The 120,955-nt window shown below is 29.1% G+C and overlaps 2 protein-coding genes across 7 annotated transcripts; both read left to right on the top strand.

The window, feature by feature from the left end:
* Positions 1-53,107: 53,107 nt before the first annotated feature.
* Positions 53,108-77,811, top strand: LOC107437912 (trypsin-1-like). The gene is made up of 6 exons (XM_016050051.3): positions 53,108-53,388; positions 68,581-68,666; positions 71,624-71,733; positions 73,530-73,813; positions 75,052-75,209; positions 77,336-77,811. The coding sequence occupies exons 1-6, from the start codon at positions 53,313-53,315 to the stop codon at positions 77,492-77,494; spliced, it is 873 nt and encodes a 290-aa protein (XP_015905537.1). The 5' UTR covers positions 53,108-53,312; the 3' UTR covers positions 77,495-77,811.
* Positions 77,812-90,569: 12,758 nt separating this feature from the next.
* Positions 90,570-120,497, top strand: LOC107437911 (serine protease 27). 6 transcript variants are annotated; one of them, XM_087157373.1, is made up of 8 exons: positions 90,570-91,116; positions 99,589-99,726; positions 101,250-101,347; positions 107,749-107,837; positions 109,615-109,641; positions 111,857-112,137; positions 118,687-118,838; positions 119,717-120,497. In XM_087157373.1, the coding sequence occupies exons 1-8, from the start codon at positions 90,921-90,923 to the stop codon at positions 119,873-119,875; spliced, it is 1,140 nt and encodes a 379-aa protein (XP_087013499.1). In that variant the 5' UTR covers positions 90,570-90,920; the 3' UTR covers positions 119,876-120,497. The 6 variants fall into 6 exon arrangements, with proteins under 6 accessions (XP_087013499.1, XP_087013500.1, XP_087013502.1 ...); XM_087157375.1 differs by lacking the exon at positions 90,570-91,116 and adding an exon at positions 91,151-91,277; XM_087157377.1 differs by lacking the exon at positions 90,570-91,116 and adding an exon at positions 91,229-91,548.
* The last annotated feature ends 458 nt before the right edge of the window (positions 120,498-120,955 follow it).

Below are 120,955 nucleotides of genomic sequence, written 5' to 3'. Positions count from 1 at the left end.
GTATAAAATTATAGCTGCATTTATTATAAAAGTAATTTTAGACATACATTACCACATGTGTTATTAAGTTCAATTGCTACAGATAAAATCTGTGGATTTGGTCTGAGTTTTTTGTTTGAAATACAAACAAAAAGGGAAAGGGATTTTACTGCTTTCTCTAAATAAACTTTTAGAGAAAGCAATAAAGCATTATATAAAGCAGTGGCTTCTAAAATTAATTCAAGGTCATTTTCCCTATAAAATGCGTTCCCAAGTTTGAAATATTTTAGAAAATAGGGAAAGTGGATCTTAAAGAAAAGTTCATTAAATAGAAAATTCACTTCGCTGTTTGGAAGTTATTTCACGAAGAAATTTACAAAATGTTCTTGGTTCCTCGAAGAAAATTGCATAATATCCCCCAAAGAAAACAAATACGATTCATATGAAATAAGAGCATAAAACTTTTTCTATGAAAATCGTCCCCTAAAGGTTTTCAAAAACAAGGAAAAAATTTATAAATAATATATTTTTATCTCTCAGAAATTAAAAAAAGCAGTAATGTGAGCTAATTATTTCTTCGTTTTAAAATAGTATAAATTAAATTAAAAAAATATTTATTATTATTTATTTAATTAAAATATTAAATAAATTTAATATTTTAATTAAATAAATATAAAGCAACCCGTCATAGTTTATTCTAGAGAGCATTTCAAGAATAAGATAAATGTTTGGTTGGCAGAAAATTAATTACTTTTTTCTACAAAAATTTGTAGACTTCGAACAAAAAAACAAACAAAACAGAATTCCTTCTTAAGTGAAAACTTGACAAAAATGTTTAAAAAATTAATTTTCAAGAACCTTTAAACAAATTTCAATTAAAGCATGGTTAATAAAAAAAAACTAGGCTCTAAGTGTAGCTTGATCGATAAATTTCGAGGAAAAAGCAGGATATTTTTAATAAGGGAGGACTCCATAATGGGGGAGTGTTTAAAGCTCTCATACTTTCATAGCAATTTATTCTGAGCTAACAAAAAATTCTGGTAAAACAAGAATTTTCTTCCGTATTGTATAATAATAAAATATCTGCCCCCCCCCCCAAATTAAAAAATAAATAAATAAGTAAGAAGCATAATCCTGATTAATAAAACTAAAATATGCGGTATTTACTCGTAATCCATGCATTAAGAAATTTTTTTCGTTCATATGGTACGGTTTAACTGCATAATGGTAAACAATTCTGGTTTTTAAAATCATAGTTCTTATAACCACACATTTAATAAAAATTATGAATCTGAAAAGTTTTTTTAATTTTATTTCCAATGAGCTGCACAATCGATCTTGCCGATGAGCAGACCTAGACCTAGTGCGTTCTCCAGAAGTGGAATCCACTCTTTCAGGACCACCATAATAGGTGAGATACCGTTGGTCATGTTAATTTGGACGTCTAGTTTCTGCCACACTAGATGGCAGCACCGAGATTCTATTTGGATGCTAAAGTGCACGAGGAATACAATAGGAAATCATAGTTCTTATAACCACACATTTAATAAAAATTATGAATCTGAAAAGTTTTTTTAATTTTATTTCCAATGAGCTGCACAATCGATCTTGCCGATGAGCAGACCTAGACCTAGTGCGTTCTCCAGAAGTGGAATCCACTCTTTCAGGACCACCATAATAGGTGAGATACCGTTGGTCATGTTAATTTGGACGTCTAGTTTCTGCCACACTAGATGGCAGCACCGAGATTCTATTTGGATGCTAAAGTGCACGAGGAATTTAATTTTGCCGGAAATGCCAAGAGACAATAAGGCACTTCAGGGATCTTTTACATGCCGCATAATCATACGACATGGCCGCTGAGGATTTTCTGCATCCCGAAAATCCGGTGTCTGGGCCGGGGATCGAACCCGCACGCTTGGACTCAGAAGGCCGACGACAAACCAACTGCCCCACCCAGCCACCGATCTGAAAAGTAAATTTAACCAAATAATTCGGTTTTTCATACCCTGCTCTAAGGTATCATGATAAAAATACAAAACTTTACCTCATTTACCAAATTTTATCACATATTATAAAGCCATATTTTATTGTTAATTTTACCAAAATCATTAACAAAGTGCTTCGGTAAAAATTACAAAGCTTTTTGGTGTTCCAATAGAACTAGTAGCACGGTAAATTTTACCGTATTCTTGTAGCTTTGAACATACTTTTTTCTCAGTGGGGTTCCTTAACTTTACTTAATTGAAATAAATTACATTAAAGAGAGTTTGAAAGATACATTCAAATTTCGATTGGAAATAACATTATATTTTATCAATTATAAGTTATCTGCTTTTGCAACGATATATTTAAAGAAAAACTTATTTTAACATTTTTAGTGCAAATTAATTTATAAAAATAAAATTGAAAAGTCATATTTATTTAGTTTCAAAATCTTTCCTCTAAAAACATTATATTTTGATAAAAAATAAATTAAATTTTAAAAAAATGAATTAAATTGCAGAAGTTTTGGGAAAATGTATATTTTGAACAGTGTGTAATTATCAATTTTAAATATACTCATTACAAAACTAAAAAAAAAAAAAGAAGAAAAGTTAAATTACATTTTTTTACACTTGAGATAGATATTTGGAATAGCTTGATTATTAGAAAAAAAAACCTTTTCAAAAGCATCACCTTAAAATTAATTTTTTAATGCGCATCAAAAAACTAAGATAAATATTTCTTTGATAAAAAAAAAGTTATTAATTTTTTTCTACATTAAAAAATTTTTAAGACATTGAACAACAATAGAATTCACTTACTAAGGAACACTTGTTAAAAATGCTCTTAGGAAAAATATTCAAGAGCTATAAACTAATTTTTCATAAAAGTGTTGTTAAAAAAAACACTTTAAGTTATGTATTATTTTTCGACGATATATTTTAAGGAAAAGTGTATGAAATATTTTTTAATAGTAAAGTCTCAAGAATAAACGAGTTTTTAGAGCTCTCATACTCTGAAAACAACTCATTTTAGCCTCTTAACTTCACTTATTGTTTGCTTCGGTCGATAAATTTCGGAGAAAAGCTAAGAACTATTTTAATTAATAAGATCTCAAAAATGTGCGAATTTTTTGAACTTTCTTATTCTCTAAACAATTTATTCTGGTCTCTTAACTTCATTTTTTTGAAGTGTAGTCGTACTAGCGAAAGTTGAAAGCAAAGTCAAAATCTCGGTGAGAAGTAATATTATGCCTTCCTAAATGTGAGTTATCTGTGTGTGGGTGTTGTTCTGTGTAAACTTATTTTGAATGGAAACAGTTTTTTTTTTTCATTTCATTTAAGGCGTAAACTATTTTTAGAACTTAAAATAGAAATGCTGCATTTGTTATTAATGAGGCTAATCATTAAAACATGAATTACTTTAGAGATTTTTACAATAAGAAAAAAAGTATGGTTAAAACTATCAGAATGTATTAAAATTTGCCGCATTTTCTGGCTCCATTGAAACACTAAAAAATAACGTAATTTTTCCCGCAGTGTTTTAGTAATGATTTTTGGTAAAATTACAAATAAAACACTTCTGGTAGTAAAGTACTTTTTGGTAGTAAATTTTGAAAAATTAGGTAACTTTACCAAGAGACTCAGTAATTTTAACAGTTCTAAGATAAATTGACATAACGCAAAAACGTTTAGTCTTATAAAAACTATTTTATTTAGTGAATGCTTGTTAACATTGCATTGGTTTTATAATTTTTTATTTCTATCTAAGCTCTAAGCTAACGTCTATAAACTTTTAAATTATAAAAAAATGCGATTTGTAAATACACAACATGTGCTTTGAAAATTCCTGAGCAAGGCTAAAATGAATCTGTAGTAACTTTAGAATTACGTATCATGTCAACCCAACATCTGGAAAAAGAGGTGTAGAATTACAGGATTTGAATTCCGTGGAAAATTTTGATGTGCCTATTCAGTATTTATATTTATTTATTTATTGTTACACACGCATATGTGCTTCGCAAAAAAACTCTTGAATTGAAGAACAAATAGCACAAATTATAAAGGACATCGCACAGATGCAACCAAGGTTATGACGGTATTCTCACCTACTGCCAACACATTACCACTGATGCATCTTTGAAATCGGTATCTTTGATATCTGTATGCATGTTTGTAATGTCATTTTCTAACTTCTGGAATCTGTTCTTTAATTTGAAAAGGACTTCAAATCGATACTTAGTGATGAGCACATAAACCTGTATATGCATGTGTAACAATAAATAAATAAATGATCGAAATAATAATGATTATTTTTTATTTATTTATTTTACACGTCCTCCTTAACATAGTGCTCTTTCTACATAATGCTCTGTAAGGAGGAGGAAGCAGAGTAGAATTCTGCCACAATCCTGGCTGCATTTTTGTAATATCCTTCTCGAACTTAGTCTATCTATTCTTCAAATTCACTAGGGATTATAAATCAAATCACTCACTATAATGAGCAGACAAGTTTGCATCTATATGTATAACAATAAATAAATAAATTAGGTTTCCATACATATGCAGGATCGGGTACTCATTACCAGGAAATAGCTTGTAAGCTTGTTTGAAAAACATATAGCACAAATTCTAAAATCGTGAAATTTGAGAACAAAGACTTTGTACCAGCTACCTCTACTCTTCAGAACAGTATTTTCATTAGAAAAAGCATATTCATTCATAATTTCCTATTATTTAAAATTATTAATAATAATGTGAATTAAATAGTATAAGTTAAAATGGAATTAAACTGGTGCTCGAAAAGCAAATTATGAATTTATTTTTCCACCATAAAAATTTGCATTTTTTAACTCTTTACTTAAGAATCGAGTGTATTATTATGCAATTACATATAGGAAATCAAAAGAGTTTTTTATTTCGCTAAAATTTTTAGACATTTTGAGTGATAAATAACAGATATATTTCAGATGTTCCCATCAACCCTATGTCAACACTAGCTTTCTTCTATTTTTATCTACTAATAGTAAGTGACTTTTGCTCAATGCAGTTTCTAGTTTAAGAAAATGATAGCAAAAAAAAATTATGAATTTATTTATTTAATTCTAATCTTGAAAACCGAAATATTACCAAAAGGTTTATGTTCCATTCCAGCCCAAAAGTTTAAATGGCTAATTTTGACGTACAATTTCCAAAAACTTTTTTGTTTTGTTTGTGTTGTTTTTTATCACTTTTTCTAAAAAAAATTGAGATTTGAAATGAAAATTTAAAATTTAAGATTTAAAGAATTTTTTTGTCATTCAGTTGTATTTGAAAGTTTTTTAAAAAAGGACTTCTGCATAAAGATATCAAATAACTTCCCGCATTTTAAAACGCACTATAACAAGTGAAATATAAAAAGTTTTTTAAAAAGTAATTCGATATTTATTGAGGAAAGGATTATCAAAGTTAGCCGATTTTGCATGAGTTGGGAACAAACATCAGACTATCCTGAAGTTCCATTTGTGTATTTAGTAAAAAAAAATTAACCCATTTTTTTTTTTTTTTTTTTTTTTTTTTTTTTGACGGTTAATTTTGATAAGTGGTGTTTCTTTGTTTTTTGCATCTGTAGGACTTTTTTCATTGATTATTATTAGTAGATATTCAACAACAAACACAATATAATTTGAATAAAACATTGATAAATAATAGCTGTGTAAACTAAGACGTTTAACTCAAGTAAGCACGTTACTATCTATTAAATGATGCGTAGCGTATTTAAGACTCACCTATTGTTTTCAATATTGGCAGTTGCCTGTCATTTTAGGTTGTCATGACAACATTTAGAAAACATGGAAATGCTTTCTTACCTCGCTCCCTAGGGAAAATCGAGAAGAACGGGAAAAGGTTGAGCATATTTGTTTTAGTATATTTTCCCAGTATGGATCTCAAAAATAAAACAAACAAAAAAAAATTTATTTTTTTTTTGCTTGATGAATTACGAAAAAACATTATATGTAAAAAACCAATGTTACTAAATAATGGTAATATTCTTTTAAGAATCAAATGAATATTACTCTATATTATCATTATCTAATGCAATTCATATTTTATTTTATATTTTATAACCGGCAATGAACAGCCGATCTAATTCTGAGTTTACGACTACCAATGCCTTGTAGTTTTGAACACAATCCAGAGGACAAGGGAACTCCTGGATCAAGAATTTCAGAAATTTGCATTCGTGGAGGACTTTCGGTAGAAGTAACCCACATTGGCGTTACATGGAGAGGTAAACAACGAAAACCTCCCACGGTTAGCCTGACGATGAGGGGACTCTAACCCATGATCCATCTACTACTGAGGATATTTTTACGTCAGCGCTGTAGGAGGTGAGAGCCAGGTGTGGAATTCGTATCCAACAGCCATCCCTGGGATCGAACCCGAGACACCTCATTGGTGGGCGAGCACTGTATCCCCTGAGTCACCACGGCACACTTTATTCATATTAATGAACATTATAAAAAAGAAAATTTAAAAGTTTTTTGCCACAAAGTAAAACCATCGAAAGTGTTTAAGGATATTTTTTGTCAAGGAATATTTTTAAAAAATTTTACAGTTTAAGTATCTCGAGAAAAAACTGTAATTTTAAATTATATATTCTATCTTCCCGTAGAGAGTATTTGGGTTTTAGAAAGTACAAACAACTCAAATATTTTAAAAATTATGTAACTTTTTTTTAAAAAAACTGCATGATTGTCGAGATGTTTATACTTTTAGATGAAATCATTATCAGTGTTTTTCAATGTTTTTCCACGAAAGAAGATTAATAAAAAAAATTATTTAGGTGCCTTAAAGTTTGTAATTCAATGTTCTCACAAAAGTTACAATTAAATTAGACCATTTCAAATAACCTTCGTATTAAAAAAAATTCTAAAAATTTGTTAAATAAATAACTTTTATCAGAAATAAATGTCTCAAATTATTTTGCACTGAAGTAATTGTGTATTTATTGCAATTTTTTACGATAATTCAAAAATTAATCTTTACTGTTTTACACTTATTTTTTAATTTTCCCCCTCAAAAACTTTTCAACACATTTTTTTTTAAATTTTAAATTTATATATAAAATTGCTTGTTTTATAACTCAAAAAAATATGTTTTAATTTTTTTAATTGATCAATGGTTATAATTTGTAATCTTACATACGTTTTAGCATATCAATAAATTTTAAAGTATCCCAATTTTTGACATATAATTAAATTTTAATACATTCTTAAGAATTGTATTATAGTACATGAAATTCCAATCAAAAGATTAAAATTTATTGACAGTAACTGAGTTTTTCTTTTTCAATTAATTGTACATTTATGTAATATAATTAGCAAACTAAAGCAGAAATAAACTCTCGTTTATGATTAGAATTAACATTTACGATTAATACATATCCTTAGTAACAATTAACATCGATTACAACTAGTGCAAGCATCATATTTAGTAGCAAATGGAAGGGAAATTTTTAAAGGCAAAAATGATCGAGAAGGGAAAATTATAAAGAGTTTGATTGTCATTTATCTGTTCAAAGTTAATACATTTCAGATAAATTCGTCAGTAAAAGTAAAAATAGTCTTAAAATTCTTAAATTTAGAGAACAAAGTTATAAAGGCGGTAACGTTCTAAAAGGGAAATAAATTTGATCAACATATTTGGATAAAAGTATACGCAAATATTCAATTAATTTCACTTCATTTTTTTTCCTTCATTTTAGAAATACCCTTTTAAATATACACCGAAGAGCCATTACATTATGACCACCCACCATCTATAACAATGGGCTCTCCCAGGTTTTCATGGTTTCTCACCCAGGAACAATGTTTTCATGGGGCACATTAGGGCCCATAATCCTCATAGAACAATCCCTGGCGTCTGTAATCAACTTGAACATAGTTGCAGACCAGGTTCACCTATTCATGGCAGCAGTTTTTCCTGCGGGGGATGGTGTTTATCAAAAGGGTAATGCACTATGTCATAAGGGTCGAATCGTCGAGGAACATTCCAGTGACTTTCAAGTCATGTCTTGGCCCCCAAATTCACCTGACCTTAATGCAATAGAGCATTTGGGGTCCTACTTGGAAAACCAAATTCGTGCTGCCACGCTACCCCCTCACAAAGTGAGGGATTTGCAAGACCAGTTGGTGAGCGCTTGGAACCAGATACCTCAGACTACCTATCAGCACCTTGTGGAATCAATGCCTCGGCGGTTGCTAGCAGTTCTGAGGGCTAAAGGTGGTCCTATATGTTATTAGCAGGGTGGTCATAATGTAATGGCTCTTCGGTGTATCTTTAAATTTCTAGAATCTGAGCAAAAAAAGACGAAATTAAAATATTTATTTCGATCATCTTCACTAGCATTTAATGTTTTGTGTTTCCATTTAAAAAATGGTAATTTTGTTAAAAAATTCAGAAAAAATGAAAATATGAGAGTAAAATTATTAACTCAGTGTTTGTGTACCATAATGAAAATGATTGCTAATTTTCGCTGCAATCAAAGGAGTGCAATTATAAAATTAATAATTAAAAATAAAAGAAGACCTCTTGCAAAAATGTAATAAATAAATGAAGCATTGCACAAAAGCCTACTTAAACGAAGATTTAAAAATTATTGTAACCTACGAGAATTAGTTCCCATAATTCTATTTTTGAAATTAATTAAAAACTGAGAGAAAACATGTTGCAGAAATTTAGTAAGCAAACAAAGTAGGATACAAAGCATTATTTGAAAAGGAAAAAACTTGAAACTAAAGAGAATTAAGCAGTGATCTTACTATTAATATAATTTGTGAACATTTTTTAAACAATAGTTTTTGTTTAAAGTGTGATAGAATAGAGCAATTTATAATGATCAAATTTTTTTGTGTGAATATATTAAGACTGTGTCGAAAACGTCATTAGCATACTGCAATATCGAAATTATTTATGCACTACAATCTCGCCAAGTCCTACACTGAGGAAAAAAAGGCCTAGTTAAAACTACCAGAAGTAAAATATCTATAGAAGTAGTATAGTAAAATTTATCGCGTTTCTGGCTCTATGGGAACACCAAAACACTCGGTAATAAGTGATAAAAAATTTTAATTAGGTAGCGTCATCGTGATACCGGAAAGCATGGCACAAAAACCATTTATTCGGATGAATTTGCTTCTCAGTTTTGCATGTTTTTTATTAAATGAGTGCTAATAAGAACTATAATTTAAAAAGTAAAAATTTCCGAGGAACTGTTACCATATGAACAGAAAAGTCAACAAATGAATCGTTGAAATATTGTATATTTTGGTTTTCATGACCATAATTATGTTTTATGTTTATGTTATTTACCAGAAATGTCATTACAATTCAGTACGGAAATTTTGCCAGAATTTGATTCGCTGTGTTCAGAAAATCATTTCAACAATTATTTCCTCGTTAAACGACTCAAAACTGGTGTTTTGAAATTTAGTCATTAGTTTTTAAAAATCATTTCTTAAAATCTTACACACGCACACCATTTTAATGAAGAAAAATGTAAAATTTTATTAGAAATATTTTTTGTTACTGTATACAAAATGGGGATTTCTGTATTGAAGTATAACAAGTTGAACCCAGATTATATTATAAACTGAAAACAGTTAAAGTTTTTAATAAATATATTAATTAGAAAATACTAAAAATGTTTTTTTTCCTTTTTGCTATTAATTAGAAACAAAAATGTTTCTTTATTACTTTTTTTGTCAAAACAATAGGAATCACTTTTAAAAAACAAGATCATAACTTTAAAAAAATGTTTAAATGAATAAGTACATAAAAAATTGAAAACCAGTTGTTTAAATTTGTTACTTCCGTTTTCACAAATTTCAAAAAACACTTCTATAATTTTATTTTGAAGCTCAGGTCTTTATATCGTTAAATGAACTAGACATCAATTAAATATTTCAGTTATTTTTAATATAATAGCAGTATAGTTTTGACAAAATAATTTACTAAAATGTCACATTTTGGAAACTATAAAAGAATGTACAATTTTTAGTTTACTAGAATTTGTTCTATACATTCAAGAGTATACTAGAATGTCCGATTTTTAGAACATTTCCATAAAGAATCAATTACTAAATATTTAAATTAAACTTTAAGTGAATGACAAAGAATTGAAATAAAACTATACAAATAAGCAAATCATTATAAAAATTAAAAGAAATATACTTTTCTTTATGATCTACTAACTTCATGCTTTCATTCAAGTTCATAAAATAATTTATAAATTATTTGAAAATGAAAGTATGAGTAGCAATTAATAAAAAACAAAAAAAAAATTTCTCAAACCAATTTCGTATCCCAGGCAACGGCTTTTATCTTTGAATGATGAAAGAATTTGCCGCGTCTTCTAATTTTCCAAATTTCACGCAGCTGTTATCCTAGAAAATTCTCTATCTTACTTAGTTCTTTCAGGTCAAAGTTCTTTTATTTTCCCATATTAATATCAAAAGCCATTAGTTTAAAAACCTTTAAATACTTAATGATTTCCTTCTTTCATTATTATTATTTTTGTTTGCGATTATCTTTACAAGTTTATAAGTTCGCCAAAATCTATACAAATTACATCCGGCGGAAATTGAAATAACAGAGCTAAAGATTCAAATAAAATTGTTTTAAAATAACTTTATACAATAAAGAATTGGAAAATCAAGTAAAACCTGCAAGGTACAGATTCCAAAGAACGGACTATTCTATATAACTTTTTATCTAATGATCGGATTTTCACAATCTAGGACTCAATCTTAATGGTTCAACTGAGTGACCTCAAATACGCTAATTAATTAGTGCAGACGATATTTTGAATTACGAAATAAGACACACAAAAAAGTTCTTTATCTTAAACTCACTTCTTTGAATATTTGAGTCTGAATCCTAGAACGTGAAGATCCGATCATTAGATCAAAAGTTACTTAGAGCTGTCCGTTTTTTTATATTACGCTCTGTACAAATGATCAAGATCTTTATACAAAAATATGAACTCTCTTACAATTAAATTTGTTTGTTTTTTTTAGATAAAAGTTTCATTATCAATATATATATATATATATATATATATATATATATATATATATATATATATATATATATATATATATATATATATATATATATATATATATATATATATATATATATATATATATATATATATATATATATATATATATATATATATATATATATAAGCTTAAGACTTTTGGTCCGTTTTTATTTAAATTCATGAAATAGATTATAAATTATTAGAAAATAAAAGTCTGAGTAGACAAAATAAAAAAACTACAGAAATTGTTCTTAGACCAATTCCGTATCCCAGGTAACGGCTTTACGTCTTAGAATGGTGGAAGAATTCGACGCGGCTTCCTATTTTCCAAATGTTCACGCTGCCGTTATCCCAAGAATTTCCTTCCTTTTTCTTAGTTTTTTCTGATCAATGTTCTTTTATTCTTAGATAAGAATATCAAGACACATTAACATAAAAACTTGGAATACTTAATGGTTTCGTTCCTTTTTTTCTAATTTTTGCGTTAATGTCTTTACAAATTTCAAAAAGAATCTAGAGCCTGATTTAGAAGAGTATTAAGTTTCTTCGATAATCTTTAACATCATTTTAATTTTTTACGCCAAGTGTAGAAATGAAAATACCAGAGCTTAAGATTCAAATAAGATTCCTTTGAAATTAGAAATAAAATTTAAAATATTTCTTCTCAAAACATTCGAAAACTTTTAGAGTTTTCAATTAATTTTAAGCATCAGAAAAATGGTATTTCTTAAATGCGTGCTAAATCAGTATACGTGCTAAATCTTGAAAAAAATAGATTACATTTGTGAAGATTTTGAATTAAACAAGAAGGGATTTTATCATTTAAAAGTCAAGATTTTATGAGTTTAAAAAAAGTGTTCTCATTTTTTTTCTGAACTTGAGATAAAAATTAAAGCAATAAAAACAATTCTGGTAAAATTACTGTATTGTAAAGCAATAACATTTCTGGTAAAAAAGAAAATTGTAATTCCAATAATAAAACTAAAATATACGATATATGAACTATTCACTTGAAACTTTTTCCGTCTATATGGTATAAATGAATTTCATGCCATGCTCTGAGGTATCATGATAAAATTACTAAATTTTATCACACTTATCAAATTTTATCCAATTTTATAAAAGCGTATTTCATTCTTAATTCAACCAAAATTATTACTAAAACGTTTCGGCAAAAATTACCGAGATTTTTGATTTTCCAATGGTGCCAGAAACTCTGTAAATTGTACTGGTAGTTATCTGGTCAAAACTACCATACAGTCAAACTACCATAATCTAGTAGTTTTGACTGTTTGTCTGGTAGTTTGATCTGGTAGTTTTAGTGCATTTAAACCATATCCCATTTAAACTGTTGTATGATATAAGCTTATTATAACATTTTTTACATATTCTTAACTATTACAATTATTTCTCATTCATTTCTTCTTATTGTGACTAAGTTTTTTTTTCTCCAATACAGTTGTTTATTTTTAAAATCCATGTAATTTTTCATTTAATTATGTTCAACATTTTCACAAATTGTTCTTACTTTAAACTATAATAATTGTATTTATAATAATTGTATATATAATAATCTTTAAAAAAACATTTTTGAGTAGAAAAAAACACTGATGAATGGGATGCCTGCAAGTGACATAGTAAGAGTATTTTGATCCTTATTGGTAGTGGAAATGTGGCATTCGTTTACTTTATCAACTGTTCTTTCCATTCTATTTCAAGTAAGCCAAGCCCATCAAGCATCTGCAAGATACCTGCAAGTGATGTAGTGTGGGTATCTCAATACTGATTGATTGTTGAAATGTGGCATTTGTTTACGTTAAAAACTTTCTTTTCGTTCTATTTAGAGTAAGCCTAGCCAGCCAAGTATCAATTCTCTTAAGTGACACACTCTATATTTTTTCACAAAGATTTCTATTTTTTTATTATATATTTCTTACATAGCCCAAAAACAGGCATGAAGCAATGTGGAGCATAAACTAACTATGCACCGAAGTTGCCAGGTACATAAAACTGTAATATATCATTTTTGTAATAAACTACATAAACAAATAATAAATCTAAGTTAAGTAAAGACGCAGATAAGAAAGAATTATAATGCAACAAATTTGTAAGCCATACAGTGCTATATTAAATTAACTTTACGTTAATTTACTTTCAAATTTATATGAAGAGACTGATCTCAACTTTAACACACCATTTTTCTTATAAGCGATCAGCTGGTGCTGACATTATAGGTCACATGTGTAGATATTCGTGATCTTCTTCTTCTTGAAGTGCAAGTACCCGATTTTACTGAGTAAGTACCCGACACACTATTTTTTTCACAGAGATTTTAATTCTTTCACCATATATTTCTTACTTAACACAACGACAGGTACGAAGCTATGTAAAACCTAGACAAACTAATTATGCATCGAAGTTGCCAGGTACACGAAACAAAAATTTATGACGGCTAACTAAAATACATAAACAAATACTAAATTTAAGTTAAATAAAAGACGGATATAAGAAAGAATTAATTATAGTTGTTACATGTGTGGCGTAACTACTACTATAAATATTAAATACCAATTCACAAGTTGGATCATTAATTATTCATTGGAAGCAAAAATATAATGAGCAAAATTGGTATAAATAACTAAATAGCATGAATCAACTAGTGGTATTCATTCATCGAATTTTATCACATTTAAAATTCTGGAAGGGGAGTAATGTGGTGTAACTACCACTATAAATATTAAATACCAATTCACTAGTATATATGACATGTTAACTTGATTCCATTTTGAGGTACCTTTTGATAGATGAAGGTTGACATAGTCGATAATTGAATCCCCTCACATGTGCGATACAGCGTTGTATTTTATTAATATCACGTTAGTGAAGATTTTAACTTGTGTGGAAAGACTTATCTCGATTTGAACACGCCATCTTGTTTATAAACGATCAGCTGGTACTGTGGTCATAGGTCACGTGTCTGTGTATCAATGATCGTCTTCTTTGCGAATAGCAAGTAACCAATTGGAAGCAACCACGTGGTTTGGTGAGCAGAATTATAATTTGTACATTGTATATGTTTGTAGAAACATTTTTACAAATAGATTTTAAAGAAAAGTTTTATGATTCGCACTGAAAATCAAGTACACGAAAATCAAGAAGATTTGTATTGAAAATCAAGTACTCAAGAAAATTAAGAAGTAAGGCACATTGCTTTGGACTTTTTTATCTGTGTTTCATTGCACATTATTTAATTTTCAATCATTTCTCCGAAAAACATGTGATGTAATGAAAAGTCATCTTTAAATTGTATTGCCAAAAAAAAGCAATGAATGCTGACTGGATAAAAGTTGTCGACACTTTTATTCCATGTAAACAATTACGAAAACAGTTACTTCTATGTTTGTTTTTCTCTGTCTGATTAATGTCTGAGTCAACACGCTTATTGTAGAATGCCTTACTTGCTGTAAACAACAGTCATTTCACAAGACGGGATTTATTTTTTTCGCTAAGAATTGATAATTAATTTACTTGATAGTCCAAACCTTGAATACAGAGAGCAATGAGACAAAACATATGCAAAATGCTTAATGTTTGGAAATAGTTAAATAAATACAACGTATATGGTTTTATAGAATATTTAAAAAAAAGCACAAATTTAAGTTTGTTCAAAGGTGCAATGAATTAACTTGACGAAAAATCAAAAATTTTATTAAATTCTTTAATTAAAATGTTGACTAAAGCCAGTTTCTATGAATATTTTATGACGATTCTGAAATCGTCTTGCAAAATCGATTGCTCTCGAAATAATATTTTGAAATAATAACTGAGTAGTATAATTTCAGGAATTATTTTTTGTTTTTCGTTTGTCATTGCTATTAATTGGAACACTCTAAATCTTTCATACAACCTCAACTGTAATTTCTTGTGCTAATTTGCCTTTCAATGTTTTGCCCAAAAGTTTAAGAAAAACAGTCTCACTATTTCGCAAGCGGCCATACTTTGTGTTAAAAGTTTTACTGTTCCTCCATTTTTAAAGTTCACACATATTCATTACCTAATTGTATCTTGATCAAGACCGCAAGTCATGTACTTGTTTTCCTAATACTCTTAAATATTTATTACATTCTTAGATCTTGATCTAGACCACAATTCGAGTACTTGTTTTTCTATGTTTTTAATGCTCACAAATATTCATTATATTGTTGGATCTTGACCTAGACCACAATTCACATACTTGCATTTATATGTTTTTAAGGCTCGCAAATATTCATTACATTGTTTGATCTCGAGCTAAACCACAAATGATGACCTCGTTCGACAATTGGATCGAATTTGGCAGGAAATACCGCAAAGAGATCATCCGGGAGCTTTATCGGTCTATGCCACGCCGTGTGGCAGCTTGTATCCAGGCTAGAGGCGGGTCAACACCTTATTGAACTTGTTACTGTAACTCTACAATAAATTATTCAAGTGTTCTGAAATTTTAATCATTTACTATTCTGTACATTGTGCTCCTATCCACCAATTTTCGTTTCAATCAGACAACTCCTTCTTGGTGCGTCGATTTTTTTGTTATAGAGTGTATTTTCTATGCTTTTAACTCAAACAAATATTTACATGTTTGATCTCTCAATCTAGGCCTCAATTCACACACTTATAACAAACGCTCATCTGTTATAGTGTGTGAAATTTAGAGTACGAATTTCAATAATTTCCAGAGCGCCGACCTAGTGGCGGAGTGGTTAGCGTGCCTGACTGCGGAGCCGCTGGTCGAGGGTTCGAATCCTGGTCAGGGCATGGATGTTACTTTCTCTCTGTGTTCTATGTCCTTCCTCCTTTGTGTGTGATTGTGTGAATGTGATCTGCCCTATAAACGGGTTTGTGGTTGTGTGACGTGGGCGACGCTGCTCCACCGCCGTGGCCTCACCACAGGTGCCCACTGGGTAACGAGAAAAGAGTAGCAGTTCTGGCATTTATGGCATTTCCAGTAGCAGTTCTGGCAATGGGACATTGTTCCATTGACCAAGTGCCCGTCATTGAAAAAAAAAATAATAATAAAAATAATTTCCAGAGCTTTTCAATCTGATCAATCTCTTAAAAAATGCTTTTTTTTTCTTTGAAAATGATTTTACAGTAAGCATAATGTTTAATTTGAGAGAAAAAATATAAATTTATCTCTTTTAGTAATTTTCAAATTATAAATTAACACTTTAATATAGACTTTTCCTCCTAATCCAGTTAAATATTTTACAATAAAAGTTTAAATAATTTTTTAAAATTTTTACAACATTAGATTATTCTTGTGTTTTAGTAACGCTAGATTCTAAACAAAATATATAGTACGTATTGTGCACAAGTGAAATAAATTAAGCAATTAAAGTCAATATATTATTGTTATGACAATAATCAGTAAATAGTTAACAATCAAAATCTACTTATACCAACAGTGAACCGCAAATATATTTTTGCGAATGCAAACCATTGTAAAATAATTAAAAACCCAAATATAGGTGTAGTGTATGCTTGGAATGACATTAAAATAGCGCGAAACTGTTAATTTCGCAAATTTATAGTTAACCTTAAGTAATGTGAAATAAAAAGTATGAATGTTGATTTGACAAAAAATGTCGATGTGACAAAAATTGCGCAATGTTACGATGATAAAAAGAGAGTTATTAATGGTGAATTTCAACTATTACTTCACTTAGATGTTTGCAGGTATATTCTGAACAGTACAGTTAATACAAAACAATCTCAGTTCCCTATAAAGCTTTCGCAACTAGCTAGAAGTACTATTTGAAAAGGATTTAAAAGGTTATATAAAATTTTAAGAACAAAATAATTTTGTTAACCAATTTTTATGTTTCGTTAACTATGTTTTTTAATTTTAGTTTGGGTTTCTTAAAAGTAAAGAACAGTGAATGCATGTTTATGCGAACCTACAATTTTTTGTTCTCGATAACAGTGTTAAACACTTTCATGTATCTGTCAAAATGAATTGTTTTCTTTTTTTTCTTTTATTTATTTATTTATTTGGAGTGAGACATATTCAAAATAAAATTGTATTTTATTATACTCTTAACAAGTTTGTATATACGAACATAAATATACAATAAGAAATACGCAATATGCATGACATTTCTAAACATTTAATCAAGAATAAGGAATAAATGAGTTGTTTTATTTAACATCTTAGTAAGAAAAAAATCCTGCTAACTATTCAAGAATTTATTTTAGCTAACTAATTATTTCTAACACTGAAAATCCCCCAAACATTTACTTTTGCATTTTAAAGACAAGTATTCCGATTTGTTAAGCTCTTCTGTTGAAAAGTTTCTCAGATTTCAATTTATTCGCGTTAATCCTTATTTTATCCTTTGATACCGTTTCCCATTTCTGAAAGAACAACAATGGTACATCATTCTTAGTTTAAAATAGAATTCTTCAGCTCGTTAATGTTTTGCTTGAATAGTTTCGCTCTTCTAAATCAACTCATTATACAAGAAATCTGCACACCTTCGCAAGCAAAATGAATTGTCAATGTATCATTTGTTTCAAAAGCAAATAATCTCACACTATTTTCATCATTACACTGTAAGGAATTCTGGATAAAATTACTGTAAAAAGCACAGGCACCCTGAATGACTTTACTGTCTACCGTAAATTAAAGTTTTAGCGTAAAATTTCACGGAACTAAAAAAATCGGATACATCACAATTCCGTACTAAATCATTGAAATTTAATAAATATTGCCATGAAAACTACCTGCAGTATAAAGTTTAACGATAAAAATGGATTTTAAGCGTGCTGCACTCAGGATGGCAGGATTTTTCCCAGTCATTTTATCTAAAAAAATTCTGCAGTGCGAAAGAAACATTAAGTTTTAAACAGAAATATAAGTTTAAATCCTAAAGAATTATTTAAAAAAAACATGATTAATTTATAATTCATAATTTCAAACTTTTGAGACCGGGATAGCCTGGTTTGTAGGGTACTAGGCCCGTGTCCAAGAGTTCAGAGGGTTCGATCCCTGAAAACTCTTAGTGTAGTAAATAGTGACTGATGCACATTAAATCTGTCGAGTCGCAAAGTCCTCCCTGTTCCTATAACAAATCAACACCTCTGGGGATACTGATACAAGAGTTTCCTTGTCTTCTGGATTGGTTCAAAATTACAAGGCTACGGAGTTGAACATTAGTAGTCGTAAACCCAAAATTGGTTCGGCTGTTCAACGACATTTATTATATATATATATATATATATATATATATATATATATATATATATATATATATATATATATATATATATATATATATATATATATATATATATATATATATATATATTGCATAAATTTAAAAAAAAAATAAAAATTCAAACTTTAAAATAATATTAAAATTTAAGAAACTCTAGCTAATAAACTAGAAAACTCTAGTAAAATCTCATAGTATTTTTATAAAAAATAATTGTAAAGAACGAGAAAAGGGGGAGAAAGAAAAATAATAATAAAATTAAAAATAATAAGAAACCGGAAAAAAAATTATGAAAAATCCGGAAAATAAAAGATATAAACTTTTCATCAGCTCACATGATTATATCCGCAGAAATGAGTGCTTTCTAATATTGTATCAATATAACCAAAACAAAATGTTTATTCATTTTTCCTTTTCTCGGATTTTCTTTCCGGTTTCTTATTATTTTTATTATTTTTCTTTTTTCCCCTTCTTTCATTGTTCTACAATTTTTTCCATGTTTTCTCTACATTTTGAACTTTTCTACTTTTTTGAAAAAAAGCTTATAATTTTTCTTAAATTTTTTTTTAATTTCCTTTAAAAAAATTAATTTCAATCATTTTTCTTCTTCTCTTTTATTTTTTTTCCTTTGTTGTATGTTTATCTTATATAGGCTTAATGTACTTTCAGCTTATGAGCAGTTAATATAACTTATTAATTTTCTTTGTAAAATTCATTTTTATGCCCCTTTATTGTGTTATATAACTGTATATGGACAAATTATAAGCATTTTGAATGATAGTCATTTATAAAGCAAATTCGCGAACTTTTCTGCCGGTAGAGTAGGTAGATAAAGGGTATAAGAAGAATTTATTTTCTTCCACGTGCCATTCTGTTTGGATTGTATTTAATGCCTGTTATGAGATAACAGTTTTATGTACACAAAGGCAAGACTGACTTATCGTATTTATACAGACATATTGAACGTAATCCAATAATAGATTGTATTTTAAAAGATGCATTATGATTCACATTACTTGTATATTTTATTAAATTATGATTCACAATTGTTATTGTATAGTCATATTTATAGTTAATTCTATAGTCATAAATTGAACTTTTGAAATCGTTTTCGATTTTAAAACTATAAAAATTATAAGATTATGTATTTGCAATATTTGAATGCATTAAAACTATAATACTTACATGTAAGGAACCTATTTATGTAAAATCTGCGCATAAATCAACAAAATTGTGTTTATTTACATAAAAAGAAGTTTTTTTTTAAACAGTAATAGAGGAAAGTATGCTCGAAACATGTAGTAGTAAAAAGAAATCAACATTTTTGTTCATGGGAATAAAGAGAAAAAACAAAAAAATTTACACATAAATGAACCTGTTTTTGTGTATTTATTTTAATGTATAAAACATATTATACATATTAATTTATTGCATTGCATATGTATGAATTATTATGTACAGTGCACAAAATAAAAGATGGACTACCCTGAATAACTTTTTATCTAATGATCGGATCTTCATGGATCGGATCAGGTCTCAATCTTAATGGCTTAAGGGGGCCACCTCAAATATGCTAATTCATGAATGAAGACAATATTTTGAATTATAAAATCAGACTCGAAAACGTACTTTTTCTGAATAAACTTACCTTTGTCTCGACTGCCTTAATGTTAATTTTACTTTTTGTGTATTTCCCCACATCTCGCAAACTTTATTAGCTAATAGAAACATTTTTGCTTCCAATTATGTACTTGCACTTCAAGAAGAAGATCATGATACCCACACATGTGACCTATTACGTCCAGCTGATCGTTTATAAGCAAAATGGCGTGTTAAAGTTGAGCTGAGTTTCTCCACATAAGTCAGAATGTTAATTAATGTGAAGATGATTAAATATCGAATTTGTTGAAAGATAATTTTTTCCCGTGTAAGTCTTTTACTTAACTTAGATTTATTATTTGTTTATGTATTGTAAACGTGATATATTTTTGTTTTGTGTGCCTGGCAACTTCGATGCATAATTAATTTGTTTATGTTCTACGTGGCTTCATGTCTGTCTTTGTGTTAAGTGAGAAATATATGGAGAAAGAATTGAAGTCTTTATTAAAGAATTTTTGTGTAAGAATATAGAATATGTCACTTGAGAGAAATGATACTTAACCGGCTTGGCTTACGCGAAATAAAATGGAAAGAACAGTTGCAAAAGTAAACAAATGCCACGTTTCAACAACCATTCAAGATCGATGTACCCACTCTACGTCACTTGCAGGTATCCCATTATAAAATTTGTCTATCTAAAGATAATTCATTGCAAAATATAACTGTAGGGAAATATTTATTATTTTTTATTATTTTATTTATATAATAAGTAAGTATTGAATAGTATATAATTATGAGTTAGTAAACTTATAAATTATTATTATTTGGATATTAGAAGATAAAATATAGTTTTTTTATGTAATAGAGTATAAGAAAAGATGTAAATTATTGAAAGTTGAGCAATAATAAATTGAAGTTAGTAATAATAAAATTTAAAAACCATTTCTTACTTAAAATAAGTTAACTATAACTATCGAATCTTGCAAAAATCTTAAATAAAATTATTTTTTTAACTAAGCGTTTAAGCGTACGTTATTTATATTAAAGGATCTTAAAGTTTATCATGTTATAAACTGAGAAAATGATAGCTCAGTGGTTAAGGCGCTTAACTGTCATTGTGAAGAACTCGAATTCGATCGCCATTAGTGTTTTGAAGCCCACCTAGCTTCAGATCGATGGGTACCAAGTTGTCGGGGAAGTAAGGGTGGGTAACCAGCATGTAGTACTGACCACATTGCCGCAATCATGCAGTTGGTCTTGAAATTGTGGAGCCTTAACCCCAATGATCCACAACAGGCTGTTGCGGGAATGCTTCACATGGTCAAAGCCACTAGAATGTAGTAAAATTTAACGAGTTTATAATCCTAGATAACACTAAAAAACTGGGTAATTTTACCAAAGCACTTTGTTAATGACTTCGTTAAAATTTACAATAAAATATGGTTTTATAATGGGTTTTATATGGTTCTAGAATTTCCAGTAAACCGTTACAACATGAGCGGAAAAATTACCAAATGAGTGTTTTAATACCGTATATTATGTTTTTTATTACCAGAATAATAGCATTTACTTTTTACCAGAAATATCGTTACCATATAACACAATAAGTTTAGTCAAATTTTTTCTCTTTCTATTTGTAAAAATGTTCATATTGTATTATGTACTATAGTTTTTCAAATAACTGTTTTATAAGGCCATACTCTTAAACATTATTGTTCAAAAATACGAGGTAAATTTATTTGTTTTGAGAAATAAATAGTTTTATGTATACATTTTATAAGTTGTTCAAATAGGAAACAGTATTTTATGCCTTAGACACAGAAACCAGGCATAAATCCTACCTTTCAATGCTAGGCTAAATTTTATTTGACAGATGGATGAATGAGAAACTACAAACAATATTTTATGCCATAAGAAAAATATAACGTAAATAAGTTTCTTATAATATTAGGTTTTGTTATAGAATACGAAATAGAGAATAACTTATATGCGTTCTTCAATAATATTCCTGGCCTGTTCTCAACACATAGTATTGTAATTGAATCATATTCTCACCACTGTCTCACACCTGTTTTCAACACATATTATTGTAATTTAATCATGTTCTCACCACTGTCTCATACCTGTTTTCAACACATATTATTGAAATTGAATCATGTTCTCACCACTGTCTCATACCTGTTTTCAACACATATTATTGTAATTGAACCACATTCTCACCACTGTCTCATACTTGTTTTCAACGCCTATTATTAAAATTGAATCATGTTCTCACCACTATCTCATGTCCATTCTCAAAACAAATTATTGAAATTAAATCATGTTCTCAATACTATCTCATGCCTGTTTTCAACACATATTATAGTAATTGTATATCTGTTAATAAATTTCACGATTATAGTATAGTAAAAGTAAAGTTTGTAAGATATGAAAGATGCAAAAGAATAAAGGTGATTTAGATTTACACATTCTTAACTACATTAATTTATAATAACTATAATAAGTTTAGAACTAAACTATAATAAATTTACTTGAGCATACACTGTAAAAAAATTTAGTGTATCTGAGCACCAAAAATGGTTTTAACTACTTAACAATGGAGTGTTCCACTGCACCAAAACCTAATAGTTCCTGGTACTGTGAAACGCATAGAATATTATTTTACACTGATTGGTTTGCACCAAAACAAAGAATAGTTCCTAGTGCTGTGAAACACATAGAATATTATTTTACACTGATTGGTTTGCACCAAAACAAAGAATAGTTCCTGGTGCTGTGAAACGCCTACAATGTTCTTTTACATTATTTGGTGTTCTGTAGCGGTCACCAACCACTCTGTTTGTTATTTAGTAACACTAAAATTTATAATTACTGTAAGATATGATACACATAAGAATCAGTAAAGTTATTTTTACGACATATTATAACGTAAGAATCAGTAATTTAAGTTGTAAAGAGACACTGATTCTTAAAATAAAATGAGTTCGTAAATAAAGCATGTTTGTATCCCAGAGAAAGTAGGAAGAGGAATTCGACCTAGGCTTAACAGAGCCAGGAGTGGACAGAAATTATACATTATAATAAAAACACAATTATACATTAAAATAGGAGCACAATATATGTTTCTTGGTGAGAAAGCAACAAACTAGAAATTTTTTTTATTTCGTTGCTTTCTCACTTCAAATTTAATATAATCAATTTTCTACATCGGCAGCTATTTTTGGACTAATCTCAAAAATTGAAATATTTATCTTTAGTGGCTTATGGACTCTAGTAGCTCATCAATCCTAATATGAAAATTACAATACATCTTCAGAAAGTATTTACCACTACTCAAAGGACGTCAAATATTTGAAGAAAAAAATATTTTTCTCATTTTAATAAAAATGCATTACACGCATGCGAACTAAATTTTTCTTCATTCAAAAACTACAACCTATTTTCATTCAAATGAATCTCAATAATAAAAGTTAAATATTCGAGTACCACAAAAGTATACTTTAATATTTATAGTTTGAGCTACATAAAATGTAGTGTCCCAAAAATATTTTCCAGAGGTTATTCCTCAGATAAAATTGAAAATATATTTTTTTAATTTATGATTATTTTCATTCGAAATTCGAAGAGATTTTAATAATCACATTCTCCAAATATTTATTCAGTAAAAGAGGTTTCCATAACAACCATGATCAGAGGAATTCAGACATGCCATGCTCATTTGTCGTCACAAAATTCCATGGAAATAATTACGCCTGATATTGAGAAATTTCAAATGCACTTTGTAATCAGCAAAGAATAGGGCTTCGAATCTTCAATTTAACGCCTGTTAGGTTTGTTGGATCCAATTAATAAATCGAAACTAATTTACCGCAAGATGAGCATAGATCCGACATAAGCAAGTTTATTTAATATTCAATGTTTTTTGATGGATTTTTAACTAAAAAGTTTTAAAAATAAATTTACGTACTGAAATCTATATTAATTAAATAGATGAGTGTCACAAAAATTTAGTTTCATTTTGTATTTGATAGAAACTGATAAAGAACCTTTTTTAAGAACGTACTACTTATCAAAAAACTGATGAAAATCGTTTTAATCAGATATAGAGAGAAAAAAACAAAAGCCACAAAAAAGTGAAGAAACGCTTCACGCGATTTTCGATTTTGCTTTCAGATTTTTATCAAAACATGCTTTTTTTCTTTCTACAGACTTTAAAATTTTAAAATTTAAACAATTTTCTATCCACTTATTTTATTTATTTACTTCTCAGTCTCAGAAAATATTCCGATACTGAATGAATTTATAACATTTTTGCTGCAGTGTAATCCCACGTAGTGAAGATTTGGTCTTGCAAAAAGTACTTACCTCTTTTTTTTGAGCAAAATTATCCAAAATAACTCCGAAACAAATAGACAAATCTGAAAATCGCATCTATTCAAAATTAAAACAGCGTGTGTTAATTTTTGAGCAAAATATCCAGTCACCAGGATGGGCTCCCTTTTCTTTTAATTTCCATTTGATAGGTTGGAAAGATAGGTGCTACTCAGATGTTTATATTAGGTCTGGTAGGAGGGGAAAAAATTGTGACGTGGCTAGCTATTTGATATTGTAATGTAAACACATACATTGATGCTATTTGTATTATAGTTTGATGCTATTTGTATTTCTGATGTAATGCCGCTAGTCAATTTATGTATACCCAAGAGTACTGAAACAGTCAATAGTTAATAGCTTTTTAAACGTAATCTGCTAATTTTATCTATAAACATTCAATTTAATTTAATTAATTCTCATTAAAGCTTTAATTAACTTAATAATTTTTAGTCCTTGGCCCGGGTGATGGCTCCAAACACAAACGAATATCAACATCGCCAACTTTTGAAACGACGTTGCCCGGCCTTCTTTTTGCAATTTCTATCTGACGAATTTAACTTTTAAGAGCTTTTATACTATTATAATAGTATAATTACATAATTTGAAAGCTAAACAAAACGGAACTATATTCAGTCGCGGGTGATTATTTAAATCCTATACCACAATGGTCTTTTCTTAATTTGCAACGGATTATAGAGCACTTTAATTTTAATTGAAACTCTGGGCTAGATTACAATACTATTTACAATCTAAAGCCCTGGATACTTCTATAAAGTAGCTTCACTCTTTTCCTTGCTACCTTTGTGCCGCTTTCGATTTTAATTGGCTGCCGCTGATCACATGGGTAAACTACAGACATTTTGTTGACTGGCTTGAACGGCGAAGCATGATCGCGACCGATCATTTATTTTCATTTTCGCTTAACTTTCATTGTTTCATACTTTTAAATTTGTAATAACTGGTTATTACGCATTTGGGTGTTCAAATAAAACAAATTTAGACTTCAAATTATTTCGTTTACCTGCTGAAGATCTGAATGAAAAATGACGGAAAATATGGCCGTATAGAATTAGCAGAGATAAATGGAATCCAAAAGATAACACCAGATTGTAAAACGTAGGTTAGAAATTAATTTATTTATTCATTTGTTACAAATTCTACATGATATTATTTATTAATTATGTAGAGCAAATATGTCTCTCTTTTTTTCAGTAAGAGGTTTAACAAATTCAATTGCATTAAAAATATGTTCATATGAAGGAAATGAAAATAGACTACCAATATTGTTTTAACTTAAATGACTTTTTTTTCTTTGAAAGCCTTAAAAATAAATTTTAATAGCATTTAAATATTTTAGCGCTTTGTTGCCAATATTAAATGTAAGGTAGCATTAATATTTTTCGAATGAATAAATTTAAAATGTCTGCGTTTTAATAAGAAGATCTGATTCCTATTTGAACTCTTATAGTTTCTTTATTATTTCAAATATTTCAGGCATTAAAGTAAAATTTTGCGACAGTGCAAGAGAAATTTTTTATATTTAATATTCAGAATTCGAATAAGAATTCTCAAAGAAATATTTTTTGATTTTTCAACAACTCAGATCTCATCCATTTTGTTATTAAATGTGACAAAGCTCCTATTTACTAATTACTGACTGTTTTATCACATGCCTTAATTTTAAAATATCTAAAAAAACTCATATTATTTTAATTATATCGAACTATTTTTAACTCTTTAAACCTCATAAAAAATTGACTGTAAAAAATTTAAAAGAGTTTAGAAAAAAAAATTATAGCATATTATGAAAGACGAAATGAGAAAGTTTTAACTTATAAATAAGGTATTATTTTAGCTGAATAGAGTAAAAACAAGACATAAATTCAGAGAAAAAAAACAGTTAAAGGAAAAAATAGTAAATATAAGTTATCTTTAAGAATATGAAAATGTCAATCAATAAAAACTCGCGTTTAAGAATTGAAATTCAGTATTTTTGCATTGAAAGTTGCAGTCACCAAAATAGCGTCATGCCGCTACTTTATCTAAGTATCCAGGGCTTTATTACAATCTACTATCTGCATACTTAATAAAAATAATTAGTAAAAAAGAACTGTTCAAAGTTCTAAGCAATAATAACTATAAACTTTTTGCTCTTTTGATAAATAATCTTTCTGGGTGAAAATGTCTAATAAGTTCTTATAATTACCAAAAATCAAATAAGAAATAAAAATACAAGTTTGTTAATGAAGTTTTAAAGATAGCCGTGTAAAGTTCTAAGGTTTAAGACTCGAAAATTACATCTATAGAACCAAATCTGTGTTGATACAATAAAAAAAAGGAACAATCTTTAAAATTATTAACTTTTAAATTTGAAACTATTTAGCATCAAATAAAAATATAGCTGCAAAACAAGCGTAGGGGCCATTGTGGAAAATGCGCAAAGGTCACACAGTTTGTCTATGGAAACTTCCCTCTTTATTCATCTAGAGCAGCTGCGGTGACTATGGTTACGAGGTGAACCTATTTCGAATAGGGGTGTTGGGTCAATATTTAGTCTTTGGCTCGAGCCAGTGCGAGAATGGGAATTATGGGAGAGAGAGAGAGAGAGAGATGCCCTCTTTAAAGTGTGCTATTTCATGTTTCCAGCAGGCGGCCATGAACTTTATAGTAAGCGGAGTTCTGGCTACAGACAAACTATAGTTCCTAAGTATGTGGTAAAAAAATCTATAAATAAGCTCAAAAAACTTTAATTTATCTTGATACTAAAATTTTCAATAAAGAGTTAATTAAATTACATTCAAACTGATCTTTTTAATGAAACATCAGCTTTTATATCAACAGCGGATACACGTAGCTGAACACAGCAAATTTTTAAACCTAAAATTTTGAAATTACTCAGTGTGACACGAAGTACCTTCTTCTACTAAGCACTTCAATTTCGAATGTTCAAAAACAATTAAATATTTGAACAACTGAATTAGCTTTATTCAACTGCCAAATTAGCACAAAAATTACAATTATAATAGGAAAGGGAAAGTACTATAAGTTTGCATCTTCATAAGTTTGCAATACATCTTAACTATAAGTTTGAAAAATTCTTATATTCAGATCATAAAACTCCTTACATAATATATTTAAATGAAATCAAATTCTAAAGTCTAAAATATAAATATTATAAATCTCTACTTTAATATATTCCAATCATCACATAAAGTTTAAAATAGAAGACTATCAGCTATTCTAGCTTTTTTAAAATGCATGAAAAATTCATTCGATTCGCATGAAAAATTCATTTACATTAGATTTCTTAAATTCAAATTCGAAGCAAACCGTTTCAGAATCATGTTCTCCAAATAATTCAACAAAATGAGTTTCCATGGCAACCATATCAGGAGACTATCAGAAATGTCATGCTCAATTGTAGTCACTAAATGCCACCTTTATAATTACGTTGTATATTGCACTGTGCAAATTCCATTAAGTAAAGATAGAGCGACCTACTATTCAGTTTTATGCTGGAAATTTGTTATGTCTAATTAATAATTCGAAATTAATTTTCAGTAATTGCTACCGCATATGAAGAATTAACTTTGTTGGAATGCATTATTTCATATTCAACCTCTAGATTGAAGTTTAACTAAAATGCGTGTTCTAGAATTGAACTGTAGATTAATAATAGTTTCTTAATATACCACTATCATAGAAGTACTTAATTAATGCTTTTATCACGTATATAGCCAGTAACTGTTTTTATCAAATACGTATTTCATATTAATCTCACACTTAGTTGTTTCAAACTTCTTCATACAAAATAAAGAAATGCAAATTATCAATTAATTGTTATTAATTGATACAACAAAATCATTGAATCAATTCGGTTTATGCCATTGAAAGGCATAAACCGAAACAATTAAAACATATCAAACATTTATTTCGTTATTTGCTGCTCTTTCTAGTGGCTTTACATTATTAGACTAAGTGATACATGTTTTTTTTTCCTTTTGAAGATCAACTCACCAAAATATAAATTAAACATACTCATTAATTTAAAAGATGGAAGTAATTCGACACCGAAAATGGCGCTACGGATTACGGACAACACTTGATAATCAAGATTTACCACAATCAGGCGAAATCTGTAAAAATTACGGTATATCAAATATTTCGTTCCATAACACATCCCTGTAAAAATCTCTTTCACGGTAAAAAGTACCAGTACCCTGAGTGCCGGTACTTTTTACAGTAATTTTGTACGGAATTTTTTACAGTGTAAGCAAAATGATTATCAAAAATAATGAAACACTTCACTAATATTGTTTCACTATTAAAAACGAGATTTTTATTTCTGAGATTGCAGAAAGCAAACAATGTAACGCGAAAATAAACAATGTAACGCTAAAACAAACAATGTAACGCGTTGAATTTTTTTTTTTATGGGGTAGGAAAACTCTTGGTATACATCCCACTCATCATCTATTTCTAAACTTTATTTAACTTCTATGAACTAAGGAGCATTGATCTTGAGTTTATGAAGCAATTTTCCCCCATCTGCAAGTAAATGCGGGATGTAATTTACTTTAGATGAGTTTAGAAAAAGGGGGTCCTCACCTTGAGATTTAGAAATTACCCATGAACTCCTCACGTTATAAATCAATGAACCTTTATTGCGTAATAAGTTTTGACAGTTTCATAGAAAAATTACAGTGATATTAAGTGCAAGGCTACGTAAAAAAATATTAATAATAACAATGTTCTGTGATAATTATTTATCATTCTTAACACAGTAATTACCGCAAAAATTAACACAAAAATTCTCCACTTACAATTTCTACTAAAACTTATGTTAAAATTACTTTTCATATTTTACATAACTTACGAATTGCTAGTGAAATTTGAAAAATGTCTTGATTTGTCTTATTATCCATTATATTATCGATCATCTATTTTCTATTATATTATCTACATTTTCTAATGTATTATCTATTATATTTGTATATAATTATATTATAATTATATTATTATTATCTATTAAAAGAATAATACTTTATAGTAATGAAAAAGAACACAATTTTTAGAATATACGGTTGAAAATGGCGAGATTTTAAATTAATTTTATTATTTTTCCATATTAAATTTTTGTCTTTGTGTTAACTGATTATGAAGTACTGAAAACATTTTTGAATAATAAGGTATTATGAAATACCTTATTACTACGTTTTACACAAAGTACATTGATAGATTGAGAAAAAGTTAAGATTGTGTAAAACTTAAAGCGAATTTCAAAACAATTACTGTAGAAAACTTAAATAAAAAATATTTCAAATACCTAATTGTAGATTTTGCATTTAAAGTTTTCTTATACCTTCCAACTTCATATTCCAAACTTTTTTGTCTTTTATGATGGATAGACTTAAAAGTTTCAGCTTAGTTCGATACATCTATTAATTCCTTAAATTTGATAAAATCACTAGAAAAAATATGGATTAAAATAGTTTATCAATCTTATTTAACGGCTTTCCTTTGAATCTTTCTTTTTAATAACATGAGATATATTTTTAAAAAATATTAACTTTATACAAATTTAAATTTTTTAACGAGATAACAATTTGTCATGTATATGTTTTGCAATTGGGATAGTTTTGTTGAAGGAATTTTCTTAATCTGTATTATAATTTATAATTTTTTTTATTAAACTCATTTTATTAACATTTTATTAAACTCATATATTTTACAGCCAAGCTTAATAATCTGGCTACCGTTTGCATATAAATTTACATTTTTAACAATATGTACATTTTTCATTCAAATGTTTCTTACGACTAAGTGAATCTCTTTACAATTTTGATTATCTGTTTTTCGTGTACTTTTATACATTTATTCGGCAAATGCAGTTTTTCAAACAACTCTAAAGAATTCTAAAATTGGTACGCTAAAATACGTAAAACATTAAGCTTTCAATGGAAAAAGCAAATCAAGGCATTCTGTATTTCTCAAAATCTATTAAAAACACTTGTTGACAAAATTATGAGATGAGAGACATTTTCCCACATTTCTTTTACAAAACCATGCAAAACAAAGCCGGTATAGTTGGTTGCCCTATGATATCAGTGTGTGGTGCTGAGATAGGTTTACGGATTTGTGAGGATGACCAGGAGGAGGTATAATGCTGCTCAGCTAATTCCACTCTTCAAAACAGCTCTAATTATTCATAACCGTCGTTGAACAGCCGACCCAAGTTTTTATGGTTTACGACTACTAATGTTCAACTCCGTAGCCTTGTAATTTTGAACCCAATCCAGAAGACAAGGAAACTCCTGAATCAGGTATTGGGAGAAATTTGCCTTCTTGAGGACTTTCTGGAAGAACTAATCCTCAATTGCGTTACATGGAGAGGAAGACCACGAGAACCTCCCACGGTTAGCCTGATGGCAAGGGGACTCTAACCCATGATCCGACTAACACAGAGGATATTTCACGTCAGCACTGTGGTCAGTGCAAGCCGGATGCGGAATTCGTATCGACTGGGATTCGAACCCGATTCACCTCATTGGAAGATGAACTCTCCTGTTTCAACTCCCCTGAGCCACAGTGACTCAAAACAGTTCTATTGCTTTTTTTGAGTAATCTTGATATTTTTATGCGGTATGAGTATTCATCGTGTGATATGAGTATTCTATGAGATGGAGAATTGTCGCTTGAAGCAGGGTTGTTCCAAGCTCAGGTTGAAAGTGGCATCTGCAATATGAGAAAGCAGTTTAAAAAAAGTAGGACAGTGTCTAGAAAACTAGGACTAGGTATTTGGTACTTGCATCCCATAAGACTTACACACATTAAAACTTAATCCCGCACTAAGGAAGCATTCATCGCTTAATGGTTAAGGTTGGAAAACGAGACAGATAATTAAGCAAACAGAAAAACATATACATTTGTTTTATTTGGAGCACTATAATTAGAAATTTTCCAGCGGTAATTGGCCAACTTTACTAGTTATTGTGCCTTAGAATTGTAAAATTTTGTCTTTTTTATATTAATTACTCTGATTTCTTCGTAATCTTCTAGAAAACTAAATAGATCGGTTTTTTCCGTTTCAATTTTCGGTTCTTGTAAATTGATCTCTTCCGTGGTATAAGGAATTCAGCTTTGGTTGTTTAAAAAGGTAGGATGTGATAAGCGGACATTGTGCTGCATAGTGCTACACTGTCACAAGAGCATTAGTTTCACGGAAGACAGAAAGAGCTCCGTGAGGTAGAAAATACCACGTATGCATACCAAAAAGTCAACTTTGCATCCCATTCACTCACACTCTCATTAAAAAAAGAGCGTTTACAATGGTGCATATACATCATCAACAGCGGACGCAGCTTCAATGAGCTAAAGTCTTCTTCACAAATAAGCTTTTGAGTAAATCTTCATATGTTCTGATCTTGAGGAACGTGTGGCCAGTTGCCATCCCAACAATATCAGAGAAAGAGACCCATATGGTAGTGGAAGATTGATTACCTGGGCAGGGATCATGCAAACTCCCCATACACCGCTCCATGTATTTGACACTGGTTCCGTGAATGCGGTGAGGTCCAAGCAAATGATCCAAGAGCCCCAAAGTGTGACTTTTCAGGGGTGATGTTGACTCTCAGTTCCTTTTTAGGGGCGACAGTGCAAGAACACATAGGACCTTGCTGGTGGATGACTATCTAGGCAGCAAGGATATTAAACGAATGAACCGGCCAGCCAGATCTTCTAACCTCAGTCCTTGAACATGCTTGGGATGCTCTTGTGAGGGCAGTTGCAACACGCCATTCCCCACCCAAAATCACCGTACTATTTCCTTTTCATTGCCCTTTTAACCTGAAAATTGGACCTTTCTGGACTTATGGCCATTACTATAAGGCATTTGCTGTTATGCTTTATTTGTTTATTTGCTTTCAATGCTGAATTGCATTTTAATTGCTGCTTTGTACGCATTATTGCTATACAATAAACTGTATCATATCCTAATTTCATTTTTTTTTTCATTATTTCCCACGTTGTTTGGGGAAATGCTTTCCATTTCTTAGTTTTGTTCACCAATGTATTAGCGAGATTTGCAAGAAATTTTAAAGTCTTTAACTAGTACGTTGCAGACGTCATTTCGGCCTAGTAAGCATTTTTTATTGGAAACTGAAATAATTCTGTAGTAACTGCGAATATATAGTAAACATGAAAGAATGTTAAAAGACATATCTAAATCTCTCTATTGAGACAAAAATTTAAATTATATATCAAATTTAATTTATACCACAGGAATGTGATGTAACAGCGAAAAAAGAACGTTAACAATTTGTAACTACCTCCATTTTTTCTTTCTTGATTTGTATTGTTAATCAAAAGATGACCAGAAAACATTGTATGACTTTGTTACTAGTATTTATTGATCAAAGCTGCACACGATAAAAATTAGTTTTAAAAAATTAATTTGATTTTAGCAGTTACACTGTTAAAACTACCCATCTAAAATTACGGGAAAATAACCGGCAGCAGTCTGTTCATTCAACAAACAGTAAAGTTTATGATAAAGAACCTTTTTTTTACCCTTTCGGTTTTCAAACCGTTTACAACTAGTATGATTAAAAACGATAAATACGAAACTATACGGTTTTTCAACCATTTATAACTAACATGATTTCAAAACCGTAAAAAAAATTAACTGCACATTAGAGCTAGGCTTTTCGTTAAGTAATGGGCAATGGAGTTAGGTTGTCGTTGAGCTGTGTTTTATCAAATGTGGTTTAATTAGTTTAATTACTTGTTTTATCTATAGTGAAAGAATAAAAATACTAGACGTTATTGTGCTTAGCAGCTTTATGGTGCTTCCATCTATGTGTGAATAAGAGAATCATATTCATATAGTCCACGGGCACAAATTGGGGAGGGCAAGATACTGCATGTGTTGAGGGAAATGGAAAAGATATAGTGGTGTCAACGCTGGGATTCGAACCTCCGTTCTGTCAGTCATGAGATTGACAGATTATCCCTGCCGGCTATAATATGTACCAGCTGCAAGGAACTAAGTGGCTTCATTAGATGAGCCTGGTTGGTGCGATAAAATTTTGGTTATTTAACTGCATTAGGTGAAAGCAGTTAATAAACGACTTGTATACAATGAAACAATGAAATAAATTGTTTTTCAACTATTTTTTTCCGAGAAATTTTTAACGGTGTACAGCGGATAATGCAGAAACACATTTTTCGAACTTCACATTTAACTAGAATTCCATCAGCTAAATCAAACATAAGGTTTTAAGAATGTGTTTTCCATTAAACCAGCTTTTATTAAAAGCTGATGGGTGTTTATGTAAATATTGAACAAAGCAAACATTAGATGATAAACACTTATATAATGGATATTTTACTAATGGAAACGGAGGCTCTTTAGAATAAGGGAGGCAGAGCTTCTTTTTCTTCAATAAAATCTAAAATTAGATATATGCTGTGAATTAACTAATTAAAAATCTAAATAAACTAGCTAAAGCTGAATCATTCTTTTTATTCCACAGATGGTATAGAAAACCCAATTAATATGTAAATTTTATAAATCTATTCGGGAGAGTCTTTGGATTTTAAAAAGGTATTAATCGAATACGACATGTGGCAGGAAACTGTGTTTCTAAAGATGAATAGTATTATTATCCTCGCTAATAAAGTATTTCAATTAGATTGAATGAAAATAATGATGCCTAATGGAGAGTGTCATTTATTTATTGAATAAAGAAATAAGTTGATTCATAAAAATAAATTTTGTAGGGTAGAAAAAATAAAATTATTTTATGAAGTGAAATTATTATGTTTTTGAATGATGCGTATTTGTAAATAAGTTCTTCAACCGTTGTGCTATTAATATCAGATTTAGATATAAAACAATTTACATATATTGGAATAATGTAAGAATATTTATGCTCGCAATTTCAAAACATTTTTAAGCAAATTATTTATTTTCATCAGCAATCGTTTTATTATATTTGTATGAAATCACTTTTAACTTGCCTTATAGTAGAGCTCGAAAAAAAGTTTTAGACTCGTCTTGGTAGATTGTAAGATAAAACCAAAAGCATAAAAACCCAACAAAGAGTATTATGAATCTGATTACCAATGTCCTGAATTTTTGATTCGTTCTGATTATTATGCCCTGAGTTATATTTAAGCTATAGTTACAAAATATGATTTAGTCTTCAAATCATCTTAAAATACAAAATTAAATACTTAAAAAAACATTTAAAGAAGAATTATTTATTTAATTATACTAATTCAAAAATCACATTTCTGCTGTATATGGGATTGGTTATTGGAATTTATAGAATTACTTTACCAAAGCATCTTGAATAATTAAATTATTTGAGACAATATTCATTTCGCTTTATAAATATTATATACTTTATTATAAAAAACAAAATTATTAAATATTTGAATAATTCAGCATGTTTTTATCGAACTGCCTTTAAAAAGTTTAGAATTTCAACTCAACACAAGAATTACAGTGAATAGAGCACTTATTACTTTTCTTTTATGTAAAACACCCGAAGACAAAATATATTGTTTAACCTTCAAAATAAAACCGTATTAAGGCATAGAAATTCTCCGTGAAAGGACTTTGATAAATCTTTATTGAAAAGAGTATTCTAAAAATAGTTTCAGATATCCTAGGGATAGAAAAATATTGAATATGCAAGAGATAAATTGAAACCACTTTCTCATCTCTTAATGATCCGTCTAGTTGCAAGCTTTATAAAGCTACCATATATTTGGTGTATTCTTAAATTAATAAGTTCAGACAAAATGTAAATTGTGAAAATTTATTTTATTATGTCTATAAAGTTTATAGAGACGGTTCATTATATTTAACCTGTTTCTCAACATTTTAGGAATAGATAATTTTCAATATCTCTTTTACACATTGCAAAATACAATTTAGCCAATTTATAATTTTTTTTTTCTCATTGTAAGAGCTTTATTGAAGTTGAAAGAAAAAAAACTATCAATTTTATCATTGATATTGGAGTTTAAATAAACTATTTAAATGTAATATACTTGATTTGCTAGGGGTACGAATATGTATTTCTTAAAATATTCAGCAAATAAAACTGCTGACTGTCAAATTAGACTGGTTTGTCATAAATTATATAGCTTATCAGTTATGAATATTTTTTGATAAACTCTTTGCCAAATCAATCCCATCATAATTTAGTAGTAGTTTTAATTTTCGGCTTTACTTTAAAAAAGAAGCAAAAATTGAGCAAATATTCTTACTAACTAGCACATAGTTAGAGAAATTGAATTTATTTTAATAATGTATTGTATGTGTTTTGGTTGAAGTGAAAAACCAGTTATAAGAATAATTACCAAACTTCATTAGACATCATTAGAATGAACCGATGGTTATGAATTTTATTTTTGGGTTTACGACTACTAATATTCAACTCCGTAGCCTTATAATTTTGAACCAATCCAGAAGACAAGGAAACTCCTGGCTCAGTACCCCCAGGGGTAACATTTGTTATGGGAACATGGAGGACTTTGTAACTCGACATATTTAAAGTGCATCAGTCACCTTTACTACCCGGGGAGTCTTCAGTCGGCGGAGATCGAAACCACGCCTTCTTGGGCATGGGTCCAGTGCCCTACCAAACAGGCTATTCCGGCCCTCATGGTTGTGAATTTTATGAACTTTTGAAACAGATTCACAGGGGGAAAAAAATTTTTCATTTTTAACGACAAGCACTGAACTCTCGTTCGTTGCCACGGAAGATGCCTTGCTCTTTAACGTAACCCAGTGGGGGGGGGGACCTGTGAACCTAACTCACAGAGCCAAGCAACATTACCCACGCCTCAGCTACCCGTTCATAGGGTGGGGCATATTCACACGTCACAGGGCAACCCTCAGAGAGAAGCATCCAAGCCCTAAGCGGAATTCGAACCCGTAACCGCTGACTTCGCAATCAAGTACAGTAACCGCTCGGCCACATGCTAGGCACTCAAAAAAGTAACATAAAACTTTATTGGAGCAGTCAATTGATGAAAGTAAAATGAAATGAATACTTTCAAATAAATTAGTCAAAATTATATCGAAACGAAATTTATTGTGAGCTTATGGCGCATTTTTAGAACTATCTTTAAGAGGACGGCATATCGCGAGACAAACTTTTCATCGCTTAAATAATTTGAAATTTAAAGTATAAAGAAGTGAGTTCAGTCAAACCTAGAGAAAACCATAAAGTTTCAGTTGCTGAAAAAGAAAATTTGAAAATATCAAAATGCAAACAAATTATTCAAAGAGAGCTTCGGTTACTGCGTAATTCTAAATTATCATCTTATAATTTACTTTCATCATTATATTTCGAAAATTTCTTTTCAGTATTTGAAACTTCACGAATTACTAGAGGTTTGTTTGAACTAGCTTCTCCTATTCTATAAATTTTAAATTATTAAAATAGTTGAGGGAGATTTTGCGATGAAAGATTTCTCCCGTCGTTTAGCGGTCCTCTTAACAAGGGATCATTTTCCCAAATGTGGAGTTGAAATTTTGAGACTAAACTTTAAAGAAATTGAGAGTATATTTTTCATTCTTTAATTAATATGCGTTCATTTGTGAAATTTAGAAAAAATTAAATTTTCTACGATATCCAAAATCTAAAAAATAATGTTTTTAACCAAGCTTAAACTCAAAACACTTAAATATAGGCACATGAATCACTTCTTAAAAGAAAGAAAAAATTTTGTAGCATTGGTCTCAACTGGCCCTTCCTTAATAGTTTTTTTTAACAAACTTAAAACCGATAAAATATTTTTTGGATTAAAAAGTTTTGTTTTTACCCAAGAAAAAGTAAAAAGATATTGGCATCGAAATCAAAACTTTAAGTAAATTTGAAGTGTGAAAAAAAAGTTCTTAATCTTTTGAGGGGACAATAGGAACCTATTATTATTCATATACTGATAATTTGAAAATTTTCTAAAAATATAAAATTAAGGAATTAAGTGGTATATAGTAGAATGTACTGATAATACTTCAGTGAAATTGAGAAAATTGACCATTAAAAGTACATAAAATAGTTGTTTACTAAAAATATTTTTCTATAGCAAACCTCCTTACTTAAAGACCTCTCCGAATTAAATAATGTCATATACAGTCGAGAAGAGCCTTTTCTAAAACATGGAAAATTAAGAATCTTCAAATTGTTGCTCTTACAATTAAATTATGCAATAATTATATTCTCATCAACTCACGGGTAACTTCCCCATTAATGTAATTCCTTTCCCTTACTGCTTTTATTAATGACATTTAATCACTTTTATAATGACTTTTGAATAAGTTTGCATTTATAAAGAAATAGAAACGCGACTTTATTTTTTGGATGATTTTTCCCTGCTCGCGAAAAGAAAATACTCACGGTCTTCGAAACGCTTTAACCGAAATATTTCAAATCATTTTGAAAAAGAATATTTTACAGCGATGAAAGTAAAAATGATGAATAGAATCCCTTTTGAAATGTTGCTAACATTTATCTCTTTTCATCGGAAACTTATAAACATCCTGCCTGAAAACATTCTGAACTTGAATTCTTTTAAAACGTTTATTTTTACTTTTTATATCAGAAACTAGTATGTATAAAATTGCTAAGAGTTTCACCAATTTATCATGATATAGTTTGTATTTATAAAAATATACTGTGTAATATATATATATATATATATATATATATATATATATATATATATATATATATATATATATATATATATATATATATATATATATATATATATATATATATATATATATATATATATATATATATATATATATATATATATATATATATATATATATATATATATATATATATATATATATATATATATATATATATATATATATATATATACAGAGAGAGAGAGCACATGAAACTGCATTAGTGAGGCATTAATAATCGAATTAAACAGAAACAATTAACCCTAGATTGCCCAAGGAAGTCATTTTGACTGCTTTCTAATTTCAATTAGAAAAACAATGATGTGCATAATGACACAATTTCTTAGAATTGTGTGACTTTTATAATTATTTTTATTGTAGATATTTACTAATAACTTATTATATAAATGAAAATAGTATCAAAAATATTGAAAATTAATTTTAAACAAATTTCTCTATACATTAGTTATTCTTTCTCAATGCAGTCATTTTGACTGCTTTTGGGCAATATAGGTATTTCAGTCTTTCTAGTGTTACTAAATGACAGTCCATAAGTGCACCTCTAATGCGATGTTAAAAACTCAACTAAACAGAAGCAGTTGATATATGAAAATCCTTTAGTGCAGCTCTAGTGCGACATAAATAATCGATTAAAGCAGAAACAATTAATACATGACAACCCATTAGTATAGCTCTAATGTGACGTTAACAAACAAATTAAACAGAATCAGTTGAATCAGTTTTTCAGAATCAGTTAATAATCGAATCAAACAGAAACAGTTAATACATGACAGTCCATAAGTATAGCTCTAATGCGATGATAAAAACCAAATTAAACAGAAGCAGTTGATATATGAAAGTCCTTTTGTGCAGCTCTAGTGCGGCATAAATAATCGATTCAAGCAGAAACAATTAACACATGACAACCCATTAGTATAGCTCTAATGTGACGTTAACAAACAAATTAAACAGAATCAGTTGAATCAGTTTTTCAGAATCAGTTAATGATCGAATCAAACAGAAACAGTTAATACATGACAGTCCATAAGTGCAGCTCTAATGCGATGATAAAAACCAAATTAAACAGGAGCAGATGATATATGAAAATCCTTTAGTGCAGCTCTAGTGCGACATAAATAATCGATTCAAGCAGAAACAATTAACACATGACAACCCATTAGTATAGCTCTAATGTGACGTTAACAAACAAATTAAACAGAATCAGTTGAATCAGTTTTTCAGAATCAGTTAATAATCGAATCAAACAGAAACAGTTAATACATGACAGTCCATAAGTGCAGCTCTAATGCGATGATAAAAACCAAATTAAACAAAAGCAGTTGATATATGAAAGTCCTTTTGTGCAGCTCCAGTGCGGCATAAATAATCGATTCAAGCAGAAACAATTAACACATGACAACCCATTAGTATAGCTCTAATGTGACGTTAACAAACAAATTAAACAGAATCAGTTGAATCAGTTTTTCAGAATCAGTTAATAATCGAATCAAACAGAAACAGTTAATACATGACAGTCCATAAGTGCAGCTCTAATGCGATGATAAAAAACAAATTAAACAGAAGCAGTTGATATATGAAAGTCCTTTTGTGCAGCTCCAGTGCGGCATAAATAATCGATTCAAGCAGAAACAATTAATACATGACAAGCCATTAGTATAGCTCTAATGTGACGTTAACAAACAAATTAAACAGAATCAGTTGAATCAGTTTTTCAGAATCAGTTAATGATCGAATCAAACAGAAACAATTAATACATGACAGTCCATAAGTGTAGCTCTAATGCGATGATAAAAACCAAATTAAACAGAAGCAGTTGATATATGAAAGTCCTTTTGTGCAGCTCCAGTGCGGCATAAATAATCGATTCAAGCAGAAACAATTAACACATGACAACCCATTAGTATAGCTCTAATGTGACGTTAACAAACAAATTAAACAGAATCAGTTGAATCAGTTTTTCAGAATCAGTTAATGATCGAATCAAACAGAAACAGTTAATACATGACAGTCCATAAGTGCAGCTCTAATGCGATGATAAAAACCAAATTAAACAGGAGCAGTTGATATATGAAAATCCTTTAGTGCAGCTCTAGTGCGACATAAATAATCGATTCAAGCAGAAACAATTAACACATGACAAGCCATTAGTATAGCTCTAATGTGACGTTAACAAACAAATTAAACAGAATCAGTTGAATCAGTTTTTCAGAATCAGTTAATGATCGAATCAAACAGAAACAATTAATACATGACAGTCCATAAGTGCAGCTCTAATGCGATGATAAAAACCAAATTAAACAGAAGCAGTTGATATATGAAAGTCCTTTTGTGCAGCTCTAGTGCGGCATAAATAATCGATTCAAGCAGAAACAATTAACACATGACAACCCATTAGTATAGCTCTAATGTGACGTTAACAAACAAATTAAACAGAATCAGTTGAATCAGTTTTTCAGAATCAGTTAATGATCGAATCAAACAGAAACAATTAATACATGACAGTCCATAAGTGTAGCTCTAATGCGATGATAAAAACCAAATTAAACAGGAGCAGTTGATATATGAAAGTCCTTTTGTGCAGCTCTAGTGCGACATAAATAATCGATTCAAGCAGAAACAATTAACACATGACAAGCCATTAGTATAGCTCTAATGTGACGTTAACAAACAAATTAAACAGAATCAGTTGAATCAGTTTTTCAGAATCAGTTAATGATCGAATCAAACAGAAACAATTAATACATGACAGTCCATAAGTGCAGCTCTAATGCGATGATAAAAACCAAATTAAACAGAAGCAGTTGATATATGAAAGTCCTTTTGTGCAGCTCTAGTGCGGCATAAATAATCGATTCAAGCAGAAACAATTAACACATGACAACCCATTAGTATAGCTCTAATGTGACGTTAACAAACAAATTAAACAGAATCAGTTGAATCAGTTTTTCAGAATCAGTTAATGATCGAATCAAACAGAAACAATTAATACATGACAGTCCATAAGTGTAGCTCTAATGCGATGATAAAAACCAAATTAAACAGGAGCAGTTGATATATGAAAGTCCTTTTGTGCAGCTCTAGTGCGACATAAATAATCGATTCAAGCAGAAACAATTAACACATGACAACCCATTAGTATAGCTCTAATGTGACGTTAACAAACAAATTAAACAGAATCAGTTGAATCAGTTTTTCAGAATCAGTTAATGATCGAATCAAACAGAAACAGTTAATACATGACAGTCCATAAGTGCAGCTCTAATGCGATGATAAAAACCAAATTAAACAAAAGCAGTTGATATATGAAAATCCTTTAGTGCAGCTCTAGTGCGACATAAATAATCGATTCAAGCAGAAACAATTAACACATGACAACCCATTAGTATAGCTCTAATGTGACGTTAACAAACAAATTAAACAGAATCAGTTGAATCAGTTTTTCAGAATCAGTTAATAATCGAATCAAACAGAAACAGTTAATACATGACAGTCCATAAGTGCAGCTCTAATGCGATGATAAAAACCAAATTAAACAGAAGCAGTTGATATATGAAAGTTCTTTTGTGCAGCTCCAGTGCGGCATAAATAATCGATTCAAGCAGAAACAATTAATACATGACAACCCATTAGTATAGCTCTAATGTGACGTTAACAAACAAATTAAACAGAATCAGTTGAATCAGTTTTTCAGAATCAGTTAATGACCGAATCAAACAGAAACAGTTAATACATGACAGTCCATAAGTGCAGCTCTAATGCGATGATAAAAACCAAATTAAACAAAAGCAGTTGATATATGAAAATCCTTTAGTGCAGCTCTAGTGCGACATAAATAATCGATTCAAGCAGAAACAATTAACACATGACAACCCATTAGTATAGCTCTAATGTGACGTTAACAAACAAATTAAACAGAATCAGTTGAATCAGTTTTTCAGAATCAGTTAATAATCGAATCAAACAGAAACAGTTAATACATGACAGTCCATAAGTGCAGCTCTAATGCGATGATAAAAACCAAATTAAACAGAAGCAGTTGATATATGAAAGTTCTTTTGTGCAGCTCCAGTGCGGCATAAATAATCGATTCAAGCAGAAACAATTAATACATGACAACCCATTAGTATAGCTCTAATGTGACGTTAACAAACAAATTAAACAGAATCAGTTGAATCAGTTTTTCAGAATCAGTTAATGATCGAATCAAACAGAAACAGTTAATACATGACAGTCCATAAGTGTAGCTCTAATGCGATGATAAAAACCAAATTAAACAGAAGCAGTTGATATATGAAAGTTCTTTTGTGCAGCTCCAGTGCGGCATAAATAATCGATTCAAGCAGAAACAATTAACACATGACAAGCCATTAGTATAGCTCTAATGTGACGTTAACAAACAAATTAAACAGAATCAGTTGAATCAGTTTTTCAGAATCAGTTAATGATCGAATCAAACAGAAACAATTAATACATGACAGTCCATAAGTGCAGCTCTAATGCGATGATAAAAACCAAATTAAACAGAAGCAGTTGATATATGAAAGTCCTTTTGTGCAGCTCTAGTGCGGCATAAATAATCGATTCAAGCAGAAACAATTAACACATGACAACCCATTAGTATAGCTCTAATGTGACGTTAACAAACAAATTAAACAGAATCAGTTGAATCAGTTTTTCAGAATCAGTTAATGATCGAATCAAACAGAAACAGTTAATACATGACAGTCCATAAGTGCAGCTCTAATGCGATGATAAAAACCAAATTAAACAGGAGCAGTTGATATATGAAAATCCTTTAGTGCAGCTCTAGTGCGACATAAATAATCGATTCAAGCAGAAACAATTAACACATGACAACCCATTAGTATAGCTCTAATGTGACGTTAACAAACAAATTAAACAGAATCAGTTGAATCAGTTTTTCAGAATCAGTTAATAATCGAATCAAACAGAAACAGTTAATACATGACTGTCCATAAGTGCAGCTCTAATGCGATGATAAAACCAAATTAAACAAAAGCAGTTGATATATGAAAGTCCTTTTGTGCAGCTCCAGTGCGGCATAAATAATCGATTCAAGCAGAAACAATTAATACATGACAACCCATTAGTATAGCTCTAATGTGACGTTAACAAACAAATTAAACAGAATCAGTTGAATCAGTTTTTCAGAATCAGTTAATAATCGTATCAAACAGAAACAGTTAATACATGACAGTCCATAAGTGTAGCTCTAATGCGATGATAAAAACCAAATTAAACAGAAGCAGTTGATATATGAAAGTCCTTTTGTGCAGCTCTAGTGCGGCATAAATAATCGATTCAAGCAGAAACAATTAACACATGACAAGCCATTAGTATAGCTCTAATGTGACGTTAACAAACAAATTAAACAGAATCAGTTGAATCAGTTTTTCAGAATCAGTTAATGATCGAATCAAACAGAAACAATTAATACATGACAGTCCATAAGTGTAGCTCTAATGCGATGATAAAAACCAAATTAAACAGAAGCAGTTGATATATGAAAGTCCTTTTGTGCAGCTCTAGTGCGGCATAAATAATCGATTCAAGCAGAAACAATTAACACATGACAACCCATTAGTATAGCTCTAATGTGACGTTAACAAACAAATTAAACAGAATCAGTTGAATCAGTTTTTCAGAATCAGTTAATGATCGAATCAAACAGAAACAGTTAATACATGACAGTCCATAAGTGCAGCTCTAATGCGATGACAAAAACCAAATTAAACAGGAGCAGTTGATATATGAAAATCCTTTAGTGCAGCTCTAGTGCGACATAAATAATCGATTCAAGCAGAAACAATTAACACATGACAACCCATTAGTATAGCTCTAATGTGACGTTAACAAACAAATTAAACAGAATCAGTTGAATCAGTTTTTCAGAATCAGTTTTTCAGAATCAGTTAATAATCGAATCAAACAGAAACAGTTAATACATGACAGTCCATAAGTGCAGCTCTAATGCGATGATAAAAACCAAATTAAACAAAAGCAGTTGATATATGAAAGTCCTTTTGTGCAGCTCCAGTGCGGCATAAATAATCGATTCAAGCAGAAACAATTAATACATGACAACCCATTAGTATAGCTCTAATGTGACGTTAACAAACAAATTAAACAGAATCAGTTGAATCAGTTTTTCAGAATCAGTTAATAATCGAATCAAACAGAAACAGTTAATACATGACAGTCCATAAGTGTAGCTCTAATGCGATGATAAAAACCAAATTAAACAGAAGCAGTTGATATATGAAAGTCCTTTTGTGCAGCTCTAGTGCGGCATAAATAATCGATTCAAGCAGAAACAATTAACACATGACAAGCCATTAGTATAGCTCTAATGTGACGTTAACAAACAAATTAAACAGAATCAGTTGAATCAGTTTTTCAGAATCAGTTAATGATCGAATCAAACAGAAACAATTAATACATGACAGTCCATAAGTGTAGCTCTAATGCGATGATAAAAACCAAATTAAACAGAAGCAGTTGATATATGAAAGTCCTTTTGTGCAGCTCTAGTGCGGCATAAATAATCGATTCAAGCAGAAACAATTAACACATGACAACCCATTAGTATAGCTCTAATGTGACGTTAACAAACAAATTAAACAGAATCAGTTGAATCAGTTTTTCAGAATCAGTTAATGATCGAATCAAACAGAAACAGTTAATACATGACAGTCCATAAGTGCAGCTCTAATGCAATGATAAAAACCAAATTAAACAGGAGCAGTTGATATATGAAAATCCTTTAGTGCAGCTCTAGTGCGACATAAATAATCGATTCAAGCAGAAACAATTAACACATGACAAGCCATTAGTATAGCTCTAATGTGACGTTAACAAACAAATTAAACAGAATCAGTTGAATCAGTTTTTCAGAATCAGTTAATGATCGAATCAAACAGAAACAATTAATACATGACAGTCCATAAGTGCAGCTCTAATGCGATGATAAAAACCAAATTAAACAGAAGCAGTTGATATATGAAAGTCCTTTTGTGCAGCTCTAGTGCGGCATAAATAATCGATTCAAGCAGAAACAATTAACACATGACAACCCATTAGTATAGCTCTAATGTGACGTTAACAAACAAATTAAACAGAATCAGTTGAATCAGTTTTTCAGAATCAGTTAATGATCGAATCAAACAGAAACAATTAATACATGACAGTCCATAAGTGTAGCTCTAATGCGATGATAAAAACCAAATTAAACAGGAGCAGTTGATATATGAAAGTCCTTTTGTGCAGCTCTAGTGCGACATAAATAATCGATTCAAGCAGAAACAATTAACACATGACAACCCATTAGTATAGCTCTAATGTGACGTTAACAAACAAATTAAACAGAATCAGTTGAATCAGTTTTTCAGAATCAGTTAATGATCGAATCAAACAGAAACAGTTAATACATGACAGTCCATAAGTGCAGCTCTAATGCGATGACAAAAACCAAATTAAACAGGAGCAGTTGATATATGAAAATCCTTTAGTGCAGCTCTAGTGCGACATAAATAATCGATTCAAGCAGAAACAATTAACACATGACAACCCATTAGTATAGCTCTAATGTGACGTTAACAAACAAATTAAACAGAATCAGTTGAATCAGTTTTTCAGAATCAGTTTTTCAGAATCAGTTAATAATCGAATCAAACAGAAACAGTTAATACATGACAGTCCATAAGTGCAGCTCTAATGCGATGATAAAAACCAAATTAAACAAAAGCAGTTGATATATGAAAGTCCTTTTGTGCAGCTCCAGTGCGGCATAAATAATCGATTCAAGCAGAAACAATTAATACATGACAACCCATTAGTATAGCTCTAATGTGACGTTAACAAACAAATTAAACAGAATCAGTTGAATCAGTTTTTCAGAATCAGTTAATGATCGAATCAAACAGAAACAGTTAATACATGACAGTCCATAAGTGCAGCTCTAATGCGATGATAAAAACCAAATTAAACAGAAGCAGTTGATATATGAAAGTCCTTTTGTGCAGCTCTAGTGCGGCATAAATAATCGATTCAAGCAGAAACAATTAACACATGACAACCCATTAGTATAGCTCTAATGTGACGTTAACAAACAAATTAAACAGAATCAGTTGAATCAGTTTTTCAGAATCAGTTAATGATCGAATCAAACAGAAACAATTAATACATGACAGTCCATAAGTGTAGCTCTAATGCGATGATAAAAACCAAATTAAACAGGAGCAGTTGATATATGAAAGTCCTTTTGTGCAGCTCTAGTGCGACATAAATAATCGATTCAAGCAGAAACAATTAACACATGACAACCCATTAGTATAGCTCTAATGTGACGTTAACAAACAAATTAAACAGAATCAGTTGAATCAGTTTTTCAGAATCAGTTAATGATCGAATCAAACAGAAACAGTTAATACATGACAGTCCATAAGTGCAGCTCTAATGCGATGACAAAAACCAAATTAAACAGGAGCAGTTGATATATGAAAATCCTTTAGTGCAGCTCTAGTGCGACATAAATAATCGATTCAAGCAGAAACAATTAACACATGACAACCCATTAGTATAGCTCTAATGTGACGTTAACAAACAAATTAAACAGAATCAGTTGAATCAGTTTTTCAGAATCAGTTAATAATCGAATCAAACAGAAACAGTTAATACATGACAGTCCATAAGTGCAGCTCTAATGCGATGATAAAAACCAAATTAAACAAAAGCAGTTGATATATGAAAGTCCTTTTGTGCAGCTCCAGTGCGGCATAAATAATCGATTCAAGCAGAAACAATTAATACATGACAACCCATTAGTATAGCTCTAATGTGACGTTAACAAACAAATTAAACAGAATCAGTTGAATCAGTTTTTCAGAATCAGTTAATAATCGAATCAAACAGAAACAGTTAATACATGACAGTCCATAAGTGTAGCTCTAATGCGATGATAAAAACCAAATTAAACAGAAGCAGTTGATATATGAAAGTCCTTTTGTGCAGCTCTAGTGCGGCATAAATAATCGATTCAAGCAGAAACAATTAACACATGACAAGCCATTAGTATAGCTCTAATGTGACGTTAACAAACAAATTAAACAGAATCAGTTGAATCAGTTTTTCAGAATCAGTTAATGATCGAATCAAACAGAAACAATTAATACATGACAGTCCATAAGTGTAGCTCTAATGCGATGATAAAAACCAAATTAAACAGAAGCAGTTGATATATGAAAGTCCTTTTGTGCAGCTCTAGTGCGGCATAAATAATCGATTCAAGCAGAAACAATTAACACATGACAACCCATTAGTATAGCTCTAATGTGACGTTAACAAACAAATTAAACAGAATCAGTTGAATCAGTTTTTCAGAATCAGTTAATAATCGAATCAAACAGAAACAATTAATACATGACAGTCCATAAGTGTAGCTCTAATGCGATGATAAATACCAAATTAAACAGAAGCAGTTGATATATGAAAGTCCTTTTGTGCAGCTCTAGTGCGGCATAAATAATCGATTCAAGCAGAAACAATTAACACATGACAACCCATTAGTATAGCTCTAATGTGACGTTAACAAACAAATTAAACAGAATCAGTAGAATCAGTTTTTCAGAATCAGTTAATAATCGAATCAAACAGAAACAGTTCATACATGACAGTCCATAAGTGTAGCTCTAATGCGATGATAAAAACCAAATTAAACAGAAGCAGTTGATATATGAAAGTCCTTTTGTGCAGCTCTAGTGCGGCATAAATAATCGATTCAAGCAGAAACAATTAACACATGACAACCCATTAGTATAGCTCTAATGTGACGTTAACAAACAAATTAAACAGAATCAGTTGAATCAGTTTTTCAGAATCAGTTAATAATCGAGTCAAACAGAAACAGTTAATACATGACAGTCCATAAGTGTAGCTCTAATGCGATGATAAAAACCAAATTAAACAGAAGCAGTTGATATATGAAAGTCCTTTTGTGCAGCTCTAGTGCGGCATAAATAATCGATTCAAGCAGAAACAATTAACACATGACAACCCATTAGTATAGCTCTAATGTGACGTTAACAAACAAATTAAACAGAATCAGTAGAATCAGTTTTTCAGAATCAGTTAATAATCGAATCAAACAGAAACAGTTAATACATGACAGTCCATAAGTGTAGCTCTAATGCGATGATAAAAACCAAATTAAACAGAAGCAGTTGATATATGAAAGTCCTTTTGTGCAGCTCTAGTGCGGCATAAATAATCGATTCAAGCAGAAACAATTAACACATGACAACCCATTAGTATAGCTCTAATGTGACGTTAACAAACAAATTAAACAGAATCAGTTGAATCAGTTTTTCAGAATCAGTTAATGATCGAATCAAACAGAAACAGTTAATACATGACAGTCCATAAGTGTAGCTCTAATGCGATGATAAAAACCAAATTAAACAGAAGCAGTTGATATATGAAAGTCCTTTTGTGCAGCTCTAGTGCGGCATAAATAATCGATTCAAGCAGAAACAATTAACACATGACAACCCATTAGTATAGCTCTAATGTGACGTTAACAAACAAATTAAACAGAATCAGTTGAATCAGTTTTTCAGAATCAGTTAATAATCGAATCAAACAGAAACAGTTAATACATGACAGTCCATAAGTGTAGCTCTAATGCGATGATAAAAACCAAATTAAACAGAAGCAGTTGATATATGAAAGTCCTTTTGTGCAGCTCTAGTGCGGCATAAATAATCGATTCAAGCAGAAACAATTAACACATGACAACCCATTAGTATAGCTCTAATGTGACGTTAACAAACAAATTAAACAGAATCAGTTGAATCAGTTTTTCAGAATCAGTTAATAATCGAATCAAACAGAAGCAGTTAATACATGACAGTCCATAAGTGCAGCTCTAATGCGATGATAAAAACCAAATTAAACAGAAGCAGTTGATATATGAAAGTCTTTTTGTGCAGCTCTAGTGCGGCATAAATAATCGATTCAAGCAGAAACAATTAACACATGACAACCCATTAGTATAGCTCTAATGTGACGTTAACAAACAAATTAAACAGAATCAGTTGAATCAGTTTTTCAGAATCAGTTAATAATCGAATGAAACAGAAACAGTTAATACATGACAGTCCATAAGTGTAGCTCTAATGCGATGATAAAAACCAAATTAAACAGAAGCAGTTGATATATGAAAGTCCTTTTGTGCAGCTCTAGTGCGGCATAAATAATCGATTCAAGCAGAAACAATTAACACATGACAACCCATTAGTATAGCTCTAATGTGACGTTAACAAACAAATTAAACAGAATCAGTTGAATCAGTTTTTCAGAATCAGTTAATAATCGAATCAAACAGAAACAGTTAATACATGACAGTCCATAAGTGCAGCTCTAATGCGATGATAAAAACCAAATTAAACAGAAGCAGTTGATTTATGAAGGTCCTTTAGTGCAGCTCTAGTGCGACATAAATAATCGATTCAAGCAGAAACAATTAATCCATGACAACCCATTAGTATAGCTCTAATGTGTCGTTAACAAACAAATTAAACTAAATCAGTTGAATCAGTTTTTCAGAATCAGTTAATAATCGAATCAAACAGAAAGAGTTAATACATGACAGTCCATTAGTGCAGCTCTATTGCAACGTTTACAATCAAATGAAACAGTAGCAGTAAATACATGAAAGAGATTAAACTTGTTTTAATTAAATTTCACTTTTAGGTACTTTTAGTTTTAAAAGATTCTAGTGTTAAATTAAATATGATTGTTATTAAACAAAGTCGAAAATTAAGCTTTCGATCTATTGCAAAATTTTATTTTCAAAAATTCTTTAATAATTAAGAAACTTGAAAACATTTGAAATATAGCGGATGAATTGAGCTGACTGTAAAAAAAGCTGCAAAATGCGATTCGAAATGCTCTTTTAATCAAAAATAATTTCTTTTTGCTAAAACCGTTTTTAAAAATAATATGGGAGCACATATAAAAATGGAATCTCTATCTCGAATGAAGAATGCATAACCCAAAATGCTTTACATTCTAAAGAAGAAGAAAAAAAACCTACCATGTTTCTTATCTGACATCAAATTTCAGAATGAACTGTAGTATTTCTGTAAAATCTAACATGTTTATTATAACCAGGAACACTTCCATGAAATACTTTTGCTGCAATACATACTTCATTTTAGAAGAGCATTTTTAGCAATGCAATTACAGTTTCATCTGCAAAATATTTTCAATATTATTAAATTTATATACTTGTTTTCGAAAACAGATATATGTTTTTCATATAAAAAATGTTAAATCTTTTTCCAATTCCTTTGAAATAAGAAATTCTTAAATAGAAAATCATATTTTCAATTCATTTTTCCATATTTTTACATGCTTACGTGCAAATCTTTTTCTGAATAAAATTGGAAAGAATCGCTTCACCTCTTTTCTCATATCCCTTCAAAATATTTCTGTTTGTTTTTACGGCCGGACTGTAATTTCAAAGATTTCATGATATATATTGCTCTGTATACACAAATTGAAATAAGATTCTTAGGGTTTTTTACTGAAATTAAAGACAAGAAATTTTTCCAAAAGCATCTATGCATCACTAAAACATAATTTACTTGTTGATATATATTTACTTTGATATATATTAACAGTTTACCCTTTTTGAGTAACCATGGGTCTCAAACCCTGTGACCCTAGTTGGGTCCCTGACCCTGAGACTTATGGGTCCTATTTCAACACACTCCCCCATTTCTTATAGACTTAAAAAGCTACATCTTGAGCCTTGTAATCCTTATAAAATAAATTTTATTTAAGAAAAACTAAAAAACATTTCCTTTCTATATTTTGTAATTAAATGGGTAATTAGATAACATTTACACTAACAGACAACCCACATTGGACTGATCGTACAGACACAATTTCCAGTAACACACCGAAGTCAAGTATCACTGACTGCGGTCATAGAGTAGGTGGGTGATCACTTTGATCAGCTTCCGTAGGGGCCGATGGTTCGCCGTATCGGTCCTCTTACCATAAAATGCTCGATTTTACCATGCAGATCGTCGGGGTACCAAAGCGGAGGAGCCATCCTCTATGCTGAGGATCAAAATTGTGATGGCATGTCTTCGGGAAATCCTCGGGGAGTTTTCCCATACCATCGTCAAGAGCCCATTGTGCAGCTCTAGTGCAATGTAAATAAAGCACTACAGCACTAATAGACACTAATGCTGAATGACACAATTTTTCCAAAAAAGAAGTCTCAAATTTTGACTATGTGCTCCTTACCAGATATAAAGAAAGACTAAAAAAGTTTAATTTTGATATTTTGAGAATGATATTACTTAACACTTAACACAGCACAATAATCAGACTAAGAATTTACTAATTAAAAAGTATCTAAAACTCCAAGGGAAGGTATTTTTTTTCTGATAAATATTGGTCCAATGACTCTGAGGATTATGAAAACTGTAGCTATCGTGTCGAGCTAATTGTGGAAGATTTTATGGTTTTCTTATCATTGTAATGCTCGTTTCTTGACTCAGGAGAATCTTCTCTTAATTACACTTGATTCTTGACTCAAGAAATTCTTTTCCTGATTACTCTTGATTCTTAAGTTAGATTCTTTTCCTCATTATACTCGATTCTTGACTCGGGAGTTTCTTGTCTACTAAGACAGATACAAAATTAAAAAATTGAGAGAATCTTTGACAACATACATTTATGGTCCTAAACACCGGATAGCAAAATAAAACAAATAAAATATATACCTTGTCCTTACTTCGTCATTAGGACTGAAATGGGAAAATTGCAAACACTACATAATAATAAAAATGAGAAAATGGTTTTAAAAATATGAAACCTTCAAAAGGAAGGCGAGTTTGTTCTAATGCTTGATCAAAGCTCCCTTGTCTCTTCAAAATCACAGTGCTACAGAGTCGAACAATGAAATAGCCAAAGGTCCAATATGTATCAACTATTCACCATCGGTAATGAAATTTTAAAAAATGACAAAATGTATTAAAAGATCTAATTAATCTTGCAAATTTGATTAAATTCAAAAGTAAACTTGCGATAACAACTAACTGCACACTGTAAAATATTTCGGATCAAGAGTTTTTAGGGGGACCGCAATGGGTCTAAAATCCTTTTGTTTGACTAACCGGGAGAGTGTTCTTGAAGTTAAATAGTCGGACGAATATATGCGTGATCCAATGGTTAGGACCGTGCGCAGTGTGTTATTCGTCGAGCACGGGCTGGCGCGGGTTCGAAGTACCTGCTAATTTAGGTGCATCATCAGTAAAATCAATTTTTACTGTAACATATTATTCCGTATTTTTTACAGTAATATTTATTCAATTAGAGTGATTCAGTGATTTCATGGTAGTTATTACTGTAAAAATTACGGTATAGCAAATTTTTTGTTCTGCAAGAGATTTCAGTAAAAATTAGTTTTACAGTTTAAGTACCGACATCTTAAGTGCCAATACGATTTACCGTAATTTTTTACAGCGTACGAAAACGACAATAGACATTTTATTTTAGTTCAATACAAAATAAATAACTAATCCTCATGAAATGAAAAAACGTGTTAAACTTGATTTGTGCCATCTACAGTGAGTCCCATATTACTTGATCTGTTTCCTAATTTCTATAATCATTGATTTTATCAAAAACCACAATCCATTGGCAGAAGTACTTAGTATGGCGTAGGCTAACTAGAAAAAAAAGAAACTTCTTGCAACATCCAAAGTGTTATTCACAAAACAATAATAATTCATCAAATAAACATAACCTGCTAATTTCATCATGGATTTGAAGCTAATGACCCTTAATTACCATTCAAAATATACTCCTTTCACTTCTTGGCAAGAAGATACTTCAACCTCAAGGTCAATAAACACTCCCTGGTGGTGACCTCGGCGGTCGACCGTGGACCCCGCCCGAGTAAAGAACGGTGACCCTGGCGACCGCATCCATATAATACAGAATAATAACAAAACTTTCACTGTTTTTGTTTTTTTCACTTTTCAATGTTGATAATTGAAAGTGAAATTGTGTTTTTAGGTCATGCCACCCTCACTTAATGTATGTTTGGCCCACATGATCTAAAGATTGTTTAAATAGCATCACTTTCTCTTAAACTTCTCTATTGTAATTGCAATCATCTATTGTTTTGATTAAATCGATTATTTTCCTCATTTGTTTTGATTATTGTAGTGGAAGAAAAAGAAAAAAAAAGAATGCGCGCACGCGTTCTGTTCTTCGACATCTTTGTAGTGTTAGTGGGCTTTGCAGAACAACAAACAAGTGTATCAAGTAAGACTATTTTATTAATTATTTTAATTAATAATTTAATTGCATTAATAAAAGTTTAAATTACATGAAATGTAATTTTAACTATTCTAACAATACAATTTGATTTAATTAAGTACAATAAATAATTTGGAAAATTAAGGTTGGTTGATATTAGTTTAAAATCTTAAACAATAAATCTGGAACTTAAAATTATAATTTTGTTAGAATTTAGAGAGTTTGTAAGAAAGTATTAATTAACATTTTGAAAATAACTTTTTTTTTCCTTAAGAACATGTGATTGTCTACTGAAAAGATTCAACATAACGTTAATTTCTTGAGAGTTTTGCAGTACGACAAAAAAATTATCAAATAAGACTTTAAAATATACTAATAAGATAATCCGATTAATAACAAACGGGAGTTGTAGCTAACATTTTCAAAAACTAAAATTTTTTTTTAAAATCTTTGAGTATAATATCAGAGCTTCAAATTTTAACTTTGTTGGAAATTGGAAAGTTTTCTAAACGTGTTAAGCTACATTTTGAAAACACTCAGCCTTTTGTTTTAAGAACATATACAGGTATGCCGCAAATATTGAACATTTATTTTTTGTGTACTTTTCAGAATGACTAACATGAGCATTAAGTAAGACTTCAAACTGCAGTAACTATGCAACCAGATGCATGGCGAGACATGGATTGTAGTAAACAATAATTTGAAAAATTAAATCTTTAAGACTAAATCTAGGACTTTAAATTTTATTTTATAAACGTCGTTAAACAGCCGACCGAATTTTCAGTTTACGGCTACAAATGTTTAACTATGTAGCCTTGTAGTTTTTAACCCAATTCAGAAGAAGAGGGAACTGCTGGATCAAGTATTGGGAGAAATTTGCTTTCGTGGAGGACTTTTTGATGTAACTCACCCGCATTTGCGTTGCATGGAGAGGAAAATCAAGAAGACCTCCCACGGTTACACTGTCAGCAAGGGGACTCTAACCCATGATCCGTCCAGCACTAAGGATATTTTACGTCAGCACTGTGGTCGGTGCGAGCCGGGTGAGGAATTCGAATTAACCTGCCTTCGCCGGGATTTGAACCCGGTTCACTTCACTGGGAGGCGAGCTCCCTATCTTCTGAGCCACCAAGGCTCTAGGACTTTAAATCGTAACTTTGTTGGAGCCTTGAGAGTTTACTTAAAGAACATGTAAAACAACATCTTTAAATTTACAATGGAACATATTATTGTCTGCTGTAAGTATTGAATCTTACAATAGTTGCTTGTTGCATTTAGAGAGCTGAAAGTATGTCAAATATAACTTTAAACTATAGTAACTAGAAATAGGATTCATGGGAATTCTAATTTTAAAAAATTTCAAATTAAACTTATAGTTACTTAAAAATCGTAATAACTTCATCAGAAACTCCAAATTATAAATTAGCTAGTAATCAGAGACTTTACTTAACACTACTAAGTAACATTTTAAAAATATTCAGTTTCTTTTTTTCTTTTCCTTATTTTTTGTTAGTACATATAAGTTTTTTGTAGTTATAGAAAAAGATATTAATTTCTTGTGCGTTTTGCATAACAACAAACAAGCATATCAAGAAGCACAAGCAATTCAAACTATCCCAACTGGAAAATCTTGTTGAGAACGAGAGTTGAAATTAAATTATTAATTTCAAAAGTTAAAATTATTGAAAATTGTAGCTAATAACTCTTAAAAATACACATCATAATTTTGGTGAAAGCTAAAAAATTTGCGTAACGTACGAAATTAAGTCCCAAATGTATCTTTAAAACTCTATATTTCAGTTTAACAACATGTATTTTATAATCATCTCTTTCGTAAATATTAAACATCAAAACTATTTGCAAGCCCCTAAATAAGGTGATTTCCAACAAAAAAGGAGTATAGCTTCCAGATTATTCAATACTCTCTTCAAGTAATTTTCTGAAATTCACTAAAATGTGACTTGCTGCAAAACAATCAACTGAAGAGCAATTACATACATATTTCTTTTCACACCGAATTGGGGCATAGGGCTTCTATTATAGCTTTCTACTATTTGCGGCCAGATATTTTGCCTCTCTCTGTATGTCTTTCCTCTTTTTTTCAATTCGTTTACAATAGTCCTGCGCCAAGTACTTTTAGGTCTTCCTCTTTTTGTGGTGTACTGAGGGTTTCAACAAAAACTTGCTTTACTTTAAACTTTTAAGGTTTGCGTAGAACATTGACCAATCCATTTCTGCTTAAAAAAAAATTTTATTTTCAAATCAATTAATTTCTGTTTTGCTTTTCTAAAGATTTCTGCATTACAAATTTTATGGAACCAATTGATACGCAAGATTCTTCCTTAACAGTTTTTAATGAGTACTTGAAGTTTTTTCACGTTATTTTCTATTGCAGTGACATATCTCAGATCCATATAGTAGGGTAGGACATATTTAACATTGGTATTGAAAATTCTAATTTTTGAAGAGCAATTATGCTCCTCAATCATTTGCCACATAGGGCACATTTATGGCAAGATCTTCAAATGAAACAGCACTCAATGATTCCTGATAGTTTGGAAGTTTATATAAATAAAATTATGGGGCCCATACACTTTATTTCAATGCCTACTCAAATTTTTAAATAGATATTTAAGGGAAAGTGGGGTCAGACCGAGTAGCTGGAGTTCGAAGACCTGTTGGAGTTAAGATTTTCTACCTAGAAACTGTCATATTTAATCAAGCTATTCAGTGTTTAGTAGTGTACGATATATTACTCCTGAAAATTCATAGGTGCACTACTTTTTTATAGATGATTTTCTACTTTTTTATAAATGATAATTTTCTTCTTCCTCCGCTGCACCGCAGCTTTTGTGAATCCAGTATAGATGAACATCAAAGGAGGATGGGGAGGCAAAACTTGGTAGTACTCACTCTTACCCCGAGAACAGATCGAATCGAATCTAAACAACAACAAAAATTATACTAAACTCTTACGATTGGACTAAGTCCATGCCGTTGGTTTGGGTACGAATCTATAGTAACCGTATAATATTATGTAATCAAAATAACTTTTGTGACTATATTCTCCAATGAATAGTATGGTAGGCCTTTCTTCTTGACTAGTAAAGTGATTCAGAGAGAGCAGAAAAAATCTTTACACAATTGAGGTACCCGCTCTCACCAAATTACCCGGTCACTAATTTACAATCTAGCTGCCTTTAATGTCTCGCACTCTTTTTTTTTTGAAGATTTTCCTCTTAGATGCAGTTAATCCCAATTATATAAGCTTATATTTATTTATTTATATTATATACATATATATATATATATATATATATATATATATATATATATATATATATATATATATATATATATATATATATATATATATATATATATATATATATATATATATATATATATATATATATATATATATATATATATATATTCCTAAATTTGTTACCTGGGCTGAAAATGTCAACAATCAAGTCTTTCTTTTAAACAGGAAATAAAAATGAAACGCTACACAGGGGAGCATGTTGTTAAAGGCTGCTGGATTGAAAAATCGCAACCCAGTCTTACTCCACTCTCCCCCATGGTTGTTGCTGTAATGTTATCTGTTTTAAGTTAGAGTAATTTTAAAACGAGTAAATATGTTGTGAGGAGTTCCTATTCTTTAAAACATGTTTATCAATTTCATAATGTGCCAAATCACAAAAGTTCTATAAAAGTATATATATATATATATATATATATATATATATATATATATATATATATATATATATATATATATATATATATATATATATATATATATATATATATATATATATATATATATATATATATATATATATATATATATATATATATATATATATATATATATATATATATATATATATATATATATATATATATATATATATATATATATATATATATATATATATATATATATATATATATATATATATATATATATATATATATATATATATATATATATATATATATATATATATATATATATATATATATATATATATATATATATATATATATATATATATATATATATATATATATATATATATATATATACATATATATATCAAGATGTTTTGAACGAATATTTAAAGAAAGAATGTAAAGAAATATGACTAATTCCGCATTAAAATTTACCAAAACACGTCTTGAATGTCAACTTCTTGAATCAAATATGAAAGAAAATACATTTCTTCACTCGTAATTATTTAATATAGAAATTATTTTTATTTCATTGCAGTGCATTTTTTTGAAATTTTATTATTTATTTTAAATATTAATTATGATTATTGTAATCACAATGATAAGGTAAATAATTACTATATTTATTTAATTTTTTAAATTCGAATATAATGTGCTATGGTATATTTTATTAGATTTTTAAACTACTTTCGAAAGTTTGCCAAGGGATTTGAATAAATGGAAGGAGAATCATTTAAGATTCAAATTCGATCAGTGATGAAAACATTTCTGATAACATGAATTTCAAATAAAAATTTTTGAAATGTATATGGAGCATCAAATATCAAAGTCAGAAAAGTTCAAAGTATGAATTTGAGAAAATCATGTAACTGCGCTAATTTAATGCATTTTATCCTTTGCAATTAGCTGGTTTTGATGCTCATACACTTGACTATGAATTTTTAAGGAAATCATAGAAAATAAAAAAATGAGAAAAACGCTTCCTTTAAACGAACTTGTGAGCATTTAAGAAAAGGAGGGATTGATTTTATACCTTTTAAAATTTTAAGAGAAAATAGAAGATCAAAATTATTTCAGAGCATGAAATGTAAGCGGTTTTGATTTCAAATTTTCAAATCAAAAGTGCGAATTTTGAATTATCAAATTCTTGAATTATAAATTATTGATACCCTTAACACTAGATTGCCTAAGGAAGTCATTTTGACTGCTTTTAATTTCAATTAGAAAAACAATGATGTATATAATGACACAATTTCTTAGAATTTTGTGACTTTTTGTACAACATATAATTTTTTTTTATTGTTAATACTTACTAATAACTTGTTATATAACTGTAAATATTATAAAAAATTTTAAAAATTAATTTTAAGCAAATTTATTTACTCATTCACAATCCAGACATTTTGACTGCTTTTCGGCAATCTAGGTATATACTAATTTTCCGTCTTTCTAGTGTTAAGAACTTTAAAAAATTTTAAAAAAATCTTACTCCTTAAAAAAAAAATCTATTTTTGTAAATCGAAAAAAAAAATTTTTTTTTATTATAGGTTCAGGATTTTAAGAAAAAAAAAGAAAATTAAAGCTATATGAACATCATTTAAATCAAAATGGTTTAGCATGTGTGACTTATCAGCTCTAAATTAATCATGAGATTTTGATTTACTATGTCTTTTATATTTTTTTTATTAAATTTCAAGAAAATTGTGAAACACTATAAATTTTAAACGAACGTGTTTTTACAAAATTATAAATAAAGTTTAAGAGATTGAAAGAAAGTACTAACTTGTAATTCATCGAAGTCAAAGGAGAGTTTAACAGTTCTAATTTGTACTTCACATGTTTTCATGCCTCATATACTCATTCTATATGAAAGAAACGAAAGTTAACTTTCCTATTTCTTAGCCAAAAGATAAATAATTTAAAAATCAAGTTTTGCACGATTTTGCTTTAAATTTTTCCAGGCAGATAATTTTTTGAAATTTTTGAAAGCTGATATTTTTCATTACTAACATGGACCAACTTGAAAATAGCCCGAGAATATTTTTGGGTTTAAGGTTTTATTAAAAAGTAAATTAAAATTGGAATAAGAGTCGTTTGAATCAAAAGGTTTCAGATGATTATTGTTCTTAGTAGGTTTGATAAGCTGTTGTTAAAAGGCACATTAACCAATTGGTTATTATGAATATTAATGCAATCAGCTAATATATATTTTATTATATTGCACTAGTTTAAGTTATTAAATTTCAATCGCACTGTATAACAATAACCATACAGTTGCCGAATTTCCGCTTTTTATGTGATATTAAATTTGAATCAGAGATCCCAAACTTAGAAAGAAAAATTTAAAGATCACTACTTTTGCTTGTTCTCAATTTATCTTATTGCAAAAGAAAATTGCAAAAATAAAATTATTTCATAAAGGAAAAAATATTTTTGAAGGAACCAACTAACGAAAATCTATTTTGATTGGTTCTACTTAATAACAGTATTCATAACTATCCAATTTCTATTTTTTACATGATATTAAATTTTAATTTAGGATATTAAATTTTAAAAAAAACTGTAAAAAAAACTTTATTTCAGCTCATTATCAATTAATTTAAGCGACCATAACGCAATTTTCTTTAAAAGAGTTATGTTTAAAAAGTACAAAATAATTCAGCAAAATGAAAAAACGATATTTTTAACGGAAACAAAAACATTATTATGTATCAACATTTCTTTTATCAATCTAATGTTATTAGCTTATTTCAAATACCTCTAAAACTAATAAGTCTTCAATCAAAAAATAACTACAACATTAATTACAAATTTAAATTTAGAAATTAGTATTGCGTTCAACTAAACTTAATTAACGTGAAGAAAACCATTGATGCTGTTAATTAGAATATATTATAGAAAGCTTAACCATTGAAACGTAAGCTACCAAAAATTATTTTTACTATTTCTTTCCTACTGAAAGAAGATGCACCAAGTGCTTTGTCTGTTCCTCTTCGAAATAACTTAAAGAAGTTTTCTAACTTCGTTTGGGATTTAATTAAAGTTAATTCAGTCAGAAAATATGCGTGGTTACTAAAAGAAAATTCAATTTATAGCGAACATTGTATGAGAAAATATTGCTTTTAGAATCCTCGTACAAAATATTTTATAATAAATAAGATCAAGGAAGCAAATGTCTGACGAATTTCAATTCGGATCAAAAGTATGAGTTCTGTATTTTTAAAATTAGATGAACTCGTTAGAATTTCAAGTATGGTGGTAGTTTATTAATACTGAGTAACTAAAATTAAGTTCGAGTTTTAATAATATTTGTCTGTTTCGGTGTAGGAGTTTCTTTACTTTTTAAAGAATAAATACCTTCGTTTAATCTACGCGTTTCTGTGATTAAAAAAAAAAAAGTGAACGTGTATAAAATTGTGAAATTTAATTAACTTTCTTATTTTTTAATTTAATTTTGATGAAATTTTTCAAAATTTTAATTTAGTTTAACATATTTCCACACTATAAAAATCCTTAACGAGCAAAATATACGCAAATAAGTAATTTCAAAAGTTTAGCGACTTCGCAGTTAAATGTTCTTCTTTCTATATAGTAAGTGCACAAAGTACGCTTTCAAACATTGATCAGCAGCAGCATTGTCTCGCCAGTTCTTTATGGGACCTGAAATTTCTCCCAGTACACCCTATTTCCGGAAATTTATCTCCAATTTTTTTGTCTTGAACACTGCAATATATTCATCTAAACAGGTTTTCAATCGATTTCTAGGTCAACCTCTACTTCTTCAGTAGATAGATGTTACATTAAAGACCTACAGTGGATTGTGATAAATCTAGAAATAATAATTTCTGCATATCTTGTCCATTTTGTATCCAAAAACTTAGAACAACTTAGAAAACTTAGAAAAACAATGAAATTAATATAACTAGATAACCTATGTTGTACAAATAAAAATATAAATATCCTAATATGTTTATCTTAACGATAGAAATTAATCTTTATGATGATCAAACATTTTAAATTATTGATGCTAAGGAATACGTTATAAATGGTCAAAAAACGACCAGCAAGGTATGAAATAATTAAATAATTCGGAATGTTCCTAGACATTATATAAAATACCAAACGACAAACCAGCGAAATATAAATTTGATCATTTCCCACTTTTAATTTGCAAAATTAGTAGACTGAGGGGTCGGGGAACTGTCCTTACATCGGAAATGTTCTGGGTTCGAATCCCGGGCAAGGCATGAATGTTCTTTCATTCTCGGTACTATCTGTCCTCACTGGGGGAGCAACGTTGGCCCACCTAATATGGTGCCCCTGAAAGAGCGGCCATCATATCTACCCTACAGATTCCTGTACGGCGATAGGTCATTCATTCTCCAGGTAGGCTTTGGAAAAAAAAAAATTTTTTTGCAAGATTATGATTTATTAAAATTAGCTGAAAGTAGTTTTTTGGTACAATAAGGTACAAATTTGGTTCATATTTCACTATGTTATTTTTTTTTTTTTTTTTTTTTAGTAAGAAAGTCATAAATAATAAAGTTTTTTTTGTAAGAAAGTCATAAATAATAAAGTTTTTTTGTAGGAAAGTCATAAATAATAAAGTTTTTTTAGTAAGAAAGTCATAAATAATAAAGTTTTTTTAGTAAGAAAGTCATAAATAATAAAGTTCTTTTAGTAAGAAAGTCATAAATTGTGAATAATCGCCATATACATTGTTAATAATAACCGGATTAACAGGGATTATAGCCCGGCTGGCATACGTAGACCATTACCCGGTATACACTTAACCGGTATTCCCTATACAGATGTTTTTAAAGTAGAACATTACGAACCCTGTACGAAGAGTTTTTTCCCCCTTTTTTTTAAGTTAAAGGGTCATTGCTCAGTTGGTTTTACACTAGTACTCTTCTCATCGGTTGTTAATAATAACCAAATATTCTGACTGAAGTAAAACTTTTGACTCATACAGAATTGGTTTAATAAATCAAGAAATTATTATAATTCCTTGGCGGCTTGCTCAGTATTTAAAAAAAAAAAGGGGGGGAGAAAGCGAAAGAAATAATACCCTGTATACTCTGTAGTTTAATACTCTGTAGTTTAATACTCTGTAGTTATAATACTCTGTAGTTTACATCCACTAAACCATTCCATTTTACTTTGCCTACAGAGAATTTATTATTCTATTCAATGCCAAGGTAAATTATAATAATTCTCATACACACATACAACACACGTTAATTGAACACAGCGATTGGTTTATTTACTATTTTTCGAATTTTGATACTTATTTTTATATTCCCTTAGTTTTTACATCTTCTTTTTTACTAAAATCATTTCTACAAAATAAATTTATTATACCTTTTCACTTGCATTCTTAGAGCAACACTTTCCCACTTAGCTTCAAACAAACTTGTCTAGAACTGTCGAGGTTAAAGTCGTAAGGTAAAGAGAATATCGGTAAATACATAATTCGAGTATCTAAAGCAGTGGTTACCAACTGGCGGGCCCCGGGCCGCATCCGGCCAGCGAAGCCTTTTTTGTGCCCCCGCGAACTAAAATATATTAGTTGTCCTTTTCTTTGGGCACAATTTTCATAAAAAATCCATTTGGGTTTAAAATACTTTTCTTTCGTTAAAAAAGAAAAGAAAAAAAAACTTAATTTCTTCGTTTCTGTGAAATTTAACATACCAACGGTGCAAAAAAATTCATTTCTCAGGTTTTGCATCCAAGAAAATATTTATTATTATTTGCAATTCAATACATTTTTTTTGTACAACTTGTTAAAAATCTGACAGTAATATTTAATGTTCCTTTAACCCTCCGCGTACGGCTCCCGCGATTTGAGCGGGGTATCTGTTCCGTCCCCACTACGGGTCACGTGAAAATCGCGGGCGAAGAAATTTTTCCCCTGATTTCAATACGGATCCCGACCCCGTATACGACCATCATCCCAAACCATCATGCTTATTTTCGCTACTAGGTGGCACTAGAGGGTTCGGGAATTTCGCAAATTGGGTATAATATGAAAAAAACACAACTACTTCGATTTAGTAGGAACAACATATGACGCAATGCTAAACGAATGGAATTTAGTTGTTGTTTATTTAGCTATTGTTATTAGTAGTTGTTGTTATTTGTTTTAGTTGTTGTTGTTTATTTAGTTGTATTTAGTTTCAATAACTTTTCTTTATCATGCAATAAAATCTGGCGAGCAGCTATTTAAACGATCGAACACTTCGTTTGTTTATTTGTGGCTTGAAGTTAGGCTCGCAGAAAATGCCGCTCATGGGTTAAATTTAGTAGGAACAACACAACCTGTGACGTAGGCTATATTATACCCAATTATATAGAAAAATTCGTTGAAGGAAGATAGTAACGCCTACTTTTTAAAATAGTAACCAGTAGATTGATGCTTTAACGTTGCATTTCATATCATACTTATAATTTTTGATATTTAGTGATGAAAAAATTACTTAAAATGAAAAATACTAAACTAAGAGTAACTTAAAAATCGCCCCCCGTATTTTAGGACCGAAAAGTATAAAAACTGAGCCGAGCGCGGAGGGTTAAACATTAAAGAGTCCTATATAAAATTTTGATGAAGTTGCGGCCCGCCATTTGAATGGTGTTTTTAATTGCGGCCCCCGGCCTTATGTAAGTTGGAAACCCCTGATCTAAAGTTATTATCAATAAAAACCTTGTGACCCATTATCTGCTAAGAATCGACATCATTTAAACTTTTAGATTCCAGTAGAATCATCTAAAATTTAGTCATGAAAAAAGTCTCATTCTAATAAATATAAATTATGTTCTATTAGGGTGACCGGAAAGTAATATCGTTTCGGCGCATTAAATATTCGTTAGTCTTAAAAACCATTTCCTTTTTTTCGTCCCAATTCCATTTATTTTCGATCTGGCATTGAAAGGTAATAGCTAACGAGGGTGAATACTTTATTGATTAAAAATAAAAATCTTGATAACAAATATCAAATGCACCGAAACGACATTACTTTTCGGTCCCCCCCAATACATGAGTGAAACTCATTTACTGTTGCTTTTCAGCTATTTCCATGAGGATAAAAAAAAAATTAAAATTACATTCGATTTTTTTATCAAGTTTATCAGGGTTAAATTTGATGCATCGATATTTTGAGTATTTCCGAAAAATTACTGTTCATTTGCTTTGAAGAAGACGATTTTTGTGTATGGACTAAAAGCTTTTTTCTTTCTTTTTTTTTTTTTTTTTTTTTCGAAATTTCGATTTTTTTTTTTTTTTTTTTTTTTTTTTTTCAATTTTAAGATCTTTTTTCGTGATTTTTTTTTTTAAACTTTCTTCTTTATTCAAATTATGATTGTTCATCCATTGTTGTAAAAATAATTATTTATTTCTCTCAAGATAATTTTTTATGCTCATGCTTGACATATCGTCAAACGTAACAAAAAAAAATGAATTAATGAAATAAAAAAATAAGAGTCAAATTTGAATCTAAACACTTATATTCACTCTCAGTCTTTTAGAACAGTAAAAAAGAAAAATAGAATTTAAAAAATTTTATGTCATATTTGATGACCTATTCACCCAGGTAGATAACCCCAATGGAAGAAACAATCTAAAAGAAATGTTAGAAAAATAACCCAAATTTGAACTTAGGCTCTTAGGCACTCCTACATCAATTTTTTCAAAAGTTACTATTAAAGCTGAAATGTCAAAAAACAAAACCGAAACTCATTTTTTTTATATATAATTTAATATTTCTTCCACAGAATTTCTACTGCAATTGTATAATGTATGCGCATGATAAAAAAAAAAAGCTAAGAGTAGCTTTAAGTTATCAAAGAAAGCACTTAACTTAATCATTTCAGGTAACATATTTTATATAATTACATATCCTAAAGAAAGTTATAAAATTAAATTTAGCTAAATTATTAGAAAGCCATAATTTCCGAGCAGCTTAGTAAGATGAAAATTAACTAAAATAAAATTACTTAACCTGTACTATTCTTAGAGGAATAACTATAAAGGATATTTTCATCTTGAAACTTTTAAAAGATCATTTAATAAATTCATTTTACAAAAATTGAAGTAGGACATTTTAGATAAAATTTAGTTTAAATTGATAACTGAAACCTTGTGTACTTTAAAAAAAATCACATCAACTGAACACACAAAAATCACACAAACTGAATTTAAAAAGTAAAAGTAAGGTAAAAGTATTCCTGCATTCCCGCAAAAAGCATTCCCGTAAAAGCGTGATGTCGGTCAAGGGTTCGATCCTAGTGTCAAGGAGGGTCGGGACATCAATTTTGAGATTAAAGACTTGATAATAGCAATGCTAACTTCATTTAGTACCGGCCGCCTTTACCTCTCAGGCATCTGGTACTCGTTGATCGGAAGCTTGTTGGGCTGCACTGCAAATAATTTTAAGCTGGGTGGGTCATCACAGAGATAGAACACCAGTCTTCAACATTGACTGTTTAGTGTCTTAACCACTGTGCCTTCGAATACTATGCATACAGTGTACAATAATAAGAAAAAATTTTAAAAATTATGAAGTTAAGTGAACTTTTTTTTAACTTTTTAATAAGTAATTATAAATAATTATTTTTTTTCTTTTGAATTATCTTTAGATTAGTAAATTATATCCTCGTGTGCAAAGTTTTTTTTTCCTTTTTTTTTTTTACATTTGCTTTTTTTTACGTTGATTGAGTGAAAATCCGATCAAAAATTAATCAAGAGATGTTTTTTTTTTTTTTTTTTGGTTCTGTAACTATGTAAATTTGGAAAACTTATGTAGTCCATTAGTTTAATATCCTCTCACATTCCTCCCTGCAAATATAACAAATTAAAAATTATGTTTTATTTTTATGTGTAATAATTTTTTTTAATAATTATAAAAACTTGCTTGTTATGTGTCCTAACGAATCTAGTCAGAAGCATTTACTGACTGCGAGAGTTGGATTTTTAAATTTACTGCTGTAATTGACTTAATTTTTTCCCCTTTCAGCGAACTTCGAAGATAAAAAAAAGGAAGTAAAAAAAAGGATCTATTTAAACGAAAATTTAAAAATTAAAAATTTATTGTACGCTAAAGCCAACTGTTTCTTTTGAACGCAATTTATTTTAATTACTTTAAGGAATTTAAATAAAGTATGATTTTTAAAAAAAATTTCATGTTTTAAAATTAAAATTATACTAAGAATTTTAATGTTGAGAAAGATTGTTTGTGAATTGATTGATTTAATTAAAGAATTGAATTAGTTAAAATTTCTGATGAACACAAGTAAAATTATTTTTGGAAAAAAAATTACGAATAATTTTTAAATATTTAAATAAATTTTCTCCTGACCGTTATTTATAATATAAAAGTTAATTCTAACTTTGTTACCTTTCAAGATTTAAAAATATAAAAAAATTGAAAAAATATTTAAAAAAATAGCAAAAAAATCTTCCACAAAAGGAAAATTTTAAGTTTCATTCTTATACAGTGGTGGTGCCATCTATTAGTGCAAACAGAAAATGTTTTGCAGTAAGTAAATATTTTAAGTAGTATTAACTTTTTTACTTTTATATATATAATATTTCAGTGCACTCTTGAAAACAATTCTTTGTCGGTTTTATTTACACATATTGTTTTATTTAACTAGAGATAACTCAGAAATTCAAATACAATTTAACAAGAGATAAGGAATTTAAATAAAAATGTTGATAAGCCACTTTATTAATTCAAAATTTAATTTTGAAAATTCATTTATTCGATTCTCATTATTTTCTACTATTTTTTTAGGGAGGAGGGAAAGAGAAAGTTATGTTTATTCGAACTATGCTCTTAAATATTTACGTTCCTATTATAATTATTTAATTTTAAACATTTAAATTAAATTTGTTGCTCAAGATCTAAAAAAGATTTTTTCAAGCGAATCTATTTCTTTTAACTCCGAATATCTGTACAGAATTTATCAAAACTTATTTTCTCCAAAATTTATTAACTATTTCAGTTAAATACATTAACTATTCAGTTGGCATATTTTTACTAATTCCAAACAAAAGTAAAATTAAGAAAAAAATTAGTAATTTATTTCTTCAGTGTATTGCGCATAGTTTCTGTTCATCATTTTGCGAAAAAGGGCTCGTAAAAGAAATGTTAATAATTTTAATAAATAATTTTAATAAATAATTTTAATAAATAATTTTAATAAATAATTTTAATAAATAATTTTAATAAATAATTTTAATAAATAATTTTAATAAATAATTTTAATATATAATTTTGATATATAGTTTTAATATATAATTTTAGTATGTAATTTTAATGTATAATTTTAATAAATAATAATTTTGATATATATTTAAAATCAGACATTTTCTGACGTATTTAGTTGGAATTCATTAGTAATTAAAACCCGTGAACCCCCATATGATCATAAAGGGTAAAAATTGTAACTTAAAGTTTACATTTATAATATAATATAATATAATATAATATAATATAATATAATATAATATAATATAATATAATATAATATAATATAATAAAAAAGTTATAATTTAATTAATGTTCAATTATCTTAATAACTGAACCAAAACTGTTACTGGCCTTTTTTTTTAAGTAAATAAAAATTTAACTAATTTTTCGTTTCTTACATTTTAAAAAATAAAGAAATTGTGTTTAAAAAAATCAAGTCATAAAAATAATTATTTTATTGATTGTTATTATTTATTCAATTTTTCTTTTACTCTAATTCCTTTTTTCTTGCCTGATTGCATTATGAAAAAAATAGATTTAACCTTGTAAGAGGGTATATCTATCTCAGTTTCTGCTTACGAAACCACGAGATTAGTTTACCTACCAATATAGAGAAATTTCTCTAATTGTCAACCACGGAAAAAAAATGTAAATGCATACGGAAATTTTTCTATAGTAAAGAATTTATGATTTCCAAAACGGTATTCTTTGGTTTTGCTACGAATACTTTAAATTAATTTACCTAAATTTTTATTTTTAAATTTGCTTAAACATTATAATTTATGCTTCCTGAAATACTTCGATTCAAATATTTACCCGTTAAATTTTTTATTTCATATTAAAAGTAGTCATAATTATTTTATTTGGCTTTGTGGTCAAATGGATGCCCTCTGCCAGCAGCTGCCCCTTTCGCTTACACTTTACTCGCCACTGTGTGATGACGACATGTCGGTAGTTTTTGCCCGGTCAAGAAAAATATTTAAAATCCAACAATAAAAACAATTTGCATTGTAACTATCAAAAACTTTGCCAGAAAACCTATAAAATGATTTGTAACAACTAAGTCTTGTTGTGCAGAATTCTATTCCAATTATTATTTGTAAACAAGCTCTACACAAAATAAAAACATTCTATTTATTACTATTTTCACTCATTATTATTATTATTATTATTATTATTATTATTATTATTATTATTATTATTCCAGATAATGTGCAGTGTGGGAAACCTTTAGGCAGGAAACCAAAAATTGTAGGAGGAGAGAACGCCGAAAAGGGAGAGTTTCCATTTCTAGTGAGTGGTGAGCTAAAATTCAATTCATTCCTCTCTAATAAAGCCTTCAAAGATCATTTTCAAACAAAAGTAAATTATTGAAAATACAAATTTGAATTTCGTGATAAAAGGTGCACAAAAAATGTATTTATGCCAAGGGCCCAATCTAATCATAGTCATGCCCTGCTAAGTAAATTTCGAATGAAAAGTATGGTGAGGCAGCGCATTAGCAACAGCGAATGATGAATAAAGCGAGAGTAGAGTTCGAATAACCCCACAAAAGCACACGTACTATAATTTCGTTCTGTTAACAAAAAATCCCCTCAGTTCTGAAACACAAAATGACAGGAAAAATGGGGATAAACAAGTTGAAACAAGGAAAAAAGGGGTTTAAAAAAGTAGGGAAAGATGAATAAGCTTGAACTAGATAAGCAAACAAATGAAAAGAGATAAGAAACAATTGTGTGTGTGTGCATGGAGTAGAATTAAAGCCCCAGGTATGTAAGGTCGATATTAAATTAAAATATATTTTCAAACATTGGGAAAGAATGGGATCCTACGTCATCATTAATTAAATTACAATATTTGTTTTTTAGATGTGAAATACTTCCCAGGTATCAAGGTCTGCTGCTAAAGAGCTGTGTTGAATAATTTTAGAAAAAAAACTGAAACTTAGGATTACAATTCCAGTTATGTTGTTTAATATCCTGATTTCGAACATATCTCTCATGTTCCTTAAGTCGAAGTTTAAGTGTACGTTTAGTACACTAGTTTAGAATAAATTAGTTCTGCACTACGATTGGGTTTTATTTAGTTACTTTATTTTACTTTACTTTACTTTACTTTACTTTACTTTACTTTACTTTACTTTACTTTACTTTACTTTACTTTACTTTACTTTACTTTACTTTACTTTACTTTACTTTACTTTACTTTACTTTACTTTACTTTACTTTACTTTACTTTACTTTACTTTACTTTACTTTACTTTACTTTACTTTACTTTACTTTAACTTTACTTTAACTTTACTTTAACTTTACTTTAAACTTTACTTTAAACTTTAACTTTACTTCAAACTTTAGCTTTACTTTAACTTTTACAGACTGTCCCCTGATTGGGCATAGCTTCAAAAGGTAATCCAAATAATAAATACAAAAATATCCTCTGAATTACAGGGAAGAATATAATGAGTTATAATTACTTCTTTCAACTCTGTTTATTTATAGAAACATAATTTGACAAACAAGATTATTTAATATTATAATATTATGAAATATTATATTATTTCAATGAAATATGGCGTTTGGAACTCAGTTATAAATTGAAAAGATGCAAAGTATTTTACAACCACTCACAAATGAAATGAATAAGATTTCGCAAAATTTTTATGATGTTAAGAGAGGGATGCTTCGATTCAGGAAGAAAAAAAAACATATCAGGTTTTATATCAGAGGTCGAAGTCTAATTTAACTAAACAAAGCAGAAAAATATATTGTTATATATTATATGGTTACATAAAAATGAGTTTATATTATATTCAAACCAAATAAACTAAACAACGAAAGTAACGGTTCCATATTGCATTTAGTGATCATAATACTTCATTTCACGCGTATTTTAAACAAACTTTCGAATTCATAGTGTAGAAAATTATTTAATTTTTAAGTTTTCTTTTTTGTAAATGTTTGAATACATCAAAATGTATCTTTAATTTGGGTGAAGGGAAAAAATAAACTAAAGAGTGTAGAAAGTTTCCATAGTCTATGTATCTTCTTACAGGTTGTATAATAAAAGAAAATCACATATATATACACAATCACATATACATACACTAACCTACAATAATAGAAGAGACACTTTTTGAAATTTTTTTGAATTTCTCAAGATATACTTAGAAAATTATTTTGTTACTTCAGATGTAATTAGTTCGTGCGATTTTTTATACTTAGCAATACTCCTATGGTGTCAGAAGTTTCAGGGACCGACAATAAATTACGAAACAAGACAAGTGTTTTTGATCACCCTATGACAGAAAATCAAGCAATAAGTTAGTAACTTATACCGATTACTTTGGTTGTTATTTTCAATAGCTGCATAAAATTTCATAAATCTAGCTTAAATATTTAAGGAAATGTGGACATTTTTATTTAAATAAAAAAAATTGTCCTACTTTTTTTTTACCATAACTTTAAAAATAATCAATAAAATTTTTTAAAAACATTTTAGCACTTAAAAAATAATTCAACATTTCTTTTTTCTAAAACTTGAAATAAATTATTTAAAAACTGAGCACGATATGAATATTTAAAGTAGTTCTTTTATACTGCGCATGAGCGAAAAAAGTCATTTTTGTAATTTGTAGTGAATCGTAGTTAGCAACTAAGGAAAAAAAAAATCTGGTTTGAGTATCTTAAAAGTTTAAAGAGTTTCAAGCAATTTTCTATGTAATTTTTGTATTTAAAAAAAAAAGGCTTAGGATTTAAAAAAAGGATAAGGTGATAATGGGTTTTCCAAAAATTTTATTTTACACTATTATACAAGATCAATTCGGCATTGTGGGGTTTCATCCCCCATAAAAAAAGAATTTCTTTCACCTATTTTCATTCCTTGCACAATCACAGTCTGGTGTCCGGATGATTATTGCTAGGTAATATTAGGCTATTATTTCATTTATTATAATTATTTCTTGAGATTCATAAAGTATTTCGTGAGAAATTTTTTAAAAAATTCAAAAACTGAAACTGTATATACATATATATATATATAATATTCTCTTTAAAAATGTATTTTTTTCCTTGTTTTCTTTGTATTTTTAACTTACTTTATGGGTTTTATGTACTTGCTGCTTATGCACAGTAAATCTAACGTATTATAACGTATTATTATTTCTTCTTTATTTTCCTTAACTCTTTTTTGTATTTTATTGTGTTATGTATAGTATGTGTTGTGTATATGTAGAGTAATGATGTTCGTATAGGTGTCATTGAGGGGCCCTGAAGAACCTCGAGCTTCAAATGTTCTTCACAAGTGTGGAGCAGTTCTTCTTAGCGAAAGGTGGCTTCTAACTGCCGCTCACTGTGTTTTTGAGTGAGTTTTTATTTATTATATTTTAAGCTTGTTATATTGGTAAGTTGTTTGTTATATTGGTAAATAAATGTTCTCTCTAGAAGAACAGATTTCTCACATCAACACATCTAGCGTTTGAATAGCGGAGTCAAACAGGAAATATCTAGAGGTGGATCGTAACAGGTACTTTTAAGTAGCATGTTACGATATAAATCAATAACTCTAGAATATCTGTTCCAGAGAGACAAATCTTGATTTTGGTTAATTTCATCAATTGCTTGTTCTTTTTCTGAACCAGAATTCTTGTATTATCAGATATATGAATTTCGGAGCAGCTGTAACATAGTCGATCTTCGTCTATAATGGAATGGATTGCCTTTACTAGCACTTTATATTTTCTGAAATGCAACCAAGTTATAGATCCTCTCAAAACACTTTCATTGTCTAATATTTAACCTAGTAACATATACTCTAAGGGTTTTTTTTTAATTGATTGAACTGTATTAGAATATCACAACTAATAACGGCTGAAAAAGCGAAACGTCTTAAAAAACAAAAAATTACATTCATTAAAATTCTTTTTAACTTTCTTATTTCGTTAGTTTTTACTCAGAGCTGCTTAAGCATTAGTTAAAGACAGCTCCAAAAGAATTAAAAGTAGATGGAAAAAAATCTTATTTGAATCTTATAATTTTATGAATCTTATGATCTTATTTATGAATTTATTTTTGAATGATATGATCTTATAATAATCTTTCAGCTCATATTTTAAAGCAGATCCTTAAAAATTTTATGAATCTTTACTATTAGTGTGTATTTTTACTTAATTGATAATCGAATGTATACTTCAATGATTTAGGTACTGCAAGATGCTACGAACATAAATTAAAACTGGTGCAAGATAATAAACTCTATTTGTAAAATTAATAGTGAGGTATTCTTTCGAAATCATAACTTTAAATGTTAATACCTTTGCTTAAATTAATCTGAATATCTTAAAAAAAATTATTTGAAAATGCGTATATTACGACCATTGATATTTTATATAATGGTAGGTCAGTTTAGTATTTAATTGGATCCTCATCTGTTTCCTAGATTAAGGCTTGGATTCAACACAGTATGGCTTCAATGATATTTCTTTTATTCATAATTTATTTATGTTGATATAAAAATGAGTGTAAGGAAAAATTCTCTATAGCTATATGTACTAAGCCAAAACAAAGCCATGCTTTAAAAACCATATTTACTATATTACCAACGCAACTGTTAATTTTATCTAAAACTTATATGCGCTTATATGAGACAGATATTATATAAAACAGCAAGATATCAATATATGCAAATATTGTTCTAAATTCTAGAACGCATATTCTGCCTCTATTGTAAAATTACATCGCTGTACTTTCTAAACATGCACACAAACCTTTTAAAAATAATTCATGATTTCTTAGACTATTATTGTTTTTAACAAATGTAAAACACGGATTTACAACTTTTAATTTGATGGAAAAAGACAAATTATTATAATAATTTTGCCAGTAGTGCTCTATTGTAAGTTAAATTTTTTCGATTAATACTTTTTTTTTTTATTGTTGTCAAAGCATATCTTGTTAAGCAGATTTTTATGTGAATGCATTTAATTTTTTGCCAACAAGAATCTTTAATTTATGAATGTCTTTTTTTTTTTTTTTTTTTTCTTAAATATAAACGGTAATTTTTTCAACTTCTTCTACAAAAAATAGGTATTTTTTCTCACTAATTTCGATTAGATTATAATCAATTACTTTTTTTAAAATGTTTACATTAAAATCTACCAGATACCGGAGGAAAAAATATCTTCCACGTTTAAGAGTTCGTTTAGGAGAATATGATGTCTCATCTAGTACTACCACAGATCGTCAAGATTTAGGAGTAGAGGAACTTATTGCCCATCCTCAATATCAAGAACCATATCGCCAGAGCAATGACATAGCACTCCTACGACTCAACAAGCCAGCCATCTTGAGTGAAAACGTTTGGCCAGCATGTTTACCAGACGCCGGAATGCAAATACTGGGGCTAAATGCTACAGTTGCAGGATGGGGCCAAGCCTCGTTCTCAGGTAAGAATCAAATGATTAAGATAACAAATTATTTTTTTTTATTTTTTTTTTTATTGGCGAGATCGGATTGATTCTTTTGTTGCATGCCACACGGTCATGTGCTAAGGTTCTGCTAAAGCTTTGTAAAGAATTTAGACTAATGTACCAATTATGTACCTTGAGTGCGTCAAAAAGTCGTGTTTTTAAAATTGGATTTCTCAGGATCTATAGGACCGATTACGCTCAGATTTTGTATTTTGCCATGAAAATTGCCTTTTTTGAAATAATTTTAAGAAATTGCACACCTTGCAATTCAAAATTTTTTCGACTATTAATAAATCAAACAATAAAAAAATAATAAATGTTTACTAAAAGATATTTTTGCATAAACGAATTTTATAATTTTGCACAAAAATTTTTCATTTCTCTTAAAAAGTTCTCAAAATATGGTAAAATACGATAAAATTTACATTAAGTGGTCCAAACTTATTCGAACGGTATGCTTATTCGAAGAAAGTACGTTTTAGTGTCTGGTTTAGTAACTTGAAATATCATCTGCACTAATTAATTAGCATATTTGAGATCATTCCCTTGAACCATTAAGATTGAGTGCTAGAACGTGAGGTTTCGATCATTAGATCAAAAGATATTCAGGGTGGTCCGTTTATTTATCTATTCATATATTTATTTTATTTTATTTTTAGTTTATTTATTTATTTATTTATTTTGCTCACTGCATGTAATATTTACTCATGGAACTAATGTAAAATAATGTTTAAACAAATATGCAAAAAGACAGGAAAATAAAGTTCTACGAAAGATATATTAAATCACAGAAAGTTTTTTTTTTTTTTTTTTTTTTAAAAATAATAATAAAAATGGCAAAACGATAGATACGTTTATTTCTGTATGAATGAGTAGGCGCGAGGGATAAAAATTGATTCAGTGAAATTTTTTATTATTTATTAAATTAACTACTGCCGTACTATTTTTGTAAAAGTATAGTGACAGGAAAATTTGATAATAACAATCACCTTGTTTATCCATTAAAACAATTTATTTTAGTTTTTAAAATGTTTTATACTAAGTGCCATATAATTTTAATAAAACCGTTCAAAGTCAATGAAAAGACAAATCAGAAAAAATGCATCAATATTATTAAGTTAATTTGAATCCTCAGTATCCTCAACATATGATTACGATAAAAATATTTTTCTTTCTAATATATAAAAATATTTTCAAAAACATTACATTCCTAGGACCTGCCGGTGAGAAGACCATTTTGCAGAAAATAGTAGTGCCAGTCATGTCCAATGGAGCTTGTTTGCAAATGTATTTTGAGGCAGGACATACCTATCCTTTAGAAGACAACCAGATGTGTGCAGGCTATAGGGAGGGTGGCAAAGACTCCTGCCAGGTAATTGGTTTCCATTACACAAATTTATCGAAGAGTCCTAATAAACTTTGGCGAAACAACTTGGGAAAATAATTTGCCTTTTAAAATTGATCACATAAATCACGCATCTAAAGAATTGCCTCAGCTTTAGTGACGCAACCCAAGTCAAAAATTTTGATGGTTTTTCATTGATGAACCAACATAATCTTGATGCTAACCATTAATAATTCCATCACGAACCATTATATATTTGCTGATAACCAACATAAGTAACCATCACCCCCAATTTATGAATTCGGACTGATTTATGATGATCGTATATTTAAAAATAAACCAAATATTTTTTATTATATACTCCTGAGAACCAAAAAGAATTCCAACTACACCATCATAGAAATGTATATTTGGAACCATCATGGACCATCACGTTGGTCCATGAGAATCAAACTTCTCTTGATGGTTAACCATCATTGCAGTAAAGTGGCATTTTCCATCATGGAATGATGAAAGTTTGTTGGCTTATCAAACACCATGAACGCATAATGGAAAATGTTGAAAAATGGCGACCATCAAATGATGTTGGACCATCATGAATCGCACTGAAATCAACATAAACCATCAAAATATTTTGAGGGAACCATCAAGAATTTTGACTTGGGAATTCATGGTCTCACCGATACAGCAATAAGAATCCTTTACGTATGAAGTAATCATTTAAGACGGGTTCTCAATGAGTGTACCCCATCACTCTGCGTTGCCACGGTCTTATATTTAGCAGCAATCTATTCAATTCAAAAAGAAAAAGTTTCAAGGTAGAGCTGACAGAATTCTGAATGCATATAACGTATTAGTACATATAACGTATTATCATCTCAAAAATAATAGAGCCATGAGAAGCTATGACAGGTATGAAGCAACCATTTGCCGGGTTACTTCACACCTGTGCGAAGCTGGATTTTCCGTATTTGGTGTTTTGAAAAGAAAGTATTTAAACAAAATATCCACACAAAAAATAATAAAAATAAATAAATAAATAAAAATGCAAGTTACTACATCAACTTTTATTCCACAGTTTGAAATGTTATATGATAAGCTGCAAGCTTACCCATTGCACTAAATTAACTCAGATGCAACCGATTGTGTATGGTAATTTTTCTTTATTTATGCTTTTTGTCTATATTTTCTTCTTCATCATTAATACTTATGACATCATGATTAATACCTATTTATTATTAACAACTTATGTGCTTGAATGAATTTTAAGTATGAGTTGTATTAACTATATGTTCCGACAACTTACTTCCATTGCTTTAATTACTTCCATATTTTTACAAATGTGAGACTCACATAAAAAATATCATACCGTAGAGAAATTTCAGATGACTGATGTACCGTGAAACAATTTTAAACCAAGTAAGATCATGCCAGAAGATCATCACTAAGATTACGTTAAGATAACAAAAAAATATTATTAGACTACACTTATTTAAAAAAGTATTCCGTCTACAACCAGAGGAGTCATGGAAGCTAATAGAAGACTCTACCGCGAGAGAAACTCGTTATATTAAATTCTGTTCTACCTCTATAACCAATTTAAATCATAAAAAAGTGAGTTAAGGCAAACCTAAAGTGGTCCATAAAGTTTTTAATACTGAAAAGAAATTTTTAAAATATCGAAATGAAAACAAATTATCAAAAGTTACCCAATTGCGTAATCCTAAGTTATCCTCTCATAATTTGTTTTCATTTGGTTATTTTGAAAATTTCTTTACACTATTAAAAACTTAATAGGCTACTCTAGGTTTGTCTGAACTCACTTTTTGGATACTACTGGAAGCAAAAGAGAATTTGCGATAAAATGTTTCTCCCGTGGTATAGTGTCCTCTTAAGACTCCACAATTTCGTGACTAGGTTTGCCTTTACTTTCTAGACAAGCTGATACCCATCGATCTGTAGCTGGGTGGTCCACTGGGGAAAATACTTATTCACCTTGATAATTTTGACTACATTTACATTTCATTCTAGGAATATCACTCGATTTACTTCTGTAAAATGAAAGTATTAATAAATGATTAATAGATTTACTTATCTAAACAGTTAATTAATAAAAGACAGTAAACTTTAAATCTATGGGTTTTTAATTTCAGGGAGATTCTGGAGGACCTTTATTTGTCAAACACAATAATTTGATCACAGTCATTGGACTCGTATCTGCTGGAATCTATTGTGGAAGTCCACTCCTACCTGGAATCTACACAAGAGTCATTTCACATCTTGATTGGATAAGGCAGAATATTAAAGACTGATTCACACCTACACAATTTCCCATCCTGCTTGGATGAGACAAAATATCAAAGATTGAAATACTTACACACATTTCTTTTTTAATTTATTTATTTAAATGTTGGAAGAAACTTGGTTATTGATTGAAAAGCTTAGTGAAAGAAGATTATAAGAAACTTTAAAAAAAAATAGAAATATCTGGCATAGAAATTATAGTAACAACCTCACGGTGCTTCCGAAAAATAAAATTCTTTGAAAACTACTTTATTTAATGACTTAGCGTGGGGGGAAAAAAAAGAGTTCTATGCATTCAGCTAACCATAAGATGTTTTAAAACCCACAATTCCGCACTTTTCCTGAATATCGCCTAATACTTTCTTTCACTTAGATCTTCACTTGTAAAGACATCAAGATAGTATTAAAAACGATGCTATCTACCGTAAAAATATCGTTCATCATAAAGTATCAAGATCGGATATGGGTTTATTATACCTACCTTTCTGCTATCATTTGTAAGTTCTCATGCTTTGCAGAAAAACCCATGTTATCTACCTTTGTGCTATCATTTGTTAGATATCAATAAAGCAGGCCTGTGTTATCAACCTTCATGTTAGAACTAGCAATGTATCAAGATGGAAGGCAGGCCTGTGCTATCTATCAACCTTCATATTAGAGCTCACAAGGTATCAAGAAGGAAAGCGGGCCCATGTTAACTACTTTCATGTTAGAGCTCACTCTCACAGGGTACCAAGATGGAAAATCAGCCTATGCTTGCTACTTTCATATTAGAACTCATAAGGTATCAAGATGAAAAACGGGCCTATATTAGCTACTTTCATGTTGTAGCTCATAAGATAACAGCCACGCTGGGCGAATAAATATCATTGTGTTTATTTATAAAAATCATTATGAAGAATGATAATCACTAATCATTATCTATTTAAAGTACTCTATTGAATGTTGCTATATATTGATTGTTCATTATTTTCTTATGAATTAGGAATTTAAAAAGCTGCATGCAATTATAAGCTGCGTGCAAATAAATCTTTCACTTAAATACTATACTGAGAGTAAACAAAACAAAGCAAAAATTGATTTTGATTTTTTTTTAAATAAATATAGAAAATAAAAAAAAATTGAGAAATTTGATATGTATATTTGATGTATATTTTCTAACCTGCAACAAAAAGATTCCTTGAATATTTTTCTAGTCATTGATTGGTTATTAATCTTAATATATGAACATCAAAAATATTTTTTATTTAATTTTTCATACGTTTGTTCCTGATTTTTGTGTTCTATTTTTGTAGGATATAACATGCTTTACTCCTTCCTAGTCATGAAAAAAAAATGTCTTGTCATAAAAAGTATAATTTAGATGAAATTTGTGTTACAGATTATGAATAAAATTGTTGTTTTTATAAATTTTTTGTGTTTTTGACATTATATTTCGTCTTAAAATCTGATATTAAAATAAAATAAGCTGGTAATAGCTGAAAAAAAAGTTTGAATGCATTGATCCTCTCTTACAGTTATGAACTAAAGACTAAAGCTTATTATTCTTAAAAGAAATGTATATAAATAAAAGCATTATTTCCTCACAACTGTTTATAATATTATAAAATAAATTATGATCACCGCGAGGCAATCACAGGTTACCCATTTGTATCGTTTTTTCTTTTCTCGCTTAAACTCTTACCTTTAGGACAGTGTCAATCAGTTTGGAACCCTATTTATTAGTGATTTTCACCTGAATTAGTATTCAAAACGATCCAGTATGAACTGTAGATTAGAATTTCGGATTTGTAATTAAATTAATGAAACAAAAATATAATTCAATTGATGAAATTCTCCTTTATTCACAACTCAAGAAGTATTTATGGGACTTTCTGATCCCATATCTCAAAAATAAACTCACCAACTTAATGCATAACAAAATTAAAAGTGAAAAAAAGAATTCTAAAAAAATTATCAAACAGTAGCGGTCGCCATAGCAGCAATGACGACGCATGCGTACTATTTACTATTACTCTTGATCACAATTGAAAAGTGTGATAACGTCTAAATAGAGTGCGCTGGGATAGAGTCCCCTTGCCGTCAGGCTAACCGTGAGAGGTTCTCGTGGTTTTCCTCTCCATGTAACGCAAATGCGGGTTAGTTCCATCAAAACATCCTCCACAAAGGCAAATTTCTCCCAATACTTGATCCAGGAGATCCCATGTCTTCTCGATTGGTTTCAAAATTTCAAGGCAACGGAGTTGAACATTAGTAGTCGTAAACCCAAAAATTGGGTCGCCTGTTCAACGACGGTTATTTAAATAAAGTGCACACGCCATCAAACTCAAAACAAGACCCATTTTGCCAATAGGTAAAAAAAAAAACTATCGAAAGATTGCGACAAATTTATTCCAATGTTATTATTTAATTATTCCAATATTTTTATAGTTATTTTTTTTTAAATTAATTTATTTATTTTTAAAATCCATAGTGTAGAGCAAAACAACTATCGTTTTGTTAATTTAAAAGTTATTTAGAATGTTTTCAGTGGAAAAGCAATTACAGTTTCAACTAACTAAAAACTTAATATGTGACTCTCTTATATACTTTAATTCACCATTATTTGAAATCACTAAATCAAATTCTCTATCACTCAATCACTATCAATTCTCAATCAATTCTATATATAAGACACAACATAAAGAAAACCATGTTCAGATTGCCAACTTTTTTTTATTACTTAATGTTAATTTTTCTTTATTTAAACTGGGACCTCGTCTTAATATGACTTTGAAATTTTTCTAATTTAAGCTTTTTTTAATCTAAAATGTCGTGAGGCAACAACTCTTGATTATTCCTATATTTTAATAGTTTTTTTTTTTCTTTTAACTTAATTTATTTATTTTTAAAAATAAATTATTTTTGTTAATGAAAATATAACTTAATTTTTAGTTTTTTTTTTTTTTTTTTTTAAAGGAAAATGACAAATGCCAAGTCTTTTTGACTCTGTCTTCCGCTTTAAAAGACAGGAAATACAAGCTCAGGGGGAGGGATCCTGTTTCTATGAAGAACGTTGCAAAAATAAAAATAAAAACTGCTGAATCTTTTGAATGTCTAGTACAGTTATTTAGTAATTCTTGAACTTTATTTTGAAACTAAAATGCTGATTAGATTTAACAAACTGATTAGATTTAACAAACTGATTAAAAAACCTTAAGAGCGAGTATCTTAAATAATTTTTTTTTCCAACTCTATTTGTAATTGCAGTAAACTGCAAAAATAATTTAGTTTTGGGTATTATAAACTACGTCGAATGCAAAAATAAAAAGGAATTTAAACAAAATAAAATGAAGGAAGAACTTCTGAGAGCATCGAGGTCATAAACGTCTAGTTAATCTTTAAAAAAAATAATAGTTAAATATAAAAAAGTTAACACCTTAAGGGGCTGTTGTCACTAAGGCTGCTTTACAGATTCAATAGAAACGCTTACATAACTAATTTACAATAAGAAATAACTGCCTTTATTTTTGCTTACATTCATATCATTTCAATGTACTTGGTACTAAAAAATAATTATTTACAATTATTTACACTATTTTGTCCAAGCAAAGGTCATCAAACGATTTTCATAAAACGAGCGACGATCTACATACACAAACGCTATAACGGATATTTCAGGGATACTTAGTGTTACTAAATCCATCTCCTGACCCAATAGTTGCAAATGATTTACCGGAAAAGGGGAGTATTACGAATTTCATTTTCTTTCAAACAAAAAAGAGGCTTTCATTGAGCTCGACTCACTTGTCATCGGCCATCCCGGAAGAAAAGTTGCGACTTCTGCCTAATTGGTGTCGCTGGCCTGTCTGCTAATGACAGGGACATTCTTTGCTCATTAAGCCGTCGCTGGTAGTCAATTATAAATTCTGCTTTTATAATTGGTTGTTAATCAGAAATTTTAATGTGATAGAAAAACTGATTTTTGACGTAAAATCAGTGATTTTATTGCTGTGAAATTATACAAACTTTAAAGACACTCACAAGTGAGTTTGAGCATTTGAGCTTAATCTTAATGAAACAGACATATTAAGTCATGAATAAGAAGCTCAGTCACACAAAAAATTCTTATCGATCTTGGGATTCGAATTGAAATCGTCTGGTTCAAGAAAGCTACACCCTAAAAAAAAGTAACGCAAACTCATACTCAGAAAAACACATTTTAGTATTTTTACTAGAAACTTATATTTTAGCACGATTGAAATATTAAGGAAAGTATCAGCGTCAATCATTTCTTCTAAGAACTAAAATTTCATTAATGTAATATTTGTTGACAGTCTGTTATTATTAGATATTTACTCAGATTTTAATCTGTGCATCAGTAGTTATAAAAATTATCGTTAACTTATTAGTGATAATTTTTATATGTACTATCAAATACTGGACTTTTCAGTTCGTAGTCAGTGACTGGTAGACTAAACTTAATCGCCACTTTTTCCTCAGGCCTAATAAGGGATTTTTTTTTAAAAACACTTCATGTTAAAAATTACCTACATCTATAAAAAGTTGATTCAACGATACAAAATAATATGAATATGTGACAAAATGTTGTTATACATACTAACTTTAAGGAAAAATATTTGAGGTGGTAAAATTAATGTATACATTATAACTTTAAAGTATTTGAATTGTGAAACAATTCTCCTTCCACACGAATATTTCCAATACAAATTGGTGGATTCTGAAGCTCATAATTTAAAATGAAAACATTCATTGGGCAGTTTTAATAAAATTATGTTTTCTAGAATCTTTCTGCATTAATGTGCTTTTTCATTAAATAATTAAAAAAATGAAAGAAAGGTAAAAAAAAGACTAAGTAACAGATTATAAATACTCATAAGGGCGACTTTTGTGCTGAAATACAAAGTAAGGTAAAACAACGTTTAAGAGCACAAAAAATATATTTTTTGTGCTCTTAAACGTTGTTTTACCTTACTTTGTAAGTAACAGAGTGTTTATTTAAGTCGCCGCTTTTTCATGCTGACTCGTCTCAAGGCGAATGAAGAGTGATTATTTTTAATTCTAGCGAATACTATAATACTAATGAACAATTTTTTTGAATAATTTTTACTATGTTTCATAAACCACCTTAACACCTACAGAAGCTGACAAAACTTTAATATCTAATAATAATAAATGAAAATACTAGTTCAGAAAAAAATCTCTTTATCTCGTAAGTCACTATTCAGAATCTAGAACTGACAAGGGTATATTGTTAACGCTTTCTTATCAGAATCCCTTTTCAACAACACTTTCTGGAACTGCTTGACAGAATACAGTTTATGATATATCATCTTCATATCCCCCTCATTCATGTCAACCCTTACTTCCTTTTAAGTAAATACAAATTAGCTACATAGAAAAGGATCACCACTATTCAAAAGTCAAGTAACCCACCTGTATATAATTACTGGGGGGAGGGGTTGTTAAAGTAGTGCCAACTATTCAAAGGATTGAAAAGCTATATCAGCATGGAGCATAACAAAGAAATCTGAGGGGCAAGACTTCATAAAGGATGAAAAATATTGCTCAAACACAGAAAAACGCTTGTCATTGCAAATCCTTTTTCCTGCAGTTACAAGGTATAAGGCAATCGTAGAGAAGGATTTACTCAGATAGGCAAGCTGTCAAAATTTTGTTCAGTAGTTCCATTAATCATATTCAAATTTCAGAAATCTATTCAAACGCAACAACAACCTTTACACGTGGCTAGATTGATTTGTAAAGTTAACATCCGCATTTTAACAAAGGTAAAACTATCTAAATCAAAGCTAATAATACTGATTTGGCTTTCTGGGAATTGAGACGTCTTTACAAGATTTTAGGACTGAAGAACTTTCTTTATAAGAAATAAATTAAGTGAAACAAAAAATTTTGTTACAATTTAAAGTTTGAGTGAAACTTTCTGAATATTGTAGTGATTCAGATTATAGAATAGATTATAGATTTTCAGTTTCTCCAAAAAAGAACACTTTGATTATAGTAAAAATTGTAATAACGTGAAAAGAAATAATGATAATAAATTTTTCTAAGCATTGTTTCCTTAAAATTTATGTTTAACTAACCATTGGTGTAAAAAAATAAGAGTTTTTATGTATTAAAAAAATTGTAAATGCCGAAACCGCTGTTTTGGATTTTTAACTTAACGTTAAATCTAGTTTTGTTGAACAAAAACTATAAGATTTAGAAATCTGAAATTACTAAGGTGTGTAGAAATGTCTATAAAAATTACGATGAAATAAAAAAAATTCAAGATTTGATAATTTGTTCAACTGTTAAATGTATTAGAGAAACCTCTCCACAGGCCGCAAGAATGGAATGTTGGAATTTAGCAAGCTGAAAGGACCACATTAGTTTATGAAATTAACATAAAAATTTTTTTTTTTTTGGAAGTTCTGATTTGTTCAAAAGTTATTTGCAATTAAGCACTTTCAAACACTTTTTTTTTTTTTTGCTAATTCAATCCATAAGGTTTAGAAACTTAAAATTAGGAAGGCGCGTAAAAAAAACTCTACGGAGTACAACGGAATAAAAAATAAAAAAAAATTCATATTTGACAATTAGTTTGTAAATTATATTAACTGTGAAACTTGTAGGAAAAAAATGTTGGTCGATCTGCTGTCCGCTGAAATGCAACTACAGAGTTGAAATTTGACATGTTAGGACCAGTTCATATTACAATTTCGACTAGATTTTTTTTTCTTTAAGTTTTACCGAATTTAAATGCTTTTTCGTGATTTTTCTTTCTTTAGCTTTTTTGCTTTAAATTTTCTACAAAATAGATAAACGAATATTTATTTATTGTTGTGGAAATTTAACTTTCCCCTCAAGATCTTTACTTTTCGAGTTTAAAAGCTCGTTCTCGACTCTCATGACGATAAAAACCGTTCTCTTTTTTAATTGTTTAAAGTTTCCTTAACGAGTAAAATTACTTCGTATTTATTTCGTCTTATTGAGTCTCACAATCTGTATTCCATATGTCAATTTTTTTTTTTTTTTTTTATGTACGGATGATTATATTTCAAATCTAGGAAAATGCCTATTTCTTTACGATTAATACATTAACAGAATGTTCTTACATAAAGTCACAGTAATTGTATATTTTGAAACCAAAATGCTCTATGTTTTTGTGACAAATATTTACGTGAAAAATTAAACAATAATGATTGAGAAGCAGCAACGGGAATTGGCGAGCGGAGCATCTTATACTAAACTTTTTATCATTTAATTATTCCGCATAATAAACTTTTTATCACTTAATTATTCCGCATAATAAACATTTTATCATTTAATTATTCCGCATAATAAACTTTTTATAATTTAATTATTCCGCATAATAAACGTTTTATCATTTAATTATTCCGCATAATAAACTTTTTATCATTTAATTATTCCGCATAATAAACTTTTTATCGTTTAATTAATCAAGAACTCATAGAAAAAGCTTTTTACAAAAGTTATGAATCCTAAATTTAACATTTAACGGAAACTAAATTAAAATGCATAAAGTTGCTGTTGAATTTTTAAATATATATGTACGTCGAAAATAATCAGTTAAATAGAATAGCAAAAATTAATTGGGTACCTGCATATCAATAAGTAGAAGATCACGGATACCTGAACATGTGACCTATGACGTCAGCGCCAGCTGATCGCTTATAAGGAAAATGACGTGTTAAAGTTGAGCTAACTTTCTCCACATAAATTAGAATGCTGATTAACTTGACGATAATTAAATACAGCACCGTATCGAAGATCGAATTTGTAAAAATATAATTCTTTCTCATCTACGTCTCTTATAGATTTATCATTTGTTTTCGTATTTTATTGTAAACAAGATGGCGTGTTCATATCGAGATAAGCCTCTCCACAAGTTAAAATCTTCATTAACGTGATATTAATAAGATATACCGCCGTATCGAACATGTAAAAACTATACTTAACACTTTCTTATCTCCGTCTTCTATTTAACTTAGATTTAATATTTGTTTATGTATTTCATTGAAACCGTCATAAGTTTTTGTTTCGTGTACCTGGCTACTTCGAAACATAATTAGTTTGCTTATGTTCTACATGACTTTGTGTCTCTCTTTGTGTTAAGTGAGAAATATATAGTAGAATATACAATGTGTCACTTAAGATAATTGATACTTGACGGTTTTTGTTAACTGGAAATAGAATGGAAAGAACAGTTGCTAACACAAACAAATGCTAACTTTCAACAACCAATCACGATCGAGATACCCACATTACGTCATTTGCAGGTATCCCATTAGAAATTTGCAACAAAAAAAATTATTTAAGTAATCCAAATACTTATGTCCGCTTCTTCATAATTTTTCAAGGGAGAATGTTAAACATTTCTCAAAATCGCAGTGAAAATTTTTTGAAACAACGACTGTTTAGTTGATGGCATAAACTTTTAATAACGTTTAGTATAATAACAGTATAATTTGTTTGCGCTGGATTTTCGCACCAGAAATACAATATACATTTGAGAACTTAAATTTGAGATTTATACATTTGAGAACTTTTTGTGGGTGTTTAACGCTTTTCTCAATTTTTAACGTCACAAATATGTTTATATTTCACCGTAGTTAAGAAGTTTAGAACATACTGCAATACCGAAAAATAAAATAATTTACATTTAGAAATTCAAAAACTTTTTAAAAAAAACTTCAAAACTCGGCTAATTATTGTTTCGAAAGTAATATTTTACTCGCAATAAAAGTGTTAAAAAAATAATAATTTAACGATCGCCAGCAAACAATAATACTTCTTTTAGATTTCAGCATGAGTTTGAGGTCGCTTAAATAATTTTTCTTTAATGCCAAATAGCGTGTAACCAGTAACTGCAACTGCAGAGGTAATCTCTTCACATTGGGGAAGCGAATCCTAAAGCGTGATTGTACAACATTTAGCGAATGTTTTTCTCATGGAATAACTTTACGAATGTCACAAAAAAGTAAAATGATTTATGAGTGAAGCAGATATTTGAACTTCCCTATTTTATATTACGCAAGAAGAAAAATTTTTAGCCAAACAATGTAAAACCTTAGAGAAGACCTTACGCCTACAACAAAAATTTAAATATTATTATTTTTAAAAGAAAAAAGAAATCGAGGCTGCAAACAGAAAAGGCACAGAGTGCCTCTTTTACAAAGTAAGTTAATTGGTAGCATATGTCTTGAAGGGCAAAAAAAAAAGGAATTATCTTCTTTATTATTTTTTTAACACAATGAAATTATTACTTTATTCAAAATTTAAGTATACGAAAAAACAGCTTTTGAATATTGTTTTTTTTTTCTTTTCTTTTTTTTTTTTTTTTTGAAATTTTTATCTAAAAATTGTAAATTATACCGTTATGTCAGGTGTCGAGCACCTCGGGTGAGGGGGAAGTAAGAGTTTGATAATTATAACATATTTATAATTTATTTACAAGAACTATTTTTTACAGACAATTAGTTGTAGTGGCAACTCATTTTATTTTAAATTTAAATAAAATTAAAGTTTGGTGTTAACAAAATATTGAAAATTTAGACCTTGCAAAAAGATTTTCGAATGTTGTCATTGTGAAAAAGTGTTTTCATTGTGATCAGGAAACAAAAGAACCAATCTGATTAAAATTTTGAACACTTTTCCTAGATAGAATTTCTTAGATATTGAAAGAGAGATTTGAAAAAGCTTTAAATTGAATTTTTTTCAAAATTTATTGAGAGTCGATTATATAGAGAAAAAAAAAAGAGAGTGTTGGTTAAATTTACTTTATATATTGCATAGCAAAGTAATGTTCTAGACCAAAATCCTTTACTCAATCACTAATCAATTTTAACTTAAAGAAGTGGGCAAAATTTAATCAAAATCATCCTTAATTAAACTCTGTATCTGTTGAAAAATAGTGTCCATCGACTTTAAATGAAGTTTTGAGAAAACTTCATTTTCCGTTACAGCTCCTGCCGGTTAAGCCTATTATGAAAGAAATCGTGGAAATTTTTTTAAAATGGAGACTGAAACTTTTATACCCGTGCAAAGGAGAGCGATTTACTGCTTTAATGATCAGTTGTCAATTTACTACCTTTTGAAAATTTTCGTGTGTCCTGAGTTATTCTGACTGTTTTTAAATATTCATAACAGACAAAAATTATCACACCTTATAAGCTATTGCTTTCGAATAATTCATTACCGTAAAAAGAAAAAGAAAAAAAAAGTCTTTAAAATTTTTACTTTAGTTAACTACAGAACTTTAAATTTAAAAAGTAGGAATCCGAAAAGCCACAATTTCAAAAAAAAAAAATTGTTTTAGCTTAGGAAAAAAAATTAAAAAAAGAGGAAAGTAAGAGGGAAAAAAAAGTTGTCCTATTTTTTATATATTTTTTTACCTAAAATTATTATTTTCAAGCTCAACACTTTTTTTTCTTAGAAATTATTTTACTGCAATAGATTGGAAAGCATCTTATTATGTAATCTTATTATATAAAACGTTAATACGTATGTATCAATAAAACCGATGATATTTCTTTTCTCGCGTTGGCAACAGTTTTCATTTTTAATTGATAGGCTTCTGCGCGCAAGAGCACGTAGTGAGCATCATATGGCTAATCTATATTATATAAAACGCTAATACGTTTTAATTGATAGGCTTCGGCGCGCAAGAGCACGTAGTGAGCATCATATGTCTAAACGGGTGAATTCTCACCGAATTATCAAAAAAATTCTCACAAAATTATCTTCATCGAAGCCGATGCTTTACATCCGGCGTTCAGTACTATTTCATATTGTTTTACAACACATGGTTTTAGCCCTCTGGTGGGAAAGACTTTAAAACAAAACTTACAACAGTTACTTTTCTCAACAACTGAAATTTAGAATAGTGTGATTAAGAAAAATATGTGAACTGTTTGCAATTTCAAATTAATATTGAAGTGCACAGGTTTAGAATTTTCTACAGTGAAGAGCTTCCGGAACTTCAGTGTTCAATAAAGTATACAAAAGCTAGACGTTAAGAACGTATCCAATGAGCGAGCAAAGCGGAGTTCATTTCGGATTGCGAAGCAATCCGAAATGAACTGCGAAAGCAGCTCAGGGGGTTGGCGAGCGCCAGCGAGCAGGGGGCGAAGCCTCCTAGTGCTAAATATAAAACGCTAATTTTAATATATTTTTCGATAGAAAATATTTTTGTATTTTATCTTTCGAAATGTTTAAATATTTCTTTTTTTATTCAGGAACACAATCTTAAAAATAGAAACAAGAAAACAATTTCAAAAAGTCATTATTCCTAGAATCGTTTTTTAAAAAAATTCTTAATCTATACTTTTGACCTAAAACTAAGCAATTACCGTTTGAACCTCAAATATCAAGTCATTTTACATTAAAATAACTACCAAATCGCTTACGATGAATTTTAACTTTTGTAATCTAGCAGTGTTTTTAAAAACGTGTAACACCCAATCATAATTTTTTTTTTAAATTACTTTCAAGGAGAATTTAATTTATAATCTAGATATATTCTTCATTTTATATAAATATATAGGTTTCTAACTAATGCTTTAGAAACATTTGTGTAAATGGACTAAATTAGGATGAAGAAAAATGAAAATGAGAGGTAAATATTGTATTAGCTACAACAGACAAACCCAGAATATATATGAGAAAATGTTTTCATATTCCAAAAAATAAATTGAAATGATCTTTTGCACAGTTTACAATCAACTGCTTTTTGAAGAATTCGTTACTATATAAAAATAAGGTCTTAAGAATTCTTGCTACATTTACAGTGATACCAACTTGCTCCAGACAGCGAATAAATATTCTAGAGTGGTAATCTTTTAATGTACGATTCTTGGTTAAGTAAATTCGATTTATAAAGATTTTACTCCCCCACTACTTCTAAATAATTCGAATGTTTACGTTATTCGCCACTTAATTACAGTAAAGTCGTGTTAACCTTTTTAAAAAGTTGTCAAATTAACAGAAAATCTGCAACGTTTAGTTTGTAGTTCTCTACCGTTTTGTAAAATATTTTATGAAATCCGGAGCAGTTGGCATCTTTGCATTTAATTTCAAAATTTTATATTTAAAATTGAGAAAAAGAGTCCGAAATGAATCCGTGTAAAAAAACGTGTTGTTCATTTTCGTTAAAAAAAGAAGAAAAAAAAGGGGAGGGGGCATTTCGTTTTAAACTATTATTTATTTAATGTGAACGGATTATTATAATTATTAAAGTAAAACACAGACAATTTTTTTGTCTGAAATTGTTAAACATCTCTGTATTGGAAAACGTGCAAACCTAAAACGTTAATTTCAATATATTTCTTATTCAAAATATATTTTTAGTTTATCTTTTAAAATATTTTAAGAGGTGTTTTTTTTTTCTTCTTTTTTTTGTATTATTCAACGACAAATTTTAAAATTGAAAACAAGAAAACGATTTCAAAAAACCATTATTTCAAGAATCGTTTTCCTAAAAGATGTGTTCTTGTTGTCTCCTTAAATTCCTTTTAAATAATAATAAATCATATCAAGACACTTTTTTTTTATTAAAAACTATCATAAAGTCGGAGAAAATTTAATTTACTATAAAGAACAGACCGTGCTAAATATAAAATAAAAATATAAATGTAGAATTTTGCTACGAATTTAAGTTTTCTAAAACAAGAACCTTAGTACTGTGTTTCCAAGCACGCGCTCCTATATACACACGTGGAAGTTTCTAAAACTTCCACGTGTATATAAAACGCATTGTATTTAAAAGTAACTTCGACCAATGTTTGCCAATGTTTAAAGAAAAACTAATTTTTTTACAATGACTGCATTATTAAAATGAAAAAGAATAAAAAAAATTTTAAAAATTCTGTTTAAAACCAGTTTTATTAATATCCCACCCAACAATCAATGGAAACTTTTTTTTCTTCCAATTCTATGATCGAAACTTCCACGATTTCCAATCTTAAAATTAATCTCATTTTATCTGCTACAGTAAGACTTTGTTTATCAACGTAGGAGTGGGGGGGTGGAACTTCTTATCACCTGACCGTTCTCCGCGTTGGACAGGGGGACAAGGTCCGAGCATCCCTCCCTCCCTAAACTCTCACCTTTTTCTGACACCCCCACAAAATGCTTTTCTTTTCTTTTCAGAGAAGAGCAACCCTGATCGGGGTCAGTAGGTCGTAACAATGGCGGCTCACACCTGGCGAACGATCCTACCTGACCAATAACCCAGTTCGACCCCTGCTTTCCAGCAAGTCCATTCGCTGTCGCTTTTTCTAACGGTGTGTGTGAGAGTGTTTTTTCAAGGGGACTTTCCAGTTGCATTGGAACGCTCGGATTATGCCGTGAGGCCTCTTCAATCAGAACTTCTAGTTCAGCGATTTCAATCGGATATACTTCGCGCGAGACATGGCCAGGTATTGGTGCCTCTCATTGCTGATGTTCGGGCTAGGGTGCACGTGGGCCGCGCATCCGCCTACAACCACCTCCGCAATCTATGATGTAACAACCAGCAAGTTCAAGGAAAACTTTGTTGCTGATGATAATAACGTAACTGTCGTCGACGATCAGCTGATGCTCGGCAATGAAACCACTCAAACAACAGGTAAGATTTTGAATCGTAACAATATAAAAATAAGATAATTGATGAGTACAATTTTAAGTAAAAATGCACGTAGATGAACGTCTTTAAATTAAGAACAGATAAACAGTGCCTTGCCGAAATTAGTTTTATTATTGACTTTTATGATTCCGTGTTTAATTCGAGTATTTTCATTTAGGTTTTATCTAAAAGCAGTTTTTTTTTGTCTTTGTTTTTTTCTAATTATTCACCAAATTATATTCAGTTTGAATATGGTCAGTGCGATTTCAGAGAGATTTGTAACAGTATTAAATCATCTATCGTGAAACTAAGCTTTGAAAATTTCTTTGAATTTTAAATGTACATTTCATCAGTTGAAATTGTTTTTATAAATGTTTCTGCTGCTCTATTTAGAAAAGAAGAAAAAATTTTTTGATTGAATGTGTGTACTTAAAAGTAATGTGGGCAACTGATTTTCTTCTTTTTACCACGATGTTGTTTATTTCCCTTGCTCCACTTATTGGATGTTTTTATTGCGAGCGTTTAATTATGACTCACAAGTTTTTTTTTTATTAAATTTTTAACTAATATTGAAGAAAAAAATTTCTTAAAGGTATTCAAAACAGAGTCTATTTATTTAGTTCTTATTTTAATTAATATTTTGGTCATGGACTGCCCTTTGTTGTCTTATGCTTTTTCTGTTTTAATCGATAATTGTGTTAAGACATGTCTAATTATTTACATTTGATTGATTAGATATCGATTCTCTGACTTCTACAACTTAGTTGCTTAGTTACTTGTTGTGTTTGCTTGTTTTTTAACTATTTTATTTATCAAGCGGTGTATTATTTTGTCTAGCTTTTCATATATTTTGTCTGTAAAATATGCACTTGATCAGAACTAAGCAGTATTCATTTGATTTGAGAGATAAAGAAAAAAGTTTATGTTCAAAATCTGACTTTTTTTTTTAAATAATTTAATGAGTAAGACTTTGACTGACAATACTTAACGTGTCAACAACAATACTGAAAACTAAAATACTTAAAATTCTTAAGATTCTTAAGATACTTAAAATTCTTGGTAATATTGCTAAATAGTTATTACAAACTAACCACTCTATGGACAAAATCGTAGTTATTTTTATTCTAGTTCAACAACCTTACTAATCGTAAAGCCAAACAGACATTTTGTCAGATATCAAATGATCAATATTAATTATTTTTAAATTACTCCTAGAATAACTCTTTCTTTTGTTTAATATATTAAATAAGTTTTAAAAACCATAGTATCAATACAAATAGGAATAACAAAACTAAATGGATATAGTTAAGTTTTCATTTATTAATTGTGAAATAGCAATTTTGATTTAAGTGCATCACCTTAAAGTTTTTTTTTCTTCTCGCATTTTTGAAAACTAAAGTTGAGTAAATTTTTTTCATTCAAAAACATTTATTGACCTTGATGAAGACTAAGTTCCTTTGTTTATTTACTCTTTTTTTTTTTTTTACCTCAAAGATCAGTTTTAGATTTGCATATTTCAGAAATTTCTCCAATTATATCGGAGAAAGAAAATTCTAGTCATTATATTTTTACTCTATTCATTTGTTGTTTGCTTTAATATTTAAATAAATATTACAGCTGATTAATGAAGTGAGCCGAGCTCAATATAATTAATTGAACTTTATACAGTATTGCTGGATTGTGTAAACTTATATAGATTTAAGCCAGAAATTTCTTGGTTTTTGTCTATTTTAGCAAATTTCTAAAAATTGAAAAGAAAACCTGTCAAGATAGTTTTCATTACTCAATTCATTCTTTGTTTGAATATTTAAACTAATCAATTTGAAGTTGTTGTTGTTTTTTTTCAGTATTTCAGGGTTTTACCAGTTTTTACAGTCTAAATCAAAAATTCTCTTAATTTTTGTTTTGTATATTTCAGAACTTTTCCTAAAATTGAAAAATAAAAATCGCTCAGATGATCTTTTTTTTTTTTTTTTTACTCGATTCCTTCATTGTTTGCTTTAATATTTAAATAAGTGTTGCTGCGAAATAATGAAGTAAACCGAAATTAAAATTATCAGTTATATTTTTTCCTCTTTTCTACAGTTTCTTTTTTCTATTTTTAAATTAATTATGGAATATGTAATAATTAAAGTTCGCCTTAGGAATAAAAAAGGGCAGGGTGCTTCTCACAGAAATGGTCGCTTTGAGTTTCAAAAGGGCACTCAACATCGAAAAAATTTATCAAAATGTGTTATATCCTGTAATAACTAAATTTTATTTTAAACAATTTTTAAGTTACCGCCTTATACTATTTAATGTGTATTCTTCAGAAAGTAATTTTCACTCATTATCTAAATGAAAGAAAAATTTGTAGTTTATAAATAATAATTAAAGGTATACTATAAGAAAACATTTTTGCGCTTACATTTTTTTTTTTTTCAAAAAAAAGTAAACCAAAAAAATTATTTTTTTTGATAAACAGTTTAAAAGATTTTTTTCTATAATTTATTCTAAAATTATTTAAAAAAAAGAACATTTGAAGGGGAATTTTTTAAAAAATTTAAAATTACTTTAAAAATTTATTTATGTACCCCCAAAGAAACGAGAGTGATCGGAATTGAACCTGTGAACACAGAAAATTTCTGTGTGCAATTATTATTTAAACAGTTTTTAATTTTTCTTAAAAATCTAATATGAATAAAAAGTCAGTGTTTTTAAGGGTTGGTGGTTTACTTTTACAACAAAAAAAAAAGGAAGGAGGGAGCATTTGTACGGATCAAAGGCTGGCAGTGATGGCCACCCTTCTAAAAACGCTAAGAGAGAACACTAGCTATAATCTGTTATTGAATTTTATAAATTCGAAAATGAATGTAAAATAATGAAACTAGTCCATATTCAAACTCATTTAATGGAAATCATAAATAGGAAATATTCCAGTCATTTTAAATATATTGTTATTAGTGGAATTTTCTTTTCTTTTTTTTTTCTTTTTTTGTATTTTATTGACTGTAAAAATCCTGAAACTTTATACGTTAAAACTTTTAGAAATAGTTCGAAGAAATTTTATATTTAGTAAATTATATTTCCTTTGCATGTTGTCAGCTATGTATATAGTTCTTGTGCTATTAAATTTGATTTAAAATTACTTTAGTATACTCTAAACGTACTAATCGCAGGGCTGTTAGTGATTATTGATATTTTTAAGTGCTGCGTAGGATAAGGATAACCGTGCCAATCCGATTTTCATTTCAATACATCAAGGAAAATACTTCTTTGAAGAGTGTAAAGGATGGCTGGTATGCTAATAGTATACAAGGTGTTACGTAAAGACCACCAGTAAAGTGTGTTTTTTGAGTCCTTAACAAAAGTGAAAACAGGAAGATAGACACGAAAATTAATTTTCAATTAAGGATACCCTTTTCTATTTTTCATGTAGTCTATTGTACGAAAAATGCAGAATTTGTAAAAATTTTTTTATTATTTGGTTAAATGGTTAATTAACAGAATAACTTCAATATTTAAAAACAATCAATAAGGTAAATTATGTTACTGATTTTAATGCAACTGTAAATATTGATAATTTTTGCTTTGTTGAAGTTTTTAGGTAGGCTAACGTGCGTTAAAGTATTTGTCCTTTCCTACTCTCAAACACTTATTTAATATTTTAGACAAGCTAATAGTTTTTTTTAACTTTCATAAAGTTGACATCTTCGAATTATTTCATGTGGTCCATTGTTCTGAAAATGTGCAATATGTAAGCCTATTTTGTTATGATTATTTCATTGAATGGTTAATTTATAAGTTAGCAGAATTACTTAAATATTTAAAAACAATAATTTAAATTATATCAATTATTTCAGCGTAACAGTAAATACTGATGATATTTTTTATATTGTTAAAGATTTTTGACATAGCAACATGTACTAATTAACATAGCATTTGTGCCCCTTGGTAGCTCTCAAGCGCTTGTTTAATGCTTTTTTTTTTAATTAGCTTATTGTTTTTGAACTTTATCGTATTGACATCGTAGACTTCACGTTTGAATTTGAAATAATTTTCAAAATGAGTTTCGATTTTTTTTCCCGCATTGAAAAATTCCTGCGAAGTCTATAGAGAAAAGATTTTTTTTCTATATAACTAGAGGGCTCCGCCCCCTGCTCGCTAACGCTCGCCAACCCCCGGAGAATTTGCTTGGTTTGCTTCGCAAAACCAAGAATGCTTTGATTTCATATATTTCAATATTAAACTGAATATTAACTGTTATCATCGAAAAGAATTAATTTTCTTAAATGCAGAATAAGCAGTGTGTCAATATCAATGTCACTTTTTTTCGTTGACTACAGTTCCTTCTTTGTCCTATTTGTTCTCTAAATGCCTTTGTTAGTTTAACTTTTTTTTTGTTAGTTGAATCATCATTAGGTTGTATAAGCAAAAGAGCATTATTTTCTTCTATACTATGAAGTTTACGTTTTTCCCGCTTTCGATTAGCTTTCGCATTGAGTTGCGACTTTTTAGTAATGTTAGGTCTTTTCTTTTTAGGCATTACTTGTAAATAAACAAATCGAATTAAGATTTAAAACCAGATTAAACTTACGAATTAACGTTTTAGAAAACAAATAATCAGATTAATCAATATATCAATACGAAATAAGTTGAGATGTTGTAAAACTGAAGAATGAAATTCTAACTATTTTGTGATTGGTTGCATCTCTGAAAAAGAAAATTCAGACTTGTAAATCGCTTTTTTAAGCTTGCCGTTTTCAGACATGTGATTGGCTGTTGTGAACGGCGGTTATTCTTCATTATTAACTGCAAAATCGTGCTTTAAAACTAAAATAAATAAAAATTTAAAATTATGTAAAAGATTTGAATGCCCTAAATGTCTTCCCTGAAAGATTCTGAATGAATTGATTCCTTAATCTTAGATTTTCATCACGTAGCTAAAAAGTTTTTCAGGGGACAAAATTAACTGCAAAAACTTTTTTTTAGAATAGAGAGATAAGTAAAGATACCTTTCTTGTCGTACACAACACATTTGCGTGCAGGTGTTTTACCTCCCAGGAGTTTCTATGAGCAGGAAATGAACCACCTTACTGATAAATGAACACGTGTTTCATATTTCTTCAGTCTGTGGTACTCATTGTATCTTTTTGAATAGCTATGTTGTACATACAAATCACTAGGTTTGTGAATGGAGCATTGTAAGTTGTGTTCGCCATAAATGAAGGTGAGGATTTCCTTTTCTTAACTATATGGTCTGTATGACAGGATACCTGTCGTATGTTGATTATACAGAGAAATGATTGATTGATAAGATAACACCTCACAAGTTGAAGTAAAATTGTTTCGTCAGTTGAATCACGTATGTAATTACTTTATGAAATTTATAGGATTACCTTCTTTGAAACAATCTGTTTGTTTGAATAAAGCTAATCAACTTGAAAAGAGCATAAGTTCCAAATGAAGACATAATTTGGTTTCGGCTCTGTAACGTAAAACCGTCAAGTCCCAAACCTCAAAAACCTATAGTCAATCGTACAGTGTCCCAAACCTCAGAAGTATATACACATACTTATTGATGGGCAATCAAGTGACTTTTCATTGCCACTGTAAAAATTGGCAGGTATTCTATTAGTATACATATTTGCACTTCATATTTTTTCCTTTTTATTTCTTTTTTTTTTCACTGCTAAAATTAAGCGTAGGACACTTTTACACGCTTCAAATATCACTTTTTCCTAATTTTCCTTCCATTAAATATACACTCATGGACAAAAAAATAAGCGCACCAAAAAGGAGTCGTCAAAGTGAAACGAAATTTTACATACGTAATAACTACTTTGATATAAGTAAATGATTAGAAAATCAATGAAAAACGATAATCTTTGATTTTCTAATCATTTACTTACATCAAAGTAGTCATTACGCACGTAAAATTTCGTTTCATTTTTACGACTCCTTCTTGGTGAGCTAATTTTTTTGTCCATGAGTGCAACAAAAAAATAATAATCCCGTTGATTATCAAACTTAATTTTAATAGTTTTCAAAAAAATTTTTAAATTGAAATGGGCAGAGCCTGTTTTTGTATTTGACTATACGTTAAATAATATTAATTGATATTGAAATAGATTAGTAGTAAATTGGCCAGGGCGGTAATTTCAACCGGTAAAAACTGATTTTGACCAGGACATAAATAGAAGTGTTTCCAATCGTATGAAAGTGGTGAAAATTTGTCGGAAAGTAGGAACCGTTAAGAATAGTCTTAATTTTTCTAATTAATTTTTTCGATTAAAAGTATCTTAATAGGCAGTAAAAGAAAATTATGCATTGACAGGATTATTAATAAACTAAGCATATGCAGTATAGAGGGTATGAAATTTCATTTCTTAAATAGAAAGTACTAGCCATACAAACTTTTGCTCCCCATTAACTCACAACTCTTAGGAAAAATATGGTGAATTGATTTCAAACGCAACATTTTATAAGACAAAACTTGCTCGCCAACCTTAAAAATTCGATTGCCAATAAGAATCTTAAATATAGGCTATGCTATTGTAAAATAAAAGTCAATTTCTGTTGAATTCATTTGAAGAATTCACATTACATCTTATGAACTGATTTGCCAGATGACAAGATCAGTTGCTGATGATGACATTTCAGTACGAAAAAATAAGCTACAAAAAGATTAAAAAATTTAATATAAAAAATAATCAAAAAAACGTAAGATTTCAATAGTTTTATTTCTCGTCAGCTTATATTATTAAAGTTTATGTCACACATATAAATGAATCTTTACTTTGAAAATAATTTCAAAAAATTGCTTTTCGTACTAAGTAAATTTCGTTCTGAAAAGCAAAAAAAAAGAAGAAACATGAATGCTGTACTATATACATACATATATATACACACACTTCAAGCACCTTATGTTAAAGAAATATAAATTTGATTTAAATAAAAACTCTAATTTAAATTTAAGAAAGTTTTTTTTTTTTTTTTTGAAAAGAAAATATAAAATAAATGACACTTTACCTTCAAAATAAATGTTATTTAAACTGCAACTGCCTAAAGCTGATTTAATTCCACCAACATGTTTGTTTAAATAAGTTTTAAATTACTCTCTTGGAATTTCATTTTCTTTCAGCTCTAAGTGACGTTATTTTTGAATTCTAGTAGACATGGCATTTTATTTTTGATTCTATAGGTCAGTTAGGGAAATTAGCTTCCAAAGTTAATATATCTGTGTGGAGGTCAATGTGCTAGTTAAGTTTGCGTTTAACCTTTATCTACTTTGAGTAATTTCATTTGTTGACAGTTTATTTTTGCTATTGCACTTGGAAAACGCAATCTCACAATTCACAAAAACTATGGGCAAAGAGAATAAATCTAGACTGCTTCACATGGTCCCAAAGATTTGTACAGATAGATAGGAAATTGATCTATAATTATTTCCTTTTAAATCAGATTACAGCATGCTTTGATAGATAGAATTTGATCGGTAGCTTTGAATTTTTCGAAGTGAAATAGTTTAAAAATATGGTCGCATAAATATATTATTTCAAATTTCTTGAGATTTTATTTTATAAATATGTTTGACAAGATAGAATCAATTATTGTGAATTTTTTGAAAGATTATAATTTGTTTTAAGTTATAGTCTTATTAGATTATAATTTAATTTAATTAAAGATTATTGTTTGAATCGATAGAAATTTATCAGAAGTCGTGATTTTTTTCAAAGTGAAATATTTTACAGATAGGGTCAGGTAGATAGAAATTAATATTCACATTAGTTGCAAATAGTAAACTTAAAAGTATTTAGTCCTGTTTGTAAGTCCTGTTTTCAAATATTTGTAAAGTACGATATTTCTGGTTTAAACATAATATGGATTCCTGTTCTGTTTGATGGAAAATTTTTTCGTATTTGCCTCTTATAAGCGATATTTCTTCAAAAAGTTAGATGGTTTTTTTTTTTTTATTATTTGAGTAAAAATTTTAAATGAAATTAAATAAACTGGTAAAAATAGTTTTTTTTTACAAAAAAAAGAATAAGAAAGAACGAAATTGAACTGTTTTGTAATGCAAATATGCCAATTTTGGAATGTCCGCCTGAGTTCGGTCAAGAGTAAAATCAGTACTTCAATTCCATGAAGCCCAAACTCAGTTCACCCAATATGTAATTTACCATTTTCTCAATAGATGGCTCAATACTTGTTTTTAAATTTTCCGGCCACTTTTCGGAAATTCACAGGAATCTGAGAGACATGGAAATCGTATGACAAATATTATTCTATAAGTTTATTATATTTATCTTGAAAATTATGTCAACTTGGTTTATTTTACTATGATTTGAACAAAAATTACTGTAATACATATATGTGAAAATATTGAACATAATAATTATTTCGAACATAACAACATTTTGATTATGACAAGAATTAAGGAGAATTTCTCTTTTTTTTTACCTTTTTTTTTTTTTTTTTTTTTTTTTTTTACAGAAAGCACACGCAGTCCTAAGAGTGAGGAGGAGGAGGAGGAGCGGACAGAGCCTCCAATTCTTGATTCGGATGATTCACTTCTTGCCGCCTTTATGGAAATGCAATTGAAATTGGAAAAAAGAGAAACTACTCCTGCCAGTAAGTAATGCACAATTTCATTTTTTCAATCTGAGTCCTAGAAATACAATACAGACCCTTTGTATTTAAAAATAAAGTTTTAAGTTTGAAGTGAAAAACTATGCTAACTCCTCGAGCGGTTTGAAAACATTTCGTGGTCCTCCATTCTTTAAATTTTTTAAATAATTTTATAATTAAATTTTTAAATTTTATTTTGTTATAAAAACTATGAGAAATTTTATGGCATTAACTGTCAGAAAAACGATCAATACAACTAAATAGATTCATGGTAGATTGAACACAAATCCAAAGAGTTAAAAAGTAATAAGATTTTAGTGTGGAATAATTTCGTATTAAAAAAAATAGTAAATGAAAAGAAAATGTGGTTTTCGTTGCAATGGTTTTCCCGATTCCATTCTATTTCAGTAATGGTAGATTTGGCTCTGATATCCTTATTCTTTAGTCGCAAACTGCAATTTGTTACAACAATTCAAAGTGGTTTGATATTCATTTAAATTAGTAATTATATAATTGAGAAAAAGAACACAGTTTTTTCGCTTTTAGAGATCTTTTTTAAAGAAATATTTTAATAATTTGTTTTCGCTGAAATGATATATATTTGTATAAACAAATATATATTTCGCCGATATATATTTGTATCTAATTTTGTGTCACACGAAAAATGCATTATTAGTAATTTAAAAATCATACATGCATGTGATTGAGATTGTGAATTTATGCAACCATTGGTCAGTATTAGAAATAAATTAGGTCCGTATACAGATCTTTCACAAAACTCTAAACCTCAAAATAGAAACTTTGAAATAAACCAAGATACTGAAATGATCCTTTCGAAAAATACTCCTTTTGAAAGATCTCGTACCCCCTCCCCTCTCCAGCCCATGGAATAGAACAGAAAAATAGTGTCATAAACAAGTTTTTGCACATGAATAGAAGTTGCTGTGTCTTGATAAATTTAAATAATACAACTAGTAATTCGATCATTGCTTAGCTGATAAAAATTGAATGATCGTTAATTATTCTTATTTATTACTTTCAATCACATCCTTTTTTTTTTTTCCCTTAATTTCATTTCTGAAGATGTAACAACGAATTTAAACTGTAGCTCGAAGTGAAAGAATCTGTCGTTATTTATTAATTTATGAGAAAGAACTGTAGTTTGAAGTGAAGGAATCTGTCTTTATTTTTTAATTTAAGAGAAAGAACTGTTGTTTGAAGTGAAGGAATCTGTCGTTATTTATTAATTTATGAGAAAGAACTGTTGTTTGAAGTGAAGGAATCTGTCGTTATTTATTAATTTATGAGAAAGAGAGAATCAAGCAGAATATCGTTACCTAACATCTCAATTTTCACAGAATTATTTTTCAGTGTTGATCTGCCCGGTACCAACAGCTATATTCAAACTAAACATTAATTGCAAATAAGTACACGAGAAAAAAATTATTGTAATTTCATGTTTAAAAATGATTTTGTATCTGGAACTAATTAAATTTTTTCTTTGTGAAACTTTTGCTTTTTTTTAGTTCCCAAGCGAACATGTGGAAGGAGATTCATGGGAATGAATAGAAGTGGTAGAATCGTTGGTGGTCGCAATACATTCGGAGGAGAGTTTCCTTGGGCGGTAAGAAAACCATAATTCATAATTATTTATAAAATACAAATATAACATAGAATAACTATTATTTCAGTTTAAGAACATCAGAATTTAACTTAAATTTAAAATTTCACTCTCTCTCCTGCAAAAGTACTAATGAAAATTGTCAATGCTATATTCTACAATCTGTAAACAATATCAAATATTTAGGACTATATATCGATTCTAATTTAAAATGGAAAACACATATTAACAATTTAGTTAAAAAATTGCGTTTCGTTTTAGTTAAATTTTATCACCTTAAGAATAAAATTCATTTTAATTTTGTGAAAGCACTCTATTACTCCTGGTTTTATTCTTTAATTAATTATGGTGCGATAATATATGGCGGTGAATATAAAACTAATTTACTTCCCTTAATCTCAGTTCAGAATAAATGCTTCAAGATTATTAATTCTCTAAATATAAATAATTCAAGTGTAACTACTACCAAGATATATACAAGAATTAACCTATTACCATTTCGCCATAATGTATTTTTTCGTATTTTACTCTATTTACACAACAATAAATTAATATGCAAATTAAAAACTAATGTGTCTGAAAGGAGACCAACTGAAATGTATGAGATTCCCTTCTTTACAAAAGAAATTTCACGAAAACAGTTTTTTTACTTAGCACCTAAATTATATAATAAATTACCATTTCAGTTGCAAAACATCAAAATATATTCTTCTTTTAAGCGTGCTTTATTTCAATTTGTGATGAACATTGACGATTTAGATCTCTATTTTTCACTTTAAAGGAAGCATTTGATTTTTTATACCAGTCTTGTGCCAATCCAAATGAATTTCTTATGTTACCTTTGTTATTTTTTTTTATTTATTTATTTATTTTTTTATATATATAGTTTCATGCATTTTTTTTTTTTGTTTTCTATTATTACAGTGTTCAACAATATATGACGTCTTATGATGAGCAAAATAATTTATGATTGTATTTTTTTTTTTTTTTTTTTTTTTTTTTTTTTTTTTTTTTTTTTTTTTTTTTAAATTTCTATTTTAAATTTATTGTATTACTTTTCTTTGTCGCCTGGACAGGATTTTCCTCTTGACGACGAATATATATTCTTTGTATTTATGTGTTTTTGTTCTCAATAAAGTTATATTTGTTTGTTAAAAAAAAAAAAAAAATAAACCAAATAAGTAGAGTTGTAGCTGCAAAAAAAATTACGTCACTGAGATAAGAAGAAAATATTACAGATATAGCTCAAATTATTTAAGCAGCAAGGAAGAATTATGAATCAAACTAATCCTTGACGATCCTGGTCGATTGCCTGGTTAGCCGCAGTTTCCCTGGAGATTGAGCATTCGCTCCCCAAAGAGGTATTCAGGTTCAAATCCCAGCGATGGTTGGTTGATACAAATTCAGCACCTGGCTCGCACCGATCACAGTGTTGCTCTAAGATATCTTCATTGATAGATGGATCATGGGTTACAATCCTCTCGCTATCGGGCTGACTGTCAGAGGTTTTCAGGACTTTCTTTTCCATGTAGCACTAATGTGGGTTAGTTCTATCAACAACAAAAATTCACATAGGTTAATTTGTCTAATACTTAAATCAGGAGTTCCTCTGTCTTCCGTATTATTTACAAAATTGCAAGCCTAAGTAGTTGAACATTGGCAGTCGTATATTCAGAATAGTCAATTACAGCATCTTTTAATTTCTTTTCAATTTTCAATCCTAACTTACTGGAAATTCTCTCCTGAAACCGAATATCTAATTGTATTTTTCCTCAAATGTTTATTTAATTCTTAAACATTTAAATTGTCCAAAAAGGCCAGTGTGCAAAAAGCCAAATAGGCCTAAGTGAATGCAATCAAAATCGATCCCTGATTGGTAATGACGTCACGTGTACAATACAATATACAACAATTTACAAAATATTTCTATACAATATAATTTCAGACACAAAATGATTCAAAAAGTTAATTTTAATTTTAATGAAAATGGTTAACTGGTGAATATAGAGTGAAGTGATTACTTATTTCGTTTTTCCATTATATTGTCTGTTTATCAACTTGCTTGCAAGTCCCGTTCAATTTCGAATAAAATAACGAAATGGGAAAAGGTTTAGCTGGCTGAAAACAGATGGCAGCACTGAAATAAATGTCAAATCGTGGATAATAGAATTAAAATAAGAAAAAATGTTTTTTTTATTTATAAAATGTTACATCCTTTCTTAAAATTAAATTTCATTATTCATAAATATTGTATTAGCCATATTTAATAAAATTTTAAAGAAAAGAAGAATTAAAAACAATTGTTATTAGAATGTGAAGGATGGACATAACAAAATGGTTTTCCTGTCTTTTTAAATTTATTTTATACTTGATTAGAAATTTGGTTTTTGAAGTTTTCCTTTATATGTTACATACATTTAACTAAATATAATGAATTTTAATGAAATAATAAAATGAAAAACAATATCATACTGTTAATGAATGGTAGCATCATACTAAAATATTTAAAAAATCTCAACAAAAAAAAAAAAACTCCACGTTGTTTCTTATTATTATTGTTATCTTTATAGTAGTTATTTTGAGACTATTCCTTCAATGTAATGTTTGATTTAACTCGAGATTAATTTTAACACTTTTCAATAACCAAAATTTTTTTTAAAAAGATTATAGAAAATTTGTAATAATAAGTTATTTTTACAAAATATTGCAGTGAAAGCATTTAACAAAACTTTTAAAAAAATATATCATCATATTGATATACTAGTCATACTTTAAATCATACTTTAAATCACTAAACATACTTTCTCTTAAGTTTTTCTCTAATGTTTATTTATACAAATAAGTAAGAAAGGTAATTAATATATATTTTAATTCTTAATCTATCAAATATTATTTACTAAATATTATTATATAACTTATTTTAAATATTACATTATTTATTAATTTGGTTCAGATAAATTATTGCATATTTGTCAGCTTTTGCTTTCACTTTCACTTGCTGTATCCTAATCAGACTTTAAATCATGACATTTAATTTATAAAGAACAATTTTTCCAAATCAATTTTATTCATTTTAAAACAAAAATATTTATAATTATAATAAGTACTCTTTTTCATTCTAATAGTTTTCCAAGTATAATTAAATTTCCCTTCTCTAAAACATTAGGTATAGTAAAACTTAATATATATTTATTTATTTATTAAATTTTTATGTAATAAATAATATATGTAAATCTTTGCTTAGAGTTATTCAATAAGTTAAGACATTTAATTTTAAAAATAGAAAAACAAATAATAGTTCCCCTTTTCTGTTTTTTTTTTATAAGGGAAGAAGTGTAACAACCTATTGGACTTAACATGCAAAATTAATGAAACCAGGGTTGCCACTCCACAGGGAGAACAGGGAATAGGGGAGAGGGGGGCACATGTGAACAAATTTTTTTATTTCTTCACTTTTCGAAAAATATCATCAATTTTTCATAGTAAAGAAGTCCATATGTTTAAATAGTATTTTCTTTGTCTTGTGGAATTTTTTGAGATTTTTCAATAAAATATTTCTTTACTTTATAATATTTTAGAAAAATGACTTCAATTGTTCACATGTGCCCCTATTGGGGGCACATGTGAACAGGCCTGGGGCACATATGAACAAGATTAAAAACACAAAGCAATCATCATATTTCAAAGAAAAAAAATCTTTAATATAACAGATATAGATACGCATTATACTGAGGGGGTTGTAGCTTACTATGTGAATTTAAATTGTACAACAGTACTGTCAATGAGAAAATAATTTTTCAGCTGTACAATAATTTATCCGTAATTGGGTTTTTCGCAACTTCATGTTCCACGGGTGTTGTAATGGGCCTTTTTCTTTCTTCTCTAATACTCTTTCATGCTTTTTTTTCATTTTTTCTATCTTTTCATTTGTAGCTTTAACAATTCTATTTTCTCAGGTGTATCAGTTAATATGCGTGATGCGCAATCAACCATTTAATAAAAAAAAATTTTTTTAAAGGAAAAATTAATAAATTAATTATGGAAAATTAAATAATGATAATTTTAAATGCATACATATTTTTTAAACCTATAATATCATGAGGATAATAATCTTAATACTATGTAGGGGCACTTGTGAACTGTTCACATCTGCCCCAGATGTTTTGTTCACAAGTGCCCCCATCATCCTTCTTAAACCTAACTTGAAAAATAAAGAACTTTTAATTGAGTAAAAAAAAAGAATAATTGTCATAAACTTACCTGAATGTTCATATAATGATCTGCAATAGTTAATTTTAGTTTATTAGTTGATTTATATTATACTTTCACTTGGAGAAGCGAGCGATTATAATATATGCAACACCAGCTGATACAAAGAAATTGTCAGAATAGATCAACAAAATGTCTCATTGTTCTGAAAGTTTTTCAGAGAGGTAGGACTAGTACTGCCATCAATTGAAAATTTTTCGAGATTTTTTATTTCAAATCATATTGGTAAAACATACCATGTTCACATGTGCCCCCTGTTCACATGTGCCCCCCTCTCCCCTACCTGGAAAATACAGGGAATTTAAAAATTACCTAAAATAACAGGGAAAATGCAGGGAATTTTGATTTTTTCTTCACACACTGGGAAAATGTAAGGAATTTTGTTTCTTATTTTTGTCTTTTCAAAGATGATAACCATTCAAAGCGTAATTTATGGGATATTTAACCATGATATTTCAGCTATACTAAACTATTTCATTTACTCTAGCATTATATAAGTATATTCAGCTGTTTTTCCAGCAATTAAAACTAAAAAATATAGTTAGCCCAAATAGCTCACACAAGAGCACAGTAATTGCTGTTTCTTCTTAATATATTTTGTACAATATGTATAGGGAAAACACAGGGAATTTTCTTTCCAGATTTGAGTGGCAACCCTGGAAATATGCAACTAGCATTACCATATATTTTTTACCCCCCCTAAAAATCATATTAATATTAAGCTCTATATTTTTTTATTTAGTTACTTTTAATTATATAAAAATTCAAAAATTTACATTCAATTTAAATTAATACATCAAACATTATTGCTCAGATACGATCACATCACCACTAAATATGGATCCGAGAAGGATTACCAGGGTTGCCACTCCACAGGGAGAACAGGGAAAACCTGGAAAATGTAAGGGAATTTAAAAATCACCTAAAATAACACAGAAAATGCAGGGAATTTTGATTTTTTCTTTACGAATTGGGAAAATATAGGATTGTTTTATTTTTTTTATTTTGGTCTTAAAAAATGGTGACCACTCAAAGCGTAATCTGTGGGATATTTAACCATGATATTTCAGCTATGCTAAACTATTTCATTTACCATAGCATCATTTAAGTATGTTCAGCTGTTTTTTCAGCAATTAAAACTAATGAATATAGTTAAACCAATATAGCTCACTTAAGAGCACAGTAATTGTTGTTTCCTCTTAATATATTGCGTATATCATGTACAGGAAAAACAGAGAATTTTTTTCCAGATTTGAGTGGCAACCCTGATTACATATTATTCAAACGAAGCAAAAGTTTTGTAGGCAAATTTTCTAAATAATCAAAATCTCAAAATCTGAAAAATTTCAATTCTCAAAATCTGAAAAAAGCTTGCGTTTTAAATATATATTTCTGGCAAAACTTTTTTTAGAAGCAAGGTTTTAAACCACAAACATTAAGAATAATAAATCGAAATGCGAAGTTTAGGAAGATTTTAACCATAACCCCCTCTCAAATAAAAACTAAAATACAATGAATGATTCCAATAATTTACATGTCCAATTGAAGGAATTTTTCGGCTTAGTAAATAATAAACTATTGATAATGTAAGCAAAACTTAATTGTACCTTACATACATATAATTATGTAAAATCCAAAAGAAAAACATGATCATTGAATTTTTAATAAAATTCAGAAATATCCAGGTATCTCACAAATATTTATGAATTTCCCGGGTCCCAGGATATTTACCACAAATTATTTAAACCTGACGCAGACCGGCCTTGCATCAGAAAGGTCATGGGTTCGAATCCCTTCTCTGTGTGTTCTATGTCCTTTCTCCTTTGTGTGTGAATGTGACCCGCCCTATAAACGGGTTGTGGTTGTGTGAATGGCATGGCAGAAGTCGAATTCCTGCCCATAGATGGCGCCACTGAAAAACATTAACAATCGCACCCCCACTGCCTAAACATACGACAAAAAAAATTAAAACCAGACTATTTTACATCTGTATCATTGACTAATTAAAAATGAAATATATTTTACATCAGGGTACAATTACCAATTAAATTCTTAAATAGTGGTGTGAAAGCTTCAGTGATAATTTACTATTGATATAATATCAAACTGTACAGCATTTATCCTTTGTTTTTTAGGTCTCAGTTAGGCTGCTAACAGTTCATTATTGTGGAGGAACAATAATAAATAAACATTGGGTGTTGACTGCAGCTCATTGTGTTAAACGGTAAGTAAATTTTATTCAATTAATGCTTTAAATTTGCATAGTAAATTGTAACATTTTATAAATTCAAATTCATGCTGGTGATTTCCCATTCATACGATTTGATTTTGCTATAAACAGTCTTAAATTTAAGAGCGAAACACACACAAAAATGTTCTTATATATTAAGGATTTAATTAAATGTTTTTCTTAGGTTTAGATTTTTAGGTTAGCTTAGGAAAATTTTAGGTTAGGTTAGGAAAGTTTTATAGCTAATTTTAAAAATATCCTTGCATATCTGGTCATATTTACCTCTAAATTTGTTAATATAGAAACCTGACCTGTTTTAAATTTATTTTGTTGGCGGCTTACCGATAATTTCATTAAACACAATCAATAAACGCGGATATTAAATTTTTTCCAACTCATGAGATGAAACTAAATTAAACGAATTACTGTCACATGAATATCAGAAGTACTTGATAAGTTTTTATCACTCTTTGACCAACTAGGTTCCCATATTCGCAACAAGGCCTCCGTAAATCCACATTATTTTTCGATCACTTTTCGGCTATTTCAGAAAGCCGCTTGAACCGAAAAATCGTTTTAAATTAATCGGTTTCGAATTTAAGTAACCAATTTTTAACGCGCTTGATTCACGACGATTTCATCAGAAATCCATCCCGTTTGCTCATCGTTTTTTTTTTATTTAACTTTCTTTTTTCAAATTTCGATATTTTTATAAATATAAGGAAGATATTATAACTTTGAAATGAGTACAAAAGTATCATATGATATTTTTTAACTAACCATAATTGCATAATTATTAAATAATTACTTAATAATTGGTTGGGTTGGTTGGTTCTAATGCCACTTGCCACACGGGCAAGCCTGTTTGGTGAAGCCGAGCAAATTTAAGGCAGAGTGTGCGATTCTTGTTTTTCTGTGGCGCCATCTATGGCCAAGAATTCGACTTCTGCCACATCATACGTCACAACTGTTTATAAGGCGGACCCATCCATTCATTCACCCACAGATCGTAATTTTGGACCTGAATTAGAGAACGATCAATCTCCAATCCAGTATCCCCAGAGGTATTGATTTGTTATGGGAACATGGGGGACTTTGCGACTCGCCAGAATTTTAACGTGCATCAGTCACCAACTACACGGGGAGTCTTCGGCCGGCGGGGTTCGAACTCTCGGACATGGGCCCAGCGCCCTACCGACCAGGCTATCCCGGCCTTTAATAATAATTGTTGCCTCAATCAAAGCACACGTGACTTCAAAAGTCGTTTTCAGGTCAACAAATTAAATGTCGTCTTAAGTTAATCCAGCAGAAGACACTTAACTGTACAAATTAGAGTTTTCAAGTAGATTATTTTAAATGATCATTGCGCTTACTTTCCTGTAATAAGACATTCTGCTTTCAAACAAGAAGATTACCCGAGGTCTCTTCATCAATTCTCAAACTCCCATCAACAATATTGCTTCGAAAAGTTAAGCAACAATGCGAGTCATGATATATTTTCCATTACTATGACAACTGTTAGTTGTAGTACTATTTCATCAATCATTAAGCTAATTTTTCAATTCAACATTCTGATTTCAGAATAGAAGAATATATGTGAACAGAGCTCACACAAAGAACTGCTTTTATAAGTAGTTTTCTTTCCCAGAGCCCGAAACTTTCACTATCACTGTTTTGCTCGTATCCTATGCATATTACAAAATTTATTAAAAATCTAATGATTTGTTTAAAAACTAAACATATTAATTTGTTTTATTTTATAAACTTTTAGAAGAGATAATGGGAAAACAGTCAGATGGTAAGTTTTGTTTGAGTTTTTTCCCCTCCACAATCAGTTTTTTTTTCCTCCTTCATTACCTGACATCTAAAAACAATGTACAATGCATGCATTTTTCTTACAGTTTCTTTTCTTCATTCCTTTCGTAGCTCTTTGTATGAACATAATGTAATCATTATATTGATTTCAAACTAAATTCACTAAAAATACTTTTAATTAAAATATCAATTTATTGTTTTCGTTTTAATTTGATATTAACCTGTAATATACATTTTTCAGTAAATATTAAAAAATGATCTATTCAAATTAACGTACTATTGCTATGCAATAATATATAATAAAATATAAATATACAAGCTATAATTAATAAAAATAATTATTATTTTATGAATATAATAATGTATCACAGAAAAATATAAATGCCAACCTGCTTGATTTTCCAGACGATTCCAGGTTTCAATATCATTTTATAATCAATACTAAAATGCATTTTTTATTTGAGAAATGTAAAATTTTTTGGGACAAATTTAAAATTTGCAAAGGTTTTATTCGTGTTTTCCTTTCCCCCTCCAAGAAAAAAAAGATCCCTTTTTTCCTGTTTTTTTTTTCAATGAAAAGGACGTTGAATTATTTGATATGTTGGCAACTATGATAACATCGCTTGTCGGTGTACATACCGACTTGTTAAATGTGAAAAGATAAAAGAAACAAAGAAGTTATAAATTAAAAATATAAATTTTTATTTTAAAGAATGAATTAAATTTATATAATTAATTCATTAAATTATAATTGATTCATTGAATTCAAACAATGCAACTTTTCAAACGAGCCTAAATCAGGCAAATTAAAGCAATAGTCAGCAAGCAAATATTAGAACAAATTTTGTAATACTGTTCTATATAAATAATGAAAAAAATTTAAAAAAACATACCTGGTTGGCCTATTTGAGGAAAAAAGTAGTGCTTAAATCTTGAAAAATGTTTGCAAATTTTTGAAGATAGTATGTTAGACAAACGAAGAAAAAGAGGGAAAACTTCACCCATGCAAAAAAGAAAGATTTCTAGAGGAAATCCATTACATTATTCCTTAATTTCAACTTAAGTTATATTCTTTGATTCTCAGATAGTCGAATATTACTTATTTGCATTGTGTATGCCTTTAATTTTATCATCCAATTCTTAAAAATATTTATTACGACATGACGACAAGCTACGCTACAATGCTTGACTTATAACTAAACTTTCGGTGTCGGGGCATTCAAAACAAATCATTTACAATAATCTCTCGTCAATTTCTACCAACAAATTATCATTACAATTATTGCTACTCCCAAAATGGCGGATGACTCAATCAAAAATCAAATTATTAGTTTAGCAAGGATTTCATAATTGTTACACAAAGTCAATTTTCTATTATTATTTACTAACTCCAAAGTAAAAGTTTTTCTTAAAGTTAATTTTTTTTTAAAGAAATTCCTTGTATTTAAGTAATCAAGTCTTAAATCCTCTATAAGAAAAAATAAGGTATGTGTAATCATCTTGAACAAATAATTTTAGCTATCTTTAAAGAATATCTCTTCTGAAATCTACACTGAAAAAATTTATTACTGCAGTACCCTCCAAAAGTTAAGGCACAACGTGTTTTCTGAGTTTTAATTTGTAAAGTAATAAACATAGAAACAGTAAATTTGGAGAAAATGTGTTCTAAACAGTTTTTCCCTTATTAAACAGCTGACCCAATTTTGAGTTTTCGACTACCAGTGTTCAGCTCCATAGCTTTGTAATTTTAAACACAATCCAGAAAACAAGGGAACTCCTGAATCCAGTATTGGGAAAAATTTGCCTTCATGGAGGAATTTTTGATGAAATTTACCCGCATTAGCTTTACATAGAGAGGAAAACCACGCAAATATCCCCCGGTTAGCTTGACAGCAAGGGCACTCTCTCCCATGATCCGTCTACCACTGAGGTTATTTTACGTCAACAGTGTGGTCGGTGCGGGATTGGAATCGAACCCAGCTCAGGTTCACTTCATTGGAAAATGAGAGCCTCTCTGTGCCCTGAGCCACCACAACCCAGGCCTTTTTATTTAATTTTTTTTGATGGATTTAAAATTTTTTGCATAAATTCTTTAAATTCATTAAGAGTGTTCATCACTAAACCTCCTGTATTTAATTTTATCATGACTGGAGCGTATATCTTGCTGCATTCATTTAAATGATTGGGTTGTATTTTAGGTATGCTCCTCGCTATTTCCGTGTGCGTCCTGGTGACAACGACGTCTCAGTACGTGGTTTTCGATCTGATCTTGACATTCAAGTGGTTGATATACAGATCCATCCTGATTTTGGTAAACCCAGACGCTACAGCAATGACGTTGCGCTGCTCAAGCTGAAGAGACCTTTGGAATTTGATAACTTTGCTCAACCTATTTGCCTGCCAGATCCGGATCGGGATTATTCCAATCGAAATGCTATGGTGGTTGGATGGGGAGCAACAAAAGAAACTGACAGAGAGGGTAAGCTGTTTATTTCTGTTTGCAACTTTTAATAATTAGGAAATTAATATTGTCAGTAGAGGAACTGAACAGTATGATAAGCTTTATAAATAAGTATTTTGACAGGCAAAATCAGGGTGACAAGAAATAACTCAGATCAAGGAACAAATATTTTTATTCCATAATCGCGAACTCATTTTGGAAGATGTTATGCTTCCTCTGGTACAAAACTTCTGTATAGAAACCAGAAAAGGAATTCTAATAAGATCCTGTACTTCAGTACACAAAGTGGTAGGCATTCAATAATGATAATGACTTTCTTACTGTACAAAAATGGCCATCTTGCAAGTTGCTCTGCTTCTCAGTTTTTTTTCTTTTACAGTTACTTTTTTCCCCTGACATAAATTAGTGCTTTTTTGTTTTAATTCTAAAAAAAAAAGAAAAAAACCTTGAGCAAGGAGTTTGGCAAAATATGAGTAGACGATATTGGGAAATTTTTCTGTCAGAATTACAGTTCGACATTAAGTTTGTTTTAAAGTTTTAATATGAATTAAAGCTGTATGTTATGTGCCCAAATTATTTCTTGCCCTGTAAATCCTCTTGAACTACTCTTAACTTTTCCAAAAATAAACTTGTCCTCCTTTTTTAAATTGTTATTATTAAATTACTATTTTTAAACTTTCTACGTCTTCTTTTTTTTCTACAGTTCTTTTATACAGGCTCTTTTAGTTCTACAGTTCTTTTATTTCTAAATTTGGAATTCTGGAGGAATTACAAACACTAATGTAAATTTCATCATTCGCTTTTAACTATATTTTTCCACCTCATTCCATCAATTTTCAAAAACTGTTCAATTTTATTCTTATGAGGTTATAGACCTTATCCAAATGAATAGTGAATAGAATTGTAGACAATAGAATCTTTACAATCTACAAGGTAGAGTAAAAAAAAAATGAATTTCAACCACATAAATTCACATTTAGGAAGCATGTCATGACCTGTATAATACCTGCATGTCATGACCTGTATAATATAATGTTAAATGTGTTAAAATGTAAGTCAGTATTGGTGTAGGGCAGTGGTCGGCAAACTTATTAGACAAAGAGCCAAATATGAACATTACAACAATTTAAAAAAAAATTGGGAGCCAAATTTGCTTGCTTAGTAAACTTTCATTGCACTAAATAAAACTAAATTTCATACTTAATAAATATTTATTAATGCGAGCAATGCGCTTGCATCTCCTTGGAAAGTTTGAGTAAGTCAGGTTTGTATGTTCTTGTTTTTATTTTAGGCATGATTCCAAGTTCTCATCAATAAGACGACTTCTCAGTTCACTCTTGATAATGTTCATGCTTGAAAAAGATTGTTCGCATATATACCTATGTAGAATCAAAAAGGGAAAGAACAGCAAACGCGAGCTTTTTCACCTGATCGTAAGAGTCAGGAATACTATTCCAAGCGTTGAAAATGTCGTCCTTCTCCAGGTCAATCAAAGCAGACCACTTGTGTTGTGGACTAAGATCAAATTTTTTCTTCTCCAATATTTCCAATTCAACGCAAAGACGTTCGAATTTAGAGGGCCATATCTCCTTGTTTTTTAAATCCAGCAATTGTATTTCAGAGCTACCAATGTCAATTTCAAAAGGAGAAAATTTCAACTAGGTTATCGCAGCATTAAGAGGATTTTTGACAAATGCTAAAGTTACTCTGCTGTTTTTAAATTCCTGAAACCTGCTGAGAAATGCTTCCCTCATATTTAAAATTATTGTTTTAAAATGGTGTTTATCAATAGAGGAATTATTTTCTTGGCGATGCTGCAGCAGGCTTGGAAAGTGAAACAATGCGTCCCTTTCAAAATCAAGAACTTTTTTAATAAGACAGGACAACGGCAGACACGGTAGATAAGACAAAACTGTTCACACTGCAACTGCTTGTCTGTGATGCCAATATGTACCCCCACTACTTTAACTTTAGAAAAAATATGCGCGCATGCTTGTGGTACCTTTGAATCACACCGGAGTACACCGAAAACATACGAAAAATTTCTTGCATGTCATCGTTCATCATGTCATCGTTCATCATGTCTTGCATGTCATCGTTCTTGCATGTCTAAAACCTTGCATGTCATCGTTTAATTTTATTAGTTTTCGTAAACGTAAACACAAATCATGTACCAACTACCGGCTGAAATTTTTCGTATGTTTTGATGACATGCAAGGTTCGTCACAAACTTATTCCCCCCAAAATGAACAAAGGGCATTGTAAGGAGTGTTACAAAGGAACACCTGCTAGTAAATGATGGTCAAGATGACCCACCTAACACGCTCAAAATGTTTCCCCCACAGAGTTACAGAGGTTATAGGGTTATACTTTTTAAGATTATGTTCTGAATGCAAAGTCATAAACTTCGTCCGATCTAATATTTTAAAATTAGTTGCATTATTTATATTGTAATTAACTAATTGTAATTATTTAAATTATTTCCGTTGTTTATGACTATGATTTAACTATTACATTCACAGCAACAAATTAGTTAACAAAAAATGATTTATCAATCGAAAACAAATTAAAAAGAAAAAAGTGCATTAACATTTAATTAATTTTGTAGTTTTACTCCTTTAAATTTGTTAATGTTGAGCAAGACATTTTGTAGATGCATTCTAATCATAATGGCATGAAATGGTTTTTCGCTCCGCAAAAACATATTGAATCAGGAATAATTTGTGATTTACATATTGATTCTGACATAGATTTGAATTTAATCATGAATATAAATTTTCAGTATACAAAAAATTAAAATTAACTTTATGATATTAATTTAATTTTAAAGATAAAGCACAAGGTATAAAAAAAAATAAAACAAAGGAAGGACGTAAAAGAGATTGATTTCTCGAACTGAATTTTATTTTAAAATGACTTTGAATTTTAACAAGTCTTCAGATTTTTCTGCTTTATTCCAAGGAGTAAAATTAATTCAATTTTCATGACAGAGGACAAGGGATGAAAAAAATTAAAACAAATGAAGGAATTAATTTTCATTTTAAAATGACTTTTAATTTTAACAAGTCAACTGATTTAGTCTAAGATAAAAATTAAGTTTACATAAAAGGAAATATATATATATTCACACAAATTAAAATATATGTATATATATCTTCCAGCGTGCCATATTTAAATATGTTTCTTATTTAACGAAGTATAATCTAAACACATTGTTAATTCTAAAATTATAACCTAACATTTATTGTATATTAGAGTGTATTGTATATTAGAGTATATTGTATGTTATACATGGTTATTATAATTTTTTTTGAACTTAACAATGTAATATTATTTTTCGAATTTTTGCTATTCGAAACAAAATTGGATAGCTAGATAGCGAAAAAGACTAATGAAAATTTTAAAATTTTTTTTGAAAAACCTAATGATATTGGGAAATTATGTTATATACTTTTAAAATATTTAAAAAATGTCAAGTATAAATTGAATGAAATATATTTAATGACTTTAAATTATTCTAAAAAAATATAGAGAAAACAATTTACAAAAATATCATTAACATAAACAATGTAGAAGTTAAAATCCTATGAAAATGAAGTTTTAAAAAAATATTTACAATTAAACAAGAAATAAATCTGAAAAATTTGTTGTACTCCTTAAAACTATTACAGAGTTTTCACAAAGACTTATTTTATTAATAAGAATTAAGAATTACGGGTTACAAAATTAATCCCAAAAATGAGCAAAAAGTACCATTTAGTTTAAAAATGTTTGAAAAATAACAAAGACCGTGGAATCAAAATTATTATAGAGAAATTTTCAAAAAATATCATTTTCTTCGGATTTTCATTAACTAACAAAAAATCAAAGTAAACTACGAAGTTAGAAAATTAAAATGTGAGGAAAATGCATTTCAAATTTACATGACTAAATGTAGAAAGTAATAAAGTCAGACAAAAACAATTACTACACCAGGTATACTGACAAAAAATGCATTAAACTATGTCTGACGCACAAGGAAAGGAATAAATTAAGAGATTACTGAGCAACCTTAGAATCGTCAGCCCTGTGTATAGCTAAAAATTGCAATGCTAGTAGTATGCCAGTGAAAATTGAGGTACGACTTTACTATCAATAATGGCAATCAAAAAAATCGAAATAAAATATCTGAAGCCTTTTTAACGGAAATTAGAAATATCTATAATCAAAATTTCTTTATATATTTTTTTCTTCCTTTATTTTGATAATATATTATATATATATATTCGCACGTGTTCATCTCACCCTATTGATAAATCTATTATGTAAAAAATTGAAATTTTCAAAATTATAATTAACTTTAGTATGTAAAACCAGAAATATATGCAAACTAAGAATAAAGAAATTTAATTTTAAGCAATATTCTATTTTGTATATTTTATTAACATAAAGTTTTGTTGACGAAATTATTCTGTCGACATCGGCGATTGTATACACCTTGGCTATTGCATTGGCACTTACTGGACAAAAGCAGTGATGGTTTTTTTTAGAAAATAATAAAGATTTATTTTTCAGTTTTAAATCATAACATTAAAATATTATTTTAAATTATAACATTAATATATATTTATTAATATATAATTATAGCATTTATAGCAATAGGAAAGAAAATTTATTTAATACAAAAAGTAGGTTTTTGTTAGTAAAAGATTATATTATACCCTAATGGCGACGAAAAAAATTATTAATAACAAAGGAGCAAGGTTCTATTAGTTTTTATAATACATTAATTATTATCTTTAAGATTTGAAATGAAAAGTCATTTTTAAAGATTGAGAGTTCGTTAAAATATGCCTTATATTGTAATAATACTGACTGTACTTACTTGTAATACTTACTGACACAATTATTTATTGAATAAATTTTTTCAAAGGTAAGGTATGTATGTATGTATGTAGCATAATAAACAAATACAATAACAGCAAATACAAAATTTTCTGCTTTTCAGCAAGAAAAATTTGCAATGAATAAAATCTTTCGCAGGGCATGACATATACTGTGATGTATATATTGTGCATTTATTGAAAGCCTAATTTTTATTTTATAAACCCTTCCTGTAAAGAGATAAGACTTTCGATTTACATAAAAGAATATATAACTTTTTTTCTCGATTTCCACGTGTATTTCCTATAATTATTAACACATATTGTTAACCGTTAAAAACAGATTTCCCTAACATTTACTTCTTTAAGAAGAGATTACGAAATTATTCGTATAAGAGTTATGCTACAGTTAAATTTTCACGCATAGCCATAATTGAAAAATAACAAAAAATCAAATATAATCCAAATATTCACAAAATATTTTTTTAATAAAACAGTAGTATAATTGTAAATTAGCGAATAAATAAATATAGATGATAGAGATAAAAAATAAGTTTAAATGACATGACATCAAAATAATGAAAACTTTTGACATTTAAAAAATTGAAAATTTTCCTAAAACTTTTTTACAAAATGTTAATAAAAAATAATTATAATTAATAAAAATTTGCACTGTAGGTAAATTAAACTAAATAACTACAATTAGGAGAACTTAGCATTAACATCATTAAGTTACAATCGAAATAATGAAAAAACTGGTATAAATTGAGTATCATAACTAAGAAAAATTAAAACGCGCATAAATGTAAACCAAGGAAAAATTGGAACCAACATTAAAACCTTTGAACGCAATGTTTATAAGAAATTAATAATAATTAATAACTGAACATTAATAACATAACATAAATTTAATTAAATAACTGCAAACTAAAATTATTAACTAACATTAAGTTATAATTCATGGAAATGTATGATTTTTAAAACACCATTTATATTAAGTGATAAATATAGAATTATTTTACTTCCTTTTTGATAAATTGTCTGAAATTAAATGACTGAAATTAAATCAGGAATAAACTTTTGAAATTTTAAGATAATAACTTTCAAAAAAGCACGTGCTTTCCTCTACTAATCAGCATTATAATCAGCTTGTTATAAATAATTTGCAAATAAGAGGCGATAAAGGATAATCCTCTAGCACCCCTCTCCTAGGTTCATCTTAGTCCTTCACCCCTCCGATTTTCCTTCTCCGATTTTGACAATTGAAGATTGATTACTGATTACGCCCACTGAAGAGGGGGAAAATATCTGTGACGATCGAGCACAGACGTGAATTAAACTCGATGTCCGTTACTTATTTTTACAACAATATAAAATTTTAATTACCTATCGATCTTTTAACTTAAACAAAAAATTATACATGTTCTCGATTTATAGAAGAATTTTAATTTTTCAAAATAAGATGTGATTTTTTTCTTACCAAGTTTTTTTTTTTAAATGAAAATATTATTGCCCCTTCCGTGGATATTTATGCCAGAGCCGCACTTAAGGAGCCAAAGAGCCACATGCGGCTCTGGAGCCGCACTTTGCCGACCACTGGTGTAGGGCAAAAGTTCGCTGGGTGCTCAACGTGTTAATTACAGGTCTTTTTACTCTCCATCTCCAGCCTTACATTTTAATGAAGGAATTTTAATTTCTCTTTCAGAGCGAGCTAAGAGATTGCAAAAAGTGGAGGTTCAAATTATAAACAATACTATATGCACCACATGGTATTCGGAAGTTTATCATGGATTTGGAGACATCTACGATTATCAGATATGTGCTGGATACAAAGAAGGAGGAAAAGATGCATGCCAAGTAAGATTTATTTATTTATTTATTTGTGTGATAATTTTTAATCATAAAATAATGTAACATAGAACTTTCTATCTTGGGTGGATTACACTTAAAGTGGGAGGATTGATAATCTGTGCACATAATAACTTTAGTAAAAACAGATATTAAGAAATATATATTAAGAATATATATATATATATATATATATATATATATATATATATATATATATATATATATATATATATATATATATATATATATATATATATATATATATATATATATATATATATATATATATATATATATATCCTTCCTTCCTTCCTCAATGGCACGACAGCCCCGGGTGGGCCCTGGCCTTCTCAATCAACTTCCTCCAGACCTGCCTCCGCCTGGCAGTTGTCTTCCAGTTTGAGACTTTTAAGACTGAAAAGTCTCTTTCCACGCAGTCGGCCCATCTCAGCTTTGGTCGACCTCTGGGCCTTGATCCGATGGGCTGAAACAAAAAGATTATGTCTGTCGAACGCTCTGTGTTCATTCGAATGAATTGACCAGCCCATTTAATTCTTTGGATTTTTACATACTTGACAACATCAGGCTGTGTGTATATATATATATATATATATATATATATATATATATATATATATATATATATATATATATATATATATATATATATATATATATATATATATATATATATATATATATATAAAGGACAAAGAGAAAAAAAAAGTACAAATAATGATGAGAAAAATAATAAAAAATTAATTTTTCTTATGTGTATCATTCATATGTATATATATTATATGTATATGTGTCTGGAAAAAAAAATTCGATTGCAATATTATCAAAACTCTTTAAATTTGCATTACACATTTATTATCTTGCAGGGTGACAGTGGTGGACCTTTAGTGACCAAAGTTGGTGACCATTTTACTCTTGTTGGTATTGTATCTGCTGGTGTTGGATGTGCTAGAAAACATTTGCCTGGTATTTATTCAAGAGTCACGGTATTTTTACCATGGATACAGAAAATTACTGGAGCTTAAGAGATAAGAATGTGTATTGTTCTTTGCAAATTATTCAATGAGCGAGCACAATCGAGTAATTGAATAGTAACAAATGGTGCTAGACTATACATTATTCGTATCCATGATTTTTCTTTTTGTAGAATTACGCTAAAACCAAAGATATCTGCTGCAAACTAGCAGAAAACCAGTATTGCCTGAAGAAATTAGTTCCAGCCACACCAAATCGCAGAGGTCAGTTTATGAATTAAAATTAAGTTGTTACGTTTGTAGAGACTCTAGCCATTCAAGTAGGAAGGTTAGTATTCTTTCAACTGAACCACATAAATTAGAGGTTTTGATTTCTTGTTAAGACTTAATGTTCAGAGCTAATTCGCATAGACATTGTATATAAATTACTTGTATATATTATTGGACATTTGTTTGAAGTTTTTATTTGTTCTTTATATTATGTATTTCCAATGCTATACCCCGTTATAATGCGCAAATTTTGCAAGATTTTTCACGAAATTAGAAGTGGGTATAAGAAGTCAGAACTAATAAAATGTTCCTAATGTTAGACTTTGTATGTAGTTTTTGAGGCTTTTTTGTATGTTTGTAAACTCTGTGTATTCAAGATTTGTAATAAAAAATTATGTATGTAGCTTGTATTTTTCATGATTTTAACATTTGTTAGGACTCTATCATCACATAAAAATATACCCTTTTTTATAGAATAATAAGCCACTTTTATAACTCTTGTGAGCAGTCAGGAATAACTGTTGTGAACTCCGAAATATCTTAGCACCATTGGGGTAAATAATGACTATAGCTGACAGTTAAAATGAATAACTGTGGCTTTTCTATGTATCTACGCGAAAGAATACAAAACTGACGCTTAAAATATAAATGCGAGGACACTTAAAACGTAAATGCGAGGACACTTAAAACATAAATGCGAGAACACTTTTTAGGCAAATGTACTATTTTTTTTTTTTTTTAAATGAGCGTCATTTTACCCACTCATTCAGTATGTAATTTTAAGCATATATGATGAAAGTTAAGTTGATTTAAATTTTGACCATTTTATTCTGAAAAATCTATACCAGAACATCATGTGAA

This window comes from Parasteatoda tepidariorum, chromosome 2 (genome assembly GCF_982258835.1).
Source record: "Parasteatoda tepidariorum strain Cologne lab strain chromosome 2, Ptep-v5.0, whole genome shotgun sequence".
NCBI lineage: Eukaryota > Metazoa > Arthropoda > Arachnida > Araneae > Theridiidae > Parasteatoda > Parasteatoda tepidariorum.
Note: the sequence above shows the minus strand (reverse complement) of the source record. Positions and strands in the feature narration are given on the sequence as shown.

Bases quoted from the DNA above. Each gene is read 5' to 3' on its own strand.
- LOC107437912 (XM_016050051.3), top strand. From the start codon at position 53,313: ATGCGCGCACGCGTTCTGTTCTTCGACATCTTTGTAGTGTTAGTGGGC. The intron at 53,389-68,580 runs GTAAGACTATTT...TTATTATTCCAG, and splicing joins ACAACAAACAAGTGTATCAA to ATAATGTGCAGTGTGGGAAA. The intron at 75,210-77,335 runs GTAATTGGTTTC...TTTTAATTTCAG, and splicing joins GTGGCAAAGACTCCTGCCAG to GGAGATTCTGGAGGACCTTT.
- LOC107437911 (XM_087157373.1), top strand. From the start codon at position 90,921: ATGGCCAGGTATTGGTGCCTCTCATTGCTGATGTTCGGGCTAGGGTGC. The intron at 107,838-109,614 runs GTAAGTAAATTT...ATAAACTTTTAG, and splicing joins GCAGCTCATTGTGTTAAACG to AAGAGATAATGGGAAAACAG. The intron at 112,138-118,686 runs GTAAGCTGTTTA...TTTCTCTTTCAG, and splicing joins AAAAGAAACTGACAGAGAGG to AGCGAGCTAAGAGATTGCAA.